At 46.7% G+C, this 142,594-nt stretch overlaps 1 protein-coding gene across 7 annotated transcripts; it reads right to left on the reverse strand.

Annotated features, from left to right (window-relative positions):
* Positions 1-4,263: 4,263 nt before the first annotated feature.
* Positions 4,264-90,046, reverse strand: SERTAD2 (SERTA domain containing 2). Of its 7 annotated transcripts, none has more exons than XM_063328376.1 (3): positions 89,595-90,046; positions 87,907-88,054; positions 7,003-9,954 (listed from the first exon to the last, which is right to left on the reverse strand). In XM_063328376.1, the coding sequence occupies exons 2-3, from the start codon at positions 87,936-87,938 to the stop codon at positions 9,003-9,005; spliced, it is 984 nt and encodes a 327-aa protein (XP_063184446.1). In that variant the 5' UTR covers positions 87,939-88,054; positions 89,595-90,046; the 3' UTR covers positions 7,003-9,002. The 7 variants fall into 7 exon arrangements, with proteins under 7 accessions (XP_063184444.1, XP_063184446.1, XP_063184445.1 ...); XM_063328375.1 differs by having other exon boundaries at positions 87,907-88,058; XM_063328374.1 differs by lacking the exons at positions 87,907-88,054; positions 89,595-90,046 and adding an exon at positions 12,686-13,326 and having other exon boundaries at positions 4,264-9,954.
* Between the last annotated feature and the right edge of the window lie 52,548 nt (positions 90,047-142,594).

The raw sequence follows: 142,594 nt of genomic DNA on the forward strand, positions 1-142,594 counted from the left end.
AGCCCCCTGGCAGCCACCGCAGGCCTGACTCGCTCCCCGCCCGACGGAGGGCTGCGCTTAAAAATGGCTCTCTTAAAATCGATAGCCCCTGTGTTCGTGTTCTGAGCCAGCTGCCTGGCCTCGCTGGAAAATGCTGCTGCGTCTGCTAAAACAGGCGGGACTCGAAGCCCCCTCCTTGTCCGCATCCCTCAGGCCCCTGGGTTTGTGGCCCTATGGCTGGAATTCCCCTCCTGGCTTTTCCCAGGGGCGTCTCCTGCTCACCTCCCTCCCCTCCCCCGGCTCCTTAATTTAAGGTCATATGAGGCAGATCTGCTTCCCCGAGCCTTCCCAGCAGCCAGGGGCAGGGGACGAGATGCACAACACTTAGAGTGACAATGCTGAAAGGAGCGGGAATGGTTTTAAACGGGAAGAGGGGAGATTTAGATGAGATATTAGGAGGAAATTCTTTCCTGTGAGGGTGGTGAGACACTGGCCCAGGTTGCCCAGAGAAGCTGTGGCTGCCCCATCCCTGGAGGTGTTCAAGGCCAGGCTGGATGGGGCTTTGAGCAGCCTGGTCTGGTGGGAGGTGTCCCTGCCCAGGGCAGGGGGCTGGAACTGGGTGATCTTTAAGGTCCTTTCCAACCCAAACCATTCCGTGATTCTATGATTTAGGAGCAAACCTTTGATTGAAGTAGGGTGCCACCGTGACTCCAACAATATTAACCCCTGGCAGGCCTGAGGCAGGAGAAAGGTGGTGGTAGGTGACAACATTAGAGCAGAGGGAAGGGGGTTTCGTCCCTCTGCGCCCCCCACCCCAGTGCAGACCCCCCCAGCAGGCAGCAGGAGCTGGTTGGCCACATCAGCTCTGCCGAGGGATTGCAAGCGACGCGATAAACTCCGGTTGGAGCAGCCTGAAAATCCCTTCCCCACACAAGCTGCGAGGCAGCATGCAGGGAGAATGAGAGTGAAGTTACAGTATTGTCTTCTAGAAAACTACCAGAGTTTTGTGGCTTTTTTTTCTTTTATCCCCCCTCTTTAATAAATGCAGAGCTTGGCACAAACACAAAATCGATGTCATCGCCGCTCAAACCAAGAAAGGAGATGTAAAGGCAGCAAGTAGTGAAGGCTGTAGGCCAAACTGCGCAAGGGGAGGAACAGGGGGAGGAAGCCTGGTGAATAGCGGGAAAAGGAGAGGAAATGGGAGAGGAAATAGCCCGGGGAGAGCAGCGTGAGGTGGGTACGGCAGGGCCAGAAGAATGAAAGGAAATCCTTGCAGAAATGGGCGATTTAAAACCCGTTTCTTCTGTGCCCATGATGTGCCCTCCCTGGCAGGTGCTCTAGATCTGGAGATGCCTGTGGAGGAATCAGCTGGCTTTTGGGGACGCATCGATTGGAAAAGGGAGAAGGAAGGAGGACTAGAAAGAAACCTCCCTGCCTGTGACTCCGGAGCACCTGGTTGTACTTGGAGCCATCGGTCCATGAGGATGAGTTTTGGAGGTTGACAGGTGTGTCCAGCCCACTGCCATGGTCCGTAGGGATGCTGGCTCCTGAAGGTCTCACGGTTCCTTCTCCCTCCCCGACCATCTTGTTATTTGGAGGAGAAGGAGGGGTGTGGGAGGAAAAAAGCCCACAATCGTTCTGGCCTGCTGCCAGTTGCTAAGGCAAGTTTCTTCCAAAGGGAGAGGAGCCGTGGAGCCATGGAAGGAGGGAGCTGCCTGGAGAGGAGGCAGATGATGCATGCAGGGACCGAGTGGAGAGAGGAGCCTGCCACCACCAGCGATGGAGGCAGGTGGGACCGTGGGCTCAGCGGTGACAGAGCCCAGAGGAAAGGGACGAACTGGGAAGGGGCAGGGTGGGGGCCAGCGAGAAACAGCTTTGCTGTGGAGCCGGCATCCCTACGGAGCTGCCTCAGCTGATGGGTTGGCTGTGGTTCAGGGTGGCTCTATGAAGCATTGCCTGTGGCTGGAGGATTCCTCCCCCCACCAATGGCTTTTCCCCTCTGTGGTTTCCCTGGTGAGTACGAGACGCGTGTGGTCCAGGGAAGCCGGCTTTGCGGCATGGGCCTGGAGTGGGGCTCGCTCCTCTTGCCACCACAGGGAGGAACATGCGTCCCTCCAGGCCTGGGTCGGGTGGGCAGGTTAGCGGCAGGGAGCGTTATCCCTCCTGGTGAGGGCACCAGGAGTGCGGTGGGACAAGGGTGCCCCTTGCTGTCCCCTCCTTGCCTCGGCGCTGTGTTTGAGTGTGCTTCTGTCTGCGTGGCGTGTGCTTGAGCAAGGTTTGTGAAAGCTGGTGACTGCCTGGTCACAACACCCCCAGCTTCCAATTAACGGTTTTAAACTGCAAGAGGGGAGATTTAGATGAGATACCAGGAAGAAATTCTTTCCTGTGAGGGTGGTGAGACACTGGCCCAGGCTGCCCAGAGAAGCTGTGGCTGCCCCATCCCTGGAGGTGTTCAAGGCCAGGCTGGATGGGGCTTGGAGCAGCCTGGTCTGGTGGGAGGTGTCCCTGCCCAGGGCAGGGTGTTGGAACTAGGTGTTCTCTAAGGTCCCTTCCAACCCGAACCATTCTGTGATTCTAATTATTTGGGCCCAGAGAGGAGCTTAGTGGTTGGTGTCAGCCGTGGCGTTGCCGTGTTAGCTTGTAGCGATACCAGGCAGCAGCAGAGTTGAATCCAGACCTGGGCCAGGTCCAGGCCGTTGCTGCTGGTGGTCTCAAGGTCTCAACACCTGCGAGGAGCTGCTGCCAGCACTGCGGTGGCCTGGAAACCCCACTCCTGGGTAACAAGGGAAGTGCCGTTCTCCGCCGGTGTGGTGTCAGTGTGAGATACCTCACACCTGAACCTTGTCCGCTGCAGGCCAGTCCCTGTGCTGAACCCTAAGCCCGCTTTCTCCTGCCGGCTCACGGCAGGGGCTGGTGGGCTTGAAATGCCAGGCAGCTGCCGGGGACTCCTCCGGCCAGGGGCAGGCACCAGCGGGAGGTGCAGCTCCCCGGCTCCCCCCATGGGTACCCCCTTTTAAAAGCCCAGAGTGATGGCTTTGCCCTCGCCAACCCTGCGAGCTGGAAGGTCTGGAGTGGGTGACAAGCCACTCACGTAACGAAGGGGTAATTGGGCGCTGCATTTTGAGCTGGGGGCATCTCTTACTAATGAGTCCCAGGTGAGAAAAAGAGCTCTTAAAAGGCAGGTGGCCACAAAAAATGGGAGCAGCTTTGGGAAGGTAACAGTGGCATCTCCACGTGTCCTCCATCAGGTCGCTGCACGGAGAACTACTGTGTCTGTGGGGGGCGAGCGGCGTTGTGCCCTGGAAGGGAGCGGGGACGCTGGGGAGAGCGTTCGCACTGTCCTCCCGGCTGCGTTTCACCCCTTCGAGCCCGGCGGCACTTGCCAGGCAGACAGAAATTCTTCATTCCCCTGGGCTGGCTTGGATTCTTCCATTTCTCCTTTCTTTGCGTTCCCCCCCGTCCCCGCAGCCATTTGTCCCTGCGTGGCAGCCGGTGTGCAGGGCCCTGTGCCCCGCGCTGCCGCACCGGTAACACGAGCCAGCTCGCCACAGCTGAGGCACATGGTGGGACAGGGGAAAACGGCTGCTTTTCCCTCTGGTTTCTTGGATCACCATCAATCCAAAATGGGAGCAGTCGTGGTTCTGTGGGTGCGCTGGCGGGGGGAGGGCGGGAGGGGGTGACTCATTCTCTGTGCGCCGGGGCCAGCCCAAGGGACAATCCTGGGCCACGCTCGCTGCTTTAGCGCCGCAAAGGACTCGAGCCGAAGAACAGGGGGAAGATGTCCCTCCTGGCTGGCCCTGAAAGCAAACACCAGTCACCTGGGGGCGGGGGGAGAGGGCGCTGATAAATGAGGAGGTGGATTAAGGTATCAGAGGTTTCCTGCCGGGATTTAATGCCCCGAGGGATGCTGCATTACGTGTATTAAAACTGGCCGGATCCTGCGGTGGGCCGGGCTGGCAGCGCCTCGGTGAGCTGCACGCAGCGCGGCAGAGACGAGCATCCCCTGGGCACTCGTAGCCCCAGCATGGCCACAGAAGGACACGGCCACCGAGGGGACACTGGGGACAGGAGCCCCCACGCCCTGCGCCAGGTGACACTTCTCTTGTTCTGTAAGGTGGAGCGGGGCGAGACCTGGCTGTCCCTCCCTTGTCCCCTGCCACCTCCCGCGGGCGAGACCCTCTCCTGCTGCCGACCCGGGCTGGGGGGGGGGAGGGCTGGGGGGGGGTCTGTCCCCCCGCCTTACCATTTCACGGAGGGAAAGAACGGAGCCAGAATTTATTTTAATTGTTTATTGTATAATATAAAACTACAAAAGTAAGACTGCTCATTTCCATGTACATTTGTCCAATTGGTTTTTGATTACAGCCCATACCTACATGTGAATACAGTAATCTGGTTTCAGATGTATATGTCTGTAATATTGCATAGAAAAGGCACAGCTCTAAGGTCTGTGGGAGGGGAAGGGGAAATACAGCCTTTTTTTCTTTTTTTTTTTTCCTTTTTTTTTTTCCTTTTTTTTTTTTTTTTGTTGACAATAACAGGCCCTGTTCAAACAACCATGCACTGAACATGTCACACTATTTACACCTTTTTCCAGAATCTTGGCCTTTACAGGCGCTAGTATGGATTACGCTCAGAACTAGAGAGGAGTCGAGGGTGGGAGTTTTAGCTGCAATTTGGGGGTTGTTAAAGAGGTTCCAGAACTTGCATTAGGCTTATTTTTAGGAAAAGAAAAAGTGCTTAAAAAAGAACTAATTTCTTTCAAAATGTTCAGTGTCAAGAATTAATAGAAGCACTGAAAGCAACTTGCACAAAAGCGGGGTACTGAAACCTGATTGGGGAGGAGGGGGGCAAAAAAACCCACCCAAAACCAAAAGAAACCCTGTAAAAGACGTTCACAATATGCCGGAGTGAATCAAACCGTTTGTCAGACAGGACCCATTACGAATTTACTCAATTTAATGGTGATAAAAGTGTAAACTTTGGATTCAAAACATTGGTTTTTAAACAACCCACGGGCAACGACCACACTGCATTGAGGAAAAACCAAATTACCTTTCGCAAGGTCCCAATTTATTCTTACAGTTAATTGCTGCAGACGGTGGCTTTGCTGTCAGGCTGGAAGGTGCCAGGTTGACGTGTCAGTGGATGACGCTGCTCGATGACGTTCTCCTGAAGAGGGAAGGTCCCCATCCCTTGCATACAGAGCTGCGCCGTCCCCTCGGGCCCTGGAGGGGACCTGCGGTGGCTAAGGACGGGCTGGTGGGACGGGGGTAGTTCAACCTTGAGCAAGGAAACCCTCTGCCGCAAGTGCCGAGTGGGGTGGTGGCTTCTTGTCCAGCCTTATCTCCTGGTGGTGCCAGCTCTGTCACAGCTCCTGGGGCTGGAGGGCACATCCTGCCACCTTATTCAGCCCTCCAGCCCCACGGACTTCAGCTGGGCTTCCCGTGCGTGTTAAATAATTTAAAAAAAAAAAAAAAAGAAATAAATCTTTTTTCAAATGTTTTTGCCAGCCCAGCCGGATGGAGGTGATTGCATTGGCTCCTGGCTCCCGTTGCAGATTCCAGCAGCGTGCCGGAGGAGGCCCGTCTTGAGAGGCTGGCAGGGTAGGAGCCTGACTTAGGACTAATTTTTGCACATCAAACTGTCCCTCATCCATACCTTTTTTTTGCATATTTCAAACAACCAGACCCATATTAGAAAAAGAGGCGGGAGGGGAGAGGGGAAGTCGTGTGAACCATGCATATCCTGACTGGAACTCAATTCATCTGCTCTGAATCTGGCTCCCATACCCTTTTTTTTTTTTTTTCATACAGATTTACATTCCTACAAGAGAATACATTCCTACCATACATTCTGTACATGTTACAATCCAGATGTTGTTAGCTTCACAATAAAATAAATATATTTACAGAAGGAAAAAAAAAAAAGAATAAATAATTTATGAAAAACAAAAAAAAAAATCACTTCAAATCCAAAGCTCTTTTATTCTGCTCCCATCTTGTCACTTCATTGCACATTAATGTCGCTTCTCCATCCCTGGTGTAGGTCTCACGAGACGTTCCAGCCGTGGCTGCTGTTGGGACCATGGCAAAGGCCACCACGCCAGAGACAGCACGTGCCCGTGCAGGGAGGAAGCCACAGCGGGAGCCCTGCCCTCCTACAGACCGGCACCAGCCTGGCTACCTTCTCCCTAGCCCCGTAAGTCAGGTACGGTTCGTGTCCTCTGGGACTGCCGTAAGGATGCGCGCGTCAGCACCAAGGATACACAGACGTTGTCCTCCCAGTGGGAAAGTGGATTTAGAGCTCGTCTCCTCTGCTGCCGATACAGAAACGCCGACTAACCCCACTTAGCACAGCTCTCCAAAAATGGCACGGATGGGAACTTCTGCCTGGCATTCGGGACTTGCTTAAATGCATAATAACTTCCCCCCCACACAAAAAAAAGGGGCAGCTCCAGCATACTGTAAATCAGTTTTTAACCATGGTAAAGCAAGTGCTCACCGCGTTACCCTGTGAAACTGCCTACAGCGTCCTGCAGACACAACCCTCGCATGGCTAACGTTTTTCCCAGTTACTCCAGTTACAAGAGGTGCAGAATCCGGCGGGGCTGTTGGTTTCCCTGCAGGGGCCGAGGTCTGCAGCTGAGCAAGGTCCCGTCGCTGCCAGGTGTGCGACGGAGCCGTGTCCCCCCCTCCTTCCCCACTCCCGATGGTCCCTAAAGCTACACTTGGTCAATGGTTTTCTGTTTGAAGCAATAATTAACGTTTTCTCCTTTTTTCTTTTTCTTTTTTTAAGCCCGTGTAAGGAAACAGCTGGGAATCCCTCAGCAGCCCCTTGCTTCACTGAGCTGAGCTTGGAAAACTAGAAGAAAGCAAAACCCACCCCCTCAGCCGGTCGTGTGTCGTTCCCCCACCCCCACCCCCCCCCCCTCACCTCCACCCATGAATTAGGAGCCAGAAGCGCGTTTCGGAATCGTACGTGACGCGTTTCATTTTGATTAGGAATTCCTTCATTGCAAAACGTATCCGCGTTTATACTGTGTCTGTGTGCATATCTGTATCACGTCTATCTAGCTATACACTAATAAATAGATATGGCCTGGTTTAAAGTGCCAATTTATAAAAAGCCGCCTCCTTAAAAGGCAGACAAGACCCAATTTCATCCATGACAAGAAGGGAGCAGAATGGACTGAATATTGCCAAATGACGTAAAATATAATTTAAAATTTCTTAAATAAATATAAAAGTTATTCCTAAAGAAGCCATAGGCATGTCAACAATATAGGTTGTAACCGGCGCTCAACAGCTAAAGTACCATTGAAAAAAACCTAAAATGCCGTAGCAACTTCAGCAATAGGCATGAAACATTGCAAACGTATTTTTTTGTTGTTGTTTTAAATTAAATGTACACCACGATGAACTAAAAAAAAAAAATAAAAATGCTATTGGTGCAGTAATGAGAAGACTTCTCGGGTGTCACGGGGAACGGGACCATGCATAGAAAGCTGTGTCTGTATATTCGTTGTAAAACGGGTCTATAAAGTGTAAAGCAGGTAACGCAGTTGATACAAGAAACCAACCCGACAGGAGATGCCAAGTGCTGGGACACGACTGGCTCCAGTTTCAACAGCAATGGATGTGAACACCAGTCCCTCCAGTGCAGGTCGGAGATGAGCTTCGCTGCAGTAATACTGAAGTTGCCTTTTTCAGCACTTAGCACAGTGAGGCGGGGCGAGGGGAAGGAGAAATGCTCCAAGAAAGGGCGAGTGGACGCCGCGGACGCCGGTCTTCTGCCCGTCGGTCTGCAGGAAGATCGCTGCGAGAGGTTGGCTCTCGGTGGGCAACAGGCACGTTCCCCCCCGCCCCCCGCCAAAACCGTTCCCAGGAGCTTCAGGTGAGGAAATGCCGATGGGCTGCCGTCAGGCGCGATCGACGCCCCGGCCAGGGGACGCGGGCGAGCTCGGGGACACCGGTGCCAGGACGGGGAGGCTGCGGCCGTGGTGGTGCTCGGGACCTCTCGGGGTGAAGTTCCACAACTGTTTCCTGCCAACTGCTTCACATACGTGTTGGAAAAAGGACATGGCTCTGAGTTTCAGGAATCACAGTAGTGCGCAGTGGGTACAGCAGGGAGCAAACACTTGTGAAACTCCTACAAAAGCAGCTCCCAGCCCTTTCTTAATGCACTTTTTTGTTTGTTTGTTTGTTTGCATTCAGGGAAACCGACTGCAGGCTTATTTGATCCAATTTTCTCTTTGCACCATACACATATAAAACATTACAACTCTGTATAAAAGTACAAGTGGTTCTTGTACATCTGAATTATGCAGGAACTATGTGAGCAAATCCTATCAAAATAGCTATTTTTTTTTTGTGTGTATAAACAGCATTTGTTTTTAGAAAAAACAATATCATAAACTGCAGAATCTGTACAAAAATATAAAATAAATTTGGGCAGCAGTTTCTAAACAGCCATGTAAATGCAACACTTAAAGAGGAGCAGGTTAATGCCTCCAAAAGGCTGAATCGCTAAGTCAACCTATACAGGGCTAAAATGGTATTGAGATTATCTAAATAATAAAATTTTTTTACCTCTTGCAATAAAACTTATAGAAAAAATAGACAAATATGCACATGCAATTTACAGCTTTCCCCAACATAATCCTTGTGCTTAGCTTTTACAATTTTTTTTCTTCTTTTTTTTTTTTCTCCTTTTCTTTTTTTTGTAATAACATAACATTGTCTACAATACATATTCTTTCCTATCCCAGGATATTCGGTCTTCCGTGAGGAACCACTTTTAAAAAAAATACATTAGAAGTGGTCATACATGGATGAAGGCACTCCAACTCTGCTCGAAGCAAAAACTAGTGTGATCCTTTTCTTTTCAAAAAAGGCAAGCAAGGACGCATGCACAGTGCTGTGAATCGGGGGGGTGGGAGGGACTATGGAAATACTACCAAGTGTATATACTGGTACTTAAAATAATTAAAAAAAAAAAAAAGTTGCTATATTTCTATATTTTTAAGACCCAACAAGCACCTCCATGATGTGATCCAGTTCTGTGAGGTCCATTTTGAAAGGCTGATTTGGAGTTACTGGTTGACTGCTGTAGGGAGCCAGAGTTTTTAGGAGCTCATCCGCTGAGACGGGAGCCATTTTTGAGGCAGCCCCCGTGGCAGACGTGCAGGGGTCAAAATCATACATGGACGTATCAATGTCAGCGAAGAGAATATCATCCAGGGTCAAGTCTGTGAGGAAACCTGTGGAAGTCGTTATCTCAAAGTTGCTGGGCAGCGAGTCCATGAGTTTCGATTCGGCCGTTCTGCCCTCCGGGAGGCCCTCGGGCTTTTGAACGTTGGACTCGCTGGGGTGGTCTTTAGAGTCATGGGCTGCTGTTTCGGCTGCTGCTACTGCCTCTGCGGAGGTAGGTGCTGGACAAAGCTCCTCGATTTCGTCCAAGGCTGAGGAGAAGCTGTCCTTTACTGGTTGGAGAGCAGGAGGTGGTGGTTTTGTCGGACCGTCGTGCTGGACGGTCGGGGAAGTGCAAAAAGTGTCGTCCTCGAGCAAAGAGGCTGGGGTGAGGCAGGACTCCAGGGGCGTAGTGCTTACCAAGTCGGTGGGGAGAAGGGGCTGGGAGGCGAGATGGCTGAACGCCGGCTGAGCCTCGCGGAAGTTGTCGCCGAGCGGGTCGGTGGGCTGCGAAGCGGTCACGAACACGGGCCTCAAGCTGCCTTCTTGTTTGAGTTCTTCCTGGATTCGCCTCAGCATGTTGTTAATTAAAACTGTCTTTTGCAAGCTCGGCTCGGTTAATGGCCTGTGGTTATAAAGTTTCATAAGGGAAATGTTGAAGATAGTCTGACGCTGTAAGGTGTAAGACACCTTAGAGGGACCGTCAGTAGGAGACACCACTTTGCCTTCCAACCCATCTTCATGCTCGTCAAACTTCCGCTTTCCTCCTTTCCCCAACATATATCTGAAAGGAAAGAGACGAGACCGATGAAGCCACCAAAGTCTGTTCTTCCCGCCTGGATCACTACCCCAGCCCACCTCCTCCCTTCCACCGGTGGAGGGGATGGATTGGCCGCTCTGTCCCCTCCTCGCGTACCCCTAACAGTCATGAGTGGAAATCTGTCCACATAAAGAACTCGCTCCTGGCCCACAGCAGCGTGATGGAGAGGCAGAAGCCGCCTTAACACAGGGCTCTGGTCCATCGTGTTTAAGCACAGCTACACTGGTAAATTCCAAGCGGGAATTCAAACAGCATCTACAAAACTCCAGCCCTTGCACGCTTGGCAGCAAATTTCACTCTCGCATAGGTTAAGCGTATGGTCCCCAAACATCTGTACACGGGTGCACAAGCTACAGGCACAATATTGACCGTTCCTTTAAATTTCCGGAGTGATGCAGTACTATGCCTGGGAATACAAACACAACCCAGGTTCTTACAGTGAATTTCCCTTTTTAGTCAAAAGCGTGGTCATGGGGGGAAGCAATTGCACCCTGAGAGAAACCTTCCAGGTGAAGTCAGGAGACACAACCCTTGGCACAGCAGGACATATCCACACCTGGGTGTATTTAACTGAGCACCTAAGGACTAAACTGCAGTAAAAGCAGTTATTGCACTCCGATAAAGAAGATCCATCGGGTCTTCTAGTCTAATCTCCAAGACCATTCTCTGCAGCAGCCAGGGCATTCCATCCCGACCGTGCTGGGTCCCAGTTCGACCCAGCCTCGGAAAGCTTCACAGGAGTTTGGTGTCTCCTGAAGTGCCCCAGTTCCTCCAGGAACCGGGTCCCCAGGAGCACCCTTAGTCCCACACTCTGCGTCCATCCAGGTGGGAGGCCTGTGTGCCCCTGCCCTGCGTGTGTCCCCATCTGTGCACGCAGCAGTGGCAGCTCTCAACCCCCCTGCTTTTCTGGCTATGGGAAGCATTTTCAGATGGCGGTGGTGGAAATCCTTTCCTCAGCTTCTGCCTGGCTAAGGCGTCCTCCGGTAGGACTTCCAGGAGTTTACTAGCCACAGACAGAACAGACATCCCTCCAGATGCACCATTCGCCTTCGCTTCTCCCCCAGCAAAGCGTGCTCCTCACTCAGGACTACATCCATGTCAGGTTTCATCTGAGAACAAAAGAATGCCGTAGGGCTTTCTGAAGAACAAAAGTCAGCGTAAACGCGTGTGCTTTTCTCCTGGTCAGATGGCAGATTTTGAAGAAGGAAACAAAGGGAATTTTACCAAACTTGCCCCGCGTCATAAATCATTTCTGAGCTAAGAGTAAGTAGGGCAGTTCGCTCCCCAGTGCTGTTTCTTCCAGGATCTTTCAGAGCGCCTGGAAATGCTCGTCTACGCAGCACAGTCCCAGCCTCATTTTGTCACCATTATTTTCGTGACATGAAGATCCCCCCGCAAACGCAGAGGAATGCAGGAACTGCTGTGCTGTGACATTATGCATCTGAACAGTGGGGGCGTTAGGGTCAGCAACCACCACCCATCTCCGGTGAGTAACCGGGGTCTGGTTTATTGAAATATCCGTGATTACTTGGGTGAAACAGCAGGGTGCCTGTGACAGGCACTTCCTTCAGTGCTTGTGAGATGGCAGGTTCCCTCAGACTCTCTCCCCCACTACCCGCATGGACCCGGTTTACCAGACGAGCTGTTTTATCACATCTAAACCACAACTAGGAGGAGCAGAGGCCATTCCTACACTTCGCTTGCCTGTCCCATGGGCTGCATCGAATGAGACGAGGAAAAGTCCTGCGGAGGCAGGGGTTGGATCGCAGGCGTCGCAGAGCAGCACCCCGCACTCGGCCGGCTGCCACGTCTCAGGGCAAACGCTTGCCCTTCCTCTCTCATTTTCCCAGGCAGAGCCGTGAGGTGCTGGAGAGCCAGCCCAGTCGCTCTTTCAATAGGATCACAGACAGACCCCTGTTCATCCCTGCATCCCTCCCTCCATTTAACAAAATGCAAATCACAGAATCACAGAATGGTTAGAGTTGGAAGGGACCTTAAAGATCACCTAGTTCCAACCCCCTGCCATGGGCAGGGACACCTCCCACCACACCAGGTTGCTCAAAGCCCCATCCAGCCTGGCCTGGAACACCTCCAGGGATGGGGCACCCACAGCTGCTCTGGGCAACCTGGGCCAGTGTCTCACCACCCTCACAGTAAGGAATTTCTTCCTGATATCTAATCTAAATCTCCCCTCTTTCAGTTTGAAACCATTTCCCCTCATCCTATCGCTCCACTCCCTGATCCAGAGTCCCTCCCCAGCTTCCTGGAGCCCCTTTAGGGACTGGAAGGGGCTCTAAGGTTTCCCTGGAGCCTTCTCTTCTCCAGTCTGGAGAACCCCAACTCTCTCAGCCTGTCCTCACAGCAGAGGTGCTCCAGCCCTCTCAGCATCTTCGTGGCCTCCTCTGGTCCCGCTCCAAGAGGCCCATGTCCTTCTGATGTTGGTGGCCCCAGAGCTGGAGGCAGTACTCCAGGTGGGGTCTCATGAGAACAAAGCGGGGGGGTAGAATCACCTCCCATGCACCCTCCATGCACCCTAAAATAGCATTAATATTTCTGCCTCGTTTTTCTTATTTTAAAAAAGTGGAAGATGCTTTCCAGCCCCAGCTAACCAGAGAGAAATTGCAACAGGGATATAGATTTTTAACCCCATACCCGAGTCCTCTCATATGAGCTTTATTATGCGGTTATCACCTACCTATCATCTAGAAGACAAAACTCGCCTTCCTCATTTGAGTACAATTCCCGGTTCCCCAGTGGGATCCGTGCCTGCAAAATGACTGCACCAGGCAGGTCTAACACCAGTTTGATCGCCACACACCGGTCCTGCAGACAGACAACGTAGCTAAAGACTGGCAAACATCCCCAAGACAAACATTTAAAAGCAAAGAGCCCTTGTGAAGCGGGAGAGGGGGCAAAAGAAGTCAAGGTTTCAATGCAAAAACAAAAGAGCTTCAGAAAGCATTTGCTGGATGTTAAATCCAAAATCAGATTGGGTGAAGTGAGCCTCTTCTGGTTAAAAATAAGTCCCAAATCCAGATCATTTTCTAGCATATTATGCAATTAAAAAAAGAAAGGCGGGGGATAGGGAGCAAGCTGAGCGGAGCTGAGGAACGGGTAGGCTGCCATCCAAGCTCCTTGGCCAGCTACCAGCAATCCCCGCGCCTGGAATCTCGGGTGAACAAAACCTCTGAAATTTAGCACTACTGCCGAAGTCTGGTTTTTCTCTGCTCCCTAGTTTCACTTCCATGGACTACTCCAGAGCTGTGCACGTGGGTTGGGGGTGTGAGGGGGAGCTTTGCCGTTCAAATGTTCATGACGGACAGGCTTCCTTCCACTTCAGACAGACAGAGCAAGAAAAGGAGGACTGGGCTTGCAAGAACCCAAACCCCTGCCCAAGCCCAGCACATTTCCAAAGCAGTGATGGGTTAGGAGGAGAGTGAGCAGCTTTCTGTCCCTTCCTACTAGCTCCTCCCCCTGAAAAAAGACAGACTCTGTCCTAAAGACATACCAATGCTCCTTCCACAATGCTCTATTTAAAGGAGAAATTTTTAAATGGCTTGGGGACTAGGAGAGTTTTGAAGTTTTTCAGGCTCAGCGAGGAATGTATAAAAATATTCACCGCATAAAGCAAACCTTTTTTCCCTGATGATAAAGAAAACAGCCCATTCAGGTGGCCACGCTCTGTCCTCTGCGCTCGATTATTAATTATTATTGTCAGGGGACGTTGGCCGGCCGGCATTTCGAATGAACCCAATTGAGCCCATTTGTATCTAAGATTGAGGGGCTGGTAGTTAAGACATTTTTTTAAGCTGGTAGGTAAGAGCAATGGGATCATCATTAGTAAACACAACAATAACTTCACTACGTCATTTTCCAGGAAGCTCAGAAATGATTCAAGGTTTCCTGTATGCATGACTGTCAAGCTTTCGCATCTCACTCCATCTCCACACAGCTCGGTTCAGAGCTTGTCCTTTGAAAAGATAAAAACTCCCAATTTCACCTACTCGCTTTTCAGCGCAGCTTTCGGTTTCCTTTTCCCCAGAAATGCTCTCTGAAGTGAGTTTTAACTATTAAAGGGGAGAAGCAGGATGCCAGCCTAAGCAAGGGGGGTTTTATTCCCCAAAAGAGGGGTTCAAATGAGCCCCTTCTAGACTCTCAGCTTTACAAAGTTTTCTTTTATCCCCTTCTCCTCTGGCATACAAATGGGAATTGTAAAAACATTTTCCTCCAGTTTCCATAAATCCCTTTATTCATTCTAAGCAAAGTAAGGAGGCGGTATCTTTTTAGACCAACTGATGGAGTTGATAAAAACAAACAGGTTTCAGGCTTGCAAGCTTTTCTCCGGATCTCCAAAAAGGAATTTTATAGTTTCTGACCACCACCGCTTAAGACAACGTTGCCTGTTTGTTCTTTACAGTTCAAACCATCTCTTCCCTCCTTCAATCCTTTCACGCCTACATTAAAGAGATTGATTTTGTACGTCTTAAAATACTAAGATGCTGAACAACATTAGGAAAAAAAAAAAAAGCAGCAAGCTGTACAAAGACAACATTTGATCTGTTTCAGTTCTGTTCATCTCAAAAAACTTTGCTCCTAGCCTTTCCAGCCAAAGCTCCTGCTGGGAAAATGAAAATGCCAAACTTACAGATCAGCTTGGCCAAAATCAGTACAAAATGAGATATACTCGCACCCTCCCAAGTGTCAGAAAACAGAGTTGGCCTACCAAGTCCTATGGCCATAATGGGGACGGCCAGACAACGGCAACGCCCCCCAAAACGCAAGACTGGACAGGCAGCGACAAAGGATCACGTCCATGGAGGGTCTTTCGTGTATCTATTTTGGCGGAGCCACAATCCCAGCCAGATGTATTTCTGCTGCATTTCCATCCGTCTGCCAGCAAACGTCATTTTGGGGCCAAGCGTTAAGAGTTGAGATGGGATGTCGCTTTGTTTTTGTTGTTGTTTTAATAAAGGGTGTTGCAGGGTTTTAGTATGCAAGTTAGTTTTCAATGTCACTTAGGTATGTGGAACCAGAAAGCTGAAGAAAGGCAACGGAAAAACTGCATTTATCCGGGGACTGGGGTGGGTGGGAGTTACTTGGAGATCTTCCCCGATATTATCCACCAGTTGGCTCCAGCTCTGGAAGACCCAGGCCCAAAAGCTGAACCATTGTTGCCGAGAAAGATTCAACTTGCTTTTTTGCCCATTTAGGGCGATTGCACGCGCCTCAGAGCCAGAGAAACCCTCGCATTGTTTGGGAGTTGGCTTTTCTTAATTGAAAAACAAAAGTAATATATATTTTTTTCATTTGCATGTCATTTAGCTTCCTTTTATTGGCCCTGCATGCTCTTCAGACAGAGCTGGGAAAAAAACGCAGTCGGGGCTCAGTGGAAGAGATAATCAGCCTGGAGCGGGTGGTTCTCTGGAGTCAACCATCATCGATTAAATGCAGAAAAGCTTGTGCAATGCCTGACGATGTCTCCGAGCCCACTTAGTGACGAATCCTCCGCTCTCCAGAGGACAGGGGTACGCGCACATCGTGAGAGAAGTACCGTATTTATCGACTGTACTTAGGACGTTATATCTTGTCACTGCTGGACTATTTCTTAAGTCTTTAATAATTGGGAGTTCGGCATAGCGAAGCACTGGATATATAAAAATGGAGGGGAATAAGTGATTTGGTTATCTCACCAATAATAAAAATACCCTTTCATGTTAATTCTCAAAGGCTTTTAACAGTTTAGTTTAAAACGCCTCTCAAGACTGAGGGCTTTTCTTGGAAATCAATTCCACAACCCACTAGTCCCTCCCCGCTCATCACGGCAGACAGGAAGGAAAAAAGAGGAACCGAACACCAAGAGAGACGGTGGAAAAGGATCTTTAAAAAGTCACCTTTCCACTCGCATATTTATGCCACCATATCAGTCAGTTTAGAGGATGATCAGCTTAATACAGTGAAATTCACTTCTAGAACTAACACCACGTTGCTCAGAAAGGTAAAAGCATCAAACCCCAGAGTCCACAGGCCCCAGAGTCCCCATTCCTCCCCACACAGCTGAAAGTCGAGGGAGACACGTGAGCAGCAGGGACTCATGCAAAAAGTGGAGTTTAAGGCAGGACCTGTTACTTTCTGAAATCTTGGGTTATTAAAACCACAGGGGGAAATTAAAAAAAAAAAAGAGAGAGAGAGAGAAAGAAAAAGGCAACTTGGGGGAATTAAAATAAAACACTAACTTTACACACATATGTGTGCAGAAAAAAAAACAAGACGAAACAGAAAAGCCCCCCATAAAAGCCCCCCAAACCGCAAAGAGAGTACTGAATTTATATATTTCATTCCCAAAACAAAGTTTCCAAACCTCAGGTGTAAATGAACCTCACCAGGGTTTCTCCGAGACTCTATCCAGTAAATTACGCAAGCGCTTTCTGTGTCACTTCTGGCACGTGAAATATTATTTTCCTCTCCTCCATCCCTCACCCCTCATCCTTGAGGGTTGCATTGGCTGTATCCTGGCCCAACGGTAGTCAATGAGTGTTTTGTTACTGACTTCAGCAGGATCAGGATTTGGCATAGATAGCTGCAGGACCAAAATAAAAAGGCCTTTTGTGCCAACTGGGTTCAACTGGCAAGAGGAGGGCTAGATCCTCTCAGCGAGCAGAGGCAGGCTGGGCTGCCGTGAGGCATTTCAGCGCTGCTGGCTCCAGCCTGAGGGACCACCTGAACTTCTAACCAGTCCCCAGGACTTCAAAGCATCTGTCCCCTGGAGCTAGGGAGGCAAACGGGTAAAACGCTCCCTCCCCATCCATGTTTCCACATCCCCAAGGCCACGGCAGGGAGAGGGAGAGCGGCCGCCTCTTGGGAAGACCCCTACGGGCTCACCCACTGCAGAACGACGCTCCTTGGCCTGCAGGACCCTGGCAAAGCAGAGCAAACCTGCCCCAGCAGCTGGGAACCGGCCTGCCCCCCGAGAACGCGGGCATCCTCCTCCCATTCAAAGTTGGAAAGGAAGGGAAAGAGTCGAGGGGAACGCCAGCATAAATCTGGCACCCTTCTCCCAGCCTCCCTAAAAACAAGGAAGCACGCTGCACAGCCCAGGCGTGGAGGTTTAACTCCAGGACTGGAGCAAATAAGCAACGTGGACTTTCAGAGGCGACAGCCACCGCGCGATGAAAACCGTCCCTCCTTCACGATTTCATCTGTTGACACCGGCATCTTTAAATCCTGGCACGGCAGCATCCCTGGGAGCTAGTACAGCGTGTACCCCGCAGTAACGCACGGCTACGTTCAATATCCTGCAGCTGGCTCACGATTTGTGCACTGACGGGTGGTGTGGGGTTGTGTAGTGTTTGGTTATTTTCTTTTGCAAGGCTGCTTCTCAGGATCTGATGCAGATTTTACTTGTTCGAGTGCAATGTGTCCCTGTTGCCTGGCTAGAGAGGATTCCTGACAACTGCAGCCTGGTAAGAACTGGGTCTCATGTCACATGTGAGAAAATAACCCCCCCCAACCCTAGGCAAGAGGTACAAGGAATGGAGCCATGCTGGGGTTCCTGTCCTCTCCAGACCCACTGCTCAGACATTCCCCATTTACAAGATTTGTTTTCCCTGACACTTACATTTTACATTAATTCTGGCAGGTTAGGGTTGTTTTTTTTTAAATATTTTTTCTTTAAACTGAGTGAAGTGTAATAAGCACGTACAAAATTCTCCTTTAGAGCTATATCAAAAAAATTGGCCTCCTGGGTAGCTCTGTGCTTCCAGAGAGTACAGGGAATTGTTTTTATGTTTGCAAGCCTTTGCTGCAAGGCTGGGGGTGCCAGCAGTAACTATAAGTGACAGGTATTTCTCACGTATATTTTACAGGGACCCAACTCTTCCCATGTCCTGTGGTGGATGGGTGAACCTCGGCTCCCCCAGAAGAAGCAGAGGCGCAAGCAGAGCTGCTCAGCACCCCATCGGGATGCACCCCACTCCTGAATATTTGGCAAGAAAGGCAGCTTCCCTCTCCCTGCAGAAACGCAGCCTTGGCCCCCCGCTATAGGCACCTACAAATGAATATTGGAGGAGAACAATTAGCAAGCTGAGTGACAGCAGTCTTTTTCTAGTCTCAAGTTAAAATCAAAATAATACGGGAACCCATAGTGGGTGACTTTCAGAGGCTAATCTATGCAGGAATTAGCAGGGAAACCTCCCAGCAAACAGGAGACAAGACATCAGAGGAAGCTCAGACTCGCATCCGAGGAGCATCTGAAGTCACGCAGCTCTCGAGGGGCTTGGACTTTGGTACTCGGAGCCCAGAGTCCCCAAGCCCCCGAAGGAGCGTCCGTGTTAATCACAAAGTAAGGTGAAGCCTTGCCTAGCAAATAAGCAATGCAATTATAAAGCCAGTCAATAGCGTAACGCCAGCCAACGTGTTCCAGCGATATTTTGAAACTGTAATCTGATCCTACTGTTTCCATCCTCGTGCCTTGCCTGCTCTCCCTTGTTGCATACTGTACTATTTGAGGCCCAGAGGGCAAACCAAGCTCTTGCTGTTTGTTAATGATCAGAAACTGCGTTTCGAGCGAGAGCTCTACACGCGCCGCCCACACTACTTTCTTGATAGTTTCTTAAAACTTGCAGCCCATCGAAGCCCTGCTAGAAGGCTCTCTGAAAAACAAAAGCCAGCAAAACAACCAAAAACACCGCTACAAACTCCACTTCTGCCTTCAGTTTCCAGCTCCTTTTTACCACGCTTTAAAAAAAAAAAAAAAAAAAAAAAAAGGCAAAGCCGCAGTCTCAGGCAATCTCCGACTCTGTAGTGTGTTAAGTCTTGCAGGAAACATATGCTTCTATTAAATTGGAAACAGTTTCTAATGCTGTCAGTTTGCTAAATGTAACATGTTCCCTTGGAAGAAGTGGAGCAGTTTTAATGTTTTTGACTAACTGCACACACCAAACAGAGTATGTCTGATAAAGCTGGAATGGGCTCCAATAAATATAGCTTAGAATAAATTACTGCCTCATTAAGTAATTGTTTGGAAAAAGGAGAGCAGGTTTTCTCGATTATAGCCGTGTTATTAAGGGTGTTTATAATATTAGGAATTCTATCAGGGTAGCAGAATGTAATGCAAGTTTAAATCAGACGAGCACTTGTTAGCTTGTTAAGCCATTAAAGACTACCTTGGCAGAATTAGAAGGTGAACAAGACGGCACAGGTTCTGTGCGTGGAAAGCTAGCGAGGTGCATTTCAAACCGGCCCAAGTCAAGAAGCAAAAGCTCCAAGCAACTCTGACAACAACTTTTCAGCACGAAGCAAGAGGGGGTGAATGCAGCTTTGCAACATACTGAGGCTGGAAAACATTTATTCAAAAATAAGTTTTATTCACATGCAGGAAGGCAGTTGTCCTTACTGGAAGAAAGAACGGGTTTGGATTGCCCAGCAGAAGTCATTTCTGTGTCAGAAGTATCACACAGCCAAACTGTCAATTCTCACATGTTCTGCTTCAGACAGGACTTCCCATCAGCATCCTTCCAACACCGCCCAGCAGATGCAAACAAGACCCCAGCCTGTCCTTTTTTGGTCTTGTCCTTAACTGGAAGTTTTATGAAACAAGCTTTCACGATTGCTAACGCCACCTCAGCCCTCCCCAGGCCCAGTGCAGATGTAGCCCTGCTGACCACCAACCCCAGCAGTACCTGCTTTGAGCCCAACTAGGGTGGAGGATTCCCCCCTTCCTGCTACCGGGAGCTGTTTTGTTAGGGTTAGTCACAGCAGGGAGAGAGATTTCCAGCAAGACCCTCTCCTCGGTCACCTCGGCGCAGAATCCTCTTTACATCCTTCTCCAGGATGGCTGCACGCACCGTCTCCTCACGAGAGCGCCTGTGCCACCACAGGGGAACTTCCCAAGGGTGAACGGCTTGCCCGAGACTCTGCACTTCCAAGAGCCACCCCAAAGAGCTGGGACGAGGCGATTCTGAAATTCGGGTCTCCACATGGCAGCGTTAAGGAAGCAGCCAGGCCTGCCAAGCACAAATCAAATTATACCATGCTGCGTACACATGGGCTGAGCAACTCTGCTGCCAACAGCAAAAGCTGGAGGACCAGGAGCCGCATTACACACCTGGGCATCAGTAGGAAATCAGAGCTGCAGGAAACAAAACCAGGCACAGTGCTAGGCCAAGCTCCTCAGACTTTACTACGTGATTAGCTGATTATTCAGCATCCTCTGCATGTTGTCACCCGAAAAATATGCAAGGGCTTCTACGCACGAACCTCCCCAGGATCGGCCAAGAAGCTCCCCCTGCTCCACATCATGGTTTCTTTTCCCCAAGTCTGGCACCCTGGGCCTCCCTTGCCTGGAAGCAGGAGATGCCGGTCCCAAAAGCAGGACCTCAGCACGACGACAACTCCTTGCCGGTGGGCAAGGTGCCACACTGGAACCGGTGAGCACAGCTCCGCGCTGGGAGAACCGGGGCCATAATCTCTTCAAGCGGTGGAGCGGCAGCAATTAAGGCGGCTGTCGACCGCTTCAGGGCCCAATTCAGCCAAGGGCTGACTGCCTTCCATTTCTTCCCACTGCAGAGCCCCGCAGGCATCGAGCGCTGGCTAAAGAGGCACCCGACTTGTAAATGAAACTCAAAACAATCTGAAACAGCTAGTATGGCCACCAGAAAGTGACATGGGCTAGCAAACACACGCTCCCTTTTCACTGCTAAAATTACACGCCTGTAACGACAAGATACTACTGGTCAGACTCTAAGGGAGAGTGATGAAATAGCAGGACCGGCCATACACCCCTCCTCCCCTGCAATGTCGCTCGGAACAATAGATTACAGCGACGTTGTGTTATATTGTACAAGACATCTCTATTGGCACCGGCGTGTCACGGTCTAGCTGATATTTTTAGCATACGTAGGGACTGAGTATTGTAGACCCATCTTCGCTGGATGTGTATAATTCCTACAAAGGTTAATGAGAATTGTGCGTGCATCCAAGAGAGACGAGACCCCTTTGTGTATAATGAGTGAGTTTTCCTCTCGTATGTATAATTACTTGGATTGAATCCTTGCTTTCAAGCGTATCGTAGCATCTTTTCCCCAAAGATACCTTGTTTTTCCCCCTTGTCGCAGACCCTTAATAAATACATGGGGGAAAAAAAAATACCCACGCTACTGTGGAAAGAACTGAATGGTTTGCCAAAAAGTAGGTTATTGCTCTGAAAACACTGTTGAATAAATTATCACAGTCAAACTGAAAAGCAGCGAATGGCAGGGGGGGAAGGAGAGGGGGGAAAAAAAAAAAAACAACCAACCAAAAAACACAACTCTGAAGAAATGCGTACTGCAAAATGCAACATCCATCCCAGCAATGGCAAGTCATTTTCATTTCTGGCCTGCAGGTTTTATTTGCTAACCAGTTTCTCGCTACTGAAAGTTAAAAGGGGAGAAAAGAAAGAAGGTGTTTCCCTGGCATTTTTAAAAGCAGTTAAAAGCATGAGTCGTTTTCAACATTTTTGCTTAAATGAAACGAAAACAGGCCTGCAAACAACTACATTGTGTGAAAAAGCACCCACCCACCCACCCCCAAGTTTCTCTTAAAGAGGTGGAAAAGCTGTTGGGCATTTCTCTACCAGCAGTGAAAACAAAACACACACGCAAAAAAAAAAAGGTAGTTTGACATGCAAGTTTGCTAAGATGGTGTTAAGTGATGTTAGACAAGATGATAACTGTTGGCCTTTCAGTCCAGTGGACTAAAGCTCTGGCGGCTGTTGAAATACAGCATGTGTTTTCACGTCCAAGGAAGGAGCCTTCTGAAAACTGATAAAGGGAACTTTGGACAGCCTTGAACTATTCTCAACCTCTAGCAGCTACAAGTTGGAGATGAAAGAGATGCCATTTTTCGTGGCACCTGCTTGATTTCACAATAAAAACTACTACACCAAAGCGATACCCTTTAAAACAGGCACCACGGGATCCACGTAACTTTTATGTGTAGTAATTTAAATCTCAAAGAAATCGTTTAAACTTACACGGGGACACCCTTTTAATAGCATATTTTAAAGGCATATGTATTAAACCAGTATTTTGAAGCAGGCTTAGTACAGGTCAATTAACATGGAACAAACAAACCTAACCACAAACTAAGTCTTTGGAAATTGGGAGTGGAAAATACAGAAGGAGAAGAGAACAGGAAACTGAAACTAAATGTCCTAAACTTCATTTCATATTCAGTCAGGCACAACCCATTCACCTCACCCAAGATAGTATTACACTGATTTTCCCCACAATTTAAGAAAAAAAAAATAAACAAAAAACCAAAACAAAACCAACAACCCAACTGTCAGAGCACATACGTATCACATATGTTCCACTGCCAGGGAGGGGAAGCCGAGCAGCAACAAGGAAGCTTTACGCTGCATGTTACACACAGAGAAAATATTCTCTCCTATTCATCCGCAAGTTATTTGCGGAATACTCTAGTTGGGGGAGGAAAAAGGGGAAGGGTTGTATAGAAGAGCCAATTTTGCCAAACAGATGGAGTAGGAGGGTAAGGGAGACCGTGAGCTAGATGACGGGAGGGTAACCTAAGCAGGTTATTGTACCCCTGGGACAGCCAGCATGAAAGTAGCCCGGGCCAAAATCCCTCCGACCGCAGCATAGACTAATAAAGTGTAAGTCACTCCTCCTACACAGGGACAGGCACAAAAACCGACCGGCAACAAATCATGCTATACAAAAAAAAAATGCTTCAATAGAGTGGCTTCTCTCTCACATGGACAGAGAGTGGTAAGAAAGCAAAATGTTACCGCTGTTTAAAAAAAAAAAAAAAAGCGCACTGTGGTTTGTGCATGAACGCCCGTCTCCTATCTTGATGAAATGTATATTTTAAAAATACGCAAATGATATGCATGCACGTGTGCGTGTATCTATTAAACGCTTCTTCCAAGGGTGAAAGACTGCCTGCAAAAACACATGAAAAGTAAAGAGTTTGCGGAGGCACCGGAAGATGATGATGATGTATTTCTGAATTAGGCTTTAAAACTTCATTTTGCAGCTACCTGAAGTCAAGACAAAGCTGCCTTTAGGCATCTCAAACTAGTCAGACCTGCTGTAGCAGTTGCACAGTCTGCTTCAAATATGCCCTCCACGCTCCTTCCAACCTCCACCCCAACATATATCCGCATAGTTTACCTCCAATCATGGGTGGTTCTTTCTATAGCGCAGTTCACTCAACCCTATTGCCTGCCTGGCATGGCAGGAGGGGTTTTTTAACGACTAATGTTACAGGCTACTATAAGAAACTGTAAGAAAACAGCTGATAATTGTCACCTTACCATTAAAGGTGAATGTGGTCTGAACAGCACAAAGGTTTCCCGGGGGATGGAAAATCTGGGATCAAGAAAACAGTTTTATTTGTTACAGATCATCCGAGCAAGATTTAGGGCGAGTTTAGATCTTTCCACCAACTTCGGGGTCCTTTGAAAAGGGAACTTCTTTCTTCTGCTACTTCCATATACCACCCAGTTTTAAAAATAACATTAAAAGAAAAAACCCACATTTGTACTTTTCGTATTCTACTACATTAAGAACACGATTTTTATTCTGACTTCACTGGAAGCAGAAGCTGTCAGATGAAATCCAATACATCTTACTGGTGTGAAAGCAAATTAAACAGGCTTTCGCTCCTAATAATTACACAGACTGAGACTCATGTCATTCAACGCCACTTAAAACTCAATTCCAGAGCGGTATTAACAAGAAATTCCTCTTTAAGCCCACTGCTCCTCAAAACACCAATCGTGTTGCATAGGTTGGGAACTTCAGGCGTTGTATGGCAACACCTATGGTTTCACGTGCCGAGCAGAGCAGAGCAGAGTTCTCAACCCGGCCCCTTATTTGGAAGAATAATGGTTTGAACTCGCCTAATGCAGGACTCCGAGTATGGTTTTAATATCACTGCAGCAGCCTGAATCCACAGTCACTCTGATGTGGTAGTGGCTGCTGTCTCACTTGAGCTTGCTGAGCCTCCACCCTCAAAAGGACAAGTGAAAACCAAAAAACTGGCTCTCTGGTGACTTGACAGCTTCTTTGGTCTTTTCAAACCACCTTGCTCCTTGTCACGACTTAAAATCATTTCTGAAGATGGATGAGGCTGTACCGCCAGCTGCCCAATGCCCCTGGAAACCAGCCCCGCTCTCCCTTGGAAATGCCCCCGAGATCAGCTCTTCCCCACCCAGGAATTCCCCTTTGTGCTGGAGGAATCCCCAGTTGCAGGTCCGGCCTGTCTTCACAGCTCCTCCTGGCCGCTTCGCATTGACACCAAGCATCCGACAGAGTCATCGGGAGCCATCAGTGAAGCAAGTGTGGACGTGCAGTTTCTATTCTGCATGACGATAGATGGTTTAATACCCGTACAGCCGTGAGACGGAGGGCAGGGACCCTGCTGTCATCAGTGCAGGACGTACAGGCCTATTTCCTCCACAAAACCTCTGCCGACTCCCAGCCACACGTTTGCTTTGGACTCCGTTTTGCTCCACTTCAGCGCACCCAATGGCAAAGTTAGCACGGCATTTCCAGGGCTTTCTTTCCCCACTTGTGTTGAACAGTCAGCATTGTTATCTCATTTTTTGTTATAGTGTTTGCGTTGCTAATGCTGAACAAACCTGAAGCCTCCACTATAGCAAACACAAAAATTGACTTTGTTTATAAAAGAATTGAAGAACTAACACATGTTGAGGGTCTCTTGTCATTTACAGAAAACAGGCAGTTCTTCGTGACAGCACAGTTTCTCTGATTGATGGAAGTTTAGAAATAAAACAAGTGGCAGAAAACAGGCAATTATATCCCCCAGAAGAAAATGAGCTCTGTTCTCAGACTGGCAAATTCCATTTTCTACCAACTATTAATTAGCAAAAGATTCATCTACGCTAAAGATCTGTGCTGACTGCCAGCCTGCTTACATTGAAGCTGAACCTTGCTCTCTCCTTTGGAACGCTCCTGATCTTTGGACTTGGTAACTGAAAGCTGCTGTTTCTGGCACAGATCCGCGTGCGTGTTAAGGAACCCTCCGCAACTGGAGCCGTCTCCTCATGAGCTGGTTACACGTACAAAGCTGACTTAAAAGAAGGTGTCTCTCCTGCTACCCAGCCCTTCTAAAAAGTAGATCACCAGAAGACTACTTACGCTTTCAAAGTACTGCATTCTCTTTGCTTGACAGATTACACTTTAAGATGTTACATAAAAGCAAAAATAGTCACAAGTATTTTGGATCACCTGTCTAGTGTTAGCACTGCTGGAGATGAATTGTGCCAGGAGTGTTTTACATCAGTGTGAAAAAAGTCAGAGTTTCTAAAAAAAAAAAAAAAAAAAAAAAAAGACAATTTTTCCCTATTAATTATTTATTGGGAAAATAAAAGCAGCTTGTGTAAATGATGGTAAAATCCTTCAAACTAGATATTGCATAAGATCTGCTGTACTTCATGAAAAGCTAAAAAATAAAACATTAGAATATGCAATTTGAGGTTTTCCTTGATATTAGGACATTATCTCAAACTCCATGAGGCCTCTCAGGCAGACAATTCGAGCACTTGGATTATTTATATTATTATTTCCACCAAAACACTGAGAAACTGTCATTATTTCATCTTTTCCATTCAAAGGAACAGGTGTATAAAGGAATACAATTACAATTCTTAATAAATCAGCACCTACAGACGTATTTAGTGCTCTTTAAGACTGCTTCATCTATAAACAAAACCTGAAGTACCTACGGCTAGCAAGTTTCTTTTTGTTTGTTTTTAATCAGCTTCAGAGAGAAAGAAATCAGCTTGACACAAAAATCAAAGCGGTGTTTTAATATGCACAAAGTCTAGCTTCGTTCGTTAGCAGTCCAATCCAGTTCCTGCAGAAAAGGAGTGGGTGGTTTTTGCTACCAACTTAAATGGAAGTAGGATCAGTCACGAAAGAAGGAAGATCTACAGCTGTTACGCTAGATGCTGCAATACTCGCCTGGACAATGGAAGTATTCCCTAGAACATGCTGTCAGGTACCTGTCTGGCAGCACAAACTGCTAATCCTCTTCCTATCTCTACCACCACCACTTGCTCATTAGGTTAAATCAGATTCCAGAGATACCACCTTTTTATGTAAAAATATACGCATTTTAACTTCAAGCAGAAAGGGCTACTTTCAATTTACCCCGGTTAATCAAACTGCCTCATTTCTACAGCAATGTAAGTACCACCAGCAGCAACTTTTAAGAAAACAATTCATTTCTACAGTTCGTTTTACTGTTCGCTTTACCACGTGAAAGCTTCCCGTGCACTTCGATGGAAGTTGAGGTGCCTCTGTCGATTTTGTACCCTGTGAGAAGCCCCTAAGACACAGGCACCTTCATTTGGGTCGAGTGCAGGTGAACCCCTAAAAATCAGAATCAAAAGGAAGCTGTCACTGCAACTCACACAAACAGAAACTGTTTACTGCATTTGAGAGACACAAGCGTAAAACTGATGTTAGGGGGCAGCCAAGCCCTCTACCACCATTGTTTGAGCAATAGCATATTTCTACGGTGGCCAAATCCAGCACCCACTGACAGCGGCGAGAGCCACCCTGCTGACTTCACCGGGCACCAGCCGAAAAAGGCTGGACGTTCCTCATGTCCCGAGAGCTTTGGACTTGCCTGAACACAGACTGCCACATGCAACAGCTCTGCCGTGCTGTGCTCAAGTTCGGGTAAGGGGCTGGCAGCCCCCCGCTTCCCCCAAAATGGGGATGAAATGGGCTGATTCGCTTTATTTTACACCGGCAGCTGACCCGCAGCTGTAAATCAGCCACCAAGGGTCCCAGGGGAGAAGCGCATGAACCCCTCCATGGATTTTTCAACAAAAGTGGCCCTGCGTTTTCCAGCTGTGCTTCACAAAACGCAAGAAACGACAGCAGGTAACTGCACTCCTATTTTCACACTTAAGGAGAACTTATCTTTCCAGATCCTGACAAAGCAAAGCAGCAAATGTTTTAAATTAAAGCGGCATCGCAAGAGGGGTTTGGGGTTTTTTGTTTTTTTTTGGTTTTTTTTTTTTTCAAGCGTTCCCCCACCCTGAAGGAAATCCCAACAGTTTTTTCGCCGTCGCTTCCAAAAGATGAACCACCCTGCTCACAAGAGCGCCCCCCCCCCCCCCCCGACGCCTGTGTCTCCGTGCTGGCGATGCTCCCAAGGAAGACCCAAGTGCGCTATTGCTCGGGGAAAAGATAGGCTAATCCCTAACTCCAAACCCCTGGAAAGGTCCAGCCAGCGGGGCCAGGCGAGTCCTGCCCAGCCATATGTCAGCTTTGCTCCAGCGGAGTGAAAGTCTCCCCTTTTTCGCTCTCCCAGCACTAGGGCACGGACTCTCAGGGGTACCCCCAACCCCCCCCGCCCCGCTCCGGCTGGGGGACACGGAGGGAGGCTGTGCCTTCCCCCCCCCCCCCCCCTCGGGGCACAGGCTAACTTACCGGAGTAAAGCCGGTTTCTTCGAGCGGGATGTCGCACGGCACAACCGCCCGCACTATCAGGACCCCGATTAAAAAAAAAGAAAAGTATATTCCAACTACACGCAGGCACCTGCTTCTGCCTAGGACCTCCCTGCATCGACGGGAGGAGAGGTATTTTAAGAGCAACTCCGCCGCTCCCCCTCCTCTGCTCATCTCAGCACGATCCCCCCCTCCCCGCCCCCGGCAGGAGAGGGGGAGGACACCCGCCCGGAGCTCCTCTGCCCGGGCGCAAATTTAAAGGTAGAGATAAAGCCCCGATGACTCGCAAAGCCGGGGGCGGGGGTCGCCATCCCCTGTTCCCCCACCGACCCCCCGCATTCCCCCTAGCCTCACTCACCACATGCAGCTCCACCTGAGAACTAACGCATGGAGGAGGCTGAGGGAGGAAGGTCGCAAACTCTCGCCCTAGAGCAGCTCCATATGTCGCTCCCTCGCCGCGCCGCGCCGCTCCGGGGAGGGGCCGGGTGGGATGCGGAGGAGGAGGAGGAGGAGGAGGAAGAGGAGGAGGAAGAGGAGGAGGAGGCAGGCGCAGGCGGCGTGAGGATTTAAGCCTCCGCTCTGCCCCGGCGGCTGTGATCACGCAGCATTATACAATGGAGGAGGAGGAGAGGGAGGAGGAGGAGGAGGCACCAACCCCGGCTCCCAGCACTTGCCGCCAGCACTGACGACAGGGGCGGCTCCGGCGAGCTCCTCGCCCTCCGGCCGGCGTCAAAGCTCCGCCTCGGCCTTCCTCTCCCCGCTCCGTCCCCCCCCCGCCGTCCGTCCCTCCTCCTCTCCCCGCGCTGCCCACGCGTGTCTCTGCCCCAGGGCGGGGTGGGGGGGAGCGGGCGGCGCGGCTCCCGCCGCCACCGGGAGGGGGGGGGTTCCCCGGGCCCCGCGTCGGGACAAAAGGCGGGTGCCAAGACGCCCCGACCGCAAATATGACAAGTATCCCTGCTATCCGGCCGGGGGACGGGACTCGGCTGCCCCCGGCCAGCCCTGCTCCCCCGCGGGGCTGGCCCACGGCTCGTCCCGGTGCGGTCTGTCCGTCCGAGCTCCCCCCCCGCACCGCCCCCGCCAGGCGGGTGAAGCGGCGGGGCGCTGCCGGCCGCCCCCCGGCCCCGGGAGCCCACCTGGGAGGCGAGGGAGGAGGTGGCGGCCACCCCCCCTCCGTGGGATGCTGGCTGCTAATTTGGGCCGTGCAGATCCCACCGAAGCACAAAAATGAGGCCAAACGGAGATGTTCGAGCGCACGAAGACTTGGGGGGGGAAGGAGGAGGGGGGGAGAGAGGTCGGCACCAGGCGCTATCTGGAAAGACGACGATTATTTTAAGTTCCCTCAATTACTGCATTTGGAAGGGGCTGTAATCCCGGCCGGCGCTGTAAAATGCCGTTCAAACACCTTACGATTTTAACTGCAGCCCCGGCGGCATCTCGGACCATTCCGGCCTTTCATGTTCCACTAAACCGTTTGTACTTCGGGAAGATAAAGCTTTAAGACCGAACATAAAGGCGATTATTAGTCATTAATATCACGACTCATTTAGGTATTATGCTCAAAATGGTCTGTAATGATTTGCGATCAATCAAGCTGATGGTCTTGTTAGAAATTAAGTTCCATTTTCAGCTAGAAAACCGAAAAGGAAAAGGAGGATACTTTTAGAGGAAAGATTTCTTTAAGCTGGGAAATTTATCTATCAAAAATCCACATAGGGAAAAAACCCCAAACAATTAAAATAGTGAATCTGTCAAAACAGAAGGAGAGTAAAGTTATGATTTTATGGGTTCTTACAATTGAAAAGACCCCACCTAAGCAGAGTTTAACACCAAGAATGGTATTTCATATAACACTCTGCTGAAGCCACTAAAACAGGAGGAAAGACCTAAAAAACTGGCCAGTTCTGGAGGCCTCAGCACGCCTTTCTCCCTCCATCTGCGTTGTCAGCCATTCCTTTGAGGACATCCAAACTGTCATCCTCTGCCTGTGGTACAGAGGTAGCCCTGAACCAGATCTGCAAAGCAATTCACGACAGTTAACCGAAATTTTGATGAGTGACTTGTGAATTGCTCAGGAGCTGGCAAAAATTACAACCAGAATTTCCCCCGGCTGGATCCTTTCCAGCAGCCAGGCGCTGAAATTTGGTCCTTCTACTTGGGAAAACAAGCCCCTTCTCGAAATTACAAGTGTCCTAATAAAAAAGATCATTACATAAAATGAAAAGCTTCATTTTCTTTACAGCAAAGGTGGAGTGGTACCTGCCTGGTGGGCGTCAGACTACTCAAAAGCCAGCCAGAATGTTTGTACATTTTTCAACTGAGTTACGTGGGGGGTTTTTGCATGCCAGATCCACCAAATTTCATGGCCATGTTCTGCCCTCCTTTTACATCAGATTTGTAAAGCGGCAGGATCTGGCCTTGCGCAATTGCGCCATGGATGCACCCAGCTGAGCAGTGCCTGCCTTCTGGAGCTCAAAGTCCGCAGCAGGTTTACAGTCCTGGTGCCTGGGTGTGTGCACGCTATCGCCAGCACCATAGGCATAACCACAAACATTTGCTAAATAAGCAGCTGAGCTCCAGGCCGATATCCACAGCCCTGCTCTTGCCGCGTTATACTCGGCAGTAAAAGGCCTGAGCCTGTATTTTGAGTTTCGAACGCTTCTGACTTTGTTAGGTTGCTCCAATTTTACGCCAGCAGAAGAGAAAACTCACCGCCCCTTCTGTTTCCTACTGTAACTCCCCTGGGCCTTTCTTGGCAGGAGTTTATAGTCACGCTGTAACTCAGATTGTTCCTCCGAACACAACTAGTACAACCTGCATCCACACTCAGAAGCGCTCTCAACCGAGCATAGGTCACGATACAAATCGATACGAGTCGAGCTCCTTCCTACGCTTTGCACACAGCAGAGGCTCCATCGTGGCGGGACGAGGTTAGGCTACCCAAGGCCAATAATCCTACTGCCGACTGCTCCTCACATCGCTTCCTGTCTGGATTTAACGAGACCTTTCTAGCCAAGAAACTAAGCTCTGCAGCTCCAGAGCAATCTGACCAGAAGGTGTCTGCAAGGCCCGATCACAGTTTTGCCCGAACATGTCAGTAAGCACGGAGAAACAGCCTGTGACCGAGCCACGGAACGCTGTACAAGGAAGCGTGTCGGCAGAGACTTCCAGAGCCTGCAGGAGCGAGGGAGAAAAGCCTGCGTGTCTGCGAGGAGGAGCCACCCAAAACGCATCCCATTTTGGAATGGGGCAGGGAAGGGCTTCCCGAGGAGCGGGAGCACGGATGTAATCGTGCAGTTGTAGCCTGGGCGCAGGCCCTCCAACTGCTCATACATGAAGACGACAACGCTAAAAAGAGAAGGAACCAAACTGCATTTTTTTTCTACAGTGGTACTGACCTGACGTGGGCCAGAGGCATAGTCTGAGCGCAGGCTTATCTTTGAGCAAGGATGGTCAAAGCTTGCCTGATTGAGAGCAGGTCTCCTGTAGATCATTCAAAACCCTTCCCGTGTTAAAGATAAATACATGAACAAACAGAAATCAAAGACTGGAAAGATTGGGAGGGGGGAAACGGACACCAAATTCATAGGGCAATTCATTAGAAATACTACAGACTGCCAGGTAATCTCTGTCTATCAATGTGCGTGCTAATTAGGAAAGAGCAGCAATGTTTGGTGTGCTGGAACGTCGGCATCTCTCACCTTTTTCAAAAAAAGAGAGGCAGTGAACTGCTTCCTATGTTTCTAATTGCATCCTTGGCCTTTTCCTTTCTAATTGCAATACATGCTAATACTGTGAGATTTCATCATGTAATCGTACTATACCACATCTTCATTTTCTCCCCGGATTTTATTTTTTTTTTTTTGGCTTCAGTGCATGCAGGAGCTGACAGGCAAACACCTAATACTGCCCCTAGAAGCAGACAACTTTTTTGCAAATAAAGACCCCATCAGCACCAATAACTTGGGAGAAGCTAAGCAAAGGGCCTCCCCTCCAGCCAAGGATGCTTGTTCCAATAGAGCAGCTCCCCACCAAGCAACGTGGGGCTCGTGGATGAGAAGCAAACACGCTACAAGAAAAGGCATGATTAAACACTGCTAAGACCTCATGCCGTCTCCATTCAGGGGTCAATGCTGACCTTCCGGAGCAGGGCTCTTCTCATGCAAGGTTCAGCCACAAATAAAAGCAAGCCCCTCAAAAAAAACCTGGGGCGCTGCATTACTGCAGTGTGCACCTCTACATCAGCAGGGAGGGAGCTGCACTGATGAGCTGGGCTGCTTTCCTCGAGATTTCTGTTGCTTTTTTTCCCCCTTTTTTTTTTTCTGGTGCAATTCTTCCACTGTAACAAGGCTGCCCCACACGTCCCAAGGCACAGAAGAATCGGTTAAAATTGAAGGAAGGAACGTCATTCCCCCCTTCTCACTCCAATTTTAGGGTTTTGGTTTTTTTTTTTTCCTTTCCATTTTCTGCTTTAGCTCATGTTTTTCTCCTTTAATGTTTCTGTGGCAGTAGGAGAAACACCGTTCCCTAGAATGCATAATATGCTTAATTATCATTCTCCGTTAGTTCTCTAGGAAAAAAAAAAACCTACAGGAGAAATCAGTTTAATTAATGAGTATGACCAAATGCAGCCTTAGTTGTAATGCAGTATCATATATTATATGTCCAGTTGGGCAGTTGATCTTACTCGGGTAAAATGAAGAGAGATGCAAAAAACCATGGAGCTCATGAATCAATATTCTGAGTGCAACTAACCCCTTTTGTATAGTTATTCTAAGCCTTCCTACAGATTTCGATGCCAACGTCTGTTCCCAAATACTGCTTTTGGCTTCAGCAACACAGAATCGGGCCCATACAGTCTAGTAATAGAAAGATGTTGCTTGGCAGTACCAAGGGTTGTGCCACATGGTAAATTCATTAAATAATTAAAAAAAAAAAAACCAACCCTGAAGTCCACGATAGCTCTCAAATAGTCATAGCCAGTAAAAATCCCTAGTGCACGCAAGGAAAGGTTTTGCCTGAACCTAAGACTTGGTGATTTAGATGCTTTTCAAAAGGGCTACTCTTCACATATTAAATTATTAAGGAAATATTATGGAACAGGATTATCAGGAAAGAAAAAAAATGCAGTGTGCATTAGCTGGCTTAGTCAGAGGAGGTTTTGCTGCATTCCTCATGCATGGAGATGACTCCCTCCCTCTGTAATTCCCTGTGCACTCCCAGTCCTCTGGAGACGGCTGGTGTGCATCATCCTCGCTCCAGCTGAAACACTCTGTCCTCTGACAGAGATTCGGGCTGCCTACCATTGCTGTACATCACAGAATCCTATCTTCTCGCATCTTTTTGCCTGTTCATAAATATCCCTGTTCTTTCCCGAATCCCATTCAGGCTGTATCACCTGCAAGATGTGCTTCATTTTTGACCCAGGCCAGAGTGTTCACACCGACGCCGTCTGTATGGCGCACAGGCTCCTAAAGCAGTCTCCCCTTTCCAATCTTGCTTCTCAAGACACAGTGGATTGTACTTTGCATTGAGCCTAAATGATTTTAGGCTGCTTTTCTTTCCCTTTCAGTGCTCACTCTGCAGTCTCTATCAAAAGCACAAGTCATTCTTTTCTGGAACACTTGGTTACTTTTTTGAAGAGAGGCTACGCTGATGTCCTGATACTCATCTCATACTGGGGCTGGTGGATTAAGAGGGAAAAAAAAATAAATCTGCAGATAAACCCAAAGGTTCTGTTTTACAACCGAGGAGGGAACACTTTTAACGAAGAAAAAAACCACAGAAACGGTGGGGAAAAATACAGAGAGATGGCAGGTCTTCAGCCTAATCAACCACTGGTGTAAACAGACGCCGCTGCAATCAAGCCAGAAGACTTCGGCCACCCACTAGTCTTGAGCACAAACCCAACATGAGCCTGAAAATCTTAACAACACAAAGCTGTCAAACAGGCAAGCCACACACGCTTCAATACAAAGGTCATCGTCATCATCTCCCTTATGCTGATGGACTCCTGGTTCACCAGGGGAGAGCAGCTCCAACCCATGGGGCTTCTCACGTGTGCTGCACGTATTACAACCCTTTTCTGAAGGAAAGCTACTCCAACAGAGCTGAGCCAGACATTTCTGGAGCACAGATGCCCCTCGCACTCTTCTTAAGCACTCTTGAAACCTATAAGAGGCCTGGCTGCACAGGCAAGTTTGAGTGTGTTTAGCACTGCTCAACCCTGCTGAGATGCCAAAGTCTTGATAGACCAAATGGGGCCACCAGCGGCTTGACTAGAGGCTTCTAGAAGTGGATGTTCCTGCTCAGATTTGTCACATTAAAGCATTGTACAACAGTAGCAATGTCTTTGAGGCTGGGAGGGCAAAACCAAAACAGTGTCGTGGCTGCGGTGTTGATGTAGGGTGTTATATAGCATTGCAATATGTTACATAGCTCTTAAAACCATGTCACTGGAGTTTAATGTGTTCGTGTTCAGATGCGTTACCAGGGAAAACACACTATTTCAATCCTTATTTACATGAAAACATGGGTTAATACATCGACATCCAAATGAACACACCCACTTCTATCTGTTTCTGCTGGCTGGAATACAACCTGTAGAGCACATTAACGCTCATATACCATTTGGAGGACTTGGACATTTTGCTTAAAACTAGTTTCTGCGGTGTCTTAGAGCCACTAGATTCAAGGAATGCTTACCAAATAAGAGAGAGGCATTTTCAAGGTAATTCAAATTTGCAGTATAAATCCTTCCTCTGATGGTCCCAGGTGCAAAATTCTTTACAATGTTTATCTGTACTCCTTTCAGACAGACAGAGGGTCTAATTTTAAGTAAACAGTGAGTGACCTACACCACTTCTTTAAAAAAAAAAAAAAAACCACACAAAACCACAACCAACACACCCCTATAAAACAGAAGTTGAATCTGCAGGGACAAATTTAGAAGTTGGGGGGGGGGGGGGGGGGGGGGAAGGAGCTGGCAGAAAACCTAGCACAAGAACATCAAATGTAGCATAAACTCCCACTGCCATTCTGTTCCACTACAAATAAATGAAGATCATATAGAACTGAACTCATTGAGCCAATGCAGTGAATGCACAAGTCTTTCCGTTTTAACCCTTCACAAAATGCGTGATTTCTTAGATTATATGCAAAGAAGAGATTAAAAAAAAAAAAAAGAGTGAATGAGTACCATCAGATGCTTTTACTGACTATGCCTGCGGTAATGATTCATTTTGCCTCTCTACGTTCCCTCGCGCTAGCACAGCTAAGAGTCAGCAAAAGCTTGTACAGTATATACAGGTAAACAGACTGTGGGTGAAGCATGTATTTCTTAACTCTACCTAAAACCGCCCCTGTAACGGTCAGAAATGAATTTTAGCTTTCTGAAGAAAAAGGGAACTGCACAAGTTAATTTAGGTTCTCCTCTAATCCTTTTTATGCTCTCTCACTTTAAAGGAAGCTGTTCATTTATAGTGACCATTAGCCAAAGGCTAAAAGAGGTTTACACCTAATTAGTATTCCCAAGCAAAGATGAAACACTAAATCACTGCGAACCCACACAGTATTTAGGATCTATCACCAGGACAAAGAAAAAAGCTGAGAATCCACTATTTATCAGCAGCGTCCATCTTCACCTTCCTTTCACACCTCTTCGGCTCTCTTTCTTCCTCCCACAGTGGCTTTGGGGTGTTAATGTCCTTGAAATGTGGCAGGGGGTCTGGAAGAGGGGAGAGGCAGCTCTCCTGCCTGGTCACCCCCATCTCTCTCGTACCACAGCATGTGTCAGATTTCGCCTGGGGGAGAAGGAGGGGAAGAGATATGTTGTGGGCAGGATGATACGGAGCTAGGGAAGGAGATGCTGCATGTGGCGTTCTGCTCCCTAAAGCCAGTAGTGGCTTTCTGAGCCATAAGAAGCTCTCTCAAACAGTCATAATTCTCCCCTTTTTTTTTTTATTTTAGCCTTGGTGGGGGAGCAGAGCAGAGACATAATGGGAGTACAAAGGAAAAGAAGCCAAGGGAAAGGAGCAGATCCAAGAAACAAGGAGGAAGAGCTGCACCCCCATCGATGGTGCTGCTACTGAGCGTGGGGTGGTCTCTGGTTTGGTCTCTGGACAAGCAGCAGGAGAAGAAAATATCACAAGGAATATCACTGAGGCTCTCCCTGCTGCTTCTCCCAACCATGGACTTTCCCAGCACAGAGGAACGGGCAGAAAGCTCCCAAACTTCCTCTCTCTATCACAGAGAGATCCACTTTCCTACAGAGATTCAGCTTTACAAAATAGCTTCTCTCAGTTTCATTTGTAGAAGGAAAGATGTGAATGGCTGTCTTGAGCCATCACTCTTGTTCCACAACCTGCCCGCAAGAGCGGCGAGCAGCCAGGTACTTCACAGAAAGGGGCACCAGCCTATTTGCAGTAGCTGGGCAGAAACAGGCACCCTCTGCGAGGGGCTCACAGCCAGGGGCGGGCCAAGTCAAGGAGGAATGACTGTCCATCTGCTATATAGCTCATGCCCCAGGGCATTTTCTAATCATCCACATCCAGGGGACATTCCTCGTGTGATTCCTGCTAAGCAAGTCGTAATGGACCCCAGTTACTTTCCTTGCTTACCTACACCTACAGTCCAGTAGTGTTAACCTTCAGGTTAATTTTATTTTTGTTTCCTATCCAATCTGGTCTTCTGCTAACTTTTCTTAACTCTTAACTGGACGTTCAGCCCCTGCCATAAGAGCAAAAGAAGAAGTTAAACAGATGTCGAAGTGCTGCTAATTTGACTCCACACATATACACAAATACTATTCCCATGCAGGTCAGCAGACAGAAACCTCTTTTTGCTGGCAGCGCTCTTCAAAGGAAACTCCTTCTCATCTGAGCAGCTGGGAAGATGCAAGCGCCCACTCCTACTCTAGTTGTGGGGTTCATCGAAAGAGCTGCCCCCCAAGAATGTCGGTGTGTTACTCTTACCAGCGAGAAGGGAAGCCTGGCATTTGATAAGTTTGTTTTGGTTTTCAAACCAAAAAAAACCTACCCTAAACCAAACCACCTCTTAGAGAAACATTGTCTTCCATGAGGTGTTCAGGTGAAAGACCTCAGACTCCCAATATATTTTTGCTAGCTCTCACAGCTGATGCAGGCAAAATCATAAGGAAATGCATTTGTTGTTTTGTACTTCCCCCCCCCCCCTTTCATTTAGCAAAGATTCCCCTTAAATAAATGGGAGTGGGGAGATCTTGAAATAAGCCTTAGCAAGTTTTAATCACACTTTTTCTTCTTGCAAGCGAGCCGTCATTCAGTAGCTAGGTGGTTCTAAATAAAGAACTCTAGTCAACAACAGGAAATAACTCCCACAGAAAAAAAGGGCAGAATACAAACTCTCAGCAACTCTCGTACATAGCTCACAACGGCCTTTTGTTCCATGCACATTAAGTCTAAAATCTTTACTTTTCAGAACATGTTCTTGCTTTAAGTAATTAAAACTTTTTTTCTTGTTGCAAGTACAGATCCCTTCCTTGCCTTTCTCCCAAAAGAGTCATGTCTGAGAGTCCGAAAATCACAAGCTATTCCATTTCATTTAATAAGTAAGGACATTCTAGGAACACTACATGATGCCCAGGATTCTCAAAAATTACTGATGGTGGTTTTTTATCTTTTCCCCCCTTCCCCCCCCCCTTTTTTTTTGTCAGGGGGAGGTGCATTGTTGTGTCCTCAGCTGCAAACAGTTTACATCCTTCTTAACGTTCAGAAACCACTTTGTGTTCAGAAAGTACAGAGCACCTGGTCTGTGGGGATGGGGATAAAGGAGAAACCACACATCTCTAGCCACCTTAAAAAAAAAAAAGTCAGGCTAGTGTCTAGAATCATCAGCTTTTAAATTATACAAGACATCATGGGCCAATGCCTGCAAATGTTACCAGCAAAGACCACCCATCTTCTCCTGCACAGTCTTCCCAAATTCATCAGAAGATCCTGGCACCGGGATCTGATCCAGCCATAAGACAAGTGTCACACACAGGAAGCACTGGCTGCGCTTTGCGGAGGAAACATTTTCAACCACGACCACTCCAAATGATTTTTGGAGTTTTGATAGTTCAGATTGACCTGCCTGGGTTGATGGCTACTCCTGCCTTCGCTGCACAGGTTAGGCGGACAGGACAACAGCATTCCCACTGATCCTACTCCTCAATTCTCTTCCTCCTCCCAGGCTGTGGTTCATCCTCCCAGTAGGAAAACAGCGATAGTCCCTGGCTATGGGAGAGAGCGGATTAGTAAAGCTGGTTGGAGCTGAATGCATTCAGCCTCTTCAGGCAGGAGAGTACAAGAAGATGCACTTGTTCTGCTCAAGACAAGGGGCTTTGACATGCTCTAGGAGGAAAGCTTAGCTAGTATGGATTCAGGCAGAAGGGTAAGTAGGATAAAAGCCTTTAGGAGATACTGGAAAGCAGGCTGGAGACAAAAGCAGCACAAACCAACCTGGAACAGAACATAAAACTCCAATTAACAAGGAACTTAGCCGTACCAGCACTGGATGGATGAGAAACCAAGGGAATATAAATAGGAGGAGAAGAGGGGGAAAAAAAAATATCAACACAAAACACCACAAGAGTTTGTTCTTGTTAAACTTTAGGCTGTGAAATGGCATCTAAAGCTGCTTTCACGGAGTCTGTCTAGCCTATAGTACCCGCAATAGCTACACAAACAGTATAGTCTTGTAACAGGGCTTTCAGGAGAACCAGCATTAACGATCTGTTGGTTTTGTTGGCTTTTTGTTTTGTTTTCTTCCCTTTTTTTTTTAATTCCCTAAAGTTTTCACTTGTAGTCTGGTGCTGTCAACAATGACGTTCTTCTATTAGGTGTCATTTGGGAACATACCTTAGTCCTACCATAGCTTCTAGTTTATGCTGAGCAAAATCAATTCCAGGTTTCAAGAAAGGGGATATATTCCCCTTTTCACCCTCAAAGAATCTCAATCTGCAATCCCTCTTAGAGAGGTAAGATTGTCCCCCTCACTGGAGAGGTACAACTCCAAAACATGCATATCACAGACTCAGGCCAGATTCTCTCTTCTCTATTAGGATGCAGCAGACGCCTGAATTTATAAGAAACCGGAGGAGACTATCTCCATCCAAAAGCGGCAGTATCAGGCCAGAAGAGAGAAGAGCCTGGCAACCTGATCCATAGTCCACAAATGGGTCCCTTTGCTTTGCTGGAGAAGTAACAGGGTTAGGGCTAGTGGGGAAAAAAAAAAAAAAGTACAGATTGCAGGACTGAGCACAACATACAAAAACCCACAACCAAAATCCCTGAAAGAATATACCGGCTGACTCCATCTGGCTTTGAAAAAGTGCAGTTTTGGTGTGCCAGGTGGGAATTTTAACATGGCTGCTGCTTGATAGCTGCCATGGATAAGTCTCTGCAAGAGGTGGGAGAGCGTCTTTAGGAACATTGCTATCCTTTGTGGCAATTACCTTCTGGAGTGCAGACACATATATAGGAGATTTTAGTTGATTCCAGCATCGCTCCATCAAATCACCTGATGTGGCTCTGTCACATTACAGACTGTAAAACATCACTAACTGTAAAACCAATTTCCATTTTAGAATTAAGTCCTGTTTCAATTATACAGCTTCAAGAATCAAGGTTACAGATCCAGACTGGATTTTTGTAGCTGGAATATGTGAACTAGCTCAGTGTGGACGTGCACCATCAAAAGTTTACAGGAAGAGCAAATCGAAGTTGCTTCCTAATGCAAAATGAACATGCAGACTGAAGCAACTCCACATTCAAATCTAGCCCAGAATAAATCTTGGTGGTTGTATTATAGAGTCCTCGAAAGTGGGTTCAAACCTGAACTTGCAATTATAGCCTTTGCTGGTTTAGAAAACAGATGTCACTGCTGAGAGGTCCAGAATCCTCTTGAACTTTCAGAAAGGAAGAAAAATTGATGTAGCAAAATATCCTAGAGCAGCTGTCCCACCATTTCCCAGCTCTCACCCATTAGGTTAAATACTACAACAATTTCAGTGGGACCAGCTCACTTTAAAAGATGTAGTCTCTCCGTCTTTTTCTCTCTCTCACTGAATGATATTTCTGCCCACATGCACTGACACATACAGTGTCTAACAAGGCTGTGATTCATTTTCAGTTCTAGTCATGCTCACAAGTGATGTAGCACACTTGCTGTGCCTTCAGGATCTGCGTAATTTAGCTTCATTTTCTCTGCCCCCACCCTGCATTAAGTGAAGTTCCAACAAAGCCAAGTCATCTCCCACCAACTCACCCTCCCACCTGCTTGGGGGATGTGTACAGCAGGAGTCTGAATAATAATAATAATAATAAAATTAAATTAATTTAAAAAAAAAAGAGGGAGAAGGGGATGAGAGCTTGAGAGATACTGTGAATTGTTAGAAAGCTTTCTAACATGTACCGGGAATGAATAATAATAATAATGGGATGTATACTACCAGATCACTGAAGAAGATGCATCAATCCTGAATCATCTCCCCTAACGTGTTAAAAGCAGCAATGTGTCTTGCATCGTGAATGTCATGCATGTTCATGCTGAAAAAAAAAAAAGTGATTGACACGAAACCGGAATCCCTGATTTACAGAGGCAAACACCTCCTCAGCCTCTCTGACAGTAACCTCCCAGCGACCATTCACTTGTCCTCTGTCCCACTGCAGTGACTTTGACCAAGCACAAATGCCAGTGAAAGCTGTTAGCACGTCCCAACTGCAAACCTCTCGTATCCAGTGGCTACCATCCATCATGAATTACACGCGGTGGTTTTGTGATACAAATTACAAGCTGCTTCTGAGCTAAACTCCATGTATTTGAGGCATGAGGCCAAGCTTGAACAAAGTGAAAGACGGGCTTTTTATTTGATAAATCTCATTATCTCACTGGCATTCAAAATTCATCTCAGACACAGAAATGCATCACAAAGCAGTTCTCTAGTTACTTGGAAGAGTCAAGATGTTTTAACAAGTAAGCTAAAGGTGTTTACACCCCCAGCACAGTGACAATTTCTAGCTCTCCCCCACCTTCAACCTGGAACTATGTTTTGATGGAACAGAAATCTTGATTTTCAGAAGAAAAACAAATCAACTGCATTTCTTCAGTAAATGTCCCCAGACAGAAGTGAGTCACTGCAGACTCCTTCAAGCAGATCTTAGCGATCTGCATGGTTGCCTTAATCCCTAACCAATGACACCGGGAAAGAAGAATTAGAACCAAAAGCCAGAAGGTACTTCAACATTATGGATATAATGCTGAGAGGGTGGCTGTCACCACCCCAGGCTTGTCCAAGCCTAGCGGCTGGGGAAGGTGGAGTTCTTCTCTCTGCCTTCCCACCAGTCTCCTCTTTTCTGCCAGGACAAGCCTGAGCTGATCAGGAGCTGAAGAAATACACTGAAATTTCCTCATGGTCATTTGTTCCTGATCCCTTCTCCTCCTCAGAAGCTCAACTCTGTCACAGAAATGGAGGAGCAACCACAGCCAGGGAAGGGTTGATGTACATTTCTGATGTATACCACATATGACTGGGAAGGAACTGGATCATCCCATGAGGCTGATATTATGAAGGGCTCTAGAAGCTCTGAAACATTTGGAGGAGGATAGTCCTGAGGCTGGATACTCATTGGGACTAACGGGTCAGGCAAAGAAAGCAGCAGACTGTCATTTCAGCAGACAGGCCGCTGCCTCATTTTGCAAATTGAAGAAACGAAGCACAGGGTAACTACGGGATGGCTTACTGGGGAAATGAAGGTCAAGCCCTTGTGTTTTGATTTCCAAAGCACTCAACACAAGTCCAGCCTTCCTCATCCACGAAGTCATTATAAACATCCTTAGGGCAGGGCCTGCACCTCACCTTTGCTTTACGTCTGCGGCGTCCAATCTTTCCTGGTTTGCAGATCCCTTCACGCTTTCCAATAGAGACGTGCATTTAAACCTGCTGACAACAGGCTTGCTTTCCCTGGCTTCCCTGCACATCTTACACGTAGCCTGTGGATCCTTGTGAGATGAAAACCACGGTCTGCTCTCCTTTGCGTAGCCTGTGGATCCTTGTGAGATGAAAACCACGGTCTGCTCTCCTTTGCTGCGGATTCCCCCCTGTCCCTCTCTTCCTACTGATCCCTACACACGACAGGAGTCAGCAGCAGGCATTTTCAAAGTAGCCCTAACTCAGTCTAGTTGCCCTAATTCAAGGCGAAAGCACAGAGCTTCCCTGTCATTTCAGCATTTCCCATCTCAAGGTATGGGAGCTGTTGATCTCCCACATGAAAATGCATTATGCTGTCAGCCCAGCCTAAGGGCTGTTATTTAATTTACTTGAGGAGGTAAGTGAAAGCCCCTTCATGCAAATGCTTACAATGTGATCTGGAAAACAGCAGGCGTAATTAGATAAAATGGCAGCAAAGCCCACCAGGGAAATAATGTTAATTCATGAGGATTTTCCTCTCCACCTCCCTCTCAGCAAGATTTGAAGCCAAGGAGGGGAGAAAAAAAAAATTAAAAAAAAAAATCAGAATGCACCTCAGTGATCTATCTCTTGGTGAAATAGCAAAACAGGACAGCAACCGGTGGGGGTCATCTAACAGATGTCTCAGCACGGCACCTCTGGCAGCCCATGCTCCTAAGCGGTGAAGCACTGAAAGCAAAAACTGCTCTGTCACTGTCATAAGTTATTCTGACTAGAGACAAAACAAGCCAACATCCCTAAACCCAACTCCTGACCAAGGCCTAAGCAGGCGATAGAGAAGATATATCACATGATAACTTCACCAACTTGCAACCCCCTGCCCCCAGTAATAGTAACAAAACCAGAGCTCTTTTGCAAGTCTTGAGAGCAGATCTGGCATTTCCAACCCACTCACAAATTCTTTCCCTCAAAAACATCCAGCAAAGGGTTTTGACCAAACCGTATCATGGTCATTGGTAAAGGAGGATGCTAGGGCACCGATACGAATGGCAGCGATGCTCTGGCAACGGCCTCGGGAAGCCGTATAGCTCCGGGTTTGTTTTCTGCCGGCTTCTCCCTCCCACCTAGGAGCCAGCCAGGAAAGTCACCTCCTGATTGCTGACCTGCCACTACCAAAATGGATTCCAATTAGCCAACTCACTCACGGCTATTAGGAAAGAGAGACATTTTTTGTTGTTGAGTAATTACTCCTCATGAAATGGCTTACATCCCTAGTTGATTAGGTCACAACACACTGTGAATAAACTGATGTAACAGAGATATCTTTAACCTGCTAAATTAAGGCATACTTTCTCGATATAGAAAGCTTAATTGAAGCCATGCATGGGGTACTTACCAAAGGCATCTAGACACAGAATTGTAACATTCACAAACAAACAGCGGTTGAGAGGGAAAGACAACCCATACACATCCAACTTGCATATTAATTAAAAAAAAAAAAAAAAGAGCTGGTTTGTTTCCTTATGGTGAGGACTGTAAATGACTCAAAGTGAACAGAGTAGTTTGACATCAGCAGTTAAATATGTAATGGCAATATCCAGGTGGCACATATGGAAGAAGAGAGACTTTTTTGTTTCCCTATATACTTTCCGCCAGCTAACAGAGAGAAAACCTCTTCCTCTAGTCAGGGATTTGCTTGTTAAAGCAATCAGAAGTAGACAAAGTTATTTTTCATGCAAAGCCTAAACAACCACATGGTAAGTGCCAGCTCTGGACACCTATGACGAGGGTTCCCAAAACACACAAAGCCCCCCAGAAGAATCTTTAACCAGGGTCAGCCCAAGTTGCACTGCAAATAAATTCGATTAGATTTTCTCTCCCTTCACAAAATCCCACCCTTCAGTGCCCCTCCACAAAAAAGCCTTCAGCTGCCTGGAGAACAGCAGCTCCACCACCATTTCTATCAAGCCATCCATCGTAGTACGCTGGTTTACTTAAAACCAAACCCACTTCCCCAAGCCTGTAAATACCGATGACCTCCTGATTTTGGGACTTGCCTATCCATTCAAAAGGAAGCCATTTGCTTTAGGGATCGTGGCCCTAATCTTTCAAACAGTTAACGCCGGTGCATAGCAGGAGCACGCGAGCACTTCAGTCCAATGTAAGCATTTGTCGAAGTGAGGCCAATATTTCCTGTCGCTGTTAAAAACACATTATACAGTTAGGATGGAAAAATATGACTGCGACATAAAATCAACCCTTCTCTTCCCATTTCGGGGTAGGGGGGAGGGTCGAGGAGGCACTCACAATGTAGATAAACGTGACAAGGGCCTGCATAGAGCGAGTGCCATGAACAGCTTTATACCACGTTGGCTTTCTAAGTCGGGAAACCGACTGGGTGTCATTTAATCTCCTAGATTAAAATCACTTAGCGAATATTGTATTGTTTCACTGTTCTCGCTGTCATTTCAGCATTTGGGGCCTCGCCGGAGCTCTGCTGCTGCCTAACTCGCCGCTAATGAAACCTCGTGCAGGAGCAGCTGCCGGAATCTGTGTCAAACTGCATCTGGCACCCATCTATCTTCCAGCCATCTAAATTCACCTCTGAAATCATACAAAAGCAGCCGCAGAGCTCCCTGCAGCCACTCCAACACACCAGTCTTTGTCTCATCAAGCCTGTTAAGCAATTTAAAGCAATTTATTTTTTTAATTCGCCTTGTATTTTACAGCAGCAGCTTTTTTCGAAAGAACTGAAGAAGTTTAGGAAAAAAAACAAACCAAAAACAAATGGTGGCAGGCAGAGAGGGGGAAAAAAGTGCCTTTTTTAAAAAGAAAAAAAAAGAAAAGAAAAAAAAAGCCTGTCAGGCTCTCAGTGGACTATCATTAAACCAGTTTTGGCTGAAACTGTATGTTTAGGGGTTTTCCAATGGAGACACTCTGGTGCCTGCAACAGTCAGACAGGGAGGGGAGGCTGCTATACAATTGTTGAATTGTTGTCATGGCTATTAAATATGCTGTAGCACAAATACTCAACAGGGCTGAAGGTTTGCAGTGTATTGGCTCTGGAGAGGTATCAAAAATACTAGCATTAACTAGCAGATAACTGAGTTATACAAACACCGAATAAAAGATTAAGTCAAAAGTTTTAAAAGGTTTATTAACTTCACTCCAATCCCTTCTCCCCCGCCCTCCCCCTTGCCCCCCACTTGGGGCTTAAACTACCCTATAAATTCAAAATATTTGACATTTACTGCAGCGTTAATTTGATCAAGTCTCCTCCAACGTTTGGGGTAAAACTGCCTCTTCTCTCTTTGCATTTTCTGCAGAGGACTGGAGTTTTGCTCCACCGTCTCATTAGGCTTACAAGCCGCAGTTTGAGAGAGTGGCACAGTAAAGCCATGACTTGCTGACTAAAACAGGTTAATGAAAAACAGGCTAGTGACTGAAATTGAAACTTCTCATTTCTCTCAAGAAAAGGGTGTATTGTCAAGATAAAGCAGAGCCTCGCGTGTCTATTAAGCAACTTTCAGAGAAGTGCTGCTCAAAACAGCAGGAACCGCAGGCTCCACCATGGGAGAGGAGGGGACGCGGCCCCTGGCCCGTCCCTGTTGGGAGACACGCCGTCCTCTCCACACCAAAACCTGGCCAGCCGCTGTGAAGAAGCATTCGAGAACGTGGTGCGCAGAGGGCATGGGATGTACCGGGCTCCCCTCCCAGGGTGGAGTTGTCCATCCAGCCAAACAGGTCATGAGCCAGGTCCCAGTGACATCCAGCCATAGAGCACGGAGGACTCTAGGTGAGTGTGCCAGGCCTACCGTGAGGACACTAATGGGCAAATTTCAGGAGGCGTTTCCTAGACTGAACGCTGCTAACTGCGGAAGGAGCAGGAGAAACAGGATCTGTCAACTCATCTAATTAAGGTGCGTTTTCCCCATGCAGACTCATACACGTCTCTCCAGGCTATAAGGGCCCTGGTTTCTTGCCCCAACCCAGAACAGACTGAATGCATTTTGCATTTCTATGGCAATTTGTTCTCAGCACTTCTCCGGAAGGAGAAGCACAACGTATTTGTCCTAAGAAAATGTTTGCATGCTCGCAGATACCTTCGTCTCTGCTGCTAATTGTGTTGCGTCCATCCCCTTTGCAGCTCATCTGTTGCCCTGTTACTCCGTGCTAACCCCATCTGAAAAAACCTGAAAGCTTGCTCCTCTCCTGTGAGCTTCCCAACCTAACCACGTAGGTGAGACATCGCGTTCTTGTGCAAAGGCTACAAGTCTGGCTGCTGGCGTTGCTGCTCTTCTACCCACTAAGTGAAAAGATTTGTTTATGTCCTGCATAGAGTTATGTTATAAGGATGCCTAAAATGAAATCATTAGCGGCGAGAGGCCGAGTGAATATCCTGGATGGCCTCCTCCAGCCCCCAGTTTTGCTCTGCAGTAAGACCGAAAACAGCCCCAGTACCGTGGCCACTAGGAAAAGCAACGCAGATCAACTCATTTTTTACAGGCCAACGGGCCGACCTCTGGACAGCATTGGAACGAGTCAGCATAAAGGTGACAAAGCTCTGTATACCATTATAAATCATCCAAACCAGCCGTCAGAAAACCTGTGCGCTGATGGAGTTGGCTTATACCTTTTTCTATTTTTTTTTTCTCCTTTGTAAACAGAGTTCTCCCCCCCGCAACCCGACATCTCCGAACGCCCATATGGCGGGTATCACAAGGGGCGTTCTCACATCCCGCTCTCCGAGAAAGCCGGTCCTGCTAACCAGGCGCTGGCACAGCGTGCTATGCGTCTCACCGGACGTCACACCAACAGATGACGCAAGCGATGCCTGTTGTCCAGGTGGCAGTGTGTGACCTATTTCTGGGCTACAGAAGTTTGGTTTGGGGGAAATGCGCAAGTCTAATGGCAGAGCGGGGAGAAGGACAGAAATCATTGTGAGAAAGTCGGGAATGAATCCTGAATCCTATGTATCAGCTCTGTGTTTTCAGAGGGAAGTAAGAGGCCAAAATGAAATCACAGTGTCACAGCCTCGGGACCTTGCCATCAATCTGGAGTGGAAGTAAGGAGGAGAAAGCATCCCCATTGTGGGAAGTAGAAACTTTTGCTGCTTGCAGAACTAATGTCCCCAAAATCTGGTTTCCTTAACAGCACGTGGCATCAAGGAGGAGAAATACTGTAAAGACAGAGAGGCAATTCCCTCCTCCCCTGCTTTCCAACAAGCCCATTCATTCAGAAACAATCTGTATCCCCATCTGACCATTAATAGACAGTACCTGCCCAGCACCACTACCTGGTGTCTCAGGCTTTATGCAGGTATAAGCCATCCTGTAACTGGGGCAAATGTATTCTCTGTTCGTTTATCAGGTGGAGTATTTTCTTCAGTCATTCCTCTCTCACATGATACATGCAACCAAACGAGCTCTGTAGCAACAGGGTAGATTTTCACAGCTAACTCTCTCTCTTGCAGGATTTTCTTTGGCATGGGCTGAAGCCTTGCTGGTTTTCGTGTCACTTGACAGTTTTGCCATATTCTGTGGCTCCTCCGACCCATGAGGAGGCCAGCGCTGTCCTACATGTACAAACATTATTTCAAAATTTACACCATTGCCCTCAAGTTGCAATCCAGAGGGCATCCCACAGAGGTTGGTAAGAAAAGGGAAGCAAAAGCTGTTGATTTGCACAAGGCATAGCGCTCCTTTAATTAAAGGAGACTGACAGTTGGTCTGCATGTACTTTCTTGAAATTTTTGGGGCCTTCCAACTCTCCCAACCTGCTGATCTCTTCAGCCATAGGGAAGTGTCTGCAGATCTCTGTAGATAACCTGTCCTGTAACTTCAGTCTGCACACACGGTCCCTGCAGCACTGTGGCTGGTTTGCACTACGTGTCATGTGCACACTGCCTATCTAGAAAAAAAAATACAAAAAACCCCCTCTCCAAAATACCCCAATTCCCTCTATTGATTATGGAAATCTCCCCAGTTCAAATTTCCAGAAACTCCTGGAAAAGTAGGCAAGCCCTTGTACCTACCATCCCTTACAGTATCATTTGAGGGAAATTATTGTTTGAATAGTAAAGGGAAGCTTTTTTGATGGGGATAACCAGAAAACTGAATAGAGCTGGTTTTGTATCAGATGCTGTGTTCATTTTGTGAGTTTTTCTACAGTGTAATAGTTTTCAAAACAGGGCAGCCAAGAATTCCCTTCTCCAGTTATCTATAAATCAGGGCTGGAAAGAGAAGAAACAGTCCCAGAGTGTGGTATGCATCAGTCTGAGCAATCGCTCTAGCGATGTCATGCAGGTAAACAGCTACACAGCCTCAATTAGCAAAAAAAAAAAAAAAGTCATCTACAACCAGAGTACAGAAAAAAAAAAAGCTTACAACTCCACCAACTAGCGACACTTATCTGTTTAAGGAGGGGAGAAAGGCAGCTACCTCCCCCCCAGCAGACACTGCCCAAGTCAACCAGAGAGACCAGATTCCACTTTTAGGAGTTTCAATTGCAGAAAGAGCACCAGACACGGGGACAAAGCCATTTAGCAAGGCAGCCATCGTGTCCTGACCACACTCCTCCCTGAGCTGTGTGAACAAGCTGTGTAAACGCTCTGGCGGACAGGCAGAGGGGCAGTCACAAGGCCAGTACGCTTAATGGTATGTTTGAGCCATACCTCAAATTGTAGGGGTCACCAGAAGGCGGCACAGAGAAGTACGGACAGAGCAAGGGAAGGAAGCACCTGAACAGAGAGGGAAAACAAGGGCTAGAAATTGGTCAGGAGGCTTGCAGGCAAATATAAGATAAAAAATAAAAATATATATGTACAGGCAGGGAAAGCTCCAAAGCAAGGAGGTGGGGAGGCAAAGGTAAAGGGAAGAGGGGGATCTGGACCTGACTGTGGCAACAGGAAACAGTTTTGGCACCATTTCCCCCCCCCCCCCCACAGACGTTCATTTGGATAAAAATAATAAGGACTGAGGTGTGAGTCCAAGAGGCCAAGGATGGGAAAATTTGCAAAACTAGAAGCAAAAGATGACTCAGTTTGGACAAGACGTTTAAGCAGAGGGAAATCAAGAGGAGAGAAGGAAGTTTGGAACTTGTGTAGAGAAGATAACAGCAGGATTTAGCAGCCATAAGGAATGGGAAGGGGGATGGGTAAGGAAGAGGGGAGTTAAACACAACAGAGTTGCAAGCTATGTTTCATGGCACTAATTCAGCAAAGAAACAGCCTCAAATGGATGTAAACAATGGACTATTCATTAGGGGTTTCATTCCCTGCAACCCAGCAAACTATTGTCTACAAGTTTTAAATACTCCTTTCACAGACACATTCTAAATTACAGAAAACGCGAAACATCAGATAATCTCAACAACTTGCCTCAAAATCACTGCCCTCAAGCATGCACCGTGCTCGGCAGGCTCTTCTTCCAACCATCTGCCAACATGTGTAGGAAAATAAATGATTAGGACCCCAGCGCAGCAGTTCTGTAGGGGTCTGAAAGGAAAAACCACTCCGCAAACATCTGAACAATGCACATAATGTTTGTGAAGCTTAAAATGCAATTCTGCTCTTGCCTGCTCCCGTCCATCTCTTCCTCACATTTAAAGTAGGAGAGGGCTGTTCTGCGTGTCCCATCTGATGGCCACACCACTGCCAGCAGCCTTTGCAGGGCCAGAGCTGGTCAGGTCCCATGGCTGTGCCTTACCTGCCCTCATCCCATCTCTAGCACAGCTAATCGGTTTCCTAAGTGCCATACTTTGCTTTCACACCGCCGGAGACACTGCAGCCGACGGGGAGCAAAACCTGGCCAGCAGAGCCTGCGAGACAGGCTCAGGGCTAGGGAAAGACGCTGCTGTGCTTAGGCAGCTGATGGTTGCTTATAGCGGCTGACACTTCATAAGTAGTTAGGATCAGGGTTTTAAGCTTGTAAGCCAAGTACTGCTGGTGCAGAAATCATCAGGAGGTAGCAGAGAGGAAATCTGATGGTGCTATTTCCATTTGGTTGTTACAAGGTAAGCTTTGTGCGCCTGGGGTCAAGAGAGTGAACAGCAGCAGCCAGCCTGAAATGCATGCACAGCTTTGCACGAGTAAAGGATGAGCAGTGACCAACAGCACAGGTAGATGAGCTCTCCGGAGCCTTTTTAAGCTGTCCCACCCCAAGCATCCTTTCCACCTTGCAACAGGAGCCTCCCACACTGACAGAGGGTGGTGTGTGCTGGTATCTCACACTACCCATCTGACACAGCAGCTAAACCAGCAATTCAGAGTTTGGGGCTACATTTTCAGTTGCAGAAGGTATGGATGCACATTTCCTTCTGGTGCTCTACAATGGTAAGGGGCAGCTTGGATAGCTAGAAAATATGTTTGACATCTGTATTTGCTCATCTGTGCTTTGTCTGTTAGAGCTGTCTAGTAATAGCCTTTACTGAGCACCAGGGTGTGTGACAAGGCATGCGGGTACCATCCCTATATCCTCCTCTTCTCAAAGGTGACTAGGCTCTTCGGGCTGCCCTAGTGCAAGCACTCACCACCTTCAATCCGCAGCTCCTTGGAGGGAAGGGTCTTGTGCTTCCTGGTAAAGGGCTAGTAACCATGGGAGGCATTTGTAGGGCAAGATGGGAGAGAAGGCAGGTTACTTAGGCTCCCTTTTTCCTCGCCTATATGAAGGCACCCACATAAAGGAGCTTCCATAGTGTATCCTTCCTGTACTCATGGGCAAAGGCTCAAAGGACCTATCTAGTCTGCAGACCTGCAGAGCACAGGCTGTACAGCCTCACTTGGTGTCTCTCATGTCTGGCAGGATATGACCTGTCTTTCAGGAATACAGCCAGCCTGTCTGGAGGACTGCAGAGAAAAGCTCCTAGCAAGAAGCTGTCTCAAGGCATTTCTTCCCCTCGCCTGGGTCCAAAGTTATGCGAGCACACTGCTTCTGCTCAGTGTTACGTCACATCGCTCCCACCATGAATTAACACAGACATAAAAAGAATTTGGGCTCCCTTGAGGCTTTCACTCAACTTCTTCAAACTCTCTCTCCTTGCGCTGAAGGTCTGTGGAGAGGACGGAGGATAGAGACAAGTCCTTTCTTATCCTTAGTCTTGGGCATATGGAGAACAACAAAGCACCTAATTCTGTTTTGTCTGTTATCCAGAAGTGCTGCATGTTTCATTGAGCTCTGGAAGCACGCAAGCAACACACAGCCCACACAGGAAAAAATTGTCCTGGAAAAGTGGCAGGAGGAGGGGAAGAGCTCAACGGTTTTAATTCAATTTGTGTCTTTAATATTGCATGGGCACTCTTTGTTCATGTTATGCAGTGCACAAGTGGTACACACAACAAATCACTGCCTGCTACACTGGGAAAAAGACAGATAAGCTGAAAATACGCAAATTCATTTACATTTCCCCTCTCATCTCAGTATGCTTTTACGTATTTGGTTCACATTTAGGGTTCATGGAGTATCTCAATATAGCAATCACACACTACGGTTTAGAGACACCTTCACAACGGCCACATAAGCAGCAGGAAGCAAAAAGCTTGCGTACAACACTGAAATTCCCCTTTTCGGCTCTCTGAAAAGCCCCTGAGTTGAGTATAAGGCAGCCTTCGGGGCTCTAGGAGATGTGTCCCAGACCTTCTGCAGCTCTCTACATGTTTTAATCTTAACCTAAGCTTTCAGTGTGAAAGGGAACATAATTTCTACCTCTTTTCATGGTGAAGATAGCCACCAAAATGTGAACTGAAGGTTGGGCAGAAAAACTCAGGAAGCGCAGAGAGCGGGCGTTGCAAGTCACATGTGGTCTCCAGCATATGGGTAACAGTCACACTTAAATAAGGAAATCAAATGTCAGTCCACTACTACCCTTTCCAAAATGAATCTCTCCACTGCCTCCCAAGAATATCCAGCTTCAAAGGCTGAATGCCTGCTCGCAGGAACGGGCAGACAGTAGAAAAATACACACAGGGAAATAACTTGAGTTTTCCCTCCTCCTCTCTCCGCCAAAAGTCCTTTTCATTAAGCATTTTTCACTGAGCTATACAAGAAAGAAGCAGGAGAGGAAGGGGGCGGTGGGAGGAGAGAAGGGGGAAATACGGCATTTCCCATCAGTTCTACCGGAGGAAAGGCACGGTGGGGACACGATAGAGGAGATCTGGCTGCAGATCTCTTCCACCCAGACAAGTGCAACCAAGGAACGAGAAGCAGTAACACATGGAGAACAGGGAAAAGAAAACCAGCATGCAGGGGAAAGACCAACAGAATACATAGGAAAAGAAAAGAGGGTGAGGAGGCTCTGCGTTTTGGTGGGACAAACTACTGAGGAAACAGCCAAACACACACACCAGTTTAAGAATCAAGGGAAAAAGCTGAAGGTTTGAAGAAAAAGCATCCAAACACAGAGGAGAATAGGCTCTGCCTGAGTAAAAACCATGGTCTGGAAAACACTGACAAGAAAAGAAATGATAGCAAGGAGGTGGAAAAAAGGTAACAAGAAGGGGAATAAACACAAAACCAGAATACAGGGGTTCGGCTTTCTTTTACACATTGAACACTTTGCTCAAGTTCACGTCTAACTTCAAGAAGAGTCTCAAATCTCAATTTCAGCAGAAAAGATCCAAGTTTGAATCCCATAAAGGATATTTCACCACCACCTCTAATGAGCCTCCTATCACAACCAGGGACATGCCAAACATCTTAAGTAGACTTGGTTTAAAAGCTAAAACAGTACCAGTAATAGTAACAATTCCTGTCTGAGTCACATTTTCATTTTAAGCTACACACATTACCCATTCAAAGGATTTCATTTGAAAATGGTTATTGTTGAAACTTGCTGTTTGTTGATTTTTTTTTTTTTTTTGAGTAGGAACAACATTTCCTGTACTATGGATGAGATGCTTTTTTGAACATTACAGGGTTTCTCCTTCCTCCTCTTCCCAGCCCTCACACACCTCTATTGGTGGGAACTTTACTTGCAGTCACTGTCCTTCCCAAGGACAGACCTGTAGAAGAGATGATTTCCCTTCCATAGTTTTAACATTGACTTGGGGGCTGATGAAAATGGTTGCTTGGGTGTACTGTGTCAGCCGATGAAGCTGCAACCAAATGTCTTCACTCTTTCTCTTGTAATTTGATACCTGGCTTTAGCGATCCCTCCAGCTCTTGAATTAGGAATGGAAAATATGAGAGCTCTGTTTCACAGCAAAGGTTTAGAGACAGGAGAGAAAAAAAAAAAAGACGACGACATTTCGGGGCTACTTGCAAATGTTATTTGCTTTACGCTGGACTTTAACACCTGACAGGAACAACACATGTAGGCCGTGTGTACCCACACACGCATACCTACAGCCGTGCTACAAAGCACGGCTCAACCCTGTCAGAGCTGGTGGTTTGAAGCCTGAACCCAAATCAGGCCTGAAGCCTGATTTCTAAAGCCATTTCTTTTACTTTGTACCTCTCGGCTCCAACTGCTGCGGGTGCAAATAATGACATTTAAAAGCAAAGAGCTACTGCTAGCTGCCGAGGGAATGGGATATTAAAAATGCCAGTAGCTGCCTTCTGCATAACTGCAGTTTGTCGCAAGAGTAAAGCAGGATGCCGGGCTGAAGACTTTATAAAAATATTGTCCCTAATTGTCATGCTCCTCTTCCAAGTCCTTTGAAAAAATATTTTTAAGGCATCTCTCTAGTTCTATGTCTTGTTACATGCTCTCAGCCACACAACCAGCAAATTTCAAATCCCAAAAGAGAGTACAAGAAAACTCGCCGCAAACACAGCCCTCGCGGCAGTTCGCAGCACAGCCGGCATTCCCAGACCGCCCTCCTGCACCAGGCAAGGGTACAGTCCGTTCACAAGGCAAAAACCTTCTCCCTGAGCCTTGTGGCTCAGCCATTTCAGTGACACAATTACAGCATTTGCCAAGTAGCTTGCATCATGTAACATGCTGTGAGGCTTTCCACGGCAACACGACTTGCAGGCTTCCTTTTGGGGGCCCATCCCCAAAAGCCCTGCTGTAATTCCCAAGACCCGCCGGCTTCGCCCACCTCCGCGTCAATGGTAGCAGGAATCCTGCGCCTCTTCTGCTCCCTTTTGTACGAGGGTGAGCCCCACCGCGCTGGGTTTAACACTGGCTCCCAGCGTTTCAAGGGAAAGATAACTCTGCCACCTTTCCGAACATCAGAGTCATCTTCAGGACAAGAGGTAATGGGCACAAACTTGAACATAGGAAGTTCCACCTAAACATGAGGAGGAACTTCTTTACTTTGAGGGTGGCAGAGCACTGGCACAGGCTGCCCAGAGAGGTGGTGGAGTCTCCATCTCTGGAGACATTCAAAACCCACCTGGACACGTTCCCGTGCAATCTGCTCTGGGTGACCCTGCTCTGGCAGAGGGATTGGACTAGATCATCTCCAGAGGTCCCTTCCAAGCCTATGATTCTATGATCTTCGCGAGAGGGTTTTGATATAAATCAGGTGGGAAAGCGATGGGGAATCAGTGAAAATACTTTTGGTGCGTTCTCAGGAATATGAGTTTGTGGTACCACTCATTGTTTGATAGAGGTCAAATTTTAGTTAATGCAGGATTAAATCCTGTCCTTAGAGCCATATGATACGAGCAGGTTATGTTGAAGATCCAGGTGGGGAAAAAAGCTTAACTTTGCCTTCTTCCACTATAGCATAAGAGCACTCATTTTTACAGACTGGCTATGAGATTTCTAAAACAACGCGCTGTAGCTGCGAGATGACATACATCAATAAAGCCATAGCTTTGTCAGGATGGTGAGAAACGAGCGGTGTGCAGCGCAAACTAAACAGTACAAAAACACAGCGAATTAAGCAGTTGGTTCCTGAGCTGAGGTTTGTAGAGATCTGGTGAGCTGCAGGATATTGGCTCTCCATCTTGCTTCCAGCTGCTTCTACAGATGTCCGGGCTCCTCATTGCCAAGAAGAGCTAGGAGGCTAGTGAAAGCAGCTGGAAGAGAAGGAGGTGGAGGAGGAGCCAGGCTTGCTGCCTCTGGGGAGGGTAAGAAGAGGAGGAGAGGGAAGCAGGCACTGCCCACACATGCTCCACAACTTTGGCTGAAGGTGCTGACCACTAGGAAACTGCACAACGTCCAGGGAGAGGGGAATGAGGCACTGAACACTTAAAAGGATTTTTCCCTTTTTTCCTCCCCCCCCCCCCCCTTTTTTTTTTAAGGGAGCTAGGGGAGAGAATCAGGTGCTCAAGTAGCATCTGTGCAAGATTCTGGGAGCAAGGAGGGCAGAGACTTGAGAAAGAAAAACCAAGGAGAAGGAGAGAGACAGAGAAAGAGAGAGAGAAATAAAGTGATCCAATATTAGTGGTGTATGCAAGAGCGAGAGAATCACTGAGCAGATGGGAGGAGGGAAGAAGAAATGATTAATAGAGAGTGTGAGGCCCTTCCCCCTCCCTCAAGAAGGCTAATCACGTGGAAGACAGCTAAAATGTTACTTCCTAATATTGCTTTGCTGCAGTAGCTGCCACATGATGGAGGAGAGCGAGCCTGTCCCCAAGACAAAAATCTCCCTAAAAGATGGGAACAAACCCCTCGCAACAAGGTGACCACTGTCTTTTGACAGCTGGTGCTACGGGGCTGTCTGTCAGGGCATGTCTGCCATATCCTGAGAGCTTCTATCTTGTGTGTCCCTCCCACCAAGTCCTGCAGCAGATCTAACGTGGCGTTCTTGCTTTCACCCCAGTCACTTCCCCTGCCTTCAGAGTCCTGGAGAAAAATGACTGGTCTTCTTGTGCAAGCCAAATACGAATGTTCAACTTCCCTGCCTCAGGAGCCAGAAACCTCCTTGCCTGGTGTGAGAGCATCCCTCTGACCAAGCATTTGCGGAGATGCACCTGCATACTCCTCCGCTGCCTCCTCAGCGGGAAAGCACAGGATGAGTTTTGCCATTACACGTATTGATCGGAGGCATGGGTCAGCTCTGCAGACAACCTCCTCTCCTCAGCTTACAGGAGGGGAGATGGCTCTCCTGCAATGGGAAGCACAGGCTCCCTTTGCACCCCACGTCTCTCAGGCCGGCCACCACGACACGGGAAGAAGAAGGGACATTGCCACAGAAGCACAGACCCAGAGAGAAATGCACTTGCTAAAAAGAGAATGAGGCTCCCGTGGATTTGCGGTGACAGCCTGTCACCAGGACTGCTCTGCACCGAGCTCCCCCAAGACACAATACACAGTCTTGTTCCCAGGGTACAGCCTAAACAGTTTATTCCTTCCTACATTTTACAGGTGCTATCATGTCCATCCATCCCCTCAGTTTTTTCTTCCCTGGCCTGAACAACCCTAATACCTTCATTTTCTCCTCATAGGTCATGTCTGCTAAATCACCCATTCATGCTAGTTTCCTCTACATTTTTTTTGACTCGCTTTTGAGTTGTTTTGCTGTTTTTGAAGGCTGTGAGCAGAAAAACGGCAAAAGACTCCAGCTGAGAGCTCACCAAGCTGAGCTGCGTGGAAGGATCCCTGCACCCTCTTGCTTATAAACCCCAGCTTGCCCTTGTCACAACTGCAGGACCCTGGTGACTCACAGTCAGCCTGGAATCCACCATCAACCCCAGCCCCTCTCTGCAGAGCTGCTGCTCAGCCAGCCATCTCCCATTTTGTATCTGGGGTCTGCATCTGTTATTCTCACCTCAGTTTACAACTTTGTGCTCGTCTTTTTCTGAATCACCTCTTTTTTTTTTTTTTTTCCCCAGGTGATTTCTCCACTTGGTCAACATTTTGAATCCTAGCTCTGTTCTCCAGAAAGCTCAGAGCTCCTCCCACATCGCTATCACTTGCAAGCATAGTTAGCATCCACAGCAGAAAAATCCCCAGTGTGCATCACTTCTGGGGAGGACACACAGAAATTGACCACTGTGGACACGGACTGGTCCTAGTGCTTTCATGACATTACACCCCACAACAGCCAGTCCCTGGAATTTCCCCTGGAAGTAACCTGAGAGCCACAATAAAGCGTAGAAGACGAGGGTGTCAAGGGTATCATACAAACATGCCCTGCTCACGATGGACCACTGTGGTCTGCCACAGGACATAACAGAAATAATTCAGATCAAGTGCCATGCTCCGATTCAAGCCAGTGTGAGGGAGATAAACACAGCTGATTAAAAAAAAAAATAGTGCAGAAGCCTCAGCAAGACCAAAATGAAAAGGAGCATTTGCCTGATCATGATGGTGGAGCATCCAGAAGAACTAACCGTGATGTACCCTGCCAAGAAACAGACCAAGTCCCTTAAAAACTGTCACCAGCAAGCATCGCTCCTTCTGCAGTATTCATCAAAGCCAGTTAAATCCACAAAATACATCTTTCCCACCAGGCATTGTTTCTCTCCAGGGCTTTGACACTCTACTATGACAGCAGGTATCTTTAGACTGATACAAAGCAAGCAAAAATTCAACTGTGGCTAAAGGCAAGGAGGCAGAGGTAGGCAGAAGGGGTATCTATGTTTGCATCAGACAACTGATCTGGAAGAAAGGACCCAAGGGCATTTCACACACAAGTTACCCCACTCAGCCTTCCCTCTCCTCCCTGTGGAAAGAGCAGCAAACATGCCCTGGGCTGCAAGAGCTTCTGGTCACCATCCATAGCTCATGGGCAATATGGCAGAAGGGCGCTTCGATCCCAAGCAGTGTTTCAGGGCAGCAATTTGCAGGTGTCCTACAGGACACTCCTGTGGCACGTAGTACTGGGCTCTAAATTCCATCAATTGCCCACTGTTTAAATAAATTAGTTTTCTTAAGAACTGGAGCATGCCGGGGCCAGTTATAAACACATCTGACTCAAACCCATCTGATCCCTCTCCCAGTTACACAGCTGGAAGGACTTTGACTTTACACTGGGAAAACTGATGCTCAAAATTTGACATGTCCTTTTACTCCCAGTGTCCGTGCTTAACAGAAAAGCAAAGAACAAAACCGAGCCTGTGTCTACTTTTATAATTTGCATTAGCAGCCACGTGGGACAAGCCCAAATGCCAGGAAAGTAAGGAAATCCTGGATCTTAGGGACATCCAGCAGAAAAGTAGCTGGTCATAATGCCTGTTGGGTCTCCAACTTTTTCCTTATGAATAAAATCCCCTCTTATAACATGGTATACAGCAGTAAGATTGCCAAGAAATTATTATAATCACCATCACTGTGAACCTTTGCTTTGGGCAGTCTCAGCCCCAGAATGACCAGCTTCTACCTCTGAGGCCAGACAATATATCCACCGGCAAACTAAATGCTGCCCACAGCGTTTCACAAGATGATGATGATGATGATGACAGTCTAGAAAGACACTGCGAGTGGACCACTAAAAGCAGTAAGAATGCATTTTATTTACTCCTTTATGACAGATCATTTTAAAAAAATCACTGCAGGAGACTGCAGTAGAGACAAACTAAGTTTTTTTGTTTGTTTGTTTCTACTTAGGGTAGAGCAGCCTCACCAAAGTTTACACAGTATGGGAAGGGGGGGAAAAAAAAACAAAATAGAAAAAAGTTCAATATTCATAATCATTTTATTAGGATTTTTTTCCTAAACTCAACAAAGCTTTATAGTTTTTCTAGCTCCATACACTGTATGAGTCCCCCAGTCGGCAAGATTTACTGCATTCGGAAGTCCTGGGTGGAGTGCCCCAGCAGAACTGGACCACTGCTGCAGAAGGATTTAAAATAAAAGTGATGTCAGGAAATGGGTGGGGGCAGGGAAGGGGAGCAGAGCAAATGACATAGCCCACGATCAGGAAACTCACTTGGCAAGATTTGTGGAAAAGCGGAGGTATACAGGAGTAAAGCCCCATAAAGCAGTGCTCCGGCTGCTCCCACCGCTAATCTGTTCCCATTATCAGAGCTCAAAGAAAAGAGGACAGTTGCCAGCTCTGGAGAATCGGGAATGGTGCCAGCTGACGACACGCTGTGATAGGCAGCCGCTTGGGTCTGGGTGAGGCCTGCTATCATGTGATGTGCGCTCCATCGCAAGGGAGCAGGGGAGGAAAGCACCGACTACAGAGAGCACCTACTCTTTAGTTATTGAATAAAGGTAAGAAGGATGCAGCAGGAAGGGAAAAAACAAGAAAGCATCCTGCAGCTGTAAATCAGATGCAGCAGATTACTATTACAAAGGTAGTTTTCCCAGAGATGGCAGAAGCCATGAGGCTTCACAGCAGCACGCAAATTAGGCAGTGCCACCCTGAGCCAGATGCAGCTGCAGTGCTACACTGCTTTCAGAGGGAAATCTGTAGAGACAGAAGTGAAATAGAAAAGCCTTTTTACGCCTGCAGACAGGACAGCAAAGCCCCTAAACCTCCCCAGAAAAGGGGTGAGGGCAAAGTCACTCCGGGGGGTGAGGTCCGGTTAATGGAATGCGGGGGTCGCAGATAACCAGCACTGCATCTCCTCAGATGGCATATGTAACATGGGCCGCAGCAATTGCGGAGCCTTGGGGAAGGAGAGGACTAGATGTGGCAGGATGCTCCTGGTTATACGTGCTGCAGCAACTTGCAGAGGAGCATGGTTTCCTTGTTCCTACACTGAGGAGTTACCTAGAGACAAGCAAGCTCGGGAGCAGGAGCTCCCAAGATGGGAATGTGCTTGCGGCAGCTATGGGATGGTAAGGCTGTCACTGCTGTCCTCTCCTCGAGCTGGGAGATTCACCGGGGTCCTGCTCTGCACACACATCCATGACTGGACACACAATTCTGTGCCACACACCTTAGAAGCTGAACAGATATGTCAGAGGGACGGAAAAAGGAAATATAACCATCAGGAATTAAACAGAGCAAAGGGAATAGCAAATGCAATGCAGCAAAGGGAATGTTTAAGGGCTGGGCGGTCCACTCGCATCTCCTGAGTTGCCCTCCCACCCTGCACACCCTCTGCTCTCCTCTCCTGTATTCCAGTCCACTGGAAGACACCTGTTTTGGGTGGATTTTTAAAAAATTATTCTCCAAAGCACCTATGTTATCAGGTAGGTTAAGTATTAACCAAAAAGTTTTCCCCTCTAAGAAACCAGTAAACCCAAATGAAAAAACAACACAAGCCAGCTTGCAAAGCCAAAGAAGGTATTAGTATAGCATAATCATTACAAATTTGGGGCAGCAGAGAAAAGATGGAAGTACGTATAACATAGGCAAGAGTTAAAGCAAACACAGCCAAAAAGAGGATAATTCAAAGGGATGAAAGTCTCTGAAGTCATCGATATTCTCACAAGAGTTTGTAGTCATAAAACATTAGGTACCAAACAATAAAAATTGGGTGTTTCATTTAAAGGTGCCTCAGCCTGGAAAGATAATTCTGTTGGCACTAACAGGAACGAACAGGAGTGCAAGATGCACAAACAGCTCTGCACCACAGGCAGAGACTCAAAGCTACGAGTTCACAGATCTAAGAGCTCAACCAAGTTAGAAGCAAGAGGATCATGGATGGAAATTTTACCTATAGTAGGTCTGGATTTTCACCAAGGGCCATATTAAAAAGAAAAAAAAAAAAAAAAAAAGAAGTCAGACACTAAGACTATGCATCCCTTGGAGCATCCTACTTAGTGTGCCAAAATGTCATATTTCACATGCACAGTACCTCCTAAAATTGAACGTTTTTCATTACTTCATTTCACTACCAAGCAGTTATTCACTGAAAACAGAGGGCTGAGCCTCCTCACGTTATTCTGCTAAACAAAATACATTTTGCTGCTTCCTTCCTCCATTCTACTCGCACAGAGAATCGGAAGCTTTACTTTCCATAGCTGTTTTTTCCTCATACACTCACACAGGCACACACATTTAAGAAGCGAGGGCCCAGTTAACACTTCGGAGCAGGTACTTGTTGATAAGCCCTAGAAATTTCCCCTTCCAAACCAGCCATCCCAGGCAGCCGTCCAGCATGCTCACAGGACACCCCAGTCCTGCACACTCATGACAGATATCACTTATGGTTTGGCACTCCGGTGGGAGGCAGGCAGATGATTTAACACCATGTATCTGACTTTCCAAGAGACAGAAAAATCCTTGGATATGCTTAGTAAAATGCAGCTAATGCTGGGATCGTGTTCTTTTTGAGACTGTTTAATTAGGCCATGAGTCACACATGATACAACAACTCGCAATGCAGTGTGGAGAGAACCAGGCTTTACTCAAAACTGCAACATAGGGGGGGGGTTGGTCCCTTGGTCTAGGGGAATCTGTTTTTCCCACTCATCAAAAGAAGTCAAAATTAGAGGCGCAAAAATCAATCAGTTGTGGCTGTCTGAGTGGTACTTGGAAAGCTATCGCTGGCACTATAACCTAACACTCCCTGTGTACACTGTCTCTGCCGTGCGAAACCAGTACAGTCACTACCTGAAACTAGAAGCACCAGTTTGGTTTAATTTAATATGTCTAGTTATTGGTAATTCTCTCTCTCTTTAGGTGTCTGTGCTCCTGCTTAATTACCTCAAGTCTCTGCCTCTGGGCAGTGGCAACTCTTACAGTCACACACCCATATCTCCAGTTACGTGAAGGAAAATATCTTCTACCCCTTTACACACCGTGTCTAAACTCTTTCAAAAAGAAGCGTCAGCAGGTGACACTGACTCCATTACAGTCAGTAGCAGCTGACTTTCCAGGGCCCAAGTTTCATACCAACTGTTCAGCTGACTTCCAAAAACATTATCATCTCCTTGGAGTAATTAGCATGTTTTAATGGCTGGTGGCTTCAAAAGCTGCACAAACTTCAGCAGCATTAGCAGTACCAGACTTTCTTTTTGCTTTGCTTTGCAATTTGAGTTGTCTTCAGAACTGAAAACAACGCTTCTCAGTTTTGCTTGCTTAGTTTTGAAATCATTCACAGATACTGAATTTTATGACATTTATGCCTAACTTCTATCATTTAAATCACTGCTGAAATTTGCCCAATTCACCCCAGGAAATGTTAAGGTAACGGAAAACTTATGAAAAACAAAACCTGAAGTCAAACAGATCTTTGACTAGTCAGTTTCTGGAACAGAAAGAGGAAAACAGAAGAGAAAGCATTTTTGGTATATACACAACCAAACAAAACCAATGCTTTAAGAAGAGTATGCATTTCAAGTAGGAACACATCACTAAAAATATTTCTGTGCTCATGGATACCTAAACACAAAGGACCACGTTATACCTTGAGTTATACCCCAAAACCAGCCCTCCTAAACCCATCAACACTGATCATAACTAAGGAAAAAAAAAATTGACCCACTATGCAAAATCAAATCAACTGAAAAAAAAGCTGAAATGTGAACTCACTGTCAGAGAGTGGCAGCTCGAGGGACCAGACTGAAACTACGCACCCAAGCCCAAGGTGAAATAACCAAAATCCAAAAGGCATCCTCTTCTCCTTGAAACCTACACACACAGAGCTTCCCTTTGGTGAATTCATAGGTAATTTTTGTCCCCGCAAAAGGTACATCACCTACCAAAGGTCTTGTTAACAGTATAAAAATCACCACCGACCATGGCAAGAAAAAAATTTAGAGTCTGTGCTCCTTGCATCCCTCCAGAATGAGGTCACTTCAATTTAAGGCTGAATGATCCTGTCAGAAAACCATGAGGGTATTATGCCCACATTCATGCCCATCATGAAGAAGAACGCTTTGGAAATGGTTTAATTAAGGGGGTTTGCCCCCTTTTTTTTTTTTTTAGCATGTAGTTTTCAAACAACTGTTAAATATGCTCTACTGATAATAGATGAAAAGAGAAATGCACGAATGTTTTGGCTTCAGCATTCATTAAGAACACATAGAGCTGCGTAAGGCTTCCTGCTCATTGATACAATCAGTGTCAGACCTTACACTTTCTTGCCTACAGCCATACCACCTTTAGCTGTGATCTAGGCAGTTCCTGCAAGGCGAGCAGGGTCAGGTTGGGTCAATACGCAAAGGAGAGGCCCCCAGGGAAAGATCCAAGCGCTGCAGATACTAGAACCGGTAGCGATGTAGCAGCAATGCTCTTCTCTCTCATGGACTGCCTCCCCCCAGGGAAGCTGCAATATAGTCACCCGGCTGTGTATCTGCAGCACGGTATCTTACAGCCTAACAGCTCTCTGCATAGATTATCGAAGGGGACATACGATGCCCTTATGCAACACAGATAACTCCACTTTCGCAGCAGATATCGCATTATCCGTATAGGAAGGGGTAAGGCAGAGCACCTTGTACATCGCCTTGCATAGCCCATGCCTTGGCTCGCTAACTAGCCTATAACCAAACCTGGAGTAAGTAAAGTTGAACCAAAGAACAAGCAGGTTTTCGTACCTTTGCGGAAAAAAAAACCAAAACCAAACAACAAAACAATAGCATGCACTTCGCAGAGAAATGCAACTTCTCAATCAGCCAACTGTTAAACCTACGTGTCCTGATCAGCTTCCATTTGGGGTTACCTTAAATTCTTCGTAGTTTCTACAGGACACAGTGGAGTTCTACTTCTCGTCCCAATGCCACATGTGCTGTCGTGCTGTCAAACAGCTGCTGTGTTCCAGCCCACACCAGGCTGTGTCAGAGGAGAGAGGAACAGTTCCCGTGTTCAAGTATATATCATTTGCAAAGCGTGTTAGGATCTTCCGTGAGTAAATCTATCAGAAGTATGCACTGTTGAGTTATTTTTGTTAGCATTATTAATACAGCATGGGGGAAAAAGGTATCTGGAAAGCCCAGAAACTCTTCTTCAGCATTTATTTGTGAACAAGCTCTAAAACCTTTTGGCAAAAGGTTTATGGGAACCTTTAGTAACATGATGGGTATATATGCCTGGAGTATACATGGTAATCCCTGCCACCCCTGTCAATTTGACTTGACTGGAGAGGATATAAACTCTGTGGGACATGTTTTGCAGAGAACTTTGTAATCATTGCAGGGAAAGGAAGCTGCAAGAGTCAGATGAGGAAAATCCCCAGAACTCTCAAATATCTACCCCTCGGAGTCAAGGTGATTTCATAGTCACACAGTTTTAATAACGGGACTTCCTCAGGGACACAGTATTAAACATTTAGAGGAAGCATTTGAAGAGAAACTGCGTTATCAACTTGATTTCTAATCTTTTCCCTTTCAGCTACTTAGAGGTACTTCAGGGTTACTCCTAAATGATGCAAAGTGACTATGCTCGGCATTCTGCAGGGGGCAGGGCTTGGGGGGAGACATACTCAGCTCCTCTCTTAATAATATTTCCTACAGATAAAGTTCAGATTTTTATTTTTATCAATCAACATTTTTAATTTCTCAGTCCACTGGGTTGTTTTCAGTATTAAAAACAGTGCCTTCTGATAGATAGCTGTATGAAAACCAAAAGAATTAATAAAACAACCCCCAAAACACAGTTTCACTTTCCACTGATCTTGCAATAAGTAGTCCATCAGAAACTCAGCCTTCTAAAAAACATATATGAAAATGGAGGGAACAGGAAGAGAAGGCAAAAGCAAACCATGAAAGTCCTTTACTGTTGCAGCCACCTGCAGACACCAGGATCATCGCCACACACACTCGGTGTGTACTTAGAAGGAAGAAACAACTGGATTATTGTATAAGGCTGATTTGAGTGAAGTACAAGACAGTCCAACTTCAGGCTGCCTCTTGTTAGAAGATGTTGTTAGAAGAAAGTCTCCAAATAAATCATTACAAGAGTCTTTAAAACTTCTCACATCAGGAAATTGCATATAAAATAACCTCAGGAACTCCCCACCCTCCCCCAAAAAATGGATGTGAAGCACAGCATCTCATTACTGCCTATGTTTCCTCTGTATGTCACAGGCACTGTACAACCTAAGAACGAGCAGTAAGATCACTACTTGTTAGGAAATGACAAGTCTGAGATAAATGTACATCTAAGAGTAAAATTTTTTTTTCCATTGACTTCACATGTGATATGAAATTGACCAAATCTCCACGTATTCCTTGAGGTGGGGCTGTTGGTTTTCCTTAATTTGATGAAAAAATTAAAAGTAAACAATGAACCAGTCTTAGAAGGCAGCAGAGAAACCTATGTCTTACTTTAAAAACGCAAAACAATCCAAAATACTTTTTGTCCCTTCCATAGAAAGGGAAACCTAGCCAACTCTGGAGCAAACAACTACAAAATAAATAAAGCAGGCTCTGCATCTGTCTTTACAGTCTGCTCATTTTCTTGTGACTTTACAGATGTCATGACCCTGTTAAAATATATACAAATACATCTTCCCTCCTAGTTGCTCTGGAAAATACTGCCACCATCAAGGAAACCTGACAGAGCAAAGAAAAAACGAAAAACTAGTGACTCACAAAACATTGTTGAAAAGACAGAAACAAGTTAAGAAATGGATTGTGAAAGAAGTGTGTTCTCTGTAATATCTGTCATTTATAGTAACTTTCTAAGTCAAAGCTAATAGAAAATGTTTTCAGATTCACATGCTGATCTGTTTATCCCCCTTGGCTATTTTGCTTAAAATAGCATTCATTATTCAAAAAGAAAAAAACCCAAGGCCTGCCGCTTGTGAGAGTTAGTGCCTATGAAGCTAGCACGAGATAAGCAAAGCCCTGCCCATCGTGCTGAGCCTGTGCTGCTGCTATCGCGGACGCAGCTCTGCCCAAGCCTTTGGTTGGCAAAGCCACACTGGGTGCTTGGCACGGGGCATCCACAGCTCCAGCCTCCTCCACGCAGCCCTGCCCGACACCAGCGCTGCAGGAGGAAGCGAGCTCCGGCCAAGCAGATGTTACTAACACTTACGCCTGTCACCAGCAGAAAGGACAAGAAAATAAAAAATGGTCTTGAAGAGGTAGCAACTTGTTTTCTTTGTCAAGAATTGGGAGATGGGGCTGAGGGGAGAGATCAGGATGGCGCCCCTTGGGACTGCTGCTCATTCAAAGCTGTCTTTGTCGGCATGCCATTGCTTGACTATTATTGCTACCAAAAAGAAAAATAAAATCAGTGTTATAATTAAAGAAGGTCTTCAGCCATTTTAATACAACACATTACTGTAGTAATGAAAAAATTGAGCGTTTAGTGGTAGAAACACGCATTGCAGTTGCAAGACCTTTTTTTGGGTTAGTTTTGGTTTTTTTAACCATACTGTTTTAATCAGGGTGAAGTAAAACCCACAAGGCATTTGCACAGGTAAAACCAGGGAGCTTCATCAGGGAGCAGCAGTACTATGGAGCTGAACGTAGGGCCGTCCCCTTTACCTGACTGTCCAAATAGCACACAAATACGTTTTTGCTCAGTGTAGATCCATAAAACTCTGATTCCTCCTGCTCATCATTACCCCACCCTCTGGCTCTTCGTCCCTGTTGGGCTTTCACAGCATTGTCAACAAGAAGAAATCAGTAAGTTTTGTGTGCTTGATACTACCCTTAGAAAGAAAGAGAAGCTTTCCAGCCTGAGGAAAAGGCTGTGGGGTATTTGGGGATCATTCTGGGGGGGGACTGGTCTTCTGTTCAGTGAGACATGAGCAAGGGAGGGGATATGAAGGCATCACATGCTCCATAGGACCCTGCGTCCACTGGGGGGAAATAAAATAATAATTAAAGAAAAAAACAAAACAAAACAAAGGGAGGAACAGGCCATGGTGGCTATCTCTAAGCTATGAAGCAGGATCACTGTGGCTCCCTTCTTTTTTGCTCTTGCCGGTTTCTGTTTCTGTTGGAAACCCAGACTTTACGACAGTAAGCTGTGAGGACCCTGCCAAGGTATGAAACCAAACCTGGGAACTGTTTTTGGGTTTTTGAGTTTAGATGGTCCTCCACCTCATTAAACTCGCTGATGTGCCTGCTGTAGCAGACACAGAACAGGTCAGGGAGCAGCTCTTGCCTTATAAAGCAGCAAAGCTCCAGTGGTAAATGCTGGTAAGAAATCTCCCTCCCTCAGTCTTGTCCAGAGCTGTTTGTGCAGTCTTCTCCCATCTCACATTGTGATCAAGTATGGGGAGAAGCCATCCTTACAATCATTCTTTACTAATCAGAAAAGCTGTAACTGTTATAGAAGCACAAAGAGGTAAAGGCAGGAACATGCAGTGTTGCCAAGTACTGAGAAGTGATTAAATAACAACTTCAGCTTCACTCTTTTTCTTTTGGTTTTTGGCCCCTGATGTTAACATGGAAATATTTAAAAAATCAACCTGCAAGGATCAAACAATAATCAGAGAAGTACCCAGCATCATTTCTTTAGAAGCCTTGCAACATTAGGGGCTGACCACAAGGTTTTGCTGAACCTTTGAGGAAGGATAATTCCTTTTAAGATAACATGACAAAATCATACCAAAATTGCACCTTGATAACAGACCAGCCTATTTGGGAACCTTTTTAGGACTATCTCCGTAAAACCAAAAGCAAATTCAAGATTTTTTTGCAACTGGTTAAAAATTCCATATTATCAGATCCCTGGCCACATTAAAGCTAAATTTAATGCTTTGCTCAGTACAAAGTGAACCATAACCTCAACAGTCATTCAAGTAAACTTTGTTACATGAAGAAAAGAGCCAAGCAGGACTGGCTATCCAAAAGGCCATTCTGCAGGTTCCCAGCAAGAGGAAACATGCTACAACACGTCTCTGGGTTGTGGTTTAGGTCAAGGCTAGCGTGAGGAGTTCTGGCTAACTCTTACCATTGGCAGCAAATGCAAATGTTACCCACTTGGATGTAGAGGCAAAGTGCCCAGGCCTTTCCCACCAGCTCATCTCCCTACTTAGAGCAGTAGCAGGCGGGTTAGACAAGATGAGAGACAGTAAAGGAAGGCAAAAAAAAAAAAAAAGGGAACATAAAGGAACTTTCCTACTGCACGTCTCCTCCCACTCATGGCATAACAGATCTTCAGCGAGGCTGCAGCTGAGAGATTAACTGCCTTTGCTAGTCACTGGTACAGTTTTGGGAAGGGGAAGTTCTGCTGGGGGCTGTGTCAAGCCCCACATAACACACAGTACTGCTGAAGTGACCTAGGATAGGATCCCTGCTCAGCTAAGTCTGCTGTAAGAGTTTCAACAGTCCTACAAGTCACAATTTCACCCTCCCCATGCACAAGCCAGACTCCGGAAAAGGAGGCAGGCTGTAGGGAAGACACTGACAGTCTAGCAGCCATCCACCAGAACACAGAGAAGGAAAGAGATAATAAACAGACCTAAAGCTAAGGCAACCTGCTCCAAAGTTTGTATGCAGGTAACACTGCCCAGCCTGTGTCATACCTGCCTGGGAAGGACAACCGAAGAGGCCTGCCTTTCTCCCGCACGCCAGCAAGTTCACATTTGCATGGGGCCAAAGTTGTGATGCTGGAGTTGCCCCATGGGCCCTGAAGTGTAAGAAGTCTGCAGCTGGGGAAAGGTCACCTCGCCACACTGAGGCGGCTCCAGGGGCCTCACCACCCACCTCACACGTCTCCCGCGCTGCAGCAGAGCTCCCATTTTGCCCACAGCCAGTCATCAGCTCGCTTATGACCAGCCTGGCTATTTAGCCTGAGAATTTGGAAAGTTTTGCTCCAGCCAATTCCTCTTGAGCAAGTTTCCTTACCTGAGCTGTCAACCCTCGTGTTACTGCAAGCTCTCAAGCATAAGCTTTCTGACGGCTTGGCTCCTGGTCTTTTCTAAAACAGTCCGGGGCTTTTCTTATAAATCAAGAACGGTCAGGCCCTGCCACATGCCAGCCCCTCTGGGGAGCAGGATGTCAAGCAGCCACACGAATCTCCAAGGACAGACTCGCAGCGAGTCAGGACTTTCCTGGTTTTGAAAGAGCTGCTGTTCACCCTTTCCTTCCCCTCTGCAAGATCAGCAATCCCAATTGTATCGTTCTCTTAACGAGATGCACACATCTATCCCACGCTTGCTTTTGATCTCGATGAATTCATTGAGAAGCATGGGCTCAGACAGATCCTCGCTTTCTTGACCAGTTTTACAGAAGTCTTGAATCGTTGAGACTTGTGCATCTCCATCAGATTTGGTCAAAATGTTCAAAAGCTACTAGCAGGACAGACACCATCCTAGGAAAAGTCCAATTTTTCTTTCCCTCTTGCATTCTTGTCCCTCCCTACTCAGGCAGATTTTATGATTAACCTAGTCTGAATATACCCTAAAAGCAGATGTAAAAATTTGTACATTAGAAAATGTTAATATTGGCAGTTATTCACATTCCCTTGCAGGATTTCACAAAACTCTGTAAATCCCTTGTGACAGGACCTAGATGGAATATGAACTTTTTGCTATCTTTGCAGCAGTACAAGAAACAAAGCAGAAGTCGATGCACTACTCTTTATATTTCTGAAATATTTCCTTGCAAGTGTCATTCATTCAAGAACAGCCCATCAAGTAATTATTCTGGTAGGCTTATCAACTATTTTTTACTTTAATATTCTGATTTTCTGTCACACAACACAATGATTCTCATGTTTGTTTTGTCCTGTTACCAGAGCAAACCATTCATTTTTAACTGTTGGTTTTGGCATAACAGTACTGTAAGTTCATAATGGAAATGTGTTTTCAGTGGTAGTACTGAACAATAGAAAAGTCTCTTTCAACTGTCGGGTTATGAGGAGAACCATCTGTTATTAAATTTAAGTCACAGTGGCTCTGTTTCAGAAACGCAACAGAGGCTTCGCTAACTTTGCAGTCAAGGCGTTTGTAGCATTGCAGGAAAATTGCTCCTTTTCTAAAAGCCCGATCTGAAACCAGCACCACAAAACAGTGCCTTTATTCCAGCCTAATTCGATAATGATAAATAACCAAGTATGTTTCAAGTAAGCCTTTTCTGGGTGTTGTGGTTGCAATTTGGGGCCTCAACAACTTACGTACTTACATCCCAGTAACAGAAATCGAATATACAGAAACCAGTAAAAAGCTTAGCGTTGCCAGGCTCAGTTGTTTGAACTATATCTACACCGAATAAAGCAAACATCAGGAATTAAATTCATAATGAAAGTGCTTAATTCAACACAATAGAAAAGTCAAATTTCATCATCTGCTTGATTGACTGTTATACGGCACTTTAATTGTTCTCCGACTTCCAACACGGAACGAAAGTGAATTCTACAGAGCAGCCAGGATTTCAGAACCTGGAATAACACTGGAGAGAAAGACTGCAGCTGCCAAGGTGGGAATCAAAATACCCTTCGGTGGAAGACTTAAAAATCACCTCCTCACCCCATATGAAGTTATCAGGAATTGCTCTATTATTTCTGTCATTAACCGACCATTCCTCCCCCCACCTTTGCACCAATTCCTCTCAAGTGCAGCCAGAGATTATCAAACCCAGCGATAGCCTTTCAACAGCTTGGCCGGTTGAAAAATCTCTCAAGTTCTACTGCTATCACCGCAGCATGAGCTGACGTCAGGCTGTTGTTTACTGGAGATGGGATGGTGCCAATTTCCACTGAGCTGAAGACAGCCGTGTTCGGCCTCTTTTGGCTGTGCACAAGCAAGAACAAACTCCTTGTGTGTGTCTGCAGGCACATGTGGGAGAGAAAGAGTGTGCACGTGTGTCTATTTGTGGGCGCACACAAATGCGGGGGGGAAAACGACTTGCTCTTATTTTCCACTGCAATACCAGAAGTAAAAACAACAAGAAATGCAACGCTCCGTCTTCTCTGAGAAACTGCAAAGGAGAGAAAGGGAAACACTGATAGTTCTCCTGCAAGAGCTATCACAGCACGGATGAAAATAATCATGAAAACATAACGGAGTAAAAGAAAGCTTGGGATGTTCTTAAAATCCCTACAAAGAAGCTTACACAATTAAGTAACTGAAAAACAATGCCTGTCCATCAATAAAAGGACCAAGGTGAAAATCTGAATGCTTCACAGCATAGAAGAAATAGTGAAGTTTTACTAGGACTATTTAAGTTTTCAGAGTAACTGCATTGCCTTCCTCTTCTAAGACTAGGAAAGCCCCAGGTCAGCGTTAAGTAAAATTACTTAATTAAAATTTGCTATATGAAAATATGCTAAAACATATTAACAGTCCAAATAAAAAAAAAAAGAAAAAAGAAATCCTATCAAGTCTGACTTTTTTGTAACATTTGTTCGCTTATATTATTCCCTGTAAAGGGGCAGACTTTATTTGTGAGTGAATATGTGCAGATGGGAAGGGATAGAAGACACATGACAGCATCAAGTCCCATTTTCAAGCACAGCTTTTACACATTACAAATACAACTACCTCAATAGCTGTAAGGATCCATTTGAAGTTTTAAGTGTTATACTATCACTTCTGCCTGGAAAAACACTTTAGTGTATTTGAATTTAAGGAATACAAAATGCAATTATTTGTACCTCAAGTGAAGTTTCCAGTATTTGCCGCCAAGGATGGACTGCCACTGAAAGAAGTAACTGTGATGAAGATTTTTGGTTCCACTTAATGGCTTCTTCCCCTTAGCACCTAAATGCACACTCCTCTGCCTTCTTACTTCCCACAAATGCATCACAAGGGGATCTTCATATACACACCAACTCCCTCTCCTGATGATTTTAACTCCATCTTATCCCATCTTCTCATGGAACTTCTCTTTCAAGTTTAAATAGTTTATCCAAAGTTTCTATTGAGTCAACTATCTGAGGAGGTTTTACAGACCATTAATACTGCTCTGTAGGTTAACCACAAACAACATAAATAATTGTTTTCCTCCTCATTTAGGGAACTACTGAGTTTGACATCCACTCCCCCCAACATCAGTGGCACAGTACACACTGAAAAAATGCAAAACTGGGGGAACTTAATTTGAACTACCAGAAATAGTGAACTTAACTCCTTAGGTCCAATGTTCTATATTTACGTTTATCGAGTCACCTATAAAAGAAAGCTGGGAAGCAGCACATCCATCCCAACCCCCAAGACAGCTAAAACATGAAAGAAGACAAAATATTTAACCTTTAGCATAAAATGTATGAATAAAGCATGTTGGCTACAGGATGCAAGTTAGTCAAGACCTTGCAGATCACCTTCAGAAAATCACTTTTCATCACTGCTGGTATTAAATTGATACACTATAAAACAATAAAATACACACTGCCTGTGACAAATTTTGAGGGCTGGTGACAATTTTCAATATGAAAGTTTGGTAACTTTTACTCTGAAATTATACATGGCATGTCCTCATGTTATTGACTGTTTCCTTCTCTCAGTCATTTCTTTCTCCTCCATACAGGCTCAAAGATACCAGACAGGATATCACCACCTAAAACAAAACTGAGAACTGGCATTTTGAAGTCTAGACATGATTTCCTCTTTTGGAAGTCTTCTCATATCTGTACCTTCCTCATGTAACCACATAGGGGTAACGAGTCCTCAAGATGGCCTCATTTAGACCTTCAATGTACGGACAACGGTTCAAAATAGCATTTATTTCTTTAAACCAGAACCATATGCTAATAACTTGGGTCGATAACTGCATTGAATCAGCAACACTTATTTTTAACACTTTCACCTTTTGCTTCGTGTCTCAGGGACAAGGGGGATGCAACACGGATCATACACACTGTTGGGGTGCAAAGACCTTCATCAGTATCTCTCACAACTTAATCCGCTCTTCCTTGAAACGCCTCTTGTATTCTTTAAAAACACTGTTCAGCGCATACATTTGTAAAACTGTGTTTGCAGAGTGTTTCCAGTCCGGCTCATGAGACTTTCTGTTACACAGCAAAGCACTACTGAATAATATCAAACTTTATACAGACATGGGGTTTGCCACACGGTCTGATCTTGTGCCCGAGCAGGTGAAGCTGAGGGGGTTTGTTTTTTTGGTTTTATAAGGCTGGCACCAATCCTTTAAGCTTGAATTTCCACTGTACTTCCAGCACCTATTTGTAAATTCACTTCCTTTGCATTTGCTTGCCAGTGCATTGTAGACCCTTAAAGGGTTGCTTTAAACAAAGTGACCCTCAAGGAACACTGTTTCTGTGGTGATCTTGGTATTATGTTCTCGAGCTACGTCTTTTTGAACTCCTGTGTGCACTCTGTGCTTGGCAATTTGTTCTGATGACAGGCTTTCAGAATGTATGATTGCATATATTATCTACAAATATACGTATTATCTATGCATGGTAATATTCCTTGGGAGGGCCACCTTCATCTTATACTGCACTCTCTGTATGTATTGCAAATAGGTTTAGCCTCTGTCTGCATTCGGTCTACACGGTTTGACCTTTGGTTAGCTGTGCTCTTCAGCTCTTTTACTGCTTTTTCATTAAGGAACCATTTTCACTTGTCTACCACACACATACTGCTCTTTGGGGGTGGGGGGGACACAACCAAAAAACCAAACCAGCAGGGGGGTGTGGGGGTGTGGGGAACACAACCAAAAAAACAAACCAGCTCTATTTCTCACTGTGACTTTCAGTTTTATCTGTTATAGATGCTGGGAAGATTTTTGGTCTGAAGAAGTAGTTCAAGAGTGTGCACAGCACCACTCTGAATAAGGGAGCGGAACAGTTGTGATTACACCCTTGTGATACAGGAGACATTCCAGCTGCTAGAAGCTAGATTCTGCTGTGAGCAGCTGGGGGGACTACAGCTCCCTCTCCCTCTGCAGGTGAATCTGTCCCACTTTATGTTCAGCAAAATTCAGGAGGACCGAACTCAATCTGAATTAAAGGAACAGCCCTTAAGATTCCTATTTCTCTAAAACTAGAAAACTGTCTTCAATCACTTACTCTTTAACCTAAAGGAGTTTAGACAATCCAACATACTTGGTTTTAGGATTACCCAAAACCTTAAATTTTCATGTTAGCAAAAGAAATTTTTCATCTTTCAGTTCAAACCAACACACATTTCTGGTTCAGCCACAAAATCAAAAGCAACACAGTTAATCACGGCTCTAATGACTTCTATTACAACTCCCCAATTTGCTAACTATTCAAAAATTAAAATCCCATGACTGAGTTCTACACTACTATGTAATGCTAGAGCAAACGGTCTCAGCTGATCTCTAGTTCCTTCTAACGAAGGAGGAATACCCCTTTCCCAGGTGGTATTCCTCATGCAAGTACACACAGCATTCAAACGATCTTCTGGGAGTTTGCAGTCCTCTCCATTTCTCCCACTGGAGCCTACGGTAAATCTCGATTATCACATATGCCAGATTCAGAATCGACACAGAGGATTTCAGCCTCTCCAATTCCCTGACACAACATCACTCAGGCCAGGAAGATGTGCAATGCTGCAGCCAGCATCTCCTCTGCCAGGCTCTGTTCTGCACACTAAACAACTCCAGTGGCTTCATTTACTCAGTTTATTTTTTTTCCCTGGTCTAAGACATGGTTTACTCCCAACTCCAGTCATTGAATATCAGTCCCTTAGATGCACACATGGGAGATTGTTTCCTCCCTCTTGCCACCTGACACGGTATTCCCTCCTCTTTGTGCACACACAAGACTATAAGGCAAGCCAGCAGCTAACAAAAAACCCACCCCAGTGCAATGTGTGAACATTATAGTAGATCACAGCCAATTACTGTAAGAGTTTTGATTATAAGCTCAAGCCAATTCAGTTATAGGTTTTCAGCATATCCCTTTTTCTTTTTCCAATGAAACCAACTCATACTTCTTTCTTTCTTCCTTCCCCCTCCCCTTTCTTTTGTTCAGAAGTTGACAACCTTCAGTATAAGAAGAGAAATCCAGCCCCTGATCTCGAGTCTCAAGAGACATGGATCACTGCTGTGATCTTTTGTGTCAGAGCGCCTTGATGCTGCCAAAGATACAATTTCCCTACTTGGTCTTCATCAAGATTCCAAGTTTCTGAGATTCACAGGTTTCATTTTATTTTGTCTGGCATAACATACTTGAGAATGGCTTCTAGCAATATCAAGGAAGCAAAAGAAACACTTTTGGTAGGTGAGCATACCAGCTGTATCCACTGATACACAGGCAGCATACAAAAGCATTGAGTCCTTACTGATGGGTGAGAATACATCAAAATCTATAATGGTGCCCCATGCAGAGCTATATAAATATTGATAGCAGGCCTCAGGGCTTAGCTACGGACCTCTGAATTCAACCAGGAGATCCCATGGAAGGTTAGGGTATGCTTTTGATACCAAAGAAACCTCTTTCAAAAGACCCAAGGCATGAGGGAAAGACAGACCACTGCTTGCATTCTCCAGCCGGCACACAGCCTTGGCGTTGTTCCAAGTCAACAAAGCTGACTTCTTTTTGTCACAGTCAGCAACAGAAGCCAGAAAATGACTCTTACCGCCAGCTTCTCTTTCCACAGGCATCAAAACACCAAAGGGACTCTCTGTGGACTTGTTGATTGCTTAGCCAGAAGCTTGTCAGGACTTCCTGGAACAAGGAGGACATGGAGGGGGCTTTGCACCTTTGGTGGTTCTTGATTAAGTCAGAAACGCACATCATGAGCATGCTGTGGTGGAGTTACGCAATCAAATTAAATGTTGTACCGAGTACCCGGTCTCCTTCTCTCTACCACGCCCCCTCTGACAAACACACGCAGAGTGCGAAAACCCACTGCAACAAGTCCTAGAGATCCCTCAGTAACCCAAGTGTTTGGTTCTCCGTTAAAAAGGAAAGGCTTTTATTCATGCTACTCCCTGGTATCTTCAAGGACAAGAAGCTCAAGGTCATCGCAGGCCTGAAGGCCTTGAGTCAGAACAACAGCGCAACTTGTCTTTCCATGGGCTGTCCTGCTTCGTGAGCTGTGGCCATGTTGGAAGGAGACGCAGGCGGAGCACGGCTGTCAGGAGCAGCGTGCTCGGCAGACGTGACACTGGCCCCACACACAGCTTCTGCTGCCTGTGCTTGTCAAGGTGCCAGGGCTGGATACAGTTAAATACCCCACGGTGAGGGGAAAGCCCCAGGGATTTTCAAGCCGCAGCTGCTACGCCATTTGTACAGTGGAGAAAAGCCTTAGTAGGTAGAGAGGCGCAGAAGGAGCTGGCAAAGGATTGCAAGTTTTCTTTTGCTGTCCCTTTTCTAGGCAGTGGCAGATGATTTTGCTGTGGAGTCTCAGGTGTCCTGAACAATAGCTGCAAAGCCTGTCCCTATTTTGGTGGTAGAAAAGGAACTGGCTTTCTGGGGACAAAGGCAAGTCAAGCCAGTTCCAGACTGTCATTTTTCCTACTGGCTCATTCTGCTCAAATCACAAGCTGGAAAAACTGGAAAGGTAAGCAGTCCAAATTAATGGGAACATCAAGTGAACTGGTTTGTTTATGTATTGGTTTAACTGGAACAGGGAGCACAATTCCAGCTTTGGGCACTAGCTTTGCAGACATTCCCTTAGCTTACTTTCTACCTGAGAAAGCCATGTGCAGGCCCAAATTATTCCTGGTCTGTGGAATACATCCTCAAAACACATCACAGTCTCTTGAAGCTTCATGCCTGCATGGCACCCATGACCACAACTCTTATTATGGGATGGCAACATTCATATCCTACCAGCTCATTCTTCCAACTCCACATAATTAGGAAGGAAAAAAAAAATAAATCAGAAACGACGCAGAACAGGAAGCTGTCTTTTTCCTCACACCGCTCCTCATGCATTATTGTTGCCACATCTTACCTGTAGCATAGCCTTTGCCCACCAAACCGATATTTTTCTTATGAAAGAAGAAAAAGCAGTTTTTAGGAGTTGTAAAACGGGTAGGAAATAATCAATTTAAGCCTAACGATTAAAAAATCCCCAGGTATATATTTATAGTTAATTTCTACCATAGAGCAGACTTCACCAGATGCTCAATTGCATTTCATCCTTAAGAGCAAACAAGGGCTCCTGCAGATTAGACCTTTCCAGCAGAGCTGTTGCAGATGGGCAGATCGCGGTGTCCTGCTAACTATCACCGAGACCACAGCGGTACAATGATTCTACTTACTAAAAGCAATAAGTTAAAGTAAGCACCACAAAGGGAAGAAAAGTGGCATGGATCTTGCACATCATTCCTCTAAAAATTCTTTATAAACTGCAGGATGGACCCACATTCTGTGGATAGGGAAATTCGAGCATAGCGGCTTTGTTACAAAACTCAGTGAAAGAGCCAGTGCCTAATACCCCTGTACACCAGGGCTGGTCGTCCCCACCTCCGGTCTGTATGATCAACAATCCCAGAAACCAGGTGCTTCTGCATGCTCATTAAAGACCTGAATGAGAACATGAACGAGTCAAACTGCCTTGCACAGTTTAAAACTACAGCATGACGGAACTGCAAGTCATTGCCATTAGAAGTTTAAAAAAAAAAAAAAGTCCACACCTGCCAAATACAGCTCCATTGTCCACTGCTGAGTTTTAATGACAACTGCTGCATCTTGGAAAGCTGTTCAATAATAAGGTACTACATTTCCCCTCCAGGACCAGAAATCAGGTACTGTCACTTATCTATATAAAAGGCACACATAGGAAAATATCCTACAGCCATGTGGCTCACGCAGCAATCAAAATCTTGGACACCCTCTGCACACAGAAATTTGCTCTTATTACAATATATTCCAGTTGGTCAGCACGCTAAAAATCTCCACTCAAGATTTCTGGCTTTTCCAATTAAGCTTATATACAAAAAGCCTTTTTTCCTCTAACGACATTGCCATTTATTGCAAAGCTATGATGAGTTCTTATCTCATTGTGGTGCCCCATGATAACTCATTATTCACTGAACTTCACTTTTTGATGTATGAGGAACTGCAACATATACTTAAATAGCTCTATTTAAACTGGCCCTATAGTTGAAACAAATCATTCCAAGAACAGCACTGCATTACAGTTAGAACCGCTCAAAAGTTTAGGATGTGATATTCCTCAGTATTCACAGAGCTTAGTATCTTCAAACAGAAATTACTCAAGCTGATGTATCTCTCATTATTATTAAGTCAAAGTTCTTCCAAACGAGAAGGGGATGATTGATAGTCAGAGATTACCAGGGCTAACACAGTGAGAGATCACACTCTTTATGGCCACAAGCAAACCTGGGAGGGCTCAGTTCCCCCAGAGCCAAGCACCCTCAGCATCCCTTGTCTGAGAGCCCCAGCATCTCCCTCATTCAACACCAGATCTATCTGCTGCTGACAGGTAACACAGCATTGCCTAGTCCTTCTAGGCTATGGGTGCAATGCCAGCCTTCACACTTTCCAAGAGGGAAAAAGAACCCACAAAAACAACCGCAAAAAACTCCACAGCCAGAAAACAACACATGCACCAGCATAGCTCCAGGCCTCTCCCCCATCCCAGTTACCCTCCAGAAGGTAAATGCTGTGAGATGTCAGGACCTTTCCAGGAATAAGAAACACTGCTTGGATCAGGTTCTTTGCTCTACCTAACACTGATGGGATTAGCTTGAGAATTCAAATTGGACATAGGTTAGAGGTGGGGAGTCCAGTTCGGTATGTCTAGAAACACTTTGGAAAGTGAAAATACGGTCATTGGCCTGGCCTGTTCACTTCTGTCTTCCCAGATTAGATGCCTATGGCACACTGGTATCGCAGGACAGAAGGAGCCAGATTCACATGCCCTGAAATTGCACCTAAGTCCCTGTATCTTTTATTTGCTTCCAGCTGACTCCTGGCCTTCAAGCACAGAGCCTTAGGTGGGATTTAGGCCATGAGAACCTGGTCTTCAGCCTCTTGGAAAGTGGAAATACCCACAGCTGACTCAGGCTGGAAGATATCGAACACCTTACACCTGCTGAGTGTACACATACAAACACACACAGCAACCCAATTCTTCTGCCTCGGGGGTCCCCACACTTTGAACTCTGACCTGTCACACAAAGAAAAGCAGAGATGAATTCATATACATGGAGCATGTTGCCAGCAGACACTGCAGGCGAAGTGTGCAATGCGAACAACCCCCGCCTGCTGACCATGCTCTGCAGGATCCAGAAGCAAGTTTTCAAAGTAAGACACTGTACGTATCACCCCTTATCCCTATTACCGCTGCACTGCTTACCGAAGTCAAGCTACTGAAATGTTTCCAAGAGCATGGGGAGTGTTATTTCCTTTCCATAGCTGTTATGTATCAGGAAAGATCGTAACCAGATAGCATCTCAGGCACAGGTAAGAAAGATGGCAGAATGAATGTACCCAAATCTTTTTCACACGCAAGCACACACCCTGAAATAAGCCAGAAATGCTAATCGTGTTTATTACACTATAGTATAAACAGCAATCATAAAGCTAAAGAAAGTAACAAAGTATCCCTGCCTGAAGGGTCTCCTCCAGGCTATTGTCAGAGGAAAGATAAAAGAAGAAGCTTGAGACATAGTGAAAGAAAGCCTCTCCCCAGATACAAAGTCCAGCACTGAGCCCTAATATGCAGGAGGACTTCAGTCTCCAGGGCAGAGTGGCTTTCTACGATACCGTTTCATATCCCAGCTCCAGAGCATCCTCCCAAAAGCACTTTGGGAGGGAGCAGACATACCATCTCTCTCACACAGCGTTCAGCTTCAGCAGCGTGGGAGGGTTCACAGTCCCTACCTGCAGTGACAGTGCCCTGCCTCCAAAGGAAAGGGGCATAGGAACTCTGCTGCAGAAAGCCTACAGACCCCATCAGCCACCTCCGTCTCCCCCAGCCCCAAAGCACACTAGGGAACAAGTTAGTACTTCACACCCCTAAGCTCAGCATGACACTGTCTAGAGTCAGCTAATAAGGGATGTTAAGAACAGGGCTGCATCTTAAACCCACCCATCACAAAGAAGCAGAAAGGAGGTTCCTCCATCCACACACTATGACAGGAACCTGCCTTTCAAAAAATCCAAAGTTCCTCACTTCATATACGAGGCACTAGCAGCAGTGGCCACAAGTCTGTATCCTCCATGCAGCAGAGCAGGATTTAACTCCCTCGGGTGAGGCAGACTGATGATTTCCTCCCTGCCATTCTCACCCCAACCCAAGATGGCTGAGGTCTTGCAGGAGCAGTGCCATAAACCTCCGGACTACGCTGGACCACACAAGATGGAGAGATGACTCTCAGCTCCAACAGCAGAAACGAGCCTGCCTTGCACAACAGACACTGGTTAAAATGCAGAGCGGAGAGGCTTTTCCTGTTTGCACAGGCACTTCCCAGACAGAAGGAGCCACTGGTCCCAGCTCCGAGAACAACTGGTCCAAACAGCAGCACATTAAATGCACCAAAGGCCCTGGGGGCAGGCAGCATATCCTGAACTCTCCTCTACCTCATCTCCAACTGTTCTTCAGAAGAAAGAACTGCAAAGACACAAACAATCCCATGGGCATGCATTTGTGGTGAGTTTCAAGAGTGTCTCAAGGAGCGTCAGCAGAAGAACATCCAGCTTCTACATTTAGGTTTGAGCTGCATATTGAGCTGGTCACTGCTGCAAGACGAGGACATTTCCAGTCATGCTCAGCAACAGAGAAAGATAACAATAGATTTGTACTGAGATTAAGGGGCTCTTCTTTCTACTGCCCATTCTGGCAACACATTAAACACCCCTCTGCAAAGTGATGGGCAATAAAATTCTTTCTTGACATCACAGGAACACTTGAGACTAAGTTAATTGAGTCAGGGCCTTGGTCTTTTTGCAAATCAAATGAAGGACAGGATATATACAAGGTAGACAGTTTACATGAACAATGTTATGACATTTTTTTAAATCAGGCTTTTTCCCTTGTGTACTCAATACTACTAAATTTTGCCTTGTCCTGTGGAAAGCACACAAGGTTAGATGCAAAACAAGGTCTTCTCCCACACTTGATGTTACACTGGCAGTGCTAGATTCCTTGCTGCTCATCTTCCCACACCTGGGGATGTTCCATGAGTACCCCACTGTTCCCCATCCACTCCATGTCACACTCTAATAAAGAAAACCAATTTATCGCTGTTACTACCACTTCCCAGTTCTTGTGCCGCTGAGGAGGCACCACAAACAAAAGTGAACAACACGCAACTGCTCTGTTTGCGTGTCCTGAGGACTGGCTCTGTGCGCTGGTGCCTGAAGAACAAGCACATTGCAAAAGCATTATGTTTCCAGTGGCAAGATGGATGGGAAAAGCGCCAGCCACTAGCTGTAACCCTTTTGTCATGCCAATTGCTGGCTGCTATGAGGATGTACGTTAGATACCTCCTTAGAAAAGAGCTCTGCATCTCATCCTTCCAGATGGAGGAGGAATGATTCATAAGCACACAAGCAATGCTAGAATGACGGCTGAAGAGAAAACATTTGCTTTTTGTTTTCCATTTTGTGTTACAGACATGCTCGGGGCCTTAATCGCATCAAAGATTGAACTGAAGACGATGACACTTTGTGCCCCAAGGAATGCATGTGCAAAACCCCAATGCTACTTCTCACTGGTCTTGTCAAGCCTCATGTTGCATGCGCACACCTCACGTGCCTTGTTCCCCTGCTTTCTCATTTTCACAGCATTTCTCTGCATAGAACATGACAGAATAACTCCACTTACACAGCCATCACATCGTGCAATGACAAATGCAGGGGAAAGCATCCAAGAGACCGATCAGGTGTCAGGAGCTCTAAACTGACCAAGGACTGACTTGTAATGCAGAAGCAAAGCAAAGGACCTCTTTTCTTTCCAGACACACCAGGGACCCAAATGCACACATTGACTAGGCCTAGATGGCTGATAAATGCAGAGCAGACAGAAGGCTCGGCAGTCAGAGCACTTGTCTGCACGGTGCCCGTTTCTTTCATGGAGGCCACTGTGCATATCCTCCTGCCCACTTCACCTGCACAGCACCTTTGCCACATACTGGCGCTCCTCTCAAGGGCCCTGTGTCCCATGAATCTTTCTGTTTCTCAGTACTAACCTGTAAACTGCCACCTATTTACTTTCCTCTGCCTCTCTCAGATTTCTGAATTCCTTGGAGCAGAGATTATCCATAAGCACCTGGCATATCCTGAGTCTTACTGCAAGTAAATAAACAAACAGCAATGCATAAGTACACAATATATACATTAAGCCAGGCATACAGCAGTCATCTCTGACAACAAAAGTAAGGGCGGTAGCTTCTCCCTACAGACAGTGGTAGAAAATTTACACTTTGGAGTATATCCACTGACCAGGAAAAACATCAGATTCGCCTTCCCTGCCACCCACTTCCCTCCTTCCCCCATCACATGATCCATTTCTGAAATCCATGCCCCACTTTTTATTATAAGTTATTCTAATCAGTTTTGTGGCATGGCAAAAATCCAGCATAACCTTCAGAAATATGCATGCACACATTGGCTATACAGCTTCTTCATTTCATAGGAGCCTTTCACAACAGCCTGGTGCAGAGTCTGGGAGGATTTGGCAACCTTTCTTAGCAGCACCCCCATGGTGGTGACCCTTTCCTAAAGGGCGCTAAGATGCTACGCTACTTCCTCTCTTTGTAAAGGAAGGACTCTTCCTTAATCTCTCGTTAAAGACAAGAAAAAGTGTTCAAGCGGGGATTTTTTCTCTGCTGTTTTTCAGGTTGAAGAAGTGTGATTTGGGGGCAGTAAGGGGTCTAGAAATAACATCTGCAGTCTGATGCAGAAGACCTTCTTTCCTACCCCACCCTCTTCTGAATTGAAAGATGTAAGATAAGCTGGGCAATTGCTCCAACTCCTTCAGAATCAGGTTTCAAGTGGGGAAGAAAGGGTAAGGAAAAAGAAAAAAAAGAAAAATAAAAAACACAGAAAGGCCCCAGAGATGATAAAGGTTCGTAACTTTTCTTGGGTAAGGAGCACAGGCTACTTTCGTAGCTCTTGAAAGAAGCCCTACACAGTTGTTCACTCATGCTGCAACAGCTCCAGAAAAAATCTGGATCTGTGGCTTTCCCATAAAACTAATAAGGAGGTCTGAACCCCACTCTGGGGAGGGAGAATAAAAAAAAAAAAAAACAACAACAAGCAATTTAAGCACAAAGCACTACCATCTTGTTAAATAATATGTTAAGAACTCATCTGCAAGTCTGTCTTGGCCAATGAGGGACATAAATCAGGAAGACACAGTAATACTCCCTAGCATGCAATTAGTCACTGCTGAAAGCACTTTAACTCTGGATTTCTTGGATTATAACATTTCAAACACTGTTGTTTCATAGGAGTGACATGCTAGGTGTCCAAACACCACAATCAAATTTTGCTACCAGGACATTCGGGCAATGGATTATCACAGCAAAGGAAATGGATATTTTATTCTGAACAAGGGAAGACTATCTGGTTTTGAACATGGCAGGGGACAGAATAGAAGACTATACCCAAGATTTTTTTTTCCTCCCCTCTTTTGGCCTTTCCAAGATAGGAATGCCACAAAAATCTGCCAATCTGAAAGACAGAGTGCCTTTCCCTACAATTTTCACTGTAATATCTGAAAACAGGGAATAAATTTAAAATATTCCAAATCAAAGGGCAGTTAAGACAGCCTTTTTGCATTGGCTGAGTGCTGGAAGGGTGCCCTGGGCATTTTCCCATTGCATATCTGGCTGCTAACTCTTTCACTTGATACCAGGCAACAACCATCACCGGGCCTAGAGATATCAGCTCCGTTTAGAAACTTTACTATCAGATATGTTCCCTCTCACAGGAAGGAGGGCCACTTACCTTCCAAAACCTTCAAATTAGCAGGTTCAGCAAAAGATTGGTGTGTTGCTTTAAAAAGGTTTAACAGTTTAAAGGTTCTCTTAAAAAGGCTACAGCTTTTACCCTTACATCACCACAGAAAACCTTTATACCTTAGTTCTCACATTGTATCACAAACCAATTATTAGCTTTTTTAACTTCACTAACCTTGTTTGGTCTTTGTTTTTTAAAGAGTATTTTGGTACCTTCAACACCTACATATGTACTTTTTGGTGCATGGTATTCAGGAGGCCCTGATTCTGACCTCAATTTCTTTGGCAAGAGACAAATATTCCAGCAGAGAATGAGGGAAAACACTCTAAGTCTTAATAACATCCCTGTGATGAGAGGTCACTAGTAGCCATGACATATTAAAGATGAGAAAAGACTAAAACAGAGAAGACAGCCAAATAAATAGAAGAACAAAAAAAAAAAATAGAACCGAGCTCCACAAAGCATAGAAGAAGCAAAAAACCTGCTTTGCTACAGCACAGGGCACGTGTCTGAAGCTGATGACACCTGAGTATTATTCCTGGCTGTGGTCCTGACTCCTTCTGGATGACTGCACCAAGTCATGTCACACCTCCAACAGCCTCTCCCTTCACGTTTTCCTCTTGGACTACAGGTCAGCAGTGGTGAACCTTTTCCTTGCCAAGTGCAGAGGACACTAAATATTGCTGGCATCCCGCACCTCAACATGTGCCTTAGTACTACATGACAGCAGCACAATGGCTCTCCATACCAAAAACTGAGAAGTGTGGGCCACAGAAAACAGGAGCTGGATGCCAGTCCACCCAGATTTCACATTCCCACTGTAAGCTTTTTAAGGAAGGATCAGTTGCTATTTATTTGTACCCTGTGTAGAGCAGTGTTATTCAGAGCTGTTGATGTGATTCTATAAGCAAGCAGCAACACTGGTAGTTGATTAAGACTAGAAAGAACAACAACAAATGGAGGAAAAAAAATTGGCTGGAAAGAAGTGGAGTGAATCAAAAACAACAACAGAAAAGGAATTCTGTAGGACAGAAAGAAGGAAAGCAGACAATGAAAAGATACTTAGAAGAAAGGAAACTAAAAAAAGATAACCAAAAGTAAAAAAGGCATCCACAGGAATATCTGACTTCATTTCAACAAAAAACAGGGTGTGTTTTTTTTTTAAATGAGAATTTTGAATTTCGATAATCAAACAAGCAGTGTCTTATTTTGCCCCACAGCAAATATATGAATATAGACTTTTACATTTTAAAGAGGAAGAATCCAAGCTCTCAATGCACTTGTCCTCAGAGCTAATGCTTTAACCACATTAGTAACAGCTTATGAAAAGACAGCAAAGTGACTACAATTCCTTCTCTATCTAGAAGCTATTTTTTCAAAGTCACCATCACTACTGTAATTTTGCAGTTATGAAAGACTTTATCCTCATTATTTCTTGGGACCTTCCTCCCTAATTCACATAATAGGAGCTAAAAAGGTTTGGTTCAGGTTCAGACGAGATCTCTTCATCCCTGGGTTTTTTTTCATTTCTGTGTTCTTAAACTGTCCTTAACTGGATACTCGTGGTGATGCCAGAGATACGAAGTACTGTGGATGACTACAACTACAGGCAAATATTTTAAGAATCAGGAATTTACTTGCATACTACATTACTCCAACTCCCCCGCCCTTCCTGTGACTTCACCTGCTCATAATCATTAGAAAGCAGAGTGTCATTTCTAAGCTGTAGTTGAGCACTGAAAGCACCATGCTGGCCCTCACTGGCTCTATTTAATTAGAGATTAGCAGAAACAATAAAGCATAGGGAGAATATAAACATAATGTTGCCAGTTTCTCAGTAAAAAGGTTTGGGTTACCAAAGAGATAAGAGGAAGGCTGCCTATTTTATCTGTGCAGCCGGACCGGCAAGTTTACATTCACTGGAACCACGCCCCCATCAGAATTCCCTCTGAAATGTCAACACAAACCATATTATTAATTTTCCAAGTTGCTGACCTTTACTGTTGCCTGCATCATAAACCCAGCATTTTGAACTCTTTCTGTTCATACAAGAACATGCTCTGCACGCCTCACGAAAGCCGAGCTCCGTACACATGCTGCTCGCATGGCACAAGACAGACGTTCGCTGCAGCGTTCCTGAAGAAGCTGCAGAGTTGGACCTTCCTAGTTCCATAAAGTCTGCCGGATCACCATTGGTTATGCTATCCACCACTAAGGCAGCCCGGTTCCCCTCAAAGCTCTTAATGTATCTTTGCTTGAATAAAATGTGTCAGAGTATTTTGTGAAGGGTTGTAGCATGCAGATATTCTAAAATAAAATAATTTGATTATGAACTTAAGTTTAATTCTCAATCAGGAAGAAGGAAAAACAACAACCCATAAAGTCCTTGGATTCGAAGACAACCATTCCCATTTACTGTTCCTCCCAATTAAAATGTTTTTATATAGATCATCAGAACTTAAGGTATCATACGTGTTACACAGTGCTCAACATAAGGCTGTCGATCTGTCATTTCTCTGCAAGCACTTAATGTGATGAATGATCTGATTACTTGTCTTTCTGGTATAAAAGCAGGAGAAGCTTTGAGACAAAGAAATAAAGGCCAATGCATATTACAGATCTTACAGTGATTAATATCAGCCCTCCTGACTCACATATCTGAAAACAGTTAAGGTCACTACTTCTTTTTTATTTTTACTGTGGATTTCAGTATGTCTCATCAGCACCCTCCAAACACTTGAGATAATTTAATTTAAAGCAGAAACAGGAATGTCAGGAACATACAGCATTTAGGTTACAATAAACAATGCCACACCAGCATGTCATAAGAAAAATAAGTGACCTTCACTCTTGTCTCTGCTGACAGACCGACACACTTGAAGCCACTTGCAGGCCAGGATGTTAGTGTGATTTCTGGAAGATAATCTAATAAATAAAGGTTTAAAAGAGTTAAAAAAAGACTACTTATTGTCTGAACTGAAAAACCTGCCTTTCCAAATCAACTAATGGTTTGGCAAGCGTACACGAAAGGCAGACAAACAAATAGCATCTTTTCCTTTAAACATGGAATCTGCAATAAGAAAGAAATCAGCGTTTTATTGATTTCCATAATACCATCTCTACAGCTTAACAAACTCACTCAGCTGCTAATGCTAATTCACTGATGCTATGGAGCCTTCCCATATAATTATACACCCTCCACTTCGCTGAGCCCCAGGGCGCTGTTTCTAACTTTCCAGAGGACCACTGCACTGAAAGTAGAAACAAAAAAACCCTCTCTTTCATTACCCAAAGCAAACTGCAAACCAAATTTTCCTTATTTAAATGGGAAATTAGAGAGACTTAATTTTTAAGACAGAGAATAGTCTGCCAGTCTGCGTATATTTTCAGGCTTGATATCGTGACAACAAATTCTCATGTAAACTCTTCTCCCCACCCCGGTTTTTTTTTTTCTTCCTGAGAGTACGCAACAATGCAACGACGTATAAATATTGCAACAATTACAATTTCTAGGGAGAGATTTTAAAGTCCTTCTCAGCTCAGAAGTGTTTCAAGGGGGTGATTCAGAATCAGACATAGAGACTTTTGTGAATGTCACTATAATTAACATTTTAAAAAAATTGTAAAATGCTATCATTGCTATAGGGAATATTTTATAACCGAATGTATATTTCAAAGATATTTTTGAGAAGTTTTTCTTTAAAAAAACCCACCCTTGTACACCTTCTAAACCAAATTAAAGGAAGATACCTTCTCAAGAGTTAAAATCCAAAATGTCCTAAATAATTAATGAAGTAAACGCTGCCATTTTTTTTCTCAATTTCTCAAACAAATTCAGCAGTCCACAACCAAGCAGACAGCTCCAGTGTACTTCAGTGTGAGTTTTGCTCAATTCGGGACTGCAGAATTTGGCCCAATTAATCTAGTACTGTCTATCTGGAAAGAACGTGGTGTAACTCCGCAGTGTAAACACCCTCCCCGAATGGCTGTACCTAGTCCCCTTTCCTGCTCCCCAGTTTACCCTGCCTTGATATTTCAGATCCAACCGTACTGTATTCACCATCTCCATCAAGATTCAATGTGCCGTTTGAGCTAAAAGAGCTTAATTTTGCTATGGTTTCCCATGCATATATTAATTTGGAACCGGTTAATCTATTTCCTCTGAGAATGGTGAAATGTGTGGATTTTTGTTCAACAAACAAACAAGTTGACAGTATCAATACAGAGTTGGAGAGCCTCTAAAAACAATCTAGTTTGCATAATTAATGTTAATTACAATAACATCTCAATCAGTGACACAAAAGCTTAGCAATGAACACAGTCATACAAGGAAGTGAAAACATGAAACAAACATGAAAGAATTGTGTCTTGTTCTGAAAGAGTATCAAGCAAACTTTCAAGACATTTATAAATAACATAAAGGCAGAAGACAGTTCTGCTTTGTTAGACATATTTTCTTTACGGGCTGCTTAGTACGGAGCTTTCTTCTGAGATTGTAATAAGACAGTGGATCTGAGCTGTGGACACACCAGATAATATTATCTTTCTACAACATCACATCCAAGCCATTATCAACTGCTTTAAAGAAAAACAACCGAGGGCCTGATCCTGCTGCCAGTGATTTCAATAGCAAACATTTAAACAATGTGATGTGAATGTTTGGGGGTGGGGGGTGGTTCTGGAGAAGGAGGGGAAAAAAAAAAAAAAAAACAAACCAAAAACCACCCCAACTTGAACACCGCATGTAGGTATGGATTCCCTCAGGCACAGAGGAATTTCAGGACAAGATAATGAATTTTTCAACAATCTTTTTCCTACTTTCCATAGCAACAAGGGAAAGCTAAACACACAGAAAACTTACCTGCCTGTTTCACTGGTAGCACAGAAGTCTTAAACAGGGCTTTTAGGGTACGGTCACTTAACAGAGCAGCTTTACATTTAATCCTCAGAAGTTTTCTTCATGACCCAAGAAAAATAGTTATCCGATATATTCTTATTTCAAGGGAAGGGGGTGGGGGGGAATAGTTACGAAAAAAATAAGCGCCGCTCTACCTCACCCAGATTGGTGCTGTAGTACACAAGTAGTCATACAAGCATCGCAGGGAGTACTTGCGCAGTAAAGTACCACTCAGCGTGAGTAAGGGTGGCGTAATCGGGGCTGATGAGAGAAGGCATCGGAGCTCCTCACGTCACTACTACAAGGGCCTTTCTGAAAACAGGGGTTTCTTGATTACTTTTCACATTAATGCAAATCCACTCCGTTAAAGTTAACGAAGTTACACTGGTGCTAAACTATTACCAGAGGAGAAGCAGGCCCACTTCATATTGATTTAAGACCTCAAGGACCCCCCCATAAAGGCAAAATAGCCGACATTAAGGAAGTTTGTGGGTTACAGTGGGCAAGATACACCTTGGGATAAGGAGTGATTTTCTACTTGGTATCAATCTCAGGGCTGATTTTTTTTTGTTTCCCTCCCTCTCTTTATAGAGAGAAGCAAGACAAGATTTGCTAAAGACTTCATTTCCTCTAGAAATTCACTGATCTTAAGCATACTTGAGACTACACTTAAGTAGTCACCGACTAAAGCCATACTTTACTACTTATTTAGAAGAGTGCTTGTCTTAAGAAAAGAAACTTCTTGTGGAGGATTCTCATAATGATGCTGGCCTTTCCTCTTAGGAAAAGTTCAGTAGATTTATTTTTCAGATGTCTGAGAAAGCTGATTTTGGAGCGCTGTGAGGTTTGGTAAACCTTCAATTCAGCAATTAGTTTCCATACGATATGAATTACAAAGATTGAGCAATTAATATTAATTACTAAAGCCAGCAAAGTACTAAGGCTTCAGACACCCTGTGTATGGAAATGCTGCTGTACTTGCTGGGGTTTTCCATGTATCTGTTTTATTTTAGCTACCCTGAATGTACAGCACATGGGAACGTACACTACATTCACATTTCTAAAAATACATTATGGAGGGGGAAAAAAAAAAAATCAATAGCAATGAAATAGAGACATAACCGTTCTACATGAAGTGCCCCCAGTATCAATCCAAGCCACCAAAACACCCCACTGCGGACCACAGCTTCGCCCTATGATGGATGGATTTTCCTTCCACACCAAGTCAAGCCCAGGTAATACCGAAATACCTGGGCATGACGGGGTGGGGAGGAGGGATGGTGCACCTGGAAATCAAAAAAGCTGGGTTTCCCTGTTTTTTTTTTTCCCCCGGGGGGACTGTGGCCAGGGCCCGGTCTGGAGGGGTCTGGCCCAGCGGCTGGACCCGGGTGGTTTTTGGGAGACCCTCGTGTCCACCTTCACCCCAGCCTCAACTGCTGTCTCAACCAGGTGGGTGAAGGGGGAGAAAAAAAATAAAACAAAAATCACAATAAAATGTGTCATCGGCAGCATGACACGCATTTGTAGTTGGTAACGACGCCGGGGTTTTATATGTTGTATTTTGTTTTTTGTTTTTTGTTTTTTTTTCCACGTTTCCCCACCACCACCACCTTTCTTTCCCACTCTGAGGGGGAAAAGCGTCTCCTCGGCCGGTGCCAGCCTGCGCTGCGAGGCGACTAGCCCCCAACTTTCAAACACTTGCCAGCCACCGCCGCCTTCCCCGGGCAACCGGGGGCTGCCCTGCCCCTGCCCCTGCCCCTGCCCCAGCCCGACCCGCACCACCCCCCTCCTTAAACCGTCACCCCCCCAACCCAGAAAAGAGCCGGCAAGGCCGTGCCCGGCACTCACCCGCTCCGGGGGGCTCCGCCGCCTTCAGGACCGTTGAGGGAGGCGTTGAGGGGAGCGTGAGGGGTGGCGGGGGGTAATGGAGAGAGGGGGCGCGGGGACACGCACACGGGTGAGGAAATTAAACCGGAGAAAGGGGGCGGGGGGGAATTAATTTAAAACGAGCGTGCGGCGGGGCGCCGGGCTGCGCGACGGAGGCCAGGCGCTGAGGCGGCTGTGCTCTGTCCCATGCCGCTGGGGTGGCCCCGGGCGGCGGCAGCAGCCGAGCTGGGGGGGAAGTTGTGGCCGCGGCCGGCGGGGAGGATGTGACAGCGTGACAAGTACGGCCCGCCAGCCATGTACCGGGGGAGGAGGAGGCGGGGGAGGCGGCCGCCGGCGCGCAGGGGGCCGGGGCAGCCCAGGCAGCGCCGCCCGCCCGCACACGGCATTTAACGGCGCTGACGGGCCTCGCCGTGACTCACACACGGGAGTTAGTCACAGGGCGGGACCGGGGAGAAGGGAGGGGGTGAAGGGGAGGGGAGCTTGCCCCGCCCCCTGGGCCATCAGCCAACCAACGGGACGTCGCGTCTCGGCGGATTGGCGCGTCGGCCGGCCAATGGGAGTGCGGGTCTGCCGGCAGCGCCGGAGCGCCCCCCCCCCCCCCCCCTTCGGCCCAATGAGTCTTCTGAGGACACTGCCGCGAAGTGTTGGGGAGGGACAGTCCCCCTCTTCCCCACCCCGCGGGGCGGGAGCTGCGCCCTGGCCTGCCGCCGCCGGCCAATCGATGTTGAGGATTGGGTTGATGGGCGACCCGGCTCGCCCAATCACAAATGGTGTGAGGGATAGCGTAGGGGGAAAGCGCCTTCTCCCGCCCCCTCCCCGGGAGATGGTCACGCAGGGAGCGGAGGGCGGGGGAGGGAGCGTGACTGGGGCCGGCGGCGCCGCACGGCCCGGGGAGGGGCGTGGGCATCCAGCCGGCCCCGAGGGCGGTGGGGCTCAGCCGGCTCTGGTGTGAGGGCGGGGGTTACCTCAGCGTGGGCGAGCACCGTGGTGGCTAGGGCGGGGGTTACCTCAGTGAGGGGGGGCTGAGGCGGGAGTTACCTCAGCGAGGGGGAGCACCGAGGTGGCCGAGGCTGGGGTTACCTCAGCGAGGCGGGGCGGAGGGAACGGGCCCGGCGCCTGTGAGACCCCGGGGAGGGGACCCGGGGTTGGCTGCCGAGCGGGGTCGGCGGCCGGGAGATGTCCGGGGCGGAGAGGGGCTCGGCCCGGGGCAACGCGGCCCAGCCAAGGTCGTTTCCCGCGGGAGGAAGGAGACCGGAGCTGGGGCCTGCTCCAGGGGAAGCCGGGGCGGCCCCGCTGGCACCGGCCGGGGAAGGGCTGGCCGAGCGCCGGCCGGGAGGTAAAAAGCCTGAAGCGGGGTTGAGGGGAGGCCGATTGCAGCCAGCTCGGCTGTGAAAACCTCAGCTTCCATTGGGGCCCCGCGGTTTGGAAGCGGGACGTTGTGTTTTTCTTGTGTTTGACAGGTGTCACGGCTCAAGATCTGAATATTTCCACTTCCCCACCTTTTCCTCTGTTGGTTGTGTCTGTTGGTTTTGTTTTTTTATTCTGACATTTTTAGAGAACAAAGCTCATCTCGGGTTCCGGTGTGATGTCGAAGTTAGACCAAATGAATGAAAAAAATAAAAGTCATAGTGCTGACAGATGGGTTACAAAGTGCAATTCCTCTTGTGCTGCTGGGGGAAATCGACAGATAGGAGCGGTATCAGTAGTGTGAAAAAGCAACACTGTTTTCACAAGTGCTTATTATTGGAGGAATTTATTTTGGGTAGAGTGAGGAAGTAATGCCCACTAGGAGTTTCCAACAAATACTGGAGCCTTACCAAAAACTTCATCCCGGTGAAGGAAATTAGATGTTCAAATTGTATTTCACTTCTTCATCTCTACTTAGAAACTCTTAAATTAAGACTTGGGTTTTTTTGCAGTAAAAGCATAAAATAGCCGGTACACTTCTGTACGATAATGAGATAACACTATCAGAATAAGGGACTACATTGGCATTTTCCCAGGCTGAAAAAAATACACAGTTTTGTTTGCTTTAAAAACTTGTTCCTTGGACAGAGTGCTATAAATACAGATTATTTTTTTTTCCCTTATTTTGGCACCCACAGTAATTGAAGAGCTGAAAAACTGTAACCTGCAATAATTCGTTCTTGTTTTTCACTTTAGAAATAGTGGGACTAAATACAGGGAGCGAAGATTTCACAGCTCTTCATCTATAACAGTAATGTTAAATCACACACACACAAAAAACCCGTCTTTCAGCGTTGGCTCTTAGCATCTCAGGCATCATCCTGCCAGCTGTCCATAGTGTCCTGCAAGAAATCCGGGATGGACGGTACTCAAATTGCTCTAACATGAAAGGGGAAGAAAAATGAAGACCAGCAAGGCTGTAATGTTGGGGGAAAAATGGAGAGGGGAAAAAAAAAAAATGGTGGCGTGCAGCTTTGGTGGGGTTTCAGTGGGATTTTTTTTCCTTCATCAAAGACAGAGCAGGAGGGGGGGTCTTAGGCCTTCTCAAGCATCTAGCACTGGCACACAGTGAATTTTAAGAAATTAGCTGTATTATTTTGTAAGGTTTTTTCCAACATGACCTTCATCACACTGGGGCTTGGGGGAGTTTTCCTTACATGCAGAATTCCTCGGGCAGTGGCGCTGCTCTGCTCATCAGCTGCATAAAGCCATAAATCTTTCAATTCTAAGATAAAATTGGGAAAATAACGATGTTTAATAACTACCCCATCTTCCCTGCTCCTTCAGCCTGCTTTGAAAGCATCTGAAGGCTTCCCCACCCCGACTGGCGCGTTCATAAAACTTTGAGGATTTGTTGACTAATATTTCCTTTCCCATTGGAATCTGCTGAGCTCTGCTATTGTAAATGCTCTTGCTTTAACTGCTCTTGGATTAGAATAAACTGAATCCACCCTATTGTTATTTTATTGCATTTTATTTTACGCGTACTGCATTTTGCTCTTCTTTGGAGTGTTTGGCTGTTTGCATTAAGATTGATGAAAATGAACTTGCGTTTTGTTTGGCAGAGCCCTGTTTCCACTGAAGCCCAAAATGTAAGGATTAATTTCAGCTAATCACTGGGAATAACAAAGGATTTTAGTGAGTGATCCCCGTATATGAATTGATAGCAAAAGCAGAGAATGTAAGATCTGGGGGTCGTTTGCAGTTTTGTTTGGTTTGTTTTTTTTTTTTCTTCTTTTCCTGCCATAGGTTAAAATACTTGGAAGATTCTGCAACCTGCAGCAATGCTCGCACACAGATTCCTGCTCAGCAACTTCTGAATGCTCTCAAAAGAGGGCTTTGCGTCGGGTTCGGTGCAATTTGGCAAATAACATGAAGAACAGAGTATTTACTATTCAATGATAGCGAGATAAATATATATACGCATGCACGCACACACACACACCCCCTCTTCAAAGAACCGAAAGGGGTGGGAATTTCAGGGTAGACGGTCTTTTTTTGTGGTTGTATCTTCTTTAACAGCAATATTCTAACGGAATTGAGGCAGAAATGGAGCTTGCAGATTTGGTCACGATTGCTTCTGGGGGGCGAAAGTCTACAAGCAATCATCCCGCTCCGCCGCTACAACCTACTGCGGGGGCTCCGCGTGCCCACGTGCTCCCAGAGACAGCAACCGAGCTAATATTTCATATCATCGCCGCGCTGCAGCTTTCCCAATAAACAGCAGTTTTTCTTCAGGGCCGGCGCCGGCGAGGAAGCAATTATCTGGCGATCTCGGCTTTTACTTTTAAAAGAATCTCAATTTCGCAGTGACAGAGAAAAGTTTGAAAACACGGCCCGCTGCCCAAGGTGATTTCTCTTTGGGGCTGGTTTGTTTTTTTTTTGTTTTTTGCGCGTTTGGTTGGTTTGGGCCAGTTGTTTAGGGGCGCGTTTGCCTCGGCTCAACCGAGACGAGCTACTCTTTAGTTAGGCTGGGTTTAGAAATTACAGCATTTACGCTGAACTCCTTCAAAAACTGGTTACAATTAAACTAGAGTCGGAAGGCATGTATCGTGTTCAAGGGAACACTTGCTAAAAATACTCTTTTGAGCGTGCCTGGTGGATAGCTTCCACGCAAAGACCTCCGAGCCTGGCTTTTTTACCGCACGATAGCTGTTTACAAAATCAGGTTGTTTAGTTAGTTATTGACCTCGGGGAATACCTTTAAAAACCTGCAAATACTCACTTATATATGAATAAAAGCAGTGAATTTCCTTCAGCTGTATTTGCTTTTCGAAAACATTCCAGTCAATTAGATTAGCGGCTAGAAATGTTTATGGAAAGAATTTTAAGCCCATTTTAGAGGGTATTCATGGAAAGCAAAATTTTTATCTCAAAAACACAGTCATCTTACCGGGTGTTAATTTATGTTTGTCAAGTCAGGGAAATGCAAACCAGTATTATACGTCTGATTTGTTCAGGTCATGTATCTCTCCTGTTTATCCAGCCCTGGTCTCTTTTTCGGCCGTTAACTGCTTCCGATTCCTCTGCTGTGCCAGGGATGGAAAATGTAACATTTTATTTGTTCGCTTCACACCTTCTGCATTTCCCTCTGAACAGAGGGCTCCTTTCTTGAGCAACAGTGAAAGCAAACCGCTATCACAAAGCAAACTTGGGGCCCCGGAATATAAAACCGCTCCCTGCAATACTTAAATTCCTTTGAAAACCATCCTCTGCCATATGTCTATAAACACTGTCCAGCTGCAACGAGCTTCTAGATTCTTGGAGACCATCTGAATTTAGCAAAGAAATAACAACGCTGTGTGCTGAGATAGAGTCAGTTGCCATTTTAAACCTTTCATGGTAGATCTTCAGATACTTTTTATTCTTTCTCTCTTGGCAATTGTTCGGTAGAACTGGGAACAAAGGTGTAATATACTTACTTTTCTTAAACGAGGTTCATCTTTCTAAATGGTTATATGAAAATTATTGGGTTTATTACAGGACATACAATATAATTGTGCAGTTTAAAAGGCTGAGATTTAAGTTCAATGTCATTCCTACTGCCACATTATCAGGCTAATGTGCGTGCTCCAGCAGTTCAGCTTTGTGTTCCTGATCCCTTCGCTTAGCAAATGGCCCAGAGAGGAGATCCAGAGCTCTTCTTGCAAGAAAACAGACCTTCCTTTACCTAAAGGGGAAAAAAAAAAAAAATCTCAAACAGTTTTTATCTCAAAAGCGTACTGTTTACACGCGGGTTTGTAAGCTGCCCCTACACCTTACACCATGCCACTTCTGCTGGTTAACACTTTCGGCTGTCCGAGCTCACTGTGTCTCTGCACAGCACTGTCAAACACCAACTTTTCAAGTAATTTTAGAAGTCAAATCACTTCAAACATCTTGTGAGTCCTTCTGCTCAATCAGCTTTATTGCCTGGTTTACAAACATTTCTGATCTAATAAGTGAATGTATAATGCGCCGAGTTGCTTGTATTATTGCATTACCAGAAACCATGTGGCATTTATTATATAAAAATACAATACTGAACACTTCACTCTTAAGTCCGAAGTCCGAACCACAGTTTAAACATCATCTTTTCCCCCCCCCCATATTTATCATAAAAACTAGCAGAACTTTCACACTTTTAAATGCCTAATGGGTATTTGTTTCCAGACTTCCCCAGCCAAGTGCGCCAGAAGCATTAGGATTACCTGCAGCACCTCCGTATTGCCGGCTGCCATCTCAGCTGTTAAGGCCGTTAAAGGCAGAGGCCTTAAGGGTTTTCCTGCTTAGGAATGGAGCGGCAGAACCGGGATGCCAACAAAAATGCACGAAATAATAGCAGTGAACCAAACGCACTTCCTCTGTCGAACGCCAAGTGCTAGGTACTTGTAGCAGGGATGCTCTCGTGTGGTCCCTGAGAACAGGATTTTGTTGTAGGAAATACCCGGTGAGAAAATTTTGAACACAAAAGTTTGAGGAAACTAAGCTGCTTGTGGACAAGCGTGCTGAATTCAAGAGTAAATTACACCCTGTGAGGTGTTTGTCCAGCTCAAGTTGCAAGTCCCTCAAAATCAGGATTTTATCATAGGATAGCTACCAGACATTCATTGTGAGCCGCGACCACCGATTCCTTACACATCGCTGCTGGCAGAAAGTGGGGTATAAATGAAAGGAACAGTTTTAGTCATATGGCAATTGGGCAAAGTGCTTTTACATCTTAATTGTGCTGCAGAAAGGTCAAGGCTGCATCTGTTTCGGTGGAGGGATAATTTGCTTTTATGGTTTATGAATGTGCTTCTCCAACACTGAAGAACCAAGAACTGGAGAATAAAACAAAATTTTCCTGCGTAGGCTGACAGTTCTGATCCACTTTTAAAACAGCCCTCTGGAGGCTTCCTGAAATTTTACCGGCTTATCCCACATTTCCAGGGTGACTGTGAGGTTCTTAAGGCACAGCTGGAGCACCTCCAGGTTGAGAAGGATGCAAAAATCATAGAATCACAGAATGGTTTGAGTTGGAAGGAGCCTTGAAGATCATCTAGTTCCAACCCCCTGCCGTGGGCAGGGACACCTCCCACTAGACCAGGCTGCTCAAAGCTGGCATCTCTGCAGGCCTCAACCCTCCCCGAGGGATGTGGCTGGATTTGGTGCTCTATATGCCTCCCCGGCAGCGGGAGACAGCCCTGGAGCCTGCCAGTCTGAATAGGAGCAGGGCACCATACAAAAATCGAGAGGTAAAGTGATTTACTTTACTTAAGGATAAGACTCCTCTCTCCCAAGAAGACACTCCTGCGCCCCTTGATTGCTTTATCTCTGCGGGTGCTGATGGAGCTGCAAGGAACTCAGTCTCTCAGGCAGGGCAATGGTTAATTCAACAAGAAAGCAGAAGGAAAATGTCTTGCTGCAGATTTAATTCCCACAGTTGTCCTTGCTTACCTCTGTTGTAAACCTGAGGGCCTGCATGCAGGCGGGAATGTCTCTGTTAGAAATGCTTCTGACAATAAATATTGTGAAAATCAGCATTGCTTTGTTAAAAAAAGAATGGATGTGCACCTCCAGTGACCTCTATTTTTCACTTCACTGGAGTGATTATAAATGGCTTTACTTCTCCATCAATGCCTTTGCCGTGGACACTGTTCATTGTTTTTACCTCGCTGCCCATACCCAGGTATGCGGAATTTTTCACTCACGTTTCCAAATGCCGCCTTTGCCCCGAGCTGGGATGGACTGTGCTCCTGCAACAGTAATTTAAAACTTATTGCTATGGTTATCTATGCTGAAGAAGTGCCCAGGATTGACGCACAGGTACTGCACTGACCATTTCCATGCTCAGCTTGGTCCTCATCGACCAGCATGGGACCAGGGCAGGGGCTGGAGAGATGTGTGCGTGAAATAGGGTGCTGGGCCAGCACCCAGTGGATCATAGAATCATGGAATGGTTTGAGTTGGAAGCAACCTTGAAGATCATCTACTTTCAACCCCCCTGCCATAGGCAGGGACACCTCCCACCAGGCCAGGTTGCTCAAAGCCCCATCCAGCCTGGCCTTGAACACCTCCAGGGATGGGGCAGCCACAGCTGCTCTGGGCAACCTGGGCCAGTGTCTCACCACCCTCACAGGAAAGAATTGCTTCCTGATATCTAATCTAAATCTCCCCTCTTTCAGTTTAAAACCGTTACCCCTTGACCTATCGCTCCAGTGCCTGATCCAGAGTCCCTCCCCACCTTTCCTGTAGCCCCTTCAGGTACTGGAAGGCCGCTATAAGCTCTCCCTGGAGCCTTCTCTTCTCCAGTCTGGAGAACCCCAACTCTCTCAGCCTGTCCTCACAGCAGAGGTGCTCCAGCCCTCTGAGCATCTTCAGATCCTTCAGAGAGTGATCATCTTCAGATCGAATCCTTCAGAGAGTGAGCGTGGGAGCTGTAGGGTGGCCCTGTGGTCAGGAGAGCATCAGAAGATGTTGTGGGCCAAAATAAGGGTCAGGGCTCAGCGTGGGTATATGGGAAGAGTCACACAGGGAAGTGCTTGGCAGGAATCAGGGGAAATTTGCAGAGCTCAATAGAGAGGTCTCCCCCTCTCTGGGCTTTATCCAGCCCTGCCAAGGAATAGCCGAGCCAATGCCAGGAACTGGAAAGTGAAACCGCACAAAGACAGAGACGGCGGGGGGGGGGAGCAAAAAGAGAAAGAAATCCAAGCTGAAAACCTGGGACAAAAGAACACCAGAGTGAAAAGCTGATGCACTGGAAATAATTTATTCAGACTGAATCCACTGTGTGATTCCAATAGTGGAGGGGCAGGATCCTTGCCGTGCTCGGGAATGTTGCGCTTGGATCTCACCGGTTTATTTACAGCTTTTCTTTTGCTCCCCCTCCTGCACTGAGCTGAAGCCAGCGAGCGAGACGGAGGGAGGTGGGGAGAAAAAGAGAGGCAGAGAACCTTCTGCGGTCGGCAGGGGCCTATAAATAGCTGGTGAAGTCTTCTAATACCAATAGGGTGCGTCATTATGGCCCTCCCCAGCTCTGATCAGCAGCAGCCATGCCAGCGGGAGCTGCAGCAGCACCCAGAGCCGAGCAGCTGGGCTTGGCACGGGACTGAGATGGGAGAGGGAGGCCAGGAGGTGCAAGGGGGGAAAAGGAGGGAAAAAAATGAGCCACACGTCCTTACGAGTCATCTCACACGAGAATTGCAAAGCGTATTTTGATTCTTGCTCTCTTGGCCGCCCAGTAGGCACTGGGGGAATGCCTCTTCCCGGAATAAATGGGCATCTGAGGTCTGTCTCTCTGCCTGACTTGGATGTTGGGGGGATTTCTGAAGTCCTGCCTCCCCCACTTCGCTCCTCCTCACCCTATAGTAGGAGTCAGAGGAGGAAGAAGAGGTGATGGAGTAAGCTCAGCAAGATGGGCAGACTGGATCCGTGCCACCAGCCAGTGACTCCTTCTCCACAGGTTAAGTGTTGCTCTCAGAGGTGACTACAGGCAAAAGTTTGAGGGATGCTAGAGGGGATTTCTAGCCCAAATTTCCCCTCCTTGTCACCACCACCCCACACCGCTGGAGGTAACCCTTTTGTAAATAAGGCTGTTGCTCCTGCCTGGTCTTTTTAAACCATCGCTGTCTGATCCGGATTTCAGGGCTGGGGTGTTAGAGGACCTGGTGCCTTCATTTTCTGAGCTCCTGCTCTCAGCCCCAGAGCAGCAAGCTATGGTAAAGGACTTCTTGCAAAGAACCTATATCTAAGACAGTATAAAACACTTGCATAAATGTGGGGAGAGTATTTTTATACTAATTAAAATGAGACACCAGTCATTTTTCCCTTTTTTTTTTTTTTCCACACTGCTATATTTTTTGAGCATCCTGACCTGCTTTATTTCAATCGCTTCTCTTCTCCATCTGCTTTGTGTCCCTTCTTTGCTCCTTGGAAGGTTTTGCAAACTCGGATGCAATTTGATGTATATCTCCAGGAGTGCAGTTAATGGACATCTCTTTATCAGACACTGGTTTCAGCAACTTACGCCACTGATAAAAGGGTGAGGATGGACTGGCCAAATCTCACAGTTTTCAACCCTCTTCCAGAAGAAATTTTTCATCACGATGTGTCGTGGTAACTGCTGATGTCAATCCAACGGAAATAAGTGGGGTAACCCACTGGCAAATTCTTCCTATCTGTGTCTACTTGCTGGAAAATTGACCTGTTAAACAAAAAGACGCCAGGCTGACAGAGGCAGGTCTCTGCCGAGCCCATGCTGTCAGATATGTTCCTTTTCACGGAAGAGGGAAAATTCTCCCAGATCGGGGGCTCTTCGTGGGGTCTACCAGCACCGCATCAATGTCCGGTGGAGGAACCACCTCTCTGTGAAATTGCACCACATCCAGCAACGGGAGACCCCTCCAGGCACCCTAATTCCCTAAATTTCCTGAAGATGTTGATGCCCCAGTGCAGTATGGTGTTGGCTAAGAGCAGCCTCTGCAAGAGGAGACGCAGCTCTCCATGGATGTTTGAAACCCGGCGGCTTTATCGGTATGAAACCCAGCAGAGAGAGGGATGAGGACAATTTTTAATCTGTTTGGGTATCGACGGAGGTCGATGGCACTTAAGGAGCAGCACATGGTGGGCTCTGCTGTGTCAGGGGAGACTGCATTGCTTTCAGCAAGGGGTAAAATGCCACTGAGAGAGAGCGAGATCACTCCCATGTAGGAATAACTCACTCCCAAGCTGTGTTTGACTCAGCCTCCCTGTTTTCTCAGTGTCTGAAAAGTTTCAGCTTCAAAACACCTGGGTTTTGTGAGCGTTTTGGAAGGATGCGCGCAGAAAGAACTGGCAATCCTGCCTCCCCCTCCAAAAAAACCACCCTAAAATCCAGTGAATAAAATTCTTGATGTGAAACTTCTGCCTAGGCTGACTTTTAGGAGGAGAGAGTGGATTTGGGAATAATCAGTAAATGATTATAATATAATAACATTATGTTCTAGAAAATATAATTATTATAAATTGAGCTCTGAATGCGGGAGCCAGGCTCACCCTCGGATCTGCTCTTCTGCATCCCTTTGCACCCCAGCCAAGCCCCGTGGGGGTTGCAAGAGCCTGGGACAGAGAAGGTTGGTCCTTGCCCCGTACTCTCCGCAGCAGGCAAACCCCAGTTCTGAGGATGTGGTGTCTTGGGTGCCCACGTCCCACTCTCCGCTTGCATTTTTCCGTTGTGCTGGAAATGTCTTTATCACGTTGATTTGGTCCCCACCTCTGCTCTCAGCAAAATGCAACTGGAGCAAGAGCAGCCTCCCCAGGGAGAACTGTTCAGTCCCGGGGAAACCTCAAACCCCGTTTCCCTGTCCTTGTTAATCCAAAGAAATTTGGGCATGTACATCTTTTCACAGGGAAAAAACCCAACATGTGACTTAAAAGAGATTCTAAACATCTTTTTTTTCGTTTTCTTCCTAACAGGGAGGTCCACACCGGCAACAGGCTTGATAAGAGCTGGGATCTACCTTTCTGAACTGAAATTGTGGGGATTACTCACATGTTTAAAAATAAACCCACGTTGAAATTCCCTTGTTGGATTAAGACCTAAGCCCTGCAATTGTCACTTTTCCCACCAGAGGAAAGTGCCAGTGGCTTAACTAAATATACTGTCTGCCGTTTCCAGATTGTTTCTCTTTCCTCTTTTACTGGAACTCCTCCACGTTTCTCTAAGTTTATTTTACTTTTTGGTTTGCTTTTTTTTTCACCAATTCATCACCTTTCCTGCTACATCCCTTCCCCTCAGCTGTATGTGATCTCTCATCCTGGCCTTTCCACTTCTTCCCCAGCCTTCTTGCTTTGAACTTGGGAGAAACCACCTAAAATATAAACGGTGGAAAAAATTAAAGCCAAATTCACCCCAGAATTCTGTCTCTTCCGTGTCTAACGACATGCCAGAGCTGATAGAAGTTTTTCCCAGGGTTGGGGCAATTTGCTGGTAGGGATTCTCTGAAGTCTAACAAGAGTTGTGCTGACATGCAGCCATTTCCAGGTGGTACGCAGCCTTTGGGAGGAGTCCGATGAAAAAAGTGGACTCATGTTTTTGTCAAACGTGAAGAAGAAACTATGAGCATCAACAAGGAAAAAGCAAGGATTTCACGCGAGTCCAGTGTTTTACTCTGTGCTTATTTTGCTTTGCAATGAAAAATGTTCATGACCAGTTTTTAGAGCGTTTTGGGTTCTGTTTGTTCACCTGGTTTTGCCTCTCTCTCCCTCCAGATTTTCCTTGCTGGAAAAGAAAAGATACTAAATAATAATAAAAAAAAGTAAAAAACTTAAAAAAAAAGAAGGTAAACAGATTACTTTTGAGAAAAGCTTCACAGAAACCCAGAATACTTCCATTAAATCAGAAGTGTAGCGTGGACCAGCACCCCTGCTTCCAGTGTAGTGCTGCCCGTCGGCGCTTGCTTGGGCTCCAATCGTGCTAGAAACGCGGCAATAGAAGTGTGCAGCATCTTGCTGATCACCGAACCCACGCCGCGGGAAAAAGCCCAGCTGTACCCGAGTCGCTCCCAACGCAGGCGATATCATGACTCTGTGGGACTTCCCTAAGAGACAGGACGATGTCAGCTCATTAGCTTTTCCCTCAGCGGGGCTCTTCTACCCAAAACCCTGGGGAAAAGCCTTTTCTGTGCATTCGTCATATATATTGCTAAATAAGAGAGCCAGGGAGCAGCCTCCAGCCCCAAAGCCAAATGTGTGCTCCCTGTGCAGCGCCCCAAAGCCATTTGTACTATTTTTTGTATGGGTTTGGGGTTTTTTTTCAGTATTTAAAATAGCGGCAGCTCTCTGTTGCAGCTTGCTGACAAGAGGTTTTCATGGCATGCCCGGGAAGGGGGTTTTGCATGCCCAGGGACAGGTGGCATGAGTGTATTGGGATAAGGTGGGAGGATGGGGGCCAGCAGTGCTGGAGACCAGCTTGCCTCTGTCCCAAGAGACCATCCATGGCGTCTGAGCCGGGGAACCAGCTAACAGCCAGGTGGTGCTGCCAGGGGCCTCTTCTGTTTGGTGGCATAGACACAGCCTTTGGGTCCCTTCTCTGTTTGTTTTCTGCTTGGGGGGATAGGACCGAAGGGGAAAGAGGGGGATGTCAGGAGAGAGGCATACACTCGAGGATCAAGTGCCTTTCTGTAGGAAAACTTCTTGAAAAGCTCAACTGGCCAAAAGAAGTGAGAGGACACGGCTGATACCAAAGCTGGCTCACAGTGTTTCAGCTGAATTCACCACCTCATTTTACAAGGCATATCCTTAACACATTCAGCCACAGCCCCAGCCCTGAAGTAACCCCTTAGCAGTACTAAAACCAACCTCTGTTTACTTACCGATACCGACTGGATCATCACTAGCGATGTTATGCTTCTTCCCAGCTCCCGTTAATTGCCAGCAGCAGCTCGCCCAGCCTGTCCCGCTCCACCAGCAGTATTTCAGCCCAGGATAGAGCAGGGTGCAGCCCAGGGCTTGCACACCACTCAGACATACCTAATTATCCAGGAACCAGATCCGTCCTAAACCCTGAAGGGTTGATTTTACCCATGTCAGGTCATTATGTTAATTCCAAGACACCTCCCCTCCCCTGCTGTTTATTTTTGCCAAAACCAAGAGGTCGCAGGAGTGATTCCCTGAGAACCTGCACTCTTCATCCCCCCGAAATTATCTTTCCACAAAGCGAGGAGGTCTTTGTGTTAATAACCCTCATGTTTTGATAGCTCAATCAATATTTTGGCAGCTTTAGGCAGCACCCATAAATTTTGATAAGCATGCCAACGTGATAGAGCCCTCTCGTTAGCTGCCGAGAGCCAGCTAATGAAACAAGGTGCGGGTTCATTCTTCTTTTCTGACTGTCTCTTTCCGTGGCCGGCTTGCAAGGGCTTCGCTTTTCCATCATCACAGCCCAGTCGGCCACTGAGATGCTATAGCAGTGACCGTGATTTAATCGCTTCTCCAGCTCTGCAGTAACAGCTGCGTTAGACGCCGGGAGTTTAACAGCACATGGGGTATTTACCCACACGCAAGGAGGACGTTAAATGCTCTTAAAGTGGGACTGCCTCTACAGGCACCTTGCCTGGGTGCAAATCCACCAACTATGGTCTCGGATAGGTAAAATTAAGACACAGCATAAGCTACCCCCATCTGTGTTTGCAATAAATAGCCCTCTCTTGCCAGGAGGAAATAAATTTCCCTCTCTGAGCTGCTTTATTTTTTTTCCTCCTGGCCTTCCTAACTGCTGCATTGATCAGCGTCCCAAAGAGGTCTTAATTTCAGTTGTTTCCTAATGCACAATGTGTGCAAGATTAAGCTTTTTTCCCAAGAATTTGCTGGTACAAAAGAAACGTATTTCACAATGAGGAGGACGACAGCCATTAAAAATATCAGAGCGTGATGATACCCACTTTGTAGTTACGTTCCAAAGGACACTTTTTATTCAAATTCCCTCTTTTCAGGAGCTTCCCCTTCTGAAATTTCTCTCTGTTGTTAAGTAGCCCAAAGGGGGATTTTTTTTTTGTGTATGCAAGTGCATGGCAAGTTTGGCATAATTCATTCAGGATATTGTGGTAATGGGGTTATTCTAAGCATGAAACAAGATAATTTTCACGCCTCGTGGAAGCCGTTCTCCTGTTAGCCTAATTTCAAATCGTTTCCCTTCCGATGGGTTGCTCCTGTAGGTTGCAGCTGATGTGTCCCGGACGCCGGGGCAGCGTGTCTGACCAGCCGGGACTGATCCTGACACAGGCACCAGTCTCTTCTCCATCACCTGGAATAAGCCCCAGTGGTGTGAGCAGGAACCGTGGATATGGCCGAGGGGACACAGCAGCCTTTGATCCCCTCGCTCGCTCCTCCCAGCCAGTCCACTCCGTCGCCTGGAGGTCTGACGGTACACCCCAAAATAGAGAGGGATATCCTGCAAATTTGGGAAGGGCTGGCAGTAATCTTGCTGGGCTCACTCCCTCGCTGGGCTGGGTGAGCTGTGATTTTTAGGGAACGCACTCAGATCCTCCTCGCCTTGCCAAAAAGAGGAGGCAAACAGCCAGTGCCTGCTCTTACAAGGGACGCATCCTCCACTCCATCCCATCCCTCTCATATTATCCCGTTAACCATGGGTTATTTGCTTTGAGTGTGTTTAGGCGCCTGGAAGTGCAAACAGATGCCTAAAATCCCACTGACAGGATAGGGAGGTAGATAGGTAGATGCTGAACTAGCTTAGGTGCTTTTGGACTTTCCCATCCCACAGCAAACTTCTGCCAAGCTCCTTGCTGTGTCTGTAGGGATGAAATAGCCTTGGGAGTCTGACCCAGGAGCACACACGTATGAGCTTTGCTGAACTGGAACCTGGGGGTGTAAACCTTCGAGATGCTTTCCCGTGGCTTGGGAAGACAGTGATTAACAGCCGATTTTTGCCATATGCCAGTCCATCTCACTGTTATCCTGAAAATATAATAGCAGTATGCATGATTCTGATGATGATGATGATTTATAATACCTACGAACACTGCTACTATTGCAGCTAAGCCCTGCATCCCCCCTTTCTCAGTACACGTGACACTGTTATTACGGGCATTTAAAACACACGTGGCAAGCGAGACTTGGCGATTTCGGGAGTCCAGACCCCCCACGCTCCAGCGTGACGGCGCTGCCCGTCGTGCCAGGCGGAGGAGGGACGAAGGCTTGCCAATGGAGGCTTTATATCATCTCGGGGCTGCCCCCGTGCTGCAGCTGGCTGGGGACCAGCGTGGCTCCTGGCACCCTTTCTCGCCGTCTCAGGGCAGCTCTGATTTATGCCTGGCTCCGGTGGCCCTCCAAGGGCTGTCCCAGGCGCTTCCCTTATCTCCTGGCCATCTCCACCCCGAGCCTGGTTCTGGGCAGAGAAGCAAGGATTGCTACGCTTATGCATAGCATATCTTCAGATCACAGCTATACAGGAGGCGATAATCGTTATGGCAGACAGAATACGCAAATTCATCGATAAACCCGCTTCTTGGTGGTGGAACTGAACATGTATTTCCCCGCTACATGAGAAAGGGGCATTCCCAGCCCCTGAGTCTTACAAAATAAAATAAAATGCCACTGAAAATTTAATGCTGAACTGTGAAAGGGCAACCAGAAGAAAGGCTTTTGTTTTCCCTCTCCTTTTTTCTTGAACCGAACAGTACCTAACTGTTTAACTTGCGGCTGAGGATTATTTATGTAGGGCTCTTGTGTAGGTAAAGCACCACGTCCCTGGCCCTCTGCCCACGTAGCACAGCGCGGGATCTCTCGTTACAAATTGCAGCTGTATAACATAACAGGAAACGTGGGGCTTTAAGTTATTCCACTGGAAAGATTAATTATTTGGAAAATAGTTATGCAGCGGCTTTGTGTATTTTTGGAGCAAAGGTGACCAGCACCATCTTACATTTAAAGAGAGAAAGTCACTGGGAAGGAGGAAAAAGAGGCGTTTTAGAGAGTGGAAGTGTGGGACAATTTTATGTTTTTTTTTTTAAATAATGTTTGAATCGTCTGCTGTCGTGGAAGGAGCAAAGCCGGCCTCCACAAAGGGAGCAGGTGGAGGGTGGCGGAGGAACGGGAGCTGCTGGGTTCAGCTGGACCTTGACCCTTCCCACCCAAAATCCTGTCCACCTGCTTGAGGGGAAGATGCAGGAGTCCTGCCGATGGGGGAGGAAGATGAGAGGCGAGCTTGGAGGCACAGGCTCAGCACGACGGGTCATGGTCTCCTCAAAGTATGCTGCGGACAGCCCTGGGAAGACACCAGACCCTGAGGAGCTTTTTCCCTCTGGGGAAACGCTCCTGAGAAGGCAAACATGGTAAATGGAGAGATCTTTTCCCACGGGGCAGAGGATGGCGTGACAAGTGATACGTCCCACTCATGTCAGTCCATCCAGCCTTGTCCACCTAACCGTGAGCTTCTTTATATTAGCCTAGTTCACGGGATTTTAATTTGCTTCTCTGCATGCGAGCGATCACCCCAATTAAAGGAAACCACTAAACCAGCAAACTCGCTGCTGCAGTATGTAGGCATGGGTGGTGGCCAAGTTCTCCCATCGCCTCTGCGGATGCTGCCCAGTGACTTCAGAGAGGTCTGCGGCCAAAGCAAAATGTCTCACTGATTAGGATTCCTCTTAGCATCCAAATGTGCTTAAATACTGGAGCTCTCCGGAGGGATGTGGTTTGGATAAAGGAGCAGTAGTTATTTTTAGGCAGCACAATGCACCTCTTAGTAAAGTTTTTCCACTCAGACACTTAACCCGCGGCCATTTCATGAGAGCAGCTATCCCACACCTAGCTTTGCACCAACCTGGTCTCCTGGGGCTTTTGCCTACGGCTGTGAGAGGGACCTGGTGGTCCCTCTCTGGTTGCTCAGCTAGAGCTGCAGAAACAAAAGCCCCAAGGGAGAAACCCTCCAGCGTGAACATGTCAGTGGGTTTTGGGAGGAACCTAGTGACAACCGTGACTTCTGGCCTGGCAGTCACACTCCTGGACTCCTTTTCTCCCCTGTAGGCAGGACAAACAGGCAGGAGGTGCCCCAGGAACAACAAGATGTGGATCCCAGCAGCCCATTTCCAGCATCCCTCCTTCCATCAGGGGTAGCCTGTTTTCAAAGCAGCCTGGTTTTCCCGATCTGTACTGGAACAAGGGCGATTAATAATAGATTAATAGTAGCAATAGGCTACATTCAAGGTCTAAATGTCTCATAATTGATGCAGGATGGTCCATTATTTTTAATTTTTATGTTCCAGGTCCTGGCAAAGAACAACGTCAGATTAAGGAGGGACGTAAAGAAAGTTTCCTATAAAATGAAGAATGCCTCCTGCGTAAGTAGCAAACCGAACAGAGAGAGCAGTCTCTTAACTTTCCAAGTTTTTTATTTCTGCCTCATTTGCTGCTACCTCAGACTAACCAAAAGTCCATGTTTGTCTAATACAAACCAACTATTTTTGCAAAACTCTTCAAGCCACAGCAGTTTAGCTCTACCACAATAATTCACCACTCTACTATAGTAAATGCTAATATATGAAAAAAACTGCTGGGTATATTAAAAAAAAAAAAAAGAAAAAAAGAGGAGGAAATTGTTTAATTTAATGTCTGTATGTTTCAGTGCATTTGATAAAAGACAGAAGGTGTATTTTTCATCAGCCAGAAAATAACATTAGTGGAAGGCTACTGTCTTTGTCATGTTGCACCTTGTGGGGCTGTTGGCTCTCAAGCTGAGCCCCACACATACCCCCAAACTGAGCTGAATTTTATACCTCTAGTCCTTCCCCAAAGCAGATATCCACGGAGTCGTCCTGTCTGGGACCTGGGGAATCCCACCCTGCCCCATAGCCCAGCTCTTAGGGACTGTCATTTTGCAAACTTGTGTGGTGCCTGGCCCAGGTCTGGACAAAGCATCCCTGGTGTCATCACATCACTAGGCTGTCCAAGGTAGGACCGTGGTCATTCAAGACCTTCATCTAGACTCAATGGAAAGAGAAACCCTATAGAGGACAATCCTGCCTAGCTGTAATGCCTGTTGGGAGAAATGTCTCCTACATCTTCTGGGCCATTGACTATAAGGACAACCCAGGATGACAAAGCTGCTTATTTATGTTTTTCAGAGAACTGCTTGAACTTTGGGTGAGATAAACGTATGGCAAATGTGAGGTATGTGGGGAAAAGGTTGGTAAATCTTGGTGTCATACATAATACAAACCTTTTAGAAAGAAAGAGGACACTGTAAATAGCAGAAGGGTGGTTAGTTCTGAAGCTAGCAAAAAAGTTCATCTGAGAAACAAGGACAGCATAGATAAGCTGAGAAGCTTTCAAGAAACCAGGTCTTTTGGACAAAGCAACAGATCTTCTACATGCAAAAATCACCTGAAAACAGAAAGTGCCAGGAAGAGCAAGATTTTATTGCCAACTCATGTACAACCTCATTGTACAACTAAAGGCGATGCCAGACAGGTTGATCGGCATGATGGCCTTTTGAGTTTGCCAAAGAACCAGATGTTCCTTGCCATGGGGAAATTATCTTCCGCACCTTGGCATCTGGTTCCTGTAGCTGACAGTAAAAGAACAGGACAGGCACATTGTGTGGAGGGGCAGGTGGCACATTGCTATGGCTTTTTCAAATAATTACCAAGAAGAAGTATTACGACAATTTTTGGCTGAAGAGATACAGATAAACGCTGTGAACAAGCTCTGTGAATGCGGCTTGGGGAATCGCTGTAATTAGCATTTATCGCTTGGTATTTCAGAGTGCCAGGGTAGAGGATTTCAAGAATGAAGGATTATTTGGCAATAAACCCCTATTCCTGGTGCTATGCGCATCAACGAACAGATCCCTAAGTGAGCAGCCAGGCAGGCCGGCTATGAGTTAGTGTGTGCCTGCTCGCACTGACTTCTACTCTAAGGGGTGAACACCAAGCCCTTGCTAACCTTCCTGCAGGGTTGGGTATTTCAGAAACTAATCTAAGAGCAAGCAAAGGGCTTGAGAAATAAGACAGAAACCCAGCAATTCTCTCTATACTCCATTCGAGGAATGAACAAAATGCTTTAGAGGCTTTTGCAAACCTGGCATCTCGATTAGCTGCTGGGGCCAGACTGTTGCCTTCATAAAGCTTCTGTGAGGTCCTTCCCTCAAATAGGGCATTTTCTGGTGAAAAAAGCTGTATGAGCACAGGAGCAAACCCTCTGCTCATGGGAGAGGGTTATCCATTGCAGATCCCCACAGGGCAGAAGTTACACCAGCCTCAGTGCTCCCCATCCTGGGCCGCAGGGGCTCCAGCCAGTTCCTCCTACCTTTCCTTGGCCACCAATCCACCACCATCTCACTTTGGCCCATGCCAAACTCTATGGGGCTAAAAAAAAGATAATGGGAAGGTGTTAAGAAGTCTGGAAAAATCGGGAATGCTTCATAAAACCCTGGCTTGTGTGACATCCATCTGCTCAGAGCACACATTAGCAGGTTGTTTCTTCTAAATTAAAAGCTGTGATAAACTCAGCTGCTCTCGGCTCTGTCACCATATTTATCCTTTGGAGTTAATTTGCTGAGATGAAAGGGACTATTCCCACCTCCTAGATAACTACTGGCCCGAGTTGCCTGGGCACTGGGGCAGACCTCTGCGTTCCACCGTAACAGATCATGGGTCTTTTTGATTTTTCCAGAGCCGCCAACAGAGCAGGGCCAGGGCATGAGCGGCACTCAGCATCCTTGGGATGCAGCTTGGACCATGCACGGTGGACCTGCTCAGCTCCCGAGCGCCATCGCTGTAATAACGGTGGAGCCTGGCAGACGTCTGAGCCACCGACACTAGCAATTAAGTGCAATTATCTAAGGGGGGGTGTGTGTGTTATATGGAAACACAGCCCTGCCGTGAGTGCTGGTGTTCAGAGGTAAACACGGAGCTGAGTGGAGAAATAAATGTCAACTCTCTCTGAATTTTTATTATTTCTTTTTATAGACCTGCTCACTGTTAAGGAGCTGAGCCATAGGGTGGGTTTTTTTTAACAGAGACCCTGTTCCGGTGGATGGGGGCACCCCACTCCCCCCCAAATGCCATAGAGAGATGAGGATCCGGCCACATCTGCTGTGCAGAACTACTCCAGCAAATCCTACCCACAGGGGGATTGGTGAGACATCACCATGAGGGAGTAAGTAATCTCATGAGCTCTGGACTTGGTTGGAATAAGATGGAGAAGGTGAGGTGGGCATCCAAAGGATGGGTAAAGACAGATCCTGCAAACTGGGAGCTCCCAGTGTTATGGTTTATATGTGGTTTTGGTTTACCTTGAGCGGGGCTGAGCTGGGAAGGTAAAACAATGACCTAGATAACATTCCTGGGCAAAACAAAGGAGAAGATGTTTATTGGGGAGTAGCTCCTGGCCGGCTCCAGCCAGGCGGTGAAGAGTTTACTCTTCTCAAGGCTAAATCCGAGATCAAAAGGGAGATCTCAAACATTAGAGGACCCCAGGACTCACCCAAGGCGTGGAGAGGAGGGGGATGGAGAGGCTACTGATCCATGCCCGCTGCCAGTATCTGAGGAGAGCAGCCACATCTTTGAAATAAGTACGACTGGCTTTACTTGGATGGGACTGGTTGCTGTAGATCAACCATCTGGCTGGGTTTGTGGGCCTCCAAACTGAAGGGACTGCCGAGCACGAAACCCCAGACAGATGTGCCAAAGCCACCTGGGAGGGCTGTCCCTCTGCCTTGGGTGGGACCACTGGACCACCTCACTTTGGCTTCCACGTGTTTGACACCTCAAAAAGGTGCTAACACCTCCCCACCCTAAAAAAGGAGATTCTGGGGAAAAAAAAAAAAGATAAAGTATCACAAAGAAAAAACGGCTTTGCAAAAACCATCTTTCTTTGGGTTAAGGAGCTTTTGGTGGTATCAGGCAAGATTTTCAAACATGGCTTATAATTATTAAACAAGAAGCCATGGGTTTGTGGCAAAGTATCCTGAAGCTACCAGGAGGGGGCTGACCTTGAAGCTGTCCTAGTGGGAATTGAAGGGGATAGTACATCATATCCCCTCAACTTTAAATTGCAAATGCCTCAGGACAGTGGGGTGTTTACATATCAAGCAGAGTACTTGGTAAGAAGCTTTGAGGTGGGAATGGCAGCCCTTTATTTTTCTGAGCATCCCAGAAATGTATCAAGGCCGTAGGGAATGATAATATATTTTATTGGACAAGCCGCTAGAGCTGGGAACAGCTTGTCAGCTGTTGGGCACACAAATGCTTCCAGAATAAAAGCAAAAAAAAACCTTAAAAGCTTTTAAAAAGTGCCCAGAAATACTTCACTCGTGTCAACAACACCTTAAATAAACCATCAAAAGTAGCCAGACAAAAACTAGAAATATCCCCAGGAACGAAAAGAAGTTCTGTGAGTGAGGATCAATTTAGGGCGAATTATAGCTGGTTTGTTTGAAAGGTAAATTTTTTCCCTACAAAATTTTCCTAGAGAGTGTACTCAATCCTCCTTTCTTTTCTATCAAAACTTGAAAATTTGATGAAAAGGTTGATTGAAAACCAGCCAGCCTTGACACGGATGGAACACTGGCCTAAGCAGTTTTTCTTTGATTCAAAATTCTCAATTTTTTTCTAAAAATAGCGCCATAGGAAATCCCTATGGATTGGCAGGGTATTCTTATGGTTGCTGGGAGACCCTGAGCAACCCAGGCATCTTGAATGAAAGAGACCCGATGGCTGGAGAAATATCAATATTATGAATGAACCCAAACTGGACAATTCCAGCTCTGGAGCCTCATCCCATTTTGTGTTTGATCCTATTCAGTGTCCAGGACCAGACACCTCGTAAGTATGAAGCTCTCCCAGTCACTGGAGTAGTTCAAGATTTGAATTTCTAAGAAATTCAGTTGAAAAGACAAGACAAAAGTCAAGGCAAAATAGAGTATTTCTCATGCTCTGTATTCTTTCTCGCTTCTTGCTTTCCTGCTTCCTTTGTTTTATGAGTTGTGAGGAAGCTTAGACGATTTGCGGTGAACCCATGCAGCCGAACAGTTATTTAATCACTTATTACCCAGGCACTTGCTACCTGCTTTGCCTATCTAGAAGGCATTAAAAAATAATTTAAAAAAATATTTTTGCTCAAGTAGGAGCCTGGATATTGCTTTGACATTACTTATTCGTATTCCAAATTTGTCATGTTGGGCCAAGCTGTGGAGTTTATCCCTGCACTCCCTCTAACTCTGAGCACTTCTCCATCCGAAGAAAAGGAGAATGTTACAAGCAAAGTCCACAGGGTGTGTTTCTTCTATTGCTATGCAAAAGGCACTTCAAGCGAGGTTGACATCAAAGCGCTACCGTAAGCACCAAGCATTAATAAGCGCCGAGGAAGGACTGCCACGATTCATACATCAGGAGAGAAACAGAGACTGCAGAGCAGCGTTTCCCTCTCTTCGGGCTCCTTATTGTGGTGAGGTTCTTGTCAAAGGCACAAAAAACCCAGCCCCTTGCAATATCAGACATTTGTTTAAGTCATGGTGGCTGCCAGAAGATAATAGCCGTCAGTGCAAAATTACAAATCATTCTGCATAATGCCGTGCTGATTATCATGAAAGCAATGGCAGTATTTGAATTTTACTCCCTTTTTTTTTTTTTTTTTTCCTCCTGTCTTTGTTGCCATGCCTAGCTGAAGAGCTCGATGTGGCAGCCTCACTAAGGCAGCGTTTTGTACTTGGATCAGGGAGGGGATTCTGTCTCACTGCTCTGCTCTGGGGAGACCCCCCTGCAGGGCTGCCTCCAGCATAAGAAGGACCTGCTGGAGCGAGTCCAGAGGAGGCCATGAAGATGCTCAGGGGGCCTGGAGCACCTCTGCTGTGGGGACAGGCTGAGAGAGTTGGGGTTCTCCAGACTGGAGAAGAGAAGGCTCCAGGGAGACCTTAGAGCCCCTTCCAGTCCCTAAAGGGGCTACAGGAAGATGGGGAGGGACTCTGGATCAGGGAGTGGAGCAATAGGATGAGGGGTGATGGTTTTAAACTGAAAGAGGGGAGATTTAGATTAGATATCAGGAAGAAATTCCTTACTGTGAGGGTGGTGAGACACTGGCCCAGGTTGCCCAGAGCAGCTGTGGCTGCCCCATCCCTGGAGGTGTTCAAGGCCAGGCTGGATGGGGCTTTGAGCAACCTGGTCTGGTGGGAGGTGTCTCTGCCCATGGCAGGGTGTTGGAACTAGATGATCTTTAAGGTCCCTTCCAACCCAAACCATTCTGTGATTCTACAATTCTATGATCTGTACGGCTGGCCTGATATCGCTTGTGCATCACTCTTTTGTCGCTCAACAAAAAGATTCAGCCGGTACCCTGGGGCAGCTGGAGGATCCTACTGCACAGCATCCTTGTGGGAAAGCCTCTGTGCGTTCCTCCTCGGCTTCCCTTCAGCAGCAGCACCGTACGGCTCTTTCCTTTCAAGGCTGAAGAAGGGAAGCACAAAAGCCTGCAGTCGCTTGCCTGCGTTCACCACACAAGTGGCAAACACGGGGTCTACACCTGGATATCTGGAGTCACGAGGAATGACATGCTCAGCTGCTCGCCCAGGTGTCCTTCAGGTGCCACTAGCAGCACCGATATCATCATGCTGCCATAAAACAGAGCTCAGCTAAGATTTCCCCCACCACCTTGGGTATTTACTCTGAGTATTTCTCTGTAGTCGTGGCTGCCCTTCCTGCAAAACCTGAGCTAGATTGTTTAAGATGAGCTCAGGTCAAACCATGACATCAGTGTCACAGTCTTTTTGCAGTAGGAAGGTCCTGGAAATCTTGACCAGGGGGATAATTAATGAGGGATGCTTGGGAAGGTACTGTTTTGTGATGAGCAATTACCCAAAGGGAACCCTCTGCCGAGAGGGGAGAATGTCTTGTAGCCATGACAAAAACTGGCACTTAATTCTGCTTGATGTGAAGAAAAAAAGGATCATTGTCAACGTTTCTCTGTGCTACAGGATGAAAGACTGCTTGAGTCAGGGGCGTTGCTGTGGGGAGTCAACTGGACTAAAAAAATAATTAAAGGAGATGGAGAAGTGAAAATCACAAGGGGGATAATTGCGAAGTGTCCTGGTTTGAGGTAAAACAGAACCAATTTTCTGATTTGTAATTTTACTTTTTAGCTGGGCCTCTTCTAACTGACTAAAGTCGAAATTAACAGCATCTTGTTCAGAAACTGTTCACTTTCAGAGCGATAAGACCCGATTATACCAAGGGATGGTACACACAGAGGCTCTTGCTTAGACTTATTGCTGTAACAGCCAAGGTCAGCTCACTTTGTTATTTGCCCCGTTAGAGGGTCAGAAGCGGAGAAGCGTAGAGGGGTCCCACCTGCAGGGAGGAGCAGACGGGACAGGTGACCCAAAACTGACCAACAGGGTATTCCACCCCATGTGCATCACGCTCAGTATAAAAGCTGAGGGATCAAAGGGACGAGGCTGCTCTGGCTCGCTCTTTCTTCAATGGCCGACGTCTGAGGAGGACCCTGTCTGTTTGTCTGCCTTTGATCCCAATCCGAGCATTCCTGACTCTAGTTCTGGAAGTCAGCTCCTGTCCGTCGCTGACTCCAGTCTGGGACTTTCCCTGTGCCTGCTGGTGACGCGATCGTCATCCTGGGAGCTGGATATGGTTTTGTATATATTGTATACTTTTTTCTTTAATTTTTATTATTCTATTATTATTTACTATTTTCTTATTTATTATTATTTTCATTAAAGTAGTTTAGTTCTTTTTCTAAACTCATAAATCTCCTGAGGAGAGACGAGGGGAGGGCCATCTGTCATTCTGATTGGCCAATCCGGCCAAAACCATGACGTGAAACAAGGAGCAGAAGGAGGGTTGATGTTTTTACCTTAGCAATCAGGAGACCCAGGCAAGACAGCTATTCGATCACAAATGAAACGTATTTCAATACCTCTCCTTGCCTGGACAGCTGGGGCTCCTGTGATCATCCCCCCCTGCGAAGGACACCCCATGCAGGCAAAAAGCACGAGAGCAGCACATCTGGGGCACCAGGGTAATCTTTGGACAGACAGACGTGTCTGTTGCCTTCACTCTGTGCCCTGCCTTGGTCAGAAAGGGTTTGCCAAAACGTTGCGAAGCTGGAGGTGCCATGCTTGCCCGGTTTCATGCATCCGGACTCTAACCCAAATCAATTATGTATTGGCTTAATAAACATATAGGTGTCACCTTCCTTCCGTCCTGTAGCAATTTAGCTGGTAAAACTGCAATTCACATGGCATGTCCTTGAATACCTGGCTCTGCTGCACGCAGCGCCGCTCACGCGGGGCTGTGTCTGAAGGGGGAACGTATAGATGGGGTTGAGGGTGATGCTCAGGTGCTCTCCTGATCCCCACTCCCACCGCTTCTTCTCAAAGGAGTCGGAAGGGGATTTGTGAAGAGCCTGAAGATGGGGTTTTTGGACTGTGGGAGGGTTTATGGGTCACAAAAGCATGTGGAAAACATGCCAGGCCCTCTAAAGCATGGGGTCCTGCAGAAAAAAAGAATGTGTAGTGTCCTCAAAGCAGCTGACATGTCCTCTTCCCATGCAGGAGCCTTCCCCACGTACAGCTGAATCCACCTTTAGCTCACAGTCAGGCTTTCCAAAGCCCGAGAATTCACTGTAAACGAGGCTTTCCGCCTTCTAGCCCACCCCTGGAAATGCTGCTTCCCCTCTTCCTGGCATCACAAAGTTGCCAGCAGTGCTATTTCAGAGACCAGAGAAGAGCCGTTCATCTTCTTCTTTCACACCCTCTGTTTTTGCTTAGGTCAAGACATGCTCATCTACCATTTTCTGGTGATTCACAAGCCAGAAAAAGATCCTGGCTGCTTCAGAGGAGGGATGCACGAAGCCCTCAGCCACCATGAGTCACTTCTCTGCCAAATGCTAATTTTGCATCAGAAGCATGTTTTACTTGGATTTTGAGAGGATTTTTTTTTTTTTTTCTTCTCAGTTCTGTCATTTGAGGACGCACCCTGCCTGGGAGGCGATGAGCACCCAAAAATCCTGTGAAACTTGTGGGTGCCAGAGCCTCTTATGTGGGATTTGGGACTAGAGCTTCCTGGGGTGTTAATGAGTGTAGACCTCCTGATTTTAGAGGAGCAACTTAATCAAGTTCATAATCATGGTGGTCCAATCAGGATGTTAAAAAATAATCAAAAACGTGAAGCTTCACATAGGCTCCTGTGAGGAGGAGGATTTCTTAGGGGGTCATTGAAAGCACATGGTTTTTTTGTTTCTTTGGTCTGTTTGCTACCATTATACTTAAAAAACCTTCTTCCACACTGGCAGCAATAAGGAAGTCTGCTAGGTTTTATGGCATTTTCAGGAATTTTCCTCTCTGGCGATCTGTATGCTTGATCTTGATCTTTAGCTGTGTTCTTCTCCCTTTTTCTTCCATAATTTTATCAAGTTAAACCGTGTGATTATTAGCTGCCATAGCAAATACACATCGAGGGTGCTGAGTTAAGAGGAAATAGAACAGTGGGTACCGTTGCAGGCTTCCCTTCTCCTTGTAAATAAAACTTGGTAGGTCGTGTTGAGTCCACACATGTTGTCATGTTTAAAGGATTAAACATTGGCCCTTGGTGGCCAAAGCCACCTGTGAAGATGAAGCTTGCAGAGGACATCTGTCCTCAATAATGAAGTCAGTTAAGATGCCAGAGATCTAAATTCCTGTTCCCCAGCAAACATGGTACAGGCTGTACGACAAGCAACCACATGGAAGTTTCTCTTCTTTCTTCCTTTTCCATCCAGTTGAAGGTCAGAGGTTTCCACCCAATTGAGTGTTAGAGTGGAGGCTACAGACGGATGACAGCCCACAGAGCCGTACTGTGAGATGCCCTTGTTTGGCAGGGTAGCTCCGCTGGGAAGCAGAAACTGGGGCCAAGGTGGGAAGGGTGGCAGACAAGACAAAGGAGAAAGAGAGGAAACAGAAGCCAGAAAATTCCTCTTTGACCCCCCTCCCACCACATGTGTGATCACTGTACACTAACACGAACACTAAGTGCTGGTGAAACAGCCTGAAACGCCAAACATAACACAGGCTGTAGCCCCAGGGGTGGTAGAAAGAATGAAGAGAGCCAAACCTTATCCCTTCTCCAGGAGATGTGGGACATAACCTGGCACAGGCAAACCTGCTTTGCTTCTTGCGTGAAATCTGCCCAAGCAGCTTCTTCAGCGCTTGGTCCCTGAACGAGGACTTCTAGTTACTTATTTACATCGGTGATTGTCTCCGCTTGGTGCTCACATATCTGTGTGTACTCTTGAAGCTCGCTCTCAAGGGATGGGAAAGCCCTATTAAATCATTAAGCCTCTCGCTGAAGTGCAGGCCGCGTGCTCTCAATCTGATAGAAACCGATACCACAGTTTATCTCTGTCAGAAGCGCTGGTAACACTTAGCGTCTGTCGTCTTCATCTCATTGTTTTCTTAAAATGTCACATCCTTGGGCTCTGCTGTTCTTTCAGCAGAAAAAAAGGGAAATGCGAAGGGGAGATCGTGCTGAACCAACCTGACGGCCTTCTGCAATGAGGTGACTGGGTGGACGCTGCGGGAGTGGTGGGTGTTTTACCTCCACTTTAGTAAGGCTTTTGACACTGTGTCCCATAACATCCTCATAGATCAGGTGACAAAGTACACATTAGATGAGTGGATGGTGGGGTGAGTTGAAAACCAGCCAAACGGTTGGGTCCAGAAGGTTGTGGTTAGTGGCACAAAGTCCACTTAGGGGCAAGTGGTGCACCCCAGGGGCTGACGCTGGGGCCAAGGCTGTTTCACATCTTCACTAATGACCTCAACGATTGAACAGGGTGCGTCCACGGTGAGTTCACAGACAATACCAAACTAGGAGGAGTGTCTGATAGACCAGATGGTTGTGCTGCCATCCAGAGGGACCTCAAGAGGCTGGAGAACCGAGCTGTCATGAAGTTCAACAAGTGGAGATGCAAAGTCCCACCCCTGGGGAGGAGTAACCCCAGGCACCAGTACACACTAGGGGCTCTCTGGCTGGAAGGCATCTCTGCAGAGAAAAAACTGGGGGTCCTGGTAGACACCAAGTTGCACATGAGACAGCAGTGAGATATTAGCAAGTTCTCCCTCTGTTACATCTTGCCTGTAAGTTATATTTCAATTGGGGAAAACATTCGTACCCTGCCATCTCCTGAGCTGGCCAAACATCCACAAGCCTGTTGCTAATCTGCTTTCTCTAATGAAAGCATCAATTCCCAGCAGCGATAGTTGTCATTAAATCAATAAGACGCATAACCCATTCTTCTGCTGCCTCACACGAACACTTGAGCAGCTTGTTAACAAGATTTGCTAACGCTGAGGTCCCACAGTCCAGAAGTTTCCCACTGATGCCACAAAACATAACGGCATTTGGCTTACGGAAGAACTTCCCCGGTTTGCTTTGCCCTCCTAAATATTTTAACCCTCTTTACCCTCTGATTTTTCAGTGTTTGAAACCTGTGGAGCAACTTTGAGCAAAAGACCGACACCAAATGTCGGCACCATTCTCTGCAGGTAGTCAAACATGGCCTCAGAGACAGTCAGTTCTTGATTTGCCCAGTAATTTATTTTTTCCCCAGGGAAGCACTAAACTAACTCCTAGCCATCCCTAAGGGGTTTCCTTCCTTCCCTGGGATCTATTCCTGATGGGTTTTTTTAATCACTTGAAAGTAAAACTGTGGCCTCTTATAGTTCTCCAACACTCTGACACTGGCCAGTAAAAGCCCCATTCCTGGAAATCTGGAAGCTGGCTACTGTTTTAGGGATGGGGAGATGACCCCAAGGTTGGCAGCTTTGCCTCCAGAATATTTCCTGATGTTAAATTGCAGCTGACACCTTTTTTTTCTCGAGCACCAAGAGCAGCCAGTGCTGACAAGGGAGTGCTCCTATGGTGTGAACCACCCTTTTTTTTACTGGTTTTACAGGTTTTTGGTGGCTGGGTCTGACCGTCTCCCAGAAACACCTTCATCCTTTCTCTGTGCACGTTTGTGTGTGCATTGACATAGTGGGATCGAGGTCTGCAAAAATAAGGATCATACTGCTGACCTGCTGTCTTGTAGACGGTAATTAGTTTATGCCTGAAAAGCACGGCAACGGTGAAATGTTTTATGTGCTCAGAGGGACAAGCAGGGAGGAAAAGAGGGTGATGATGCTAGAAGAAGAAGAGGGGAAATATAAAAGGAGCAAGCAAGCTGGCAAAGAGAAGGTGGCCAGAGGTGCTCAAGGACGGAGACACAAGAAGTCAAGCTGATTACGGAGGAGAAGAGGCTGTGCTTCAAAACATAAAGGGGAGCAGCACAGAGAGATGCGAAAGAGCAGTAATGACAGGGAGATGGATCGGACGGGCAAGCCGTGGATTGAAGGCAGAGGCACAAAAGGGCAAGGACAGATACGTACGGCTTTGCAATTAGTGGCTGTGATTTATGTTTGCTTCTTTGTCGCATCATCCTTCCCTGGCAGATGTCCTGCAAGCAGCGGCAGTCGGGGGGGGGATATTTGGGGAGGGGAGAGAGGGGATTTTAAATAGCCAGGCTAACCCTGAGGTATGAAAGAGACTTTCTAGTTGTCTGTACAACCTACCCAGGCAATTCTCATTAGAAATGTATTCTAAATTAAGTAGTAGCTCATGTTTTTTAAGAATTTTAAGAGATCCCTTCTCCCTTTACGCCAACATTTGTGCTTCTTCCAGCAGGTGTTTGTTCCCTCGGGCAAAGCCTGAGCCCTCAAAGCTGTTTTGGGCTTCAGTTGGTGGCTGGTGAGGGGCAGGGAGGAGGGAAGCAGGAGTGAAGGTGGCATAGAGGAAAAACTTTCTTTGTTGGGACAAATCTGCTGTGCTGCTCCGTGATCCTTTCTACTCATCCTGAACATCCCCTTCCCTCTGTACGCACAGACAAAAAAATTTCTATCCCATCCACTGTGCCAAAGATTGAAGCAACATGATTGCATGGCCATCACTTGATTAGCTGGCGAGGCTGTGAGGCTAATGGAGGAGCTCGAAACTGGGGAGATATTTAACTTTGACTTATTTTCCGTGAGTTTTTTCCGCCTCTGCTCACATGGCAAGATTAACACCATGAGTAGGGATCAATGGGCTAATCTTAACCCAGAGATGTCCTGGAGGGAGCTCCATCACCTCTCGCCCCTGCCACGGAGGAGGGGGCACCCGAAGGAGGAACCAGGAGGAGAAGCAGGAAGCAAACAGGGTGAATTTGGGAAAGGAGGGGTGCACCCTCCTGGGAGCAGAGGTCGGAAAGTCTCGGCTATTCGAAGGGGGCCAGCTGCAGCCACGGCAAAGGCGAGTGGTGGGGCAGGAGGGATGTGCGGGTGACCACAAGCTCCTCAGCTGGGTGTCCCTCGGGGAGTGAGTCAGGATTGTGGGCTTGCCCTTTCCTATAATAGTTGGGGCCGAGGGTGTTTACCCTGTCTGCTCGGGCAGCCCGAGCACAGGAACCCTTTGTGGTCCTTCCACCCCTGCAGAAACCCACCCGCAGCTCCAGGCTGATGGGATTTGTGCCCGGGGCACCTCGGGACTCATGTCCCTCTCAGGAGAATCAAGAAATAAAGCTCCTGGGATTGGCCGTGTTAATAATGACACTATAGACTCATATAGAAATGCAACTACCTGAATATATTAACTTCGCTTCGTTGTTCAATTGCTCCATGAAAGCTTATGTTTGGAGTGCGCACACCTCAGTAAACACTGAGTAAACTCCCAAACACTTAATCTGTTGGCCCAGCAGGGCTCACACCACGACAGCCTGGAAATGAGACTCTTAACTGCATTTTTTTCCCTCCCTTATTCTTCTTTTGGAATTTCTTTTGCTGTTTTTCTCTTATCCACGGGTGTTTTGGGTAAGCATCTGGTACCTGCTTGCCCAGCTTGGTGGCTTTTTCTTGGTATCTTCCTTGGATGCTGTAGCATCTCCCCTGCCCTTCACGGAGCTCAGGAGGAGCCTTGCCAGGGAAGTGGGGATCTGCTGCCTTTTAGACCAAACAAGAGCACACACTCGTGGTAGTAAAGCATTAAATCACCTCTGGTGTTACGTGTGAGAGATGCAAACCTCTGGTTTTCTCTCTGGCCTCGGGAATGGGCATCTCTGGTTTTCCTCTAAGGGAATCTGCAAACAACAATTGAGAAACAAAAGACAGGTAAAATACAGGGGTCTCCATTGCCACTGCCAGCTTTTAAGGGAGTCCGTATACCCTAAAAAGGCTGGAAACAGCTGCGGGGGACAGTGACCCCAGCTTGCTCCTGTCCAGAGCTCATCCCTGTGCTTGGAGGTGACTTCTCCTTCCAGCTGTCTCCTACTTCCCTCTGGAGCCAAGAGCCTGCAGCAGGCTCTTGGGAAAGATGCCTTGTTAAAGGTGGCTCAGTCAAGCATCTGTACATCCCAAATTATGAAATAAAAGGAAAAAGTGGAATCCTTTAAGAAGTAAATCCATTTTTATTCAGGAAAGCATGGGTTACTGGCCCAGCTTGGTGCAGTTGGGTGCTTCAGGTTCTCTGGAGGAAAACTGGAGGGTTCCACCTTCCTTGATCAGAGCAGCTTTGACGAGTTTTGGAAGGAAAGAGGTGGTGGGAAGGGATGGGAGTGAATAAAATAAAGCTGGGGGAGAGAGGATTTCCTGATGCTGATATTCACTGCCTGGTTGCAGACAGGGAAAAAAAAATGCCCAGACATTTGTTGCCCTTCTAAAAACACATTGAAGTGGAAGTTTATAAACTGTTTAAAAAAAACACGTGTTAAATAATATTTACCTGCCAAAACTCAAGGCTGGGGGGGGAGGAGGGGGAGGAGGAAGAAAAGAAGAAGACATCAGTTGGAGGGAGAGCAGAAAGTATTTTGATTGAAAAATGTCAACAAGCTCTCCTAGAAGCAACAACAAGCAGTGGTGATTGTGCTTGCACAAAACAAGACCTTCTTCCCTATGTAGAAGATTGGTTTTATTTTTCCAGTTTCAGTTCATCTACCTTTCCCACAAGAAAGCCAAATAAAACACCCCAAACATCCAGACTCCCCACTTTGAACTCTCCAGAAAGCTTTGGGTAACAGAGAGGGGGAAAGAAAAAAACAACAACTCAGAAACGAAAAAAACCCAGCAAGGTCTAGATCCTCAAAGACCTAAAAATAGCCCTAAAAATGGGCTCTGCATTGACAATGATGTTTCGGCGGAGAAGCTCTTCCTGCGCATCCTGGCTCCTAGCTCCAATCTGGGCATGGAGCGGGATTTTCTAGGTGTTTGGGTTGTTGCAGGTTTAGTGCTTCGCTGATGCCTTCTAGGTTTTTTTTATTCCCTAATCCTACAGGAGCATTGTAGGCTGAGAGAGACATAATCCAGGCTCCTTGAATGAATCTCGCAGAGTTTTCCTCTTAGACAGAAAATGAATTAGGTTAAGCGGGGATTAGAGGAGACACACCACATGCCCGCCTGGCCCCGTGTAATCGCAATTGTTTGTGTGTGAGCTGGGGGGAAAAAAAATCGTTTGGGAGAAAACAGTTGTAAAAATTGATGGGTTTTCAAAAGCGAACAAAAGTAATAATAAAAAGGAACCTGAGAGATTGGGGAGACTTTGTCTAAATGGCAATCCCATGGCACTGGACAGCCCCAGATGTCCGAGGGAAAATATATGTAGGATGGAGCCAGCATCCATGGAAGGATGGAGGTTTAATGTCTGTGGATGGGTGTGAGAATAACGAGACAAAGCTTTGCTGAGCAAAGAAGGGCTGATAGAGAGAGGATACCTTTAGGTATCACAAAGATTCAGGTGATGTTTTAAAAACTGCAGTCGCGGAGGGTCCCATGGGTTGTCCCTGGCATTTCTGCAGTCCTGAGAGGTCAGATCCTGCCCTGCCTGCCATGCTGGAGCTGGGATTGCCGAGCACGGAGTGCGATGCCCGCTTTCTGGATTTTCTATTTTAAGCAGCTTCCGTCAGAGGTGAGGAGTTGAAAGTTGCCATGCCGACAGGGAAATTTCAGGCCCTAAAATAGTCAAAACTTGCTCCTGCATCACGCGAGCGTGCGTATGCTTCCTGTGAGGGAGGCAAGGACCATGCTAGGAAGGTGCAGGGAGGCTGTAAGGATCCTTTCTATGCAGGAGGGAAATGACCCCCTCGAGAAAACTTCTATAGGATGCTTTCAGGCTCCTTCCCTGTAGGCATCTGGGTAAATTAAGCAGCAGTGGGCAACAGACAGCAGAATCAAGGGGATCCTAATGACCGCAGCATGAAAAAAATGATTATTCCTGGTTTTACTATTATTGCCACTGCTAGAGATCTTAGCCTGATCTAGCCCTGATAAGGAACCCAATCCTCAGTGTGGGATGTGGAGAGCAGAGGAAAAGAAACTGGGTGGCTTAGGAGGGAATACGCGTTTCTCCAGGAGGTCTTGCACTATGCTGGTGGGGCAATAGTAGTCCATCACAATGTAAAAGATTCGCAGCTACATGCTGGAGATACCTGAGGGCTGCACCAAGCACCCAGCTGTGTTCTGCCGGTCATGGACCTGAAGCCTCCTGTCACGCAGGACTAAACGAGCTTGGTTTTGCATTTTCCCCTGCTGTTCAATCCAATTTGACCAAAGATCCCAAAATGTGGATTTGTTGGTTTGGGTTTTTTTTTCAAAGTTCTTTAAAACTAGGGTAGCGCCTGCAGAGGTGCCCAAACCACTCAAGCCAGTGACACAGATCTGCCAGTGGTTAGGGGATGGGTTTGCCGCTTGCACGTGCTTGGGTGAGGTTATTCTCCAGCCTCGCAGAAGCACGAATGCGAACGTTGTTTATCCATCCCTGAGCGAGGAGAAAATCAATTCACTTCACATGTTCAGAGCCAGCCACACTCCCGACCATAACAGGTGCTGGAGCATCTCTGCGACCACCAGAAACCAACCCTGTCAGAGCGCAGGAGGCTCCTCATCGTGGTGAGACTCAACCTGCATTTCGGCAGGGGGAAATCACGGCTCCCCTTTCAATTCCCATGTTCTGCCTTTTTTTTTCCCTCTCTCCCTTCCTCCTATTGTTTTTCCCCGCTCGCCCCTCTAGCCAGTTGTTGCTCTGCAGTCCACGCTTACAAATGTAATTTCTTCTGATGTATGAATATTTCACAAGTGCTCCCTCCCTGGGGACGGTGCCTGCTGAGGAAGAGGCAGCCTCTGCGGGGATGGAAATGGTAGCAAATGACAATCTTAATGAAAGATCTCTTCTCTGAGGGCGCCTCTGCAGAAGAGTACACCATCCTGCAAGAGCTCCCAGCTCATCATAGTATGGCCTGCTCTCCGGCTGCTTGAGTTGCCTTTGGCCACGGGTGGTGGATGTATACAATCAAATACAATTTGATCTCTTCCCTTACACTGTAATCACAATACACTGTATCCTTACACTGTTTCGTAGGTTTGGAGATGTGTTGGGATGCTCTGGTCTGAGCTGGAGCACCTCTGCTGTGAGGACAGGCTGAGGGAGCTGGGGCTGTTCAGATTGGAGAAGAGAAGGCTCTGGGGAGACCTTAGAGCCCCTTCCAGTCCCTAAAGGGGGCCTACGGGGATGCTGGGGAGGGACTCTGCATCAGGGAGTGGAGCGATAGGATGAGGGAGATGTTTTTAAACTGAAAGAGGGGAGATTTAGGTTAGATATGAGGAAGAAATTCTTGACTGTGAGGGTGGTGAGACACTGGCCCAGGTTGCCCAGAGCAGCTGTGGCTGCCCCATCCCTGGAGGTGTTCAAGGCCAGGCTGGATGGGGCTTTGAGCAACCTGGTGTGGTGGGAGGTGTCCCTGCCCAGGGCAGGGGGTTGGAACTAAATGATCTTCAAGGTCCCTTCCAAACCATTCTGTGATTCTGTGATATCCCACTGTATGGATAGAGCTGCCTTATCGATATCCTAGCTGTCTTAGATATCTGAATGATACGTCTTAGCTGCATCTTAGTTAATTATCCAACTAGCAAGCGCAGCCCATGCTGGAGCAGCAGCTACGGTGCTGTCTGTCTCTCCAACAGCGGGTGGCACTATATAATCAAAATAGCTTTGCTTCCCCTTTATTCCACTCTTAATTTTTCAGCCTGGCGGCGTCGGAGCAGTGCGGTTTCAGAGGGGCAGGGAGCACGGGTTTCACACCCACGGCATCTCGAAGCCAGGGTTCATCAGAAGGGAACTGGTACAGCAAACTGCGGGCTGCCCGGAGGATGCTTCCCTAAGTTTCTCTGAAGGCCGAGCCTGGTTTGAGTTGTGCTCTTCATCCCTTTTTTTTTTATTATCTATTTATTTATTTAAGGAGCAAGAAGTGTCTATTAGGAAAAAACGAGTATGGTTGCTACTTTGTTGCCCTTTTTTCTTGTAAACATAGAGAATAATTGCTGGTCCACTTTTTCAGGACGGTGTTAAGCTGTAACACTCTCTCCTACAAATAACTTTAAAATATTGGGACCCGGTGTTGTGCTCGCTCTTGGTAACAGGAGATGTGGAACTTGATTGGCATCTGTTGCAACACTTTTTCTTTGCGTTTCTCTTCTGTTAAAGAGACAAGGGAGATACTCAGGTCCGGCTTTCATCTGCCCCAGGACTTTCTCATCAGCAGGCTCTCCCTAATTATCTCCCATTGCAAAACTTCTGCTAAATTGAACTGACCACAAGCGAATGACAGCGAGACGGTGTGGTCCATGTGTACGAGCGTGTTTTCATACACGTGATGGTTCATCGCTAGGGGAAAGGACACAGAAATTTTTGCCCAGATTGCTAGGCTTGGCAGGAGCGCAGAGCACTGGAGCCCACATGAAAACCATGTTCTGGAAGAAATTAATAAAGTTTCTGGGATATTAGCAAGCACTGAGCTGTGTGGCAAACTGTATTTAAGGCCAAATGGTATTTTTTTACCTATATACACAACCTTGTATTGTATTTTACCAATACACAACCTTGTCAGGGAAACAGAGGGATGATAAAGAAATAATGAGAAAACAACCACGTCTTCATGACAAAAATGCAGAGTCTCCTGACATTTCAAAGGATGACCCAGATTCAAGGTGGCCTTTTCACCAGAGCAAAATCCAGTGTGTTGTGTTGAGTATATTCTATGATATCCCAAACCAGAGTTTCTCAGGTGATGGCTGGTGAACCATTTCCAAGTGGCATGTTATACCAGGAGGTGTTAGTGTCTCCTGCCTCTGCTCTGTGTGCTCGTGACAGCTTTAAGGTAGGAGCTGCTCAGAGTTTGCCGTTGGGAATCCTGCTGGATCCTATTAGATGGAAAGTTGCCCCTGCTTTAAGCAGAGGCATGGGACCAGCTTTCAATAGCATCATGGTCCGTGGAGCAAAGCAGCGTTGTTTAAAGAGGCTGGTAGGGGAATTATGACTCCATTTGCCTTTTCAAATAGGACAGGGGTATATCCGCATTCGTACAAGTCCATGAAAATGACCACTAAATAGGATGCTAGGAGTAAAACACTGTGCTCACACTTTACTCAGGCAGCCCAAGTAATGTGTAGTACCCTGCTGAAGTCAGGGTGATGGAGCATTAGTAAAACAACAATACATCGTCCCCCTGGAGCGCATTTTGTCCGAGGGTCCTCCACTGCCTGTCACATCTTGGCCAGTTCCACTTCCCTGAGGCAGATGAGGACCCAAGTGAAGAAACTGAAATGCAAACATCTTCAGAGCCAAAAATGTTGTGTGACCCTGGGGGCTGCTGGATGTGCCTGCAGCGTCTCAGGCTCAATTTAGAGGACAGGCTGTGCCCTGCCGGGGGTGCTGGCTGTGTGGACATGTCCATCAGCATGAATACAAGTCATGCCTGGGAAATAAAATGCAAACAAAGCAAGTCTGCACGCTGGAAATTCTCAATGTCACATAATGGGGTGTGCACTGGTGGTGGCAACCAGGAGGGCTGGGGGTGGCCCTACACATGGTGGTGACACGGGACCAAGCTTCCCTCCACAGAGAGAGCTTCCCCAGGACCTTGGAGTTACGCAGGAGCTAATTCTTCATTCTCTTAGAAGATGTTTGGAGGAAGTTTTTGGGAGAATAACCATGTTTCTTTTGTGGGTCAGGACTAGCGAAACGGAGACTTTCACAGCACTCAGAAACCTGGTGCCTACATGCAGGGAGAGCAGCGATGGACACCAAATCCTCCTGAAGCACAGTGAGAGGCTGGGCAAGCACACACAGGGTTCATGCAACCCTGGTCGACAGTCATTGCAGATCCCAGGAGAACGCTACACCAGCAAAGGACACGACTGTGCCAGGGAGAGCACTGCTTTTTCCTCTTCCAGAGGAGACCTCTTTGGCAATTGCAAAGCACACTCCACTTCTGCAAACCAGAGCAGGTGACTGGTGTCTCCGGGTACCACTATGTCCAGCTCAAAGGACAACAGCTCCTACGACATCAGCCCACGTCCGGGCCCAACCACCTTGTGCTAACAGTGGGTGTCCATGGGTGTCTCCTCTCACAGCTGTGTCAAGGTCACGCCCTGCTCTTTATTTTAAAGAAAATGACTCCATGGACTTTATGCCAGCACTTTATATTCTCTAGTGTCTGTATATCAGCCTGGCTTCTGCAACCACTGAGTTTATATTAACTAACGGCTGGCTCAGCCTGTTTGCTGACAGCAATGCCATATGTTTCAGTGTAGCTCCAGCAAGGTTCATCTTACTGGGACCAGATGGGACAGCAAGGGGCTCTTCCCCCAAGGGAGATGTCTGTGTGTGAGAAAACACCGGTTTCCCGGGTGCACGCTGCCTTTCTGCACCTCGGCATCTGAAACAGCAAAGACCTCAACACATCAGCCTCCCTGCGTCCTTTTGCAGAGGCCCTGGGGCTCAGGGCACGAACAACATTGGCCAGACCTTCACCCTCTCCTTCACAGCATCCTCTCTGCTCGGATGGATGGTGCTCAATAGCAGGGGAGCACTGAGTGACAATGTCCACCGCTGTGGGAGCTGCTGTCGGTGTGGTGTGGGTTTTCAAATAGAAAAGCCAAACCCTGCCCTCGCAGTAAAATCTGTAATGTTTTATGGAAAAGCAGGTGAGGCAACCATGGTCCTGTCACCTATGCCAGAGCCTGGGGGTCCAGTTTCTTCTACTATCAGCCCTACCAGTCCCCCGTCTTTCTTCCTCCAACGGGAGCAGCAGCTCATTGCCCAAGGACTGTCCCTGCCATTCCCTTCCCATACAGCGTATTGCCCCAGTTCCTCGTCCTTTGGGTGGCAAAGTTAAATTCTGCCTACGCAGCTGGAAAATATTGAGCTTCGCCCAGACTTGTGCCTGCCCGGTGCCCACACAGGCTGCAACGCTCAGAAAGCCCCTGGCTCAGATCTGCCCACCCGGATTTGATTTCCATCACTCCTCTTCATGCCCAGTGTGGACATTATGGGTAATGTGGGGGATTCACAGCCCTGGCCCGAAGGACTTACCATCAACGAGATGCCCTTTATGAAACGATTTCTGCAAAGGTCGTTTAACAAGAAGCGTTTTGCCATGTTTTATCTTGGTCGGATGCCTCGGTAGGACTGGTGGGAGGTTTGCTCCCATGGGGCCAGAGTCTCTCCCGTGAGCCAGAGGCTCTCAGAAGTGGCTTTGGTTCTTCTCAGATTCGGCTTCTTGTGACTCACAAACTTGTGTCTTGCTTTCAGATGAGAGAGAGAGATAGAGGAAAGATGGGTAAATAGGCAAACTGCTGCAGGTTTCATCCCAGGCTCTGCAAATTGCTTTAGCTAAATCGGAGATGTTGCTAGTGGGTTTTTGACACGCAATTTCTGCCTGCTCCTCAGTTAACCCTTCCCTGGGAGTAGAAAATGATGGAGTTTGGTTTCCTTACCAGGATCAAAGCACAGTGCTAAGGAAGATGAAGTGACCCATCCTGCTTCTGTGCTGCAGGGGAATGACCATGTGATGTGTACTGGGCTCCAACAAGGCTCACCATGCAGCTGAGGGACCTCCAGGTTTGTCCAGAAACCCCTCACCAAAATCTGTAGCCTTTCCCACCAGCCTTCCCATCTGCCTGAGTTCTGGAGGAGGAAACTCTGCAGCAATAAGAAGTTTGGTAAAACTGTCCCATGTCCCCTTCGCGCTGGATACCTGCTTCAGAAATTGTGGGCTATAAGCTCCCAGGAAATTATTTTTGAATATGCACAAGGCTAGAGGGGAATTGCCGTATTCCTGCTGGCTACAAGAGAACTGAGAGTACAACCGAATACCTGGTTGCCACAGTTTAATTATTAGAAACTTGAATTTCACCAAATGTATCCACAAATAAAAGCTGTATTTGCCAGTGAGGCTTCTGTTAAGATGACAAGAGAAGCTCCTAAGATATTTGTGGGTTTTTCACTTTTGGAATTGGTTTATCTGATGTTAATGAAAATCTAGGTATACATTTAGGAATTTTCCTGCTGCTAGTTGGAATGGCTTTCCATAGAGCCCATGTCCTGGGGAAGGGTTTGGTGTCCTGAATAGAATACTTCCCTGTTTCAGAGTTGGAGCTGTGTATCCTAAGCTTGTGCATGCACCCTCACATAAACTAACACATCCCTTCTTATTTATCCGTTTCTGCCTCTTGTGAAATGCTTCTACCAGATTCTGTGCTTTTTCAGCCCATTTGCTCTGAATGTAATTACCCAATCTTGCTAAAACTGTTTAAATGCTATTAGCCAATGCAATTATCCAATAATAGAGTTGGTCCAAAAATTAAAAGCAGCAGAAAGAAAAAGAGGAGAGGAAAAAAAGAAAATTGAGGCATTTAAGTCAGATTTTTTTTGGTTACTTTTCCTGTTTGACGGTATGGAGGGAACAACCCTCTGAAGCTAGCAAAAGATTGATTTCCAAGTGGAAAAAAACCAATCCTGCCTTATCATCAGAATTCATTCCTTGAAAACAGTTTTCTGTCTGAAAATGTTGACCCAGGGAAGATTTTTTGCAGTTTTCCCCTCTTTAGTCCTCTTTAGTTGGCTGGAGGTGCATGAGAGATGGTGTCGCCTTGTTCCACGTGAGCGGAATCAACAGTGGCCAATGTCCCGTGTAGAAAAATGCATCCAGAACCTGCTGGAGCTGGCTGGTGATGCTCTCACGTGAAAGACGCTAAGCCCTGGTGATCTCTTTGTGTTTCTGGAGGAACCATCTGGGGATGAAGTGGGAACCTTGCTTCAGGTTTGTGGGCAAGTGCTGTGTCGTGCACAGCAGCATCTCAAAGGTTTGCATCCTTTACCCAACATAGTCCTTCCAAGAACATCACATGATCACTGCCTCAGTCTTCGCTGAGAGGCCCTGAAGTTGAGGGCTATTGAGCAGCCCAGTCCCTTTCTTTGCAGATTTGTCACCATTTTCTTCACCATGTGAACAGGCATATTAAACCTTTAGACACGGAATCAACACAACCCTCCCAGCTCAGTAATGGAGGTTATAAGCCAGATGAACAAGTCGAGGCTTACTTCTATGCAGTCACTTTTCATTCTTCTTTTGACTAATTAAGCAAGAAACCTGGGTCATAAATTAATATGATTAAAACCAATGAAGCAGTACACCCTTAACTGTGCAGATCATAGGTCACTCCATCTGTACTTGTTTGCTTAGCCCACTCCGGACAAAGTCCTAGCAGATTTTGACCATTTAATTGTCAACTCTTCATTTTTTATGGTTCACTGCTTGCAAGCCCACAGATTGTGCAGACAACAAGAGACAAAGGGCCAGATCCTGCCCCATCCTGCCCCACTGGGAATGAACTGAATCAACAAGATGGGGGAGTGTGACACCGAGGGTGGGACATGGCTGTGTCCGTCCGCTCGCCCTGCACTTTGGATTGAGCAGAAGTAGGAGGCAGCAGTGTTTTATTGCGGAGGAATTTCCTACCTTGGAAGACCCACGGTACTGACCTCCTGTCCCCATCAGCTTTATGTTTTCAGCTCAAGCTGGACCTCGCAATTTGCCCTGGACCCTTTCTCTGGCTGTTTCATCTGGGGGCAAGGGGCGTCCAGTCTCCGGTCATGGGGTTTGTGGAGGTAGCTCATCCGTGTACGGGTCCTGGGGTACCCTGACTGCTCCCCTTTCTTACTGCTCAGCACCAGGCCATTAGGGGACCCAAGTACCACCCAGCCACCACTTGCATAAATGTGCCGCTGCACTGGAGATGTCTGCGCTCTCCCTGGCAGCACAGGCAGTCCGCTGGAGGAGAATTAATAAGAACCAAATCTTTTAAATTTGGGGAGGAAAATCAGGGAGACCAAAGTGACCTGCGCTCCTGTCTCAGCCACATGTCTCCTGGCCATGCGGGGATAAAAAATGCCACAAGGCTTTTGCAGACAGATTGCCAGCCCCTTCGTTAGCCGGGCCCAGATGAACGTCTCCTTTCCTGTCTCATTAGGAGCTGTGGCCCCTGCACAGGTAAGTCAGGATTTGGAATGGATGCAGGGAAGGGCAAACTCCAAACACCAGTGTTTTTCTGTGCCCCAAGGGTGTAGGTGAGACAGTGCATCTGCTGGCTTGAAGTGGCTATCATTACTGGAATTTGGGATTCCTTTCGGATTAAGCATCATGCAGCTCTCACAAGGCTCCACTTAACTGACATGTCTGAGCTCTGCCTGAAAATCTGATCCCCCTGTCATTACTTCTAAAGCTGCGTTTGCCTCTCCTTCTCTCTTTTTTGATTCTTTTCATCCTGGCCGGTTGTAACATGCACCTCCCTCTTATGTTCTTCTGATGTACTGCTCTGTTTTTACTTGAACTAAATAATTCTCTGTGCTCTTTTCTCCCCCTTTCCCAGTATTGGCCCTTTCCCCAAATTCCTGGCGCAGGCAGTTTGTTTTCTATGGTTTTGCTTCAGCTGAGCTTGGTTATTGAATGTGCTTTCTTCTTCCCAGAGAGACTCCTGGTCCAGCCCCTGGGCTGTTTTTCCAGCACATTAAGTGTTTCCATGTCTTTCCTCTCTTGCACTCTGAGAAGATTTAGTTTTATCCTTTAAATAAGTAGCAGTAACCTTTTGCATCTCTACTTCTTACCCATTTTCCAAGGACGCAGGGTGTATTTAATGGTGCTATGCATGGGTATGTATATGTCTGCCTATTGATTCCCTCCTGACTTGAACCCATTGGCCCAATTTAATGAAGGTGGACAGAGAGTTAGGGGGCTCAAAGACTTCAGGTTCTGAAAAGTCTCGTGAATACGTGTGAGTGAGCAGACAAAGGAGATGCTCTGTGTTCCCTAACCAAAGGGCAGTATAGATACTGTGCTTTCAGGGGAAAAGCTCAAAAATATGACTCAAGGGCTCCAGATACAAAGGCAAATGAAGAACATGCACTTATTTTTATTTTAAACCCCATAGTTTTTAAACCGTAAAGTCTTGTGATTTTGGAGGGACCAGACTCATGATTTTTAAACTGTGGATATGAAAGCAGTGATGTTGGAGTCTCCTTGTAGCCAAGAGTGGTCAATAGACCATCACAATTCCATGAGGAGTACGGCCTCGCCTCCTCCTTCGTGCTGGTTCCCTGCCAAGCCATTCCTAGAGGCAGGAAAGCAACACTCCCTGCCTGGAGCTACACTATTGCCTCCGAATATGCGGTACAGGTCCAGGGAGGGGACAGCGTGGAACAAAGCAGACCAAAGAGCTGGACGTACCGGGTAACCTTGAGCAAGTCGCTTTACCTCCCTGTGTCTCCACTTCTCTTCTCACCCTGCAGAAACCCTTGATGGTAGATAGCACTTTTCCCTGCCGTGTCTGTACAGCACCTACCACTACAGGGTTCCCATCAGGTCATGCCCTACAGGGAGGGACTGCATCAGGTCCAAAAAAGGTAATAGTTATGGGCACAGCAATCTCATTCAAGAGCCACAGGATCAGCATCACTGTGGAGAGCAAAGGGCCTGGCTTGTAGGAGGCATTTCTCGGGGGCTTTGTTCCTTGGATGGGTGCCCTTGGCTAGGGTTTGTCTCACAGGCACTCTTCCCAAACAGCTCCAAGGAGATAAAAAGCTGAAGTGGGGAAAAGGAAAGAAATGGAAGAGTAGGAGGGAAAGGAAGACAGAAATTGGGAGACAGAGAGCCAGAGACAGTTCTCTTGTCTGTCAGAACAGGTAGCTGCTGACTCAGGGCTAAATATTCCCATTTGAAGACTGAAACACCTCCTGCATGCACAGACCACGCACAGACAAGCGGCCAGCGTGGAGAAGGTTGGCATTGCTCCCTGCTGAGAAGCACGGCTGAAAACAGCCACATTTGCTTCCTTTAGGAGTTCAAGTCACTCCCCGCAAGGCCCAATAATTCAAGGAGAACTTGTCCAGGGCATGCATTTGCCATCCTTCCCAACCATACTTTGCCGCGATACGGGTGTTTTACCTACAGTTCCCACACGAAGAAACCCCCCTGGCTGTAACCCAGCTTCTCCCTCCCTGCAGACAGCTATTTACAGGGTTTCAATGGGTAGGTCTGAAGTGACTCCATGTCCAGAATTGCCACTGCCAAAGGAAGGAGACGAAGGCCTTTGCAAAGAGCTTTAATAATCTTCCTGTTGCTCTGGCTGGCAGCTTTAGGCATGCGTCCCACATTCTTCAGTAGCCCTTTCCTTAGCAATGAATAGGCTTTTAGCACACTCTCAATAATGGTTTCTTTTCCTGTGGCACTCAGAAAGAGCTTTCAGCTTGCTCCAGCTGCCGCCTCTGCTGCCTTTCCTCGTCCACCAGAAAGGTGCGGTGGCTCTGCTTGTCATATCCTCTGCCTCTCTTTCACCTCTGAAAAGAGGTGGTGTGTGAGCAAGGGATGGAGGATGGCTTTGCCTCTCTTTATTTTTCTTAAAGCTCCTTTGTGAGCTGGGAGTGACAAGGCAGAATGAGGACCTCTTCACCCCCATCCTCCTTGATGGAGGATCAGGGGGGCTTCAGCCTGGGGCTGCCACCCTGCTTGGTGGCTGCACCGAGCCCATCGGGGACCTTGCTCTCCCTGATGCAAGAGGTCTTGGCTTTGATTTTAGGGAGATGGAAAGTGCAGTCTCCTCCTGCCTTGTTTTCCTTGTCTTAAATCCCAGCAGGGCTGTTACTCCAAAACCTGCAGTGACAGGACTCTTACGCAGCCACTGTGGTTTGTAACCTACTCTGCACTGGTATGTTGCTGTTTGGGTTTGGTTTTTTTTCTCCTGGATTTGATAACGATGCTACTTAATCAAGGAGCCAAAATTGCTTTAGTTCAGGCTAATAAAAGGGCTTTTGGAGCTCCCAGTAGTTATCTCAGACACCTACATTAGCAGGTACCCTAGACAGCTTTGAAAATTGTACAATAGATAATGTAAACTCAAATTCCCAAAGGTTTTGAGATCAATGAGAATTACACCTAGAAAAATACTATGTACCTATGTACTTTTCTAGGTCTGGCTAAGAAACGCTTTTGAAACTGTGGACTTCAGCAGCAAAAAGCCCATTTTCCGTGATGGAACCGTGATGGGAGGGAAGGGAGAGAGTGGCAATGCAACATGCTGCTGTGACTTCTCAAGAATTTGAGGTTATTTTCATACTAACCTGCAGCCTCATTACACGAGTTTCTGCATTTCCCCTTTCTCTTACCTTTGCTTTTTACTTTGCTGCCCAGGAAAGCATTGAGTACGTGTTTACCATTTTCCTTACGTAGATGTAACTTCCCCATATTTCCACAAATTTCTATGTACCTTTCAGGATTAAAAAGAAAATCTACATCCCCCCTTTCTCCAATATTAGGACAACTACGTTGTGATTCACATGGAGAGTTGGGACAATAGTGGACACAAGATAAGTTTTAGCCTGGTTCCTAAAAAAATTGTACATTGGTACATGCACTGGGAGATGTGGCTTCATGTGGCTCTATCTGTCCGTCCTTCATTAATAGCTCTTGATTGTATGCAATTTGACCAAAATGTCACCGAAGCGTGGAGATCTCACAGGAAGTGTATTTCTGTGAAATTTCATAAAAATAGACAGGTTGGCTGAAGAGAAATCTCCACTGAGGAGCTGTCTGAGATTACCTCTGAGCAGAAATCTGAAGATTCACAGCCTCGGAGACATACAGCCTCATTGGACGGGTTGGTCTTAGGCATCTCCTGGGCCCGAATGCCAAATTGCCTTCATCCCAAAGGAGGGACTGCACTCAGTGGCTGAACAGCAGCCTCGCAGGACAGAGGCAAAGAAGCTGTAACACTTCCCTAAATCTGTGTTTCACGGATATAGCAAACACAGCAAGTTTTCAGTGGTTTTACTTTACACAGGTGGTTAATACACCCACTTGGTGAATCCACCAAGTCAGAACACATCACTAGCTAGATGCCATCTTCTGCAGTAGGCCAGATGCAGTCCTGGTAGTTACCTGCCTCTCACTGCCCTAAAAGAGATTTTTAAGGTCCTAGGGTCTTGTCATAAATGACCGAATACTTCTTTTCTTCAACAGTCTCCACATCTCACACGAATCAGGGATAAACTATATATATGCTAGGGGCGGACATGCTGGGAAGCAGCTTTGAGAAGGACCTGGGGGTCCTGGTAGACAGCAAATTATCCATGAGCCAGCAGTGTGCCCTTGTCGCCAAGAAGGCCAATGGCATCCTGGGCTGCACAGGGAAAACTGTGGCCAGTAGGTCGAGGGAGGTCATTCTCCCCCTCTACTCTGCACTGGTGAGGCCACAACTGGAGTACTGTGTCCAGTTTTGGGCTCCCGAGTTCAAGAGGGACAGGGAACTACTGGAGCGAGTCCAGCGTAGGGCAACCAAGATGATTATGGGACTGGAGCACCTCCCTTATGAGGAAAGGCTGAGAGAGCTGGGACTCTTTAGCCTGGAGAAGAGAAGGTTGAGGGGGGACCTGATTAATGTTTACAAGTATCTAAAGGGTGGGTTTAAGGAGGATGGTGCCAGACTCTTTTCAGTGGTTCCCAGTGACAGGACAAGGGGCAATGGGCACAAGCTAGAACATAGGAAGTTCCGTTCAAATACACGGAAAAACTTCTTTACGGTGAGGGTGACAGAGCACTGGAACAGGCTGCCCAGGGAGGTTGTGGAGTCCCCTTCTCTGGAGATTTTCAAGACTCACCTGGATGCAGCCCTGAGGGATGTGCTCTAGGCAATCCTGCTCTAGCAGGGGAGTTGGGCTAGATGATCTCTAGAGGTCCCTTCCAACTCTGAAGATTCCGTGATTCCGTGATTCCGTAAACTTAATTTTTCAGGGAGGAGGGGAGGGCTCTATGCTGACCACTGATGTTATTTCAGAGGTGATGATGAAGTATAGCTGTTACTGTAAAACTGCATCTGACGATCTCAGGCAAAGCTGTGTGGTGCTAAAATTGCAGATGGAAAAATGGGAGTAGCTGCTTTCTGCTTGGCACTTTTACTCCTGTTACAGCATTACAGCAACGCACAGAGACACACGGAGCAATTGCTCTTTGCTCCAGGCTGGTTACTTTTCTGCCTAATCCATGCACAGCCATCAGGGGCCTTGTAACTACTGGCCGTGCTTGAATCTGCTGGCACAGATGTCGGCAGCAGTGCACGTAGCAGTGTTACTGCTGAAGGGCAGCGTCAAGTAGGGAAACAACTCCTTGGGTTGTAATGGGCTGCCTTCGTTAGCTCCCACCTGCCGACTGCCCTGCCTTGGCTGTAGCTGGCAGGGGAGAGAAGAGTTGCCACCTACCATCAATCCGTGCCATGCTCTCGTGTTCTGCTCTTGAGGGGTCTGGATGAACTCGGAAAGGCGCAGAGGGTGACAAAAGCATGTAGCAAGATCTGCACGGGACTAGTGGCATCTCTGGAAGAGAGATGACGGGGTTCAAAAAACCAGCAGACAAAATTGCAGAAGGAAAACTCATGGAAGGCTTTTAAATCCGAAGGACTGCACCTGGAAACATCTGAGCTGCAGGCTATTGGGTACTTGGAAAGCATTCTCAGAAAATATCATGTTCTTTCTTTGCTTATTTTTATGTTCTTCCTTTCCAATATGACTGTTCTTAGGATGTGTTGCTGCTCTTTTTGCACAGCCCGGAGGATCTCTAAAACTGCAGTTACTTCTCAGAGACCTGTTTGGTCCACGTGTTTGTTCCCGCAGCCACTTGTTGTGGCCACTGTCACACTCCTGCAGCAAGCTGGGGCCATGGGAAGACATCCTCACAGGCCAGTGGGCTAAGGGTAGCTGCACGGTCCCCTACATCCCCTGGCAGAAGCTTTACCACTCCTGTTCACTGTCATCACGGTTTACTGTCACCCATAATCAGGGATACAGCATTCATTGTAATACCATAATTAGGGATAAAGCGGGTAAGGATAGAGATTCCGCTCGCTGCTTCTAGCCACTGAATCACAACCAACATTCAGAAATTGCTCATGCTTTTTCTCTCCCTAATGTAGCTTTTTATAGCATATTCGATAGCTCTGATGTAAATCGAGGCGTGCTCTGCTTGTGTATTAATCCTTGAATGCCAGGGAAATCCTCAGCTGTCCAACTTATCTGCCTCCTGGCACCGGCGAGGGGCTTTATCCACCCACCACCACAGGAGAAATCAGCAGCCGCTTCTACCGCGAGCACTCGCAAGTTCTTCATCCAAGCATGTTTACCATAGTTGCAACCCTCCCATTGTTTCCCTTTGCTTCTTCAGTAGCAAAGCTTCGCCATGAGAGGAGATCGCACAGCTTTGTTTTCAGATCAGCTCAGCTTGTTTTGAAAAGCCTGACCCAGCATTTCCCCTGCCAGCTAGAGGCAATGTCCCCTGCTAGGACAGGATGTCACACATCCAAGATCTTGAACGTCTGTGCTCATTCTTGCCCTTTTTTCCTACTTTTCCTCACTTTACCCTCAAAGAAAAATCTCAGGGAGACCCTACAAAGGAGAAAGTGACATTATTCTTATGAGGCGAGTTGGGGCCCTTCTGTTCCAGCATGTACTGGTTTGGTTTTCTTCGTGTTTGTACATTATTATGGTTTTGAAAAAGGGGACAAGACACTCAGTTTTAAATTTGCTCATCTCTCAATTAAACTTTGTTTCCAGAGCCATTCAAAGGAGCTTAGAGTAAACAAGGTATGTGGGAGGGTATTATTCTATATTTTTCATCTTCTTCCTAGTAAACCTGTATGTGCCTTTGGAGGATGAAGTTAAATATTTACCCTAGGTCAACCATGCCTGTCTGCAGAGTTTATATTTTGTTGGAGTTTGGGCACGCAAGTGGTATTTGCAAAATTCCTTGCCTGCCTCCGCTATTAGTAAATGCACTCACAAAGGCCTTTTTTTTCATCCTCAGAATATTTTCAATCAGGCGTGAAGGCTTCCTTCACCTGGAGAGACCATGAATCCACGTGTGAAACTGTGGTAGGATTATGTTTGGGATGGGGTTATTTCAGTTGCTAGCCAGGAACGTACATGTAGCAGGACCTCAGGAATATTCTTGGGATCTGGCATCACTGTGGGCCAGGAGGAGGTTCTTTCCATGGTTTCGGAGGTCTAGTGGGAGGTATCCCTGCCTATGGCAGGGGAGTTGGAACTAGATGATCTTTAAGGTCCCTTCCAACCTAAACCCTTCTATGATTCTATGAAATCAGGCCCATTATCCTAAGTCCAGGTGGCTGTGTGTGGGTGGCTGGTCCTGCATTCAGCTTGCAATGGGGCGAGCAGGTTGGTGGCACTGAGAAGAGCTGAGGAGCAGACTTCATGCTCCTCCCAGAGGCAGGCAGAGAGCCTTGCTGTGATGGGGCTGGATTCTGTCCAAATCGCTTGGCATCCCAGGCCCCAACAAAGTCTCCCTGCCAAGCTAAAGTCTGCATACCAAGGAAGTGCTGTAGGCCTTCCTGCCACAGCCAGCGTGCTGTGGCTCTTCTGAGGACTTTGTTTTGCCCGGTGGAAAACAAGCTCTCTCCCACATGCTTTTCATGCATTCTCCTCAGAAAAAGGCCACTCTGTAACACAGCCCTGTGGGACACTGCGGGCTGTCCAGAACATCTCCGTTGGGATGTTCAGGAGCACATTTATTCAAGCTTCTCTTGAAAAAACACAAATATAAACCCCAAGCCCTTCCTGCCTTCCTCCTTTTCATCTTGCTCCCTCCACCCCCCACCATGACTTTTAGGCGTCAGTCTCCAAACTACTTCAAATCAAAGCAGTCACGGGAGACAGGGCTGATGATCGATGATATCTTTCACAGATGACAGAGGTTTCTGTTAGGTCTCCCAGGAAGAGAGGGTAAACAGCAGCCAGACTTGAGGAAGCTCCTGAAAGCTGCAGACGACCTTGCAGGTCTTAGGAAGAGGGAGATAGCGGCAGGAAGATAGAGGGAAGCGGAGGTGGCAGGATGAGTGTTCACTGCACTCCTGCTGCACGCAGCTGGTATGTGGTTTTGTAGGAAACGTGGCCCAAGGGCTACTCTAACCTGTGCCAAAAGGGCATGTGCCAGGTGTGAGACCCAAGGAGATGCTCTTTGAAAGCCTTCCTCTCCTTCTCTATCAAGGAAACTCAAGTCTGATTTCTTTCAGACTGTGTTGACCTTCCTCAGGTGTGGAAAACCTTCTCTGTTTCTTATCGGCTTTTCCACCCTCTGAAACCAATGTCAGTGGAGCACTTTTGGGCCAGCAACCTAATATGTGTTGATGTGACCCTATGAGTGAAGGAGAAAACGCTCAACAGATGGGTTTATTATATCAAAAGCTAAGGGTGTAGTCACTGCTACTTTATTTCATGTGCTTTGCTCTTTCAGAAGTATTTGTTAAGTATAGTCTATTACGCTTGTGCGTCATGATAGTACATAATAATACCCAACACATGCATTAGGACAGATAGATACTCTGTAGTAATGCAGAGAGGATTCCACTTTTTTCCTTCCCCAAAACCAAAAATCACAAGGCAGAAGCTTTCTTTAGTACCTTCATTTCTGGTTGAGATGAGCAGCGCTGTGCAGTTAACTGTCAAATCTGACTTTCTCCAGAGATCGCAGCTGTTTCTATGCAGAGGTTTGATTTTATTACAGAGGCCACCAAGAAGTTCAGAGCTAGCTCCAGATGTGGATGTCCTCAGGGCCAAGGTACATTTATATTTTGGAGGTCAGGGCAGAAAAAGTAGGATGCAGTTCAGATGCCAGGTTAAATCACCTCTGAGGAACAAAAAATCACATTGAGTTTCTAAAGTTGGGTGAGCATAGTATATACAGAAGTCACAGAGGGAGGAAAATAATGATTTTCTATTATATTGTTGCACAGTCTGGTTTTGGTGATACCTGCATTGTAAGTCAGGGGCGGAGGGGGTCACAAAACAGAAATTACCCGAAACCTGGGTATCCTAAACCAATTTGCCAGGTCTTCTCCATACTCAGTGGAGCATGGCAGATACCCCCATGGGAATTTCGTCTCATCTGCCTCAGACACATCTTTTAAAAGGGGGTAACCTTCCCTATATCTCTATTGATTTTGGAAAAAGCAAGAATTAGACATTAAATTTCTGGGTGGCAACATCTAGATTACATAGATCCCATCCTAAGTGTCCATCTCACTGATCTGCAGCAAGATTGTGCCAAAGGTTAACAGTGGGAATGGATGAGCTGTAGGAAAAAGGCACTGTAAGCCTTTCCTCAGAGAGGTCTCGATACCAACTTCCCTCAACAAAGCAGGACTTTTTCTGAGGGAACAGCTCAAAGTAAGTCCTGTAATCTGCTTGCTTGGTGCTGAAACAGAGAGAGGAAGGACCTGATGCCCTTACAGCTGTCGAGATTTTTTTATTCCCGTCACTGAGGCTCAAATTTCAACACCCACCATCAAAAAATGATATCAAGCAGAATTTGACTGGAAATCAGCAGGACTTCTTCCTTTCTGAGACAGTGCTGAAAACTATGTTGGCTGTCTCCTCACCCAAAGCAAAAGGAATTCCTTTATTTTATTATAAAGGAACTGGATTTTTGTTCTGGTTTGGGGTTTTTTTTGTTTATTTGTTTTTGTTTATCTGTTGTTGCCTGTTTATGATCCCTCTGCTGATTTCTGGAGGAAGCACTCTAGCCCCGTGCAGGTGAAAGCCATGTAAGACACAAAAATTTTTCAAGTTGCAAGAAGGAAAGTCAAAAACCCTGATTTAGAAGCACCAGCAGGGTGGACATTGGAAACATGCAGACTCACTCATTGGAAAGCTCCCAAGATCTACAAGCACTGAAATGAAAACATGACACAATGGATCAGTCAACGGTTACTACTGAATAAGTCAGCGGGCTTCAGAGTTAATCACTGCAGCCATCCATGAACTCTCACAGGGTGCAGAAAAACAGTTAGCTTTGCCTAGAATGTCTTTGGGATGATGTCCATTCATATAGTGGGAGGTTCACATGCTCTGTTGTCTTCTTGATGAAAGCATTGTCATCTGAAGATATGTTAAGAGAATCGCAGAATCGTAGAACCATAGAATGGTTTGAGTTGGAAGGGACCTTAAAAATCACCCATTTCCACCCCACTGCCATGGGCAGGGACACCTCCCACCACACCAGGTTGCTCAAAGCCCCATCCAGCCTGGCCTTGAACACCTCCAGGGATGGGGCAGCCACAGCTGCTCTGGGCAACCTGGGTCAGTGTCTCACCACCCTCACAGTAAGGAATTTCTTCCTAATGTCTCATCTAAAACTCCCCACTTTCAGTTTAAAAACATCACCCCTCGTCCTATCGCTCCACCCCCTGATCAAGAGTCCCTCCCCAGCATCCCCGTAGGCCCCCTTTAGGTACTGGAAGGGGCTCTAAGGTCTCCCTGGAGCCTTCTCTTCTCCATTCTGGAGAACCCCAACTCTCTCAGCCTGTCCTCACAGCAGAGGTGCTCCAGCCCTTTGAGCATCTTCAAGGACTCCTCTGGACCCACTCCAACAGGTCCATGTCCTTCTGCTGTTGGTGGCCCCAGAGCAGGAGGCAGCCCTGCAGGGGGGTCTCCCCAGAGCAGAGCAGAGGGGCAGAATCCCTTCCCTCGTCCTGCTGGCCACGCTGCTGGGGATGCAGCCCAGGGTGGGGTTGGCTTTCAGGGCTGTGAGTGCATATTGCTGGCTCATGTTGAGCTTCTCATCCATCCACACTCCCAAGTCCTTCTCCTCAGGGCTGCTCTCAATCTATTCTCCACCCAGCCTGTAATTGTGCTTGAAAAGCACAAATAGACTTCACTTCTTGAAGGATAACTGTTTGGATCAGTGTTTAAATCAGAAAATCAAGAGGGGAAAAAAAGGGAGGGGAAACTGGGAATCCGAATTCTTATGGTGTCATTGACCAGGAAGCTTGACACAGGCATCCCTACGCCAAGGTGTTCTTCACGAAGGGTTGGCCATCACCAACCAGCCTTAGCATGGGTTAAAAAACACACAGTGGGATCTAAATTTTGGAGGTGTGTGTTCCTGCAGGTCATCTGGCTGTTCTCCTGGCACTGCTCTGATCAAAATCAACCCTGTGAAGACAGGGGGAGATCCTCCAGGAGAGAAGGAGCCTACTATCAATTCATTTGGGGGAAAAGGTTCTATTTTAACTCTCCCGCTGATCTGGTACATGTGCTGCTACAGATGAGTTTTCCAATTTCATATGTTCTTGTTCACACTTCCCTGAATTTCTCCCCTTGCTTTTCGGTTTGCATATCGGAACAGCATTTCTGCTCATTGTTTCGTTTTAGAATCTTTTCTCAACTGAAACAGAAAATAAAGACTTCTATATTTTTTTATTCATTTCATCATTTTCTGTTGTCCTTTCTTTGCTCCCTTTCTCTTCCCCTTTTCATGGCTAAATGGAAAAGAAAGAAAGGGTGAGACCGGGAGATAACGGCAAGGAAAAATGCAAGGGAAAAACAAGGCATGATGTTTTTGCGGGGAGTACTCTCAAAATATTAATTAAAAATCCATTTTAGAAATGCTTCTGATGGGGAAAGAAGCAATTCTTTTGGAGAGCTAATTGTTTATTATTTACAAATCTATTCACAAAAAAATTCAAACCTGATTTCAAAAGACCCACGTAGCTTTTTGTTCCTTTTGAGATTGGTGGAATTGAATGTCTTTGAAAGTGTTTGCAGATACTTGCTTTCCTCTTAAGTTTAGTCTCTGTTTCCTCTGCTTATCCTAATTTG

The sequence above is a fragment of the Chroicocephalus ridibundus genome, chromosome 3, assembly GCF_963924245.1.
Source record: "Chroicocephalus ridibundus chromosome 3, bChrRid1.1, whole genome shotgun sequence".
Taxonomy (NCBI): Eukaryota; Metazoa; Chordata; class Aves; order Charadriiformes; family Laridae; genus Chroicocephalus; species Chroicocephalus ridibundus.

Excerpts from the sequence above, each read along its gene's own strand:
- SERTAD2 (XM_063328374.1), bottom strand. The coding sequence starts at position 13,041 with ATGCTAGAAAATGATCTGGATTTGGGACTTATTTTTAACCAGAAGAGG. Across the intron at positions 9,955-12,685 it reads TTTTGTCTTCTAGATGATAG|ATATATGTTGGGGAAAGGAG; the intron begins GTAGGTGATAAC and ends CTTTCCTTTCAG.